Below are 144,179 nucleotides of genomic sequence, written 5' to 3'. Positions count from 1 at the left end.
TTTAATAAAATAAGTTATTTAAAATCAACCAAACTATTACGCTATTAAATTAATTTTGTGTTATTAAATATAATTGAATACAATTCAGACAAGTTACAGTTAAATTAAAATATGTTAGAAATTTAATTTAGTGTTTTAAAAAGGAATTTACTAAATTACATAAAGTTACAATTAAATTAAATGTTATTTTATTTATTGTTATTTATTAAATTAAATTTAATACAATTAAAGTTAGTTAATTCAAATGAATTTTTAAGTTATTTGAATTTTGAGTTAATAAATTAAATTTAATAAAATTATTGAAAGTTACAATTAAATGTAATAATATTAAATGTGTGCTGAAGACTGATAATAGGCATCAGAATTATACCAAACTATTCTGTTATTAAATTCATTTTGTGTTATTAAATATAATTGAATACAATTCAGACAAGTTACAATTAAATTAAAATATGTTACAAATTTAATTTAGTGCTTTAAAATGGAATTTACTAAATTACATACATTTACAATGAAATTAAATGTTATTTTATTTATTTATTAAATTTAATTTACAATTAAAGTTAGTTAATTCCAATGAATTTTTAAGTTATTATTTGAATTTTGAGTTAATAAATTAAATTTAATAAAATTAATGAAAGTTACAATTAAATGTAATAATATTAAATGTGTGCTGAAGACTGATAATACCAAACTATTATGCTATTAAATTAATTTTGTGTTATTAAATATAATTGAATACAAGTCAGACAAGTTACAGTTAAATTAAAATATGGTAGAAATTTAATTTAGTGTTTTGAAAAGGAATTTACAAAATTACATAAAGTTACAAATAAATTAAATGTTATTTTATTTATTGTTATTTATTAAATTAAATTTAATACAATTAAAGTTAGTTAATTCAAATGATTTTTTAAGTTATTATTTGAATTTTGAGTTAATAAATTAAATAATTGTTTTTAATGTAATAATATTAAATGTGTGCTGAAGACTGATAATAAGCATCAGAATTATATAATGTTATTAATTGAAATGACTTTAGTAATAATGTATATTAAATGCAGCAACATACACTGTATTATAAACAGTTGTTGTGTCATGATTATACTTATTTTGTACACGTATATTTAATGTGTAGGATTACTCTTATGCTTATAATAAAAATGCAACTTTATGCCTTTCAGAACCAGATGCGCTCCATCATCCCCGGTCTGATCGTCGCCCTAAAACACCTCATTAAAGCCGATCAGGTGAAGTTACCCATGTTCCGTGTGTATCTGTATCATGAATATCTATTGCCTTTTTATTCAACATGGCTGTGCTGTGTGTGCTGTGTTTCATAGAGCCAAGCCAGCGAGGCCATGGAGGTGTTCAACGAACTGATGGAGAGCGAGGTGTCCATCATTGTGCCTCACGTTGCAGACATGGTTCACTTCTGCTTGGAGGTGAGCACTCCATTACTTTTATTTGCGGGAATTTGAGCATAAAAATGATGTCTGAATGTGTTTCCCGTGCTAGGTTGGCAGTGACACCACGTTGACCGACTCCCTTCGAGTTAAAGCGCTATCTTGCATTTCCTTTCTCATCAAGTTAAAGAGCAAGGTTCTGTAACATAATGTAATTAATAACCGTAATTTATTCAAAATGACCCCTCCCATTATTGTGTTCCCTTTTTTGTTGTAGGCGGTGCTGAAGCAGAAGCTACTCATCCCCATTCTGCAGGCCATCTTCCCCATTTTGACTGCAGCGCCACCGCCTGGCGAGGAGGACCCGGAGGATGAGGAAGATGGCGACAGCACAGACAATGACAACCCCAAACATTGTGCTGCTCAGGTGCTGCTACCTTGTGTACTTTAATAAAGCATAATTATACTTATACAGGAGTTGATTATCGATAATTCGCAGATTATCGACACCATGGCACTCCGTATGGCTCCTGAGAAACTCTTCCAACATCTGGTAGGTGACCCTGTTTGATTGTTATTGAAATACCTCATTCACGTGAATAGAATATATAAATAATATACAAAGTGCACCTTGTCGTCCTATATTTGTCCTATATTCGACTTTTTTTTTAATTTTTACATGCAAACCAAACAGAGACCCTGACTTTTTAAAAGTATATTTGCAATTAATGCCTGCTCTTTGCTGCAATTTTACAGAAACAAAGGGGTCGTCTTATATTTAGCTTTTAAAGGTTTGTACATGCAATATAAAACGTTGTTGCTGTGCTGAAATCATCTTTTTTCCTATTTGACATTTCTGACATTGACATTTCATTTTTTGCTGTATTTTTTTATACTTTTAGAGACAGATGTCGTCTTATATTTGAGGTTGAGAGGTTCTTGTATGCAAAATTAAAAAGGCCATTGCTGTGTGGAGACAGCACCATTTCTGTTACACATTTGTAATTTTCATCTGCTTTTTGTTGTAGTTTTACAGAAAAAAAGTCTCGTCCTATATTTGGCTTTTAGAGGTTTTTAATACATGTAATGTAAAAGGTTGCTGCTGTGCTGAGATGACATCTTTTTTCTTATATACAGTGCATCCGGAAAGTATTCACAGCGCTTCACTTTTTCCACATTTTGTCATGTTACAGCCTCATTCCAAACTGTATTAATTTAATCTCTTACCTCAAAATTCTACACAAAATACTCCATTATGACAATGTGAAAAAGGGTTTTTTTTGACATGTTTTGAATTTATTAAAAATAGAAAACAAGAAAATCACATTTACATAAGTATTCACAGCCTTTGCCATGAAGCTCAAAATTGAGCTGAGGTGCATCTTTTTTCCACTGATCATCCTTGAGATCTTTCTACAGCTTAATTGGAGTCCACCTGCAGTAAATTCAGTTGATTGGACATGATTTGGAAATATAATAACTGTCTATATAAGGTCCCACAGTTGACTGTGCATGTCAGAGCACAAACACCAAGCATGAAGTCAAAAGAACTGTCTGTAGACCTGCGAGACAGGATTGTCTTGAGGCACAAATCTGGGGAAGGATACAGAAACATTTCTGCTGCTTTGAAGGTCCCAATGAGCACAGTGGCCTCCATTATTCGTAAATGGAAGACGTTTGGAACCACCAGGACTCTTCCTAGAGCTGGCCGGCCTTCTAAACTGAGCGATCGGGGAAGAAGGGCCTTAGTCAGGGAGGTGACCAAGGCCCCGATGGTCACTCTGTCAGAGCTCCAGCGTTCCTCTGTGGAGAGAGGAGAGCCTTCCAGAAGGACAACCATCTCTGCAGCAATCCACCAATCAGGCCTGTATGGTAGAGTGGCCAGACGAAAGCCACTCCTTAGTAAAAGGAACATGGCAGCCCGTCTGGAATTTGCCAAAAAGCACCTGAATGACTCTCAGACCATGAGAAACAAAATTCTCTGGTCTGATGGCTTTCGTCTGGCCACTCTACCATATAGGCCTGATTGGTGGATTGCTGCAGAGATGGTTGTCCTTCTGGAAGGCTCTCCTCTCTCCACAGAGGAACGCTGGAGCTCTGACAGAGTGACCATCGGGGCCTTGGTCACCTCCCTGACTAAGGCCACTATGGAGGCCACTGTGCTCATTGGGACCTTCAAAGCAGCAGAAATGTTTCTGTATCCTTCCCCAGATTTGTGCCTCAAGACAATCCTGTCTCGCAGGTCTACAGACAGTTCTTTTGACTTCATGCTTGGTGTTTGTGCTCTGACATGCACAGTCAACTGTGGGACCTTATATAGACAGTTATTATATTTCCAAATCATGTCCAATCAACTGAATTTACTGCAGGTGGACTCCAATTAAGCTGTAGAAAGATCTCAAGGATGATCAGTGGAAAAAAGATGCACCTCAGCTCAATTTTGAGCTTCATGGCAAAGGCTGTGAATACTTATGTAAATGTGATTTTCTTGTTTTCTATTTTTAATAAATTCAAAACATGTCAAAAAAACCTTTTTTCACATTGTCATAATGGAGTATTTAAGAGAAGAGAATACTTTCCGGATGCACTGTATTTGACATTTCTTCTTTTTGCTGTAATTTTCTATACTTTTAAAGACAGATGTCGTCTTATATTTGAGGTCAAGAGGTTCTTATATGCAAAATTTAAAAGGTCATTGCTGTGTGGAGACGGCACCATTTCTGTTACAAATATGTAATTTTCGTCTGCTTTTTGTAGTTTTAGAGAAAAAAAATGGGGCGTCTTATATTTGGCTTTTAGATGTTTATACATGCAATATAAAAAGTTGTTGCTGTGCTGAAATCATCTTTTTTCTTATATATTTGACATTTCTGCTTTTTGCTGTAATTTTCTATACTTTGAAAGACAGATGTCGTCTTATATTTGAGGTCGAGAGGTTGTTATATGCAAAATTAAAAAGGCCATTGCTGTGTGGAGACAGCACCATTTCTGTTACACATTTGTAATTTTCTTCTGCTTTTTGTTGTAGTTTTAGACCAAAAAAATGGGGCGTCTTATATACGGCTTGCAGATGTTTATACTTGGAAAAGGGAACTACCGTGCTGAGACTCATTTTTTTCTTATATGTTTAGTTGTAATCTCTGCCTCCTCTAAAAAAAAGGAGGCGTCGTCTTATATTTGGCTTCAAAAGGATGTTGCTACGCCAATACAGTGCCTTTTCTTTTATATATGTATAATATCTGCATGGTCTTATATGAGAGAAAAAGGGGGTCGTCTTGTATTTGGCTTCTAGAGGTTTATACATGCAATATAAAAAGTTGTTGCTGTGCTGAAATCATCTTTTTCTTATATATTTGACATTTCTGCTTTTTGCTGTAATTTTCTATACTTTTAAAGACAGATGTCGTCTTATATTTGAGGTCGAGAGGTTCTTGTATGCAAAATTAAAAAGGCCATTGCTGTGTGGAGACAGCACCTTTTCTGTTACACATTTGTAATTTTCGTTTGCTTTTTGTTGTAGTTTTAGAGAAAAAAAATTGGGCGTCTTATATTTGGCTTTTAGAGGTTTATACATGCAATATAAACATTGTTGCTGTGCTGAAATCATCTTTTTTCTTATATATTTGACATTTCTGCTGTTTGCTGTAATTTTCTATACTTTTACAGACAGATGTCGTCTTATATTTGAGGTCGAGAGGTTCTTATATGTGAAATTAAAAAGGCCATTGCTGTGTGGAGACAGCACCATTTCTCTTACACATTTGTAATTTTCACCTGCTTTTTGTTGTAGTTTGAGGGAAAAAAATGGGACGTCTTATATTTGGCTTTTAGAGGTTTATACATGCAATACAAAAAGTTGTTGCTGTGCTGAAATAATCTTTTTTCTTATATATTTGACATTTCTGCTTTTTGCTGCCTGCTCTAAAAAAAAAGGTGTCGTCTTATATTTGGCTTCCAAAGGATGTCGCTACGCCAATACAGTGCCTTTTATTTTATATATGTATAATTTCTGCATGGTCTTTGCTCCATTATGAGAGAAAAAAGAGGGTTGGCTTATATTTGGATTACAGTAGTTGACGTATTTTCTCTCTGCAAGAGCGGTCGTCTTATGTGCGAGTCAAAACAGTTCTTTAATGTTTATATGTTTAATTTCCAGATGCCGCTGACTCAGACCTGCCTTGCCAGCGATAATCCCTATCAGAGGAAGGGGGGCCTCATGTGCCTGGCCGTGCTGGCTGAAGGATGTGCGGACCATATACGCACCAAGTAGGCTTATATGCGTTTCTGTGAACATGAAAGAATGTATATAATTGTGTGTTTACATTAATGCTATGGCAGGATGCTGTCGTCAGTGCTGCAGACAGTCTGCATAAGTCTTTCTGATAGTAATCAGGTGGTACGCAGCGCCGCTCTATTCGCTCTCGGACAGTTCTCTGAGCATTTACAGGTGACGACCTACTTGTTTGATTTCTTTCCGCTCCATTTATTTCAGTGTTCCAACATGTCTGTCCTCTTTTACCAGCCTGACGTCAGTAAATATTGTGAAGAATTGATGCCTTTGCTGATGGGCTACCTTTCGTCCTTGAACCAAGCCAAGGTCGGACATATCACTAAAGCATTTTACGCACTGGAGAACTTCTTGGAGAACTTAGGTAAGCTAGTAATACACTCTCTTGAGACAATTTCCCTATTAATATTATTTTTTTTTGTATGTTTTGTGAACCAGGAGCTGAAATCGAGCCTTACCTTACCACGCTGATGGACACTATGTTGTCTGCACTCAACAGCACGGACAGCATGAAAATCAAAGAGCTCACCGTGTCTGCCATCGGCGCCATCGGTGAGAATATCATGTGCTAAGAAATTATAAGTCATAGTTAGCGTTGTTATTTTAGTTGTATAAGCATCCATATTTCAACTTTTTCGACATTTTTGTTGATCCCGTATTCTTTGGACTACCTACTGGTTTTACAACTTATAATCAAATGAGACTTATATATCTATAAATATTAGGGCTGTCAAACGTAACACGTTAATGACGCATTAATGTAAGTTCCATTTAACGGCGGCAAATATTTTGATGCGCGATAAACGACTATTGCCATATGTTTTACATATTTTCATTTGTACATTTCATGAAGGAAACATACATTGAGACAATTATTATTATTATTATTATTATTATTATTATTATTATTATTATTATTATTATTATTATTATTATTATTATTATTATTATTATTATTATTATTATTATTATTATTATTATTATTATTATTATTATTATTATTATTATTATATATATATTATATAATATATATATATTATTATTATAATAATCTAATAATAATATTATATTATATTACTATTATTATAATATAATAATAATAATAATAATAATCTTCTAACAATCCTTTCTGAATTATCATAAATAAACATATCTTATTTTGAGCTGAGACAAATAAACACAAACATGTTAGTGTGAGAGGTCTCACTTGCTCCCATTTTGTGTTTGCTGAGCGTTTGTGGGCGAGTTTAAGAGCTAATATGCTAATAATAAAGAAAAATAGTAATACAAAAATATGCTTGCTGACAGTATTTTTTAAAAAAGACCCAAAGTTCCCAAATTGATATCTATTTACATAAAAAGTGATGTAATTATCATTGTAGTTGCACATCGTTTCCCACAAAGATAGTTCCCCTACTTATTATAGATAAAAACGTACTTCCAGCTGCGATTAAATGATTAATTGTGAGTTAACTATGTACAAATGTGATTAATCACGATCAAATTTTAATCGATTGACAGCCTTAATAAATAGCTATATCTGTTTGTTTATACACACATCATTTATTGCGCTTTTGCTGACACCTAGTGGCTGCAATAATTAATTGAGCTGAGCTTGTGACAAATTTTGGCACACAAATTGAATGATACATAGCGTATTGGGTTCTTTTTGGTACGGGATACTTTCTAATATGTTTCTGCTTTAGAGACTGTCCGGAAAATGTTATTGTATTTTCAGAAAATACTTTTTGTCCAACCTTGCTGTACAGTTTAAAGCTAATCATGCAGCTAATTGTACTGCATATGTTATTGTTGTGTTGTTATGTTATGTCACTAGCCAATGCTGCCAAGGAGCTGCTGGTTCCTTACTTCCCTCCAGTGATTGCAAGCCTAAAAGGCTTCTTGACCACCACCACGGAGGAAATGAGGTCTCTGCAAACCCAATCGTTGGGTAGGTTGGACTCCACAGCAGCCATAGTCATGTTTTAATTTGTATTTATTAATATTTTGTTGTTATTAGACACACTCTCAGTGCTGGCTCGTACTATTGGTAAAGATGTCTTCAGCCCTCTTGCAGCAGAGTGCGTTCAACTGGGACTGAAACTCACCGACTCTATCGATGACCCCGACTTAAGACGCTGCACGTATGTTGTTATGGTGTCGTTTTTTTGTTTTTTTTTAGCTTTTAGCTTGACTGTAACGCACTTCCCCACTTCCAACAGGTACAGTCTCTACTCGGCTGTGTCTACAGTCTGCCCGGAATGTTTGACTCCTCACCTCGATCACATTACAACCATCATGCATCGTGCCCTCGAGTCCAGCGAAGGCATCACGGTATGAAGCGTCCATTATGATATATATTCAAATTACATGAAAGGTGAAAGAAAAAATTAACAGGCACACCTGGAAGAGGACAAAACGTTTGTCCTGCTGGATGACGATGATGACGACGATGATGATAATGATGACAAAGGAGAGGGAAAAGATACGGATGAATTTCTGGAAGATGAACCCGAGACGGATATCCACGATGTCGCAGGGTACATGTTACTCTAATATTAATATAAAAAGAACAGTTCCTCTGTCATCTTCTTCACCTCTTATGCGTCAACGCATCAGGTTCAGCGTGGAGAACTCCTACATTGACGAGAAGGAGGATGCCTGCGATGCGCTGGGGGAGATTGCCTTCAACACCGGGTATCGCACATGCGAGTAGATGCCAAGACATGTTTTTTTTCTGTGGAAAAATGATCTGGAAATGGTCTTATATTCAATGTAATAGGGTAGATCAGGGGTCTCAAACTCAATTTACTTGGGGGCCACTGGAGCTCGGGTCTGGGTGAGACTGGGCCGCATCAGGTTCCCCCCCCCCCCACAAAAAATTTATTATTAAACATTTTTTTTTTAAAACTAAAAAAATATAAACAAAAATAAATAAAAATAAATAAAAATAAATAAACAAATCAAGAATAAAGAAAATCAATCAGTAATAAATAAATATAATAATAATAATAAAACGGCAAATAATAAAAACCTAAGAAACCACATATAGTTGGTGGGTAGACAAATTATTTTTTTCAGATTAAAATGAACAAAGCATTATTAGAGCCCTGTAGACATGACAAAACACGACTATAGTCACATTTATACTCTTTTTATTTACAACATATTGCGCAACTGCAGGGTCTTGAGACACATGCTAACTCGCAAACTGGATAGATAGCGACCTAAACGGTAGCCTTCAAGTTATTTCCTTTAAACTTAAATAGCCAAAAACTTACCACTTCCACACGGATAGGGAGGATAACTATTAACAGTTATTTAACCTTTAACATGAACATGAATCAAACGTAATATTTTTTTCTGGGTACATGATACCATGCAGCATCCATATCAAACTTGCGAGGGCTGCACTAACATTAAACTTTCATATCAAGGCGGGGGCCTCAAACTAGTGTCCTGCGGGCCGCATTTGGCCCGCGGGCCGTGTGTTTGAGACCCATGGGGTAGATTGAGCCTATCATCTGCAGCTCAACCGCATGTCTAAATGCCCGTATTTGTCACATATCTGTGTTTAAATAAGTGTTTCTTTTTTTAATGGAGTTTTTATTAATATTGTTGATTTTCCTTGTCAGTGCTGTTTTCCAGCCCTTCCTGCAGTCAAGCTTTCAGCAAGTTTTTGAGATGAGAAACGTAAGTCACCTTGTCGTCCTACTTGTGTGATTTTTTTTTTTTTTAAGTCCTTATGCCAAGTTCAAGTGCGGTGTGGAGATTATGGTATTGTTTATCTCTTTGTCTGTATTCAAAATAACATAACTTCTGAATGGATTTGAATAAGATTGTAAGGAATTGTCAGCAATGTGATACGGAAGAACTCATTCATGTTTAAAGTTGATCCGGATCACCGTCTTTAACATAGAACTCAAAAAAAAAAAACGATCAAAGCACTTGTTCGGGACATTTAGCCTTCCCCATGCTAGGTGTTAGCATGCTAATGTTAGTTGTTGTATTGCCGGCATGCAAATCTTAGCATACTAGCATTTTTGCCATTTCCATGGGTAGACATATACAGTACTAAACACCACTATCATGCTCAGTGTTAGCATGCTAACATTAACGTAGTAGCATTTTTAGCCATTTTTCTCAGTAGACACTATTATGCTAGGAGTTAGTATGCTAATTTTCATAGATAGACACACATATAAACACTACTATCATGCCACGTGTTAGCATTTCCAGCATGCTGATATTAGCATAGTAGCATTTTTAGCCATTTTTAGCCAGTCATCAGTAGACACTTATTTGAACACTTAGCATTATCATGTTCAGTGTTAGCATGCCAACATTAGCATAGTAGCATTTTAGACATTTTTCTAGGTAGACCCTGTTATGCTAGGAGTTAGTATGCTAATGTTAACATTGTTGTCATGGTAACATGAGCATACAGGCATTTTTATGGGTAGACACATATATAAACACCACTATCATGCCACATGTTAGCATGTTAACATTGCCAGCATGCTGATATTAGCATAGTAGCATTTTTAGGCATTATCATTGGTGTAGACACTTATTTGTACACTTAGCACTATAATGTTCAGTGTTAGCATGCTCACATTAGCATAGTAGCATTTTTAGCCATTTCTCTAGGTAGACCCTATTATGCTAGGAGTTAGTATGCTAATGTTAGCATTGTTATCATGGTAACATGAGCATACAGGCATTCTTTTGAAATTTTCATGGGTCAACATATATAAACACCACTATCATGCCATGTGCTTGCATGTTAGCATTGCCAGCATGCTGATATTAGCATTTTTAGCCATTTTCATTGGTAAACACTTATTTGAACACTTTTTGAACACGAGCATGTTCAGTGTTAGCATGCTAACATTAGCATAGTCGAATATTTAGCCATTTTCATATGTAGACACTAATACGCTAGGTGTTAGCATGCTGATGTTAGAATGAGCATCATTTGCAATTTTCATGAATATTAACTAAGCAGACACAGCTGGCATGCTAGGTGTTAGCATGGCAGCATTATTATGTTAGCATTTTGTAAGTCATTAAAACCATTCTATGGTATGTTTTCATGGTCAAGGAATCTAAATATGTAGATATAGTAAATATAGGACTAGTATTTATGGGGGCTGCTTAACGGAGGTCTTTTCTACTTCTTAATTATTATTATTATTTTTTTTTAATTTGCTCCTTGTCTAGTATCCACATGAGGATGTTCGCCGAGCAGCATTTGGAGCCATGGGCCAATTCTGCAGAGGACAACACAAAGTGTGGCAAGAGAATCCCACTGACTTTAACCACCAAGGTACCACTGTGCATAGCTAATAAAGATAGAAATGAAAGTGAACCATCCCATCCTTACTCCAGCCCTACTGAGCATGCTGAATGAGGTGATGCCGTGCTTCTTGGAGACGGTGCGTACGGAGCCCGAGCGCCAGGTTGTGATGGGGATCCTGGAAGCCATGAACGGCGTCATCAAGTCCTGCAAGGAGAAGGCTTTTGAGGACCCCGTGCGCCTCAAGGAGGTCTGCAGTGTCATCTGTGATGTGCTCAAGAAGAAGGTGAGGCTAAGAGAAACTAAAAAAAAAAGATATTGCTGTAATATGAATTTTTTTTCCGTGTCCAGACTGCATGTCAAGACGGTGATGATGCTGACGATGATGAGCAACAGGTTGGCGATTTCTTGTAGTGAAGAATTTCACAAACTAGCTATTGTTATTGCTCTTCATTTGTCATAATGCACTTTTAATCACTTCCTGCTTGTTTGACAGGCGGAGTACGACGCCATGCTACAAGAGTTTGCCGGTGAGGGCATCCCTCTACTGGCTGCCGCCGTGCCAGTGAACAACTTTGCTCCTTTCCTCAATGACATGCTGCCTCTCATCCTCAGCAAAACCGTGAGTCCGGACTCACTTTTTTATGTTTTTGTGATTAGGAGGGAATATATGATGATAAAAAGGAAAAAAAAAAACAAAACTAAATCAACCCCTTGGAAAAGTGGAATTTTCTGCCATTTTTGTGTCCTGCTAGTCCCCAATGAGAGTCTGTACTAGAGTTTTGACAAAAACGGGACTCATAGGTCAACAGAAGAAACAATACAAGCAGTTGATGTTTGCGAAATAATGAAGAGGATGAAGAGTCTTGAACCAGTCATGATGTGCTATACATATCACTATATTGACACTTACTATGGTACCCATTATGTCATTGGATGGTCATATCACCTTGTACTTCGGTACGAGACAAAAATTAAATTTAGTTAAATTAAATTATTAATTAAATGTAATAATTTAAATTAATTTAATTTAATTTAATTTTTTAATGTAAATTATTATTCATTCATTTTCTACCGCTTTTCCTCACAAGGGTCGCGGGGGTGCTGGAGCCTATCCCAGCTGTCTTCGGGCGAGAGGCGGGGTACACCCTGGACTGGTCGCCAGCCAATCACACGGCACATATAGACAAACAACCATTCACACTCACATTCATACCTATGGATAATTTGGAGTCGCTAATTAACCTAGCATGTTTTTGGAATGTGGGAGGAAACCGGAGTACCCGGAGAAAACCCACGCATACATGGGGAGAACATGCAAACTCCACACAGAGATGGCCGAGGGTGGAATTGAACCCTGGTGTCCTAGCTGTGAGGTCTGCGTGCTAACCACTCGACCGCCGTGCCGCCCATGTAAATTATTAATTTAATTTAATTTAATTTTAAAAACTTAAACTATATTAGGAAAGCAGGAAGTGAACAAATGTAACATTTACTGATTGTAAAAGTACCAGATGGAGGGGTAGGATTTAATAAGCTTTGCTTCTTCCTACTCCTTTTGGACATGTGGAACTGTGAACTGATTATGTGATGCATTCAATTGTAATCTGATGCATGTTCAAATGAAATAAAACCATTACCATAATAATTGATTGCATGTTCTCCATAGAAACCATCATGCACCGTGGCGGAAAAATCCTTCTCTCTTGGCACAATTGGAGAAATTCTTCAGGCTCTAATCGGCGCGCCTGAAGGTGGAAGACTGGCGAGCAAACTCCACAAAAGACTCCTCCCGGTTTTGGTAACTGGAGTGAAAGACGGCGACCCGGAAGTCCGCAACAACAGCGTGTTTGGACTCGGGTGTCTTGCCCAAGCTGCTGGTTCCACTGTAGTCCCGTATCCTTGCAATGCTTTTTTATTTACTAAGTGTATTATTATGTGGAATGTTGCACTTCCGGATAATGTGTTCCTTAGTGGAGACGTCCTCAGAGATTATCCCATGATGCTGTCAGTCTTCTCCAACTTGCTGACTAAAGAGTCAGACCGCAGGGTGATTGACAACTTGTGTGCTGCCCTCTGTAGGATGATCCTAAGCAACGTGGAGGTGGTCCCGCTGGAGCAGGTGACCGTGTAGAGAGTGGATTATAACGTTGCTGTTGGATGTGTGTGATAACAGACAGTTTGCTAGCAAGTGGGACAGGTTGCCGCTCTCTGAAACACAAAACATAAACGTGCAAAAAATGAGTTTTTTTTTAACATTATTTGTTTTTTGAAAAAATCATGGTTTATATTTCCAAAATGTATATATATTTACATAAAATTTGATTTAGTTATTTACAACTTTATGTGATTTAAAGTATTTTTTTTGTAATTTATTTATCATTTCGCATGGAAGTTTCCCTTGGCCAGGTTCAGCCCTGCCCATGGACCGGTAATGTTAGCATTGTTACCATGGTAACATGAGCATACAGGCATTCTTTTGAAATTTTCATGGGTAGACATACATAAACTCCACTATCATGCTACGTGTTAGCATTGCCAGCATGTTGATATTAGCATAGTAGCATTTTTAGCCATTATCATCGATTGACACTTATTTTAGCACTATAATGTTCAGTGTTAGCATGCCAACATTAGCATAGTAGCATTTTTAGCCATTTTTCTAGGTAGACACTTATGCTAGGAGTTAGTATGCCAATGTTAGCATTATTATCATGGTAACATGAGCATTCAGGCATTTTTTTTGACATTTTCACATATATAAACACCACTATCATGCCACGTGTTAGCATGTTAGCATTTCCAGCATGCTGATATTAGCATTTTTAGACATTTTCATCGGTAGACACTTATTTGAACACTTTACACTATCATGTTTAGTGTTAGCAGGCCAGGTTCATCCCTGCCCATGGACCGGTACTGGTCCACGGCCCAGTGGTTGGGGACTGATAATGAACTTTCATTTGCATTTTTACAGTATAGTACAGGGATATGCAAACTACGGCCCAGGGGCCACATTGGGCCCATCAAGCATTTGAATCCGGCCCGCCAGTTGCTTTCTAAGTATTTCAACTTTTAACATACAAACTGGACTGGTGGCCAGCCAATCACAGGGCACATATAGACAAACAACCATTCACACTCACATTCATACCTATGGACAATTTGGAGTGGCTAATGAACCTAACATGCATGTTTTTATAGATTTTATTGTAGGTTAAATTAATTTATAGGTTTTATAGATTTGAATGCATATCTACCACATACCCAGACCGTGTGGCCAAAATGCTAACCGCTGGGCCACTACGCGTCCTGCTTGCGAATTTAAGCAACAATAAAAAATCTTTGGGCCAATTTTTGGAGTTTTTGGAGACAGCTCTTTTTAGACAGCTGATCCAAAAGAGTCGGTTCTCTAAATTAAAGAGCCGAACTTCCCATAACGAGTGTACATTTCCAGGACACATCTAGACAAACAACCATTCACACTCACATTCATACCTATGGACAATTTGAAGTCGTCAATTAACCTAGCATGTTTTTGGAATGTGGATTTGAAAACCCACGCATGCATGGGGAGAACATTCAAACTCCACACAGAGATGGCCGAGGGTGGAATTGAACCTGGGTCTCTTAGCTGTGAGGTCTGCGCGCTAACCGCTCGACAAGGAAAATTATATGCATAAAATAGTGTGTGTATGTGTGTGTGTTAAATATAGGTTCTACAATAATGTGTAATAGCCAATGGACCAATAGCTTATTAGGCATTGGGACATGAAACACCTCCTAATCCACTTCCCTGTTGTACCTGGGAGTCTTCAATGTAGGTGGAATTTTCTCGCAGATATCTGCAGCTGTGTGTCAAATAAAAAGAACACATAACGCCCCCCCCCCTCCTGAGTCCCAGTTTTAAAGATTAAAATATCATTTGCGACAGGTTGTCCCAGCTCTGGTTGCTCGACTTCCCCTCAAAGAGGATATGGAGGAGAACAAGACTGTGGTCAGCTGCCTGGCCATGCTCTACTCGCACAGTCCTGCTCTGGTAGCATACACTCACTTTTATTTTACTCCTTGTTATTTGTCACAGAATGGAAAGACTATATAATCTGCTATAGCATCGATATAAGTTCTTAAGGTGCCTTCCTTCCAGATTATGAATCTAATGAAACCCATCGTCAGCTCATCCTGTCACGTGCTGGGCAACAAGGAGGTTGATGAAGGTAAACGTTAATCGTTTTCATGCTGTGTGAGTTGTCTTTTTTTTTTTTTAAACGTTGACACGTCTGACTTTGACAGAAACGAAGATCATGCTGGCTATGTTTTTGAAGCAAGTCGCTCAACAGCACGCGGCCGACTTCCGAGCGGCTGCGACCTCACTTCCCGGGGAGCAGCAGGCCCATCTCAGCGCGGTTATCGGCGCCTCGTGACGGCGACAAGTCAGGCATTTGCAGTTTATTTTATACTTTCGGAAAACTTAAGTGTGTGCACTGTGCCACGCTTATTTATATTTTATAATAAGCAACTTATTTTGGTCTAAACAACTAAGACACACAATCTACTTTAACCCTTAGATGCATAAGTGGGTCAAAAACGAACCGGCCAGGTTGTTTTCTTGAAATATCTTCTTAATTAAAAATGTTGTATCATTTCATATTCCATATATTACCCAAAAATCATGTTTTTGCTATCATGCCATTCACATTTTTAACTTACCTTTTATACATTTTAAGAAATTTTTGTTTTTGTGTTACTACCCCAACCTTCCATAAGTGGGTCAAAAATTACCCAGTCAGGTTGTTTTCTTGAAATATCTTCATAATGAAAAAATTTTATCATTTCAAATTCCAGGTATTCCCCCAAAATCATGTTTTTGATATCATGGCATTCACTTTTTTACCTTTTATACATTTTAAGAAATTTTAGTTTTTGTGTTACTACCCCAACCTTCCATAAGTGGGTCAGAAATGACCCGGTCAGGTTGTTTTCTGGAAATATTTTGGTAATGAAAAATTTTTATCATTTCATATTCCAGGTATTCCTCAAAAAACATGTTTTTGATATCATGCCATTCACATTTTTCACTTACCTTTTATAAATTTTAAGAAATTTTAGTTTTTGTGTTACTACCCCAACCTCCCATAAGTGGGTCAAAAATGACCCGGTCAGGTTGTTTTCTTGAAATATCTTTGTAATGAAATTTTTTTATCATTTCATATTCCATATATTACCCAAAAATCATGTTTTTGCTATCATGCCATTCACATTTTTAACTTAACTTTTATACATTTTAAGAAATTTTTGTTTTTGTGTTACTACCCCAACCTTCCATAAGTGGGTCAAAAATGACCTGGTCAGGTTGTTTTCTTGAAATATTTTGGTATTGAAAAATTTTTATCATTTCATATTCCAGGTATTCCTCAAAATCATTTTTTGATATCATGCCATTCACATTTTTAACTTTTATACATTTTAAGAAATTTTAGTATTTGTGTTACTACCCCAACCTTTCATAAGTTGGTCAAAAATGACCCAGTCAGGTTGTTTTCTTAAAATATCTTTGTAATGAAATTTTTTTATCATTTCATATTCCAGGTATTCCCCAAAAAATCATGTTTTTGATATCATGCCATTCACATTTTTAACTTTTATACATTTTAAGAAATTTTAGTATTTGTGTTACTACCCCAACCTTTCAAAAGTGGGTAAAAAATGACCCGGTCAGGTTGTTTTCTTGAAATATAATTTTTTTTTTATCATTCCATATTCCAGGTATTCCCCCAAAATCATGTTTTTTTTCTCCTATTGTTGTACGGGGTCATTTTCTTTTTCAAAGATGTAAAAAAAAAAGTGAAAAATTAAGATGTTTCCAACTTGAAATAATTCTGAAATATAATACTAAATATCATACAAGTGATTATTCCTAACCAAAACGGCAAAATTGACATAAAAACGCATGGATTCTAGTATGGGTCATTTTTGACCCACTTATGGAAGAGTGTAGGTTCCACTCACTCGTGCATCGAAGGGTTAAATCACTTCATCTCTCTAAATGCTGTATCCACATTACCTCTCACATCCAACAGTCTCCTACAAGGTATTCATTAAGCAATACAATCCATATTTTATGCAGAAATATTCCACATGGACAGTTATGAGTCTTTTTCTAATACATACTAATGTAATAAATGCATAAATATTGATGCCCACTAAGTTGCACCATCTCTCTTCAGTGTTGAGGGGCCTTCATCACCTGCAAGAAGAAGATGAGAAGATCTTCAGTCACAGTTACATGTGATGCTGCATCGTAATATCATAATTATAGCCTTGTATGCTTATTGGTAACATCAATAAAGCTACATTTTTCTCAGCCTTTTGCGATGGGGTTTTGATTGGAAGAATTTGGAACGTCGGACCTCCTGGATCTGCGTGCCTCCATGTTTCTGGGCTGTCACTCATGACTCTGACAGGAAACTAATTTTTTTTTTTTTTTCAGGTCAAGTGTGTAGCTTGTCTTGACCTTTCCTGCTTTGTCCAGCCCACTTTGTCTCTCCCTCCATTATTGGCTGCCCAGGATGGACCTCTAAAGGCAGCATCACCAATATGAAGATGTACCACTGAAGCACCTCATAACAGTCTTCTCTGGAGGGGAAAAAAGGTACAGTTTTTTGTCTTTTTCTTGTTTTTTTTTAGCACAATCTGCACGTGTCTCTGCAGGGCTGATTCATAATTTAGCTCCTGTGATGGTTGAATCATCACAGCACTTAAGAGCTTGTGTGATAGGTGTCACTTAGGATTGCATTTACACTTTATGAATGTTTGTGTTGGTATATTTTCTCATGGGACCAAAGGCTGCTTAGGCCTGGGGACCATTTGTGTATTACATTTTGTTTTTATTCGTTATATCGTTATCGTTAGAGGTCGTTATATAACAGTATAACAACAACAGTATCATCATACTGACATTTTAGTAACATTAAATTCATCACACATCAACTTAACACTCAAATTGTGTCCCTGACAATTACACAAGCGTGTCCCAATTTAAGTTCATTCATTCATTCATTTTCTACTGCTTATCCTCACGAGGGTCGCGACGGGTGCTGGAGCCACAACGAGCTTGGCAACCCAGTGGAAGTCGCAGGAGGTCGTTATATAACAGTATAACAACAACAGTGTCATCTTACTGACATTTTAGTAACATTAAATTCATCACACATCAACTTAACACTCAAGTTGTGTCCCTGGCAATTACACAAGCGTGTCCAAATTTAAGTTCATTCATTCATTTTCTACTGCTTATCCTCACAAGAGTCGTGGGGGGTGCTGGAGCCTATCTCAGATGTAATCGGGCGAGAGGCGGGGTACACACTGGACTGGTCGCCAGCCAATCACTGGGCACATATAGACAAACAACCATTCACACTCACATTCATACCTATGGACAATTTGGAGTGCTAATTAACCTAGCATGTTTTTGGAATGTGGGAGGAAACCGGAGTACCCGGAGAAAACCCATGCAGCTCCCCTTCTTTCTTCACAAACAAAAAGTTTGTTTGTACCTTTTTCCTTTCTTTAGTAATCAATAGTAGAACATCTGGAAGTTTGGGGAAAATATCAGTTCCCGACTAAAAAAGAAACATTCATTCATTTTCTACCGCTTTTCCTCACAAGGGTCGTGGGGGGTGCTGGAGCCTATCCCAGCTGTCTTCGGGCAAGAGGCGGGGTACACCCTAGACTGGTCTTCAGCCAATCACAGGGCACATATAGACAAACAACCATTCACACTCACATTCATACCTATGGACAATTTGGAGTCGCCAATTAACCTAGCATGTTTTTGGAATGTGGGAGGAAACCGGAGTGCTAACCACTCGACCACCATGCAGCCTATCCCAATACATTTTGACTTTTTTTATATTTAATTTTTCATTATTTAATATTATAAATTCAGTTTCTAAATAGTACAGCTTTTTTTGTTTTTCATAATATTTTGACTTTAAAAAAACTTCAATTCTTACCAATGAAATATATTTCAAAAATATCAAATTTAATCCCAATTCTCCTGCCACTTAAGCTTTAAAAGTGTATATAGCACGATGTTGACCTCTGATGTATGGGTTTTATAATGTGATGATGACAGTAAAGGTGACATGGTTGATATATGGCCGAACTGTATCATGTGACACTCTCAGCTAGTTCATCAAGGATCAAGGACAGAAGAGTCATTCCAGTTCTGTGCGTTCCAGTGCAAGAGACATTGTTCCCCTCTAAACCAGCACAGACAACATAATAAATCCCCTCATTGAAAGCAGACAGGGATGCAGATAGTGATGCGTTTGGGGTCTGTATTGTGATGGGAGGAGGTGTTTAGATGTTTGTAGAAAATGTGCTGCATGCTTCAAATGAGAAAAACTAGTGCCATCTAGTGGACAAATTACATTAATTAATTAAGAATTACATTTGTTTTGTGTTAAAAGATAAATGTGGGATAGTTTTTATTTGATGTTTATTCCAAAGAAGCTAAACACACCTCACTTTACTTTCATTATTTTAAATAATAAATAATAAATTATTAATAAATTAATAAGTTATTTAAAAATTGTTTTAAATTTAAATGAAAATTAATAAATTATTATTTATTGAAAATTAAATTCTTAAATTTTCATTAAATTATTTTATTATGCATGGACTATTCCAAACATAATCGAGACACATGTATTATTTCAGTAGAAAATGTGCTGCATGCTTCAAATGGGAAAAAAATTGTGCCATCTAGTGGACAAATTGACATCTTACCGTTAAGAATTTATTTGTTTTGTGTTAAAAGATAAATGTGGGATAGTTTTTATTTGATGTTTATTCCTTTAAAAAATTACTAAATTATTAATAAATTATTTTTAATTTAAATGAAAATTATTAAATTATTATTTATTGAAAAATAAATTATTAAATTTTCTTTAAATTATTTTATTATGCATGGACTATTCCAAACATAATCGAGACACATGTATTATTTCAGTAGAAAATGTGCTGCATGCTTCAAATGGGAAAAAAATTGTGCCATCTAGTGGACAAATTGACATCTTACCGTTAAGAATTTATTTGTTTTGTGTTAAAAGATAAATGTGGGATAGTTTTTATTTGATGTTTATTCCTTTAAAAAATTACTAAATTATTAATAAATTAGTTTTAATTTAAATGAAAATTATTAAATTATTATTTATTGAAAATTAAATTATTAAATTTTCTTTAAATTATTTTATTATGCATGGACTATTCCAAACATAATCGAGACACATGTATTATTTCAGTAGAAAATGTGCTGCATGTTTCAAATGGGAAAAAAATTGTGCCATCTAGTGGACAAATTGACATCTTACCGTTAAGAATTACATTTGTTTTGTGTTAAAAGATAAATGTGGGATAGTTTTTATTTGATGTTTATTCCTTTAAAAAATTACTAAATTATTAATAAATTATTTTTAATTTAAATGAAAATTATTAAATTATTATTTATTGAAAATTAAAATATGAAATTTTCTTTACATTATTTTATTATGCATGGACTATTCCAAACATAATCGAGACACATGTATTATTTCAGTAGAAAATGTGCTGCATGCTTCAAATGGGAAAAAAATTGTGCCATCTAGTGGACAAATTGACATCTTACCGTTAAGAATTTATTTGTTTTGTGTTAAAAGATAAATGTGGGATAGTTTTTATTTGATGTTTATTCCTTTAAAAAATTACTAAATTATTAATAAATTATTTTTAATTTAAATGAAAATTATTAAATTATTATTTATTGAAAAATAAATTATTAAATTTTCTTTAAATTATTTTATTATGCATGGACTATTCCAAACATAATCGAGACACATGTATTATTTCAGTAGAAAATGTGCTGCATGCTTCAAATGGGAAAAAAATTGTGCCATCTAGTGGACAAATTGTCATCTTACCGTTAAGAATTACATTTGTTTTGTGTTAAAAGATAAATGTGGGATAGTTTTTATTTGCTGTTCCTTTAAAAAAAATAAATTAATAAATTATTAATAAATTAATTAATTATTTTAAATTTAAATGAAAATTAATAAATTATTATTTATTGAAAATTAAATTATTACATTTTCTTTAAATTATTTTATTATGCATGGACTATTCCAAACATAATCGAGACACATGTATTATTTCAGTAGAAAATGTGCTGCATGCTTCAAATGGGAAAAAAATTGTGCCATCTAGTGGACAAATTGACATCTTACCGTTAAGAATTACATTTGTTTTGTGTTAAAAGATAAATGTGGGATAGTTTTTATTTGATGTTCCTTTAAAAAAATAAAAAATAAATTATTAATAAATTAATTATTTTTAATTTAAATGAAAATTAATAAATTATTATTTATTGAAAATTAAATTATTACATTTTCTTTAAATTATTTTATTATGCATGGACTATTCCAAACATAATCGAGACACATGTATTATTTCAGTAGAAAATGTGCTGCATGCTTCAAATGGGAAAAAATTGTGCCATCTAGTGGACAAATTGACATCTTACCGTTAAGAATTACATTTGTTTTGTGTTAAAAGATAAATGTGGGATAGTTTTTATTTGATGTTCCTTTAAAAAAATAATAAATTAATAAATTATTAATACATTAATTAATTATTTTAAATTTAAATGAAAATTAATAAATTATTATTTATTGACAATTAAATTATTACATTTTCTTTAAATTATTTTATTATACATGGACTATTCCAAACATAATCGAGACACATGTATTATTTCAGTAGAAAATGTGCTGCATGCTTCAAATGGGTAAAAATAGTGCCATCTGGTGGACAAATTGACATCTTACCGTTAAGAATTTGTTTCAAAATTTGTGTCGAAAGATAAATGTGGGATGTTTTTTTTGTTGTATCTACAATTCTAAATTCCTCCAGCAAATACAAATCTACATTCATTCAACAATGAAATGAAAAACAACGGCACAAAATGTCCTTTGGGTCTTTAAAAATCAGCTGCTAACTGGCTTTAATAAAAATAACTGCTAGATCGCTAACAGATAAAAGGGTTTGTTTGTAAACAGGATTGTACAGAGTGTCGTCTCCGGCTCAGGCCGACTTATCTGAATAACAAAACAGATATCGAACATCTCAGGGTATGTGGGTCAATCTTGCCCACTGGTGGTGTGAATCCACATCAATTGCTGGTTAAAAGTAAACATAGCATCTGCGTATTGCGACCTCGGCATATCTCAATGTCATCTCAGTAGTACAAATACACACCTCAGGGTGATGCGGTGCTAATGTATCCCAAATGAATGCCACGCTTTACGAGACGCTGTGCTCTGTTCTCCTAATCAACCAAATGGAATCCTATTGCAGGTTCTATCAGGCTGCGCTGACAACATCCTGATTGGGAATCAGATGGATGCAATCTACGGTGTCGTGATGCAATTTAGGACCACATGAATAGAGATTACGCTTAACCAGGAGGCTACATTTGGGGGCTTTAGTGGATTTTTTGAGCTGTCTATGCTCAGCATCCATCACTGATCATTCACTAGTTATGTATAATGCAGTTTATATATGATGTTTATTCCAAAGAAGCTAAACACATCTCACTTCACTCTCAAAACTAAAGTGTACAACATCATGTACAGTTTTTCTTTGAATTATTTTTAAATAAATTATTACTAAATTATTAAATATAAATTATTAATCCATTATTATTAAATTATAAACTAATAAATCAGTAATACATTAATTTTAAATTATTTTAAATTTATTTTTAAATTATTTTACATTTATTTTTAAATTATTTTAAATTAAAATTAATAAATTGTTATTTATTACAATTAAATTATAACATTTTCTTTAAATTATTATGAATGGACTATTCCAAACATAATCAAGACACATATATTATTTCAATAGAAAATGTGCTTCATGCTTCAAATGGGGGAAAATAGTGCCATCTGGTGGACAAATTGACATCTTACCGTTAAGAATTACATTTGTTTTGTGTTAAAAGATAAATGTGGGATAGTTTTTATTTGGTGTTTATTCCAAAGAAGCTAAACACGCCTCACTTTACTCTTGTATCAAAGCTAAAGGAAAACAACATCACAGAAGTTTTTCTTTACATTATTTATTAATAAATAAATTATTAATAATTTTTAAATCATTTAAAAATTATTTTAAAATTATTTTAAATTAAAATTAATACATTATTATTTATTTAAAATTAAATTATTACATTTTCTTTAAAATATTTTATTATGCATGGACTATTCCAAACATAATAGAGACACGTGTATTATTTCAGTAGAAAATGTGCTGCATGCTTCAAATGGGAAAAAATTGTGCCATCTAGTGGACAAATTGACATCTTACCGTTAAGAATTACATTTGTTTTGTGTTAAGATAAATGTTGGATGTTTTTTGTTATATCTATTACTCTAAATTCGTTCAGCAAATACAAATCTACATTCATTCCACATAGCCAAAAAGTAGGGTGAAAATGAAAAAAACCTCAATGGCACAAAATGTCCTTTGGCTCTTTAAAAATCCGTTTGCTAACTGGCTTTAATAAAAATAACTGCTAGATCGCTAACAGATAAAAGGGTTTGCAAGTCTTTCATGCATTATTCCCTTTGTTTTGTCAACAGAAAGACGTCATAAAGACCGACTAACCTGAATCTGCTACACTTTCTATTTTTACGCAGCTCAACTGACTGGGCGGCAAATATGACGTCACGCCGCTCCTATAGGAAGTACTGAATGACTGGCCACGCCCCTGCGCGCTAGGAAGGACGGAAGCAGACCGTCAACGTGAGAGAGAGAGAAAACGAGTGATTTGAAGCGTGACCGCCTGGAAGAACCGTTAGCTGGAACATTTTTCTTCCTTTATTCCACTTAAAATGGCATATCACAGTCCGTACAGAGCTCCACCGCATATCAACACCCCTCCGGACCAGGGTTTTCTTTGGAATATCTTCCAGCGGTGAGTACCGTGAGAGGCGGTTGTCATTGCGGGCGGCTAGCACTCATTTAAAGCTCGTAGAGTGTATGTATTTCAGTTTAAATAAAGTTTTATTTAAGCGTTATATTAGCTCAGACGGGATTTCAAACAGTCATGACCTGGAGTGTAGGAGGGTCCAGTACAGTACAGTACAGTACTGCATAGTGTCTAACACGTCAGTCATAGGGTCACATTCTAGTATGGTGCCTTCAGGGGAGCTGCGTTCGTTTATAACTGACACTAAATAAGCCTGGCTGTTCGTCAACGGGGTGAGACTTTCCCAAAAAACTGCCACGGGAGTCCTTGAAAGGCTTTGCCAATGAAAATTGAGTATATTTATAAATATAGCAGTCTATAAATATGCAGTTTATCCGCATTAAATACCGTGTCAGTCACATTTTCTGCAAGTACCCAGACATTGAAGAGTTCTCAAGCTGTAGGCTGTAGGTTGCCATACTATAAAGTATTATGTAATACTGCAGCTTTTCTCCCACTGCTTTGTTTCATAGGAGCGCTGCAGAAGGCATTGCAAAGCACACAAATTATTCATGTGTGGTGCAAAGACCCCCTTTAGAAAGGATTTTTTTTGTAAACATGGATAAAGAACTAGCGGCCTGAGGCATAATCCATGACCGGAGTTCAGTTCAAAACTTTGGAGCAACTTAGTAGTAGTAGTGCTGAGATGTAGAGGATCTCTGACTAGAGTTTTTGCAGTCAGATGTTAAATACAGCATCCCTCTTGTCATTTAGATGATCTTTGAGTAGTGGTGTTTCTGTAGTAGGTCCCTAAAAACAGCAGAAAAGGCTTTGACTAGCATTTTTGCAGTAGGTCATGAAAAAGGGCATATTTTCCTTGTGTTTCAGTATGTCCTTAAAAACGGCAGAGCTCTTGTGTCATATAAAGGATCTTTGACTAGTATCTTTGTAGTATTGTAGTAATTCCTGAAAACTGTAAATCTTTGGGTTTTTTTTGCGGTAGATTTCTAAAAACGGAAAAAACACTTGTCATATAGAGGATCTTTGACCGAAATTTTTGCAGCATGTCCTGAAAAACAGCAGATCACATTCTCGTAGTTGTATTCTCCTGTCATGAAGAGGATCTTTGACAGTAGGTCCTGAAAAGCAGCACAGTGCTCCTCTCATTTAGATGATCTTTGAGTAGTGGTGTTTCTGTAGTAGGTCCCTAAAAACAGCAGTAAAGGATCTTTGACTAGCATTTTTGCTGTAGGAAAAAGTGCATGTTTTACGTGTGTTTTAGTAAGTCCTTAAAAACGGCAGAGCTCTTCTGTCATATAAAGGATCTTTGACTCGTATCTTTGTCGTAGATTCCTGAAAACTGTAAATCTGTTTTTTTGCGGTAGATTTCTAAATACGGCAAAAACACTTGTCATATAGAGGATCTTTGACCGGCATTTTTACAGCAGGCCTATAAAAAAAAGCAGCAAAGAAACACTGCTCTCATTTAGAGGATCTTTGACTGAAATTTTTCGTAGTCACATATAGAGGATCTTTGACAGTAGGTCCTGAAAAGCAGCACAGTGCTCCTCTCATTTAGATGATCTTTGAACACAGTTTTGGGAGTCGATTCCTAAAACAGCAGGAAACTCCTGATCTATAGAGGATCTTTGACTCAAATTTTTGCATGGCTGGCTTTAAAAAAAATCACCAAAGCACGCTACTCCCATATAGAAGATCTTTGACTGGCATTTTTACAGCAGGTCAATTAAAAAAGCAGCAAAGAAACACTACTCTTGTTTAGAGGATCTTTGTCAGAAATGTTTGCGTCAGGTCCTGAAAAACAGCAGATCACATTCTTGTAGTCACATATAGAGGATCTTTGACAGTAGGTCCTGAAAAGCAGCACAGTGCTCCTCCTCTCATTTAGACAATCTTTGAACACAGTTTTGGTAGTCGATTTCTAAAACAGCAGAAAACTCCTGATCTATAGAGGATCTTTGACTCAAATTTTTGCATGGCTGGCTTAAAAAAAAATCAGCAAATCATGCTACTCTCATATAGAGGATCTTTGACTGGCATTTTTACAGCAGGTCTATAACAAAAAGCAGCAAAGAAACACTACTCTCATTTAGAGGATCTTTGACTGAAATTTTTGCGGCAGGTCCTGAAAAACAGCAGATCATTCTCGTAGTCACATATAGAGGATCTTTGACAGTAGGTCCTGAAAAGCAGCACAGTGCTCCTCTCATTTGGACGATCTTTGAACACAGTTTTGGTAGTCGATTCGTAAAACAGCAGAAAACTCCTGATATATAGAGGATCTTTGACTCAAATTTTTGCATGGCTGGCTTAAAAAAAAATCAGCAAGGCATGCTACTCTCATATAGAAGATCTTTGACTGGCATTTTTGCAGGAGAGTGCTCCGGTCAGTCATATAAAGGATCTTTGACTCACTTATTTGCATTAGGTTCTTAAAAAAACAGCACTGTTGTTACGTAGAGGATCTTTGACTAGTGTAAACATATTCCTTATGACTTTATTTGCTATTAGGTGAGGTAAATATGTGAATGTAATTTTCTGAAAATGAGCCGACAGGCCCCGGTGTAGACATATGAAGTCATCATGGAAACCCAGTATCGGACATGTGGCACACAACATGACTCACAGTCACCGCTCACATGAAGCAGGCTGCCTCATCAGTGCTGGAATCCCCTCGGTCATGTGATCAGAGTCAGTAGAGCATAAGTTGAGGCGGGAGGGCCTTCTGTGTCACGCACACTCGCACACCATGAGTCACCATGCGTGTGTTAGATGCTTGCAAAGCCAGTTCTTGTCACTCACCTATGGATTTTTCTTATAGCCTTAGGAGGATGCATCACTCTGTCAAGGCTTTTCCTACTACTTTCCATATGTCACATTGTTTCCATGATTGCATGGCACTAAATGAGTCGTCATGCAACTCTCACTACGTCAGGTCTGGTTGAGTGATGGAAGAGACAATAGATACAATAGATACAAGAACAATAAGAATACATGTGTGGCACATCTGTCATCACTTCATTTTCTACTGCATATCCTCACAAGGGTCGTTGGGGTGCTGGAGCCTATCCCAGCTGTCTTCGGGCGACAGGCGGGGTACACCCTGGACTGGAACTTTGTGCAAAATACGCTAATCAAATATCCTCTTTATGATGCTTTTGTGATGTGACAGTAGTACTCGTGCCAAAAAGGATGGTCAAAGATCTTCTATATGGTAAGAATACTCTGCAGGCCAGTTTTCATCTTGATTTTTCATTAATTCATTCATTTTCTACCGCTTATCCTCACAAGGGTCGCGGGGGTGCTGGAGCCTATCCCAGCTGTCCTCGGGCAACAGGCGGGGTACACCCTGGACTGGTGGCCAGCCAATCACAGGGCACATATAGACAAACAACCATTCACACTCACATTCATGCCTATGGACAATTTGGAGTCGCTAATTAACCTAGCATGTTTTTGGAATGTGGGAGGAAACCGGAGTACCCGGAGAACATGCAAACTCCACACCGAGATGGCCGAGGGTGGAATCGAACTGTTTGGCTTGTGCGCGAAACACTCGTCCGCCATGCAGCCCTTATTTATGTCTTATTTTCTATTATTATGTCTACTATATTGGGTAATCTCAGTGTAAAAGTGACTATAGGGGTGCTATTTCATGTCCAGAGGGCTCTAATGTTAAAAAGTGTATTCCGAAGGTTCATTCATTCCTTCATTTTCTACTGCTTATCCTCACGGAGGTTGCAGGGGGTGCTGGAGCCTATCCCAGCTGTCTTTGGGCGACAGGCGGGGTACACCCTGGACTGGTGGCCAGCCAATCACAGGGCACATATAGACAAACAACCATTCACACTCACATTCATACCTATGGACAATTTGGAGTCGCCAATTAACCTAGCATGTTCTTGGAATGTGGGAGGAAACTGGAGTACCCGGAGAAAAAAAACATGCATGCAAACTCAACACAGAGATGCGCTAACCACTCGGGCTTTTGCTGTGCTGCCGCATTGTCATCATGTCAATTCCAAGTTGTTCTTCACCGTGAAGAAAGAACTACCAGATGGTTGACTGCTAATGCTTCAGGCCAAGATAGTTTTAATGATGTCCTATTTTTGGGCTCACAGAGAAGAAGGGTAAAAAAAAAAAAAGTAAATGTCAGTGCACACTTGGTCGTTGTTTGGTCAGGGTTGGGTAGCCGACTGTGAGCAGCAACGGACTCACCTAGACAAAGCTCTCCCTTATGGAAATGCTCTGGAAGTTGTTTTTCCAGCCAAGGACTATGTTTGCTTTCCTTGGGTGGAGGGGGGTGTAAAACTGGGACTCACAGAACAGAAGTAGAGCACAGAACATTGAGAAAAGTCATGAATTCTGCAGACATGGACTTAGAACCGGACGTGACACAAGTGACACACCTACCAGTGGAAAGTCGGCGCTGGGTTGCCTCTTGAGGTTTTCCCCCGGCTCCTCCTCCTCCTTGTTCTCCTCCCACCTCAAGAATTCAGTTTGTTGACATGTTGCTAAGGAACAACTGAGTCACATTAGGTACAAGCGGCCTTTTATAACTGCTGTGTTTCTGACCTGTTAATGTTTTAATAGTTATGAGACGATGACACAGCTTTAAACCTTTGCTCAGATCAATTCATAGTAATGGTAATGGTTTAATTTCATTTGAACATGCATCAGATTACAATTGAATGCATCACATAATCAGTTCACAGTTCCACATGTCCAAAAGGACTAGGAAGAAGCAAAGCTTATTAAATCCTACCCCTCCACCTTGTACTTTTACAATCAGTAACTGTTACATTTGTTCACTTCCTGCTTTCCTAATATAGTTTAAAGTTTTTTTTATTTTTTTTTTTGTGTGTCTTGTACCGAAATACGAGGTGATATGACCATACAAAAAGAGTAGGAAGAAGCAAAGCTTATTAAATCCTACCCCTCCATCTGGTACTTTTACAATCAGTAACTGTTACATTTGTTCACTTCCTGCTTTCCTAATATAGTTTAAAGTTTTTTTTCATTATTTTTCAACATTTTATTTTTTGCCCTGTACCGAAGTACAAGGTGATATGACCATACAAAAGGAGTAGGAAGAAGCAAAGCTTATTAAATCCTACCCCTCCATCTGGTACTTTAACAATAAGTAACTGTTACATTTGTCCACTTCCTGCTTTCCTAATATAGTTGAAGGTTTTTTTTTTAAATTGTTTTTTAAAATTTTATTTTATGTCCTGTACCGAAGTATGAGGTGATATGACCATACAAAAGGAGTAGGAAGAAGCAAAGCTTATTAAATCCTACCCCTCCCCTTTAACAATAAATAACTGTTACATTTGTTCACTTCCTGCTTTTTATAATACAGTTTATTTTTTATTTTTTATTTTTTATTTTTTATTTTTTATTTTTTATTTTTTATTTTTTATTTTTTATTTTTTATTTTTTATTTTTTATTTTTTATTTTTTATTTTTTATTTTTTATTTTTTATTTTTTATGTATTTTTTTAATATAAAAAAAATGTCCTATACCAAAGTACGAGGTGATATGACCATACAATGACATAATGGGTACCATAGTAACCATAGTAACTATCATTTTTCAGCTTTGATGCATTTAAAAACAGGCCAAAAAAACCCAAAAACAACCATGGCCCGCAGAGTAACTAACCGCTAACCGTTAACTAACGATTTATTAAATGCAGGAAAACAATGACAAATATCCTTTCAATTTGGAGGCAGTCCATTTTCTTCCAAGCAGTGCTGTTCCGTGTTGTCGTAATACACTATTAGGGAAGAAAAAGTTCCCAGAAGTACAAATTCATTTTCTATATACCATCAAACCACAACAGAAGTCATTTAAAGTGGGGTGTGGATTCCGACCGGATAAACTAGCACTCCTAGCTTATGTTCTGGAGAGGATGTTCTACTTTTAATAGAGCTCCATTCATCCTCTGCTGCGGACTGCTGAAAACAGTGACACACACGTGCCCAGGAGGATAACATTTCAAGCTGTTGCCCTCTGCCATTTGTCTTGTGGAGTGTGAAGTTGTTCATGCAGGCGACATCTAATCTGTGCTCTCCTCTCTCGTCTGTGCAGGGTCGACAAGGACCGCAGTGGTGTCATATCAGACTCGGAGCTCCAGCAAGCCTTATCCAATGGTATGCGTGGTTTTCCCTTATTTTTCCACATATTTGTAGCAATAATGCGTCTTTTTTAATGTCACACTGAATCAATATGTCTCTGCTTACGATTTATGAATGCACAAAAGATGATCTGTGCACACACTGGTCACAACATTAGGTACACTTGCGCAAATATTACATTAGCCACGTTTACATGGACCCAAATATTCCAATTCCATTCAAGTTATTTGCTGAAACGGAAAGAATGTAACCTTTGTATACACCTCATTCCGAAAGAAAAGTGCCAATCCGAATGAATATATAATCGGATTCCCAGGGGTGGAATATTCCTTTCCCCAATCCGATTAAGGTATCTTGTTACTGCGTATACTGCGTTCTTCTTCGTGGTGTTTTTCTTCTTCTGTTGTTTATTGGCGGTTGGCAACTTTGCAGCTTTCGTGTGCATTAGCGCCATCTGTGGAACAGAATCTAAACCCTTCTATACGCCATTCACAAGTCCAGTTTTATTAAAAAAGAAAATACTTATCTATATAAAACATGTGCCGAGCTTAATTATAAAATATTAGGAATTTTGAACTTCATCTTTTCCTGTTCCCGGGTGCGTTCTTTCAGCGAATGCTGAGATATGACGTAACACGCAGCTCCAGACGTTCTTCCATGTAAAAAATGGAGGCGAGCAAGAAAATTTGTTTTTGATTCAAACTAAATTTCAAGACTGGACGAAGGAAAAACTGTCAATACGGAGTTATTCCAACAAGTGAAAGAAAAACTGGAGGAAGTCGGTATCACGTGATGTTGGTGTTTACGTTTTACTGCGAATGCCCCATTGACTATTCTGGTTGATTATAGCGGCTCATGTAGACACGCCATTGGAATATACCTTTCCATGTATACCATTGCTTTCGGAAAGGTCATTCGGAAAGAGAAAAACTCCTCATGTAAACGTGGCTATTGTTGCTTGAAGTCGACTAGATCATTCAAACAAGATGCCTGCCTCTTGTGAGAAAACATAGAGCCTCTCTCTTCTGACGTCTTTCCACTTCAGAGGTGAAGTAAAGTGTAGAAGTGAGCTGCAGCGGCTTTGAAAGAGGAAGCTGTTATCGGGCTCTGCTTTGGGTCCGGCTCTGCATACTGATTTAGTGTGTGTGTGTGTGTGTGTGTGTGTGTGTGTGTGTGTGTGTGCAATAGACATATGGGAATTTTACTTATGCATTGATTCCACAGGTCATTATACAGCCTTTTATATACAGTCGTCCCACGCCACTTTGTGGTTTGAATTTCATTTCTACATGTTGACATATTTGATAAGCACTGGCTTAAATGAAGAATTTTTACACATAAAATTAGCTAAATGAATGTAACTACAAGTATAAGTCATTCAGATGACTTGATATGTAGTATTCTATACTGGTCAGTAGGTGTCAGCAATGTTATATGAAGCCTGTTATGTCTTATGTATTAGTGGTGTGTCAGTCATGAACGAACGGGTCAAAAGAACTAGTTCTTTTTTGTGAACATCATTCCTTTTACCTATCGTCTCGCCTCGCTCTGTGTGTGGGTGGGGTTAGCTGACTGAAAGACCGAGACCAAGAAATCAACCGCCAATGTAGGTGACCTTGTTCATTCTGTTCACAAAAAAGAACTAGTTCTTTTGACCCGTTCGTTCATGACCGACACACAACTAGTCATCACATGTTTTTGCGCTGTTGAGTCGAAACTAACATGAATGAACGGACAGACTCGACACAGGTGACCCGGTCTATGCACAGGGGGAGATCACAGGCTCACGGCCAATTAAGCGAAATGAACGGATCTTTTTACTGAATGATCCGGTTCACTGAAATGAACGGTTTTGCCCACCATTATCATGTATGTCTAATATATGCTATTTTCTGTTATTATGTCTATTATATTAGTTAAGTGACTAAGTGTAGAGGTGACTATAGGGGTGTTGTTTTCTGTCTAGAGGGCTCTAATTATGTTAAAACCATATTTAGAAGGTTTTAAACAGGTTTTCTGTGCTGTAACTATGAAAGTATTTCATTTATTATTAAAAACAGTAAGTCAATCGGACTCATGCAGCTGACTCATACCTTAGCGTGTTTTGCCGAACTAGTTCTTTTGACCCATTCGTTCATGACCGACACACCACAAGTCTTGTTGCACTTTTGAGTCGGAACTAACATGAACATGAGTGAACAGACTGACTCGACACGGCTGACCGGGTCTATGCACAGGGGGAGATCACAGGCTAATGACCAATTGACCGAAATGAACGGATCTTTTTACTGAATGAACCGGAATGTTCACTGAAAAGAACGGTTTTGCCCACCATCATCATGTATGTTATTATGTCCAATATATTAGTTAATTAAAGTGTAAAGGTGACTATAGGGGTGTTGTTTCCTGTCTGGAGGGCTCTAATTATGTTAAAAACACATTTAGAAGGTTTTAAACCGTTTTTCTGTGCTCTAACTATGAAAGTATTCCATTTATAACTACACACTGACACTACACACTGCAATGAGGCTCTTATTAAACACGGTAAGTCAATCAGACCCATGCAGCTGACTCATACCTTAGCGTTTTTTGCCGAACTAGTTCTTTTGACCCGTTCGTTCATGACCGACACACCACTAGTCATCACGTCTTGTTGCGCTGTTGAGTCGGAACGAACATGAACGTGAGTGAACGGACTGACTCGACACGGGTGACCGTGTCGATGCACAGGGGGAGATCACATGCTCATGAACAATTAACCGAAATGAACGGATCTTTCTACTGAATGATCCGGTTCACTGAAATGAACGGTTTTGCCCACCATTATCACGTATGTCTAATATATGCTATTTTCTGTTATTATGTCCATTATATTAGTTAATTAAAGTGTAAAGGTGACTATAGGGGTGTTGTTTCCTGTCTAGAGGGCTCTAATTATGTTAAACCTATATTTAGTAGGTTTTAAACACACACTGCAATGAGGCTGTTATTAAAAATGGTAAGTCAATCGGACTCATGCAGCTGACTCACACCTTAGCGTGTTTTGCCGAACTAGTTCTTTTGACCCGTTCGTTCATGACCGACACACCACTCGTCATCATGTGTTGTTGCGCTGTTGAGTCGGAACTAACATGAACATGAGTGAACAGACTGACTCGACACTTATGACAGGGGGAGATCACAGGCTAACGACCAATTGACTGAAATGAACGGATCTTTTTACTGAATGAACCGGAATGTTCAAAGAAATGAACGGTTTTGCCCACCATTATCACGTATGTCTAATATATGCTATTTTCTGTTATTATGTCCATTATATTAGTTAATTAAAGTGTAAAGGTGACTATAGGGGTGTTGTTTCCTGTCTAGAGGGCTCTAATTATGTTAAAACCATATTTAGAAGGTTTTAAACAGGTTTTCTGAGCCCTAACTATGAAGTATTCCACACTGCAATGAAGCTGTTACTAAACACAGTAAGTCAATTGGACCCATGCAGCTGAGTCATACCTTAGCGTGTTTTGTCGAGTCACCACGAAATTTGGCACACACACCATTAGGGTACTGACAAGGAGGTGTGTAAATTTTGAGCAAGGTTAGTTGAAAAACCTGGCCGCCATCAACCAAAATGTCTTTGTAGGGGTGCCTAACTAATTACCCATAAGCCACTGACCAGTTGTTGTGTATATGTGTGTAAACGTATGTTAGCATGTCTTCCATAATAGCCCTTATGAGAAAATATGCTTTGGTCCGTCTTGGCTTGTGAGCAGCAGGTTTCCCAGCCGACCTGTTTCTACCGCTTGATTAGATTCACCGTGATATGAAGTCGAGTCGGCAAGGCTGTAACGCACAAATGCACAACATCCTGTCGTCTGTCTGTGGCGTCCTGCTCAGTTGTCCGTCTTGTCCTTTCTTCTCAGCATCAAAACGCTCAACCCCTTAGCAAACATGGCCGGATGATCACTCTGTGGTCATTGCGGCATTACTCGTCTCATGTCTGTCCGCGTTCCTCTTTTGAATTGAGCGTTAATTTTCCCATCGTCTTATTATGGGATATTTTCAATTGTCCTGACCCAGTTGCTGCCTTATGCCTGAGGCATTGTGCCATTTCCTATTATAAGTGGATGACACTCTTTTATATTGTTTCAATAGTGAGCACACCACTCATATTTTATGAAAGTAATCAGTACTGAATGATATGAAATTTGGATATACCACATATAACCACACAGTCATTATTGCTATTGACTGTATTGATTAATATATGACATAATGCTTAGACGCATTTTATTAGTTCATTCATTCATTTTCTAGTGTTTTTTCACGGGGGGTATGCTGGAGCCTATCCCAGCTGTCTTCGGGTGAGCGAGAGGTGGGGTACACCCTGGACTGGTTGCCAGCCAATCACAGGGCACACATAGACAAACAACCATTCACACTCACATTCATACCTATGACTGATTGCTGCATAAGACCTTTGTGGCTGCATGGCTGATGAGTGGTTAGCGTGCAGGCCCCACAGCTAGGAGACTCGAGTTCAATCCCACTCTCGGCCATCTCTGTGTGGAGTTTGCATGTTCTCCCCGTGCATGCGTGGGTTTTCTCCGTGTACTCCGGTTTCCTCCCACATTCCAAAAACATGCTAGGTTAATTGGCGACTCCAAATTGTCCATAGGTGTGAATGTGAGTGTGAATGGTTGTTTGTCTATAAGTGCCTTGTGATTGGCTGGCGACCAGACCAGGGTGTACCCCGCCTCTTGCCTGAAGACAGCTGGGATAGGCTCCAGCACCCCCGCGACCCTCGTGAGGACAAGCGGTAGAAAATGAATGAATGTATTAACCTTCTGAATACACATTTTAACATTAGAGCCCTCTGGACATGAAATAACACCCCTATAGTCACCTTTACACTGAGATTACCCATTATAGTAGACATAATAATATAAAATAAGACATAAATAAGACTCCCCCTCATGTATATTCTGTTTAAGAAGGTATAATCACAGAGGATGGGCCGTGTTTGTGTGAAAGTGGACCCCATGTTTGTTCTGTGTGAAAGGTACTGACAAACGAATGATCAACTACTATGGCTAAGATGCATCAAATTTGTGGTAGGACATATTTAAAATCTGCAAAGCCAGTTTCCATAAGACTATATTTGCTTTTGTATAGTATTGTATAAAAAGCCCTGACCCCAGTGCTGCACATTTACAAGCAAATGGTCCAAAAAGACCAAAACAAGCTCCTTGATTCCCGCCTTCCAGCCAGCCAACTCTGCACCGCTCCCTCCATCATGTCAGCAATTTCCGTGGCTATTACCGCTCGGCTGCTCAAATAAATAACTCAAGACGGTAGCATTAATCTGGGGAAGGCAGGCGAGCGGTGGAGCAGGACCGCTTGCTTGTGTGATGTCTATACTTGGGATGGCGGAAAACAAAAGGTCATCTTTGTTGCTAATGGATAGCATGCACCAGATACAGCACCAAGCATCTTCTCATGGGACAATATTGGAAAAATTGATATACTTTACAGTCATCAGTGTGTACAGCTTGTATAGTAGTACAGATGTACTATTTACGACAACACCACTTACAGGTACTACTATAGGCTGCTACTATTTAACTGGCTTTAACGATGATGCAACTCATTTATGGCTAAAACATTCAACAACGGACGCTCATTCATTCATTTTCTACCGCTTATCCTCACAAGGGTCGCGGTGGTGCTGGAGCCTATCCCAGCTGTCTTCGGGCAACCAGTACACCCTGGACTGGTCTCCAGCCAATCACAGGGCACATATAGACAAACAACCATTCACACTCACATTCATACCTATGGACAATTTGGAGTCGCTAATTAACCTAGCATGTTTTTGGAATGTGGGAGGAAACCGGAGTACCCGGAGAAAACCCACGAGAACATGCAAACTCCACACAGAGATGGCCAAGGGTGGAATCGAACTCGGGTCTCCGAGCTGTGTGGCCTGTGCGCTAAACACTCGTCCGCCTTGAAGCCCTTATTTATGTCTCATTTTATATTATTATGTCTACGATAATGGGTAATCTCAGTGTAAAGGTGACTATAGGGGTGCTATTTCATGTCCAGAGAGCTCTAATATAAAAAAGTGTATTCAGAAGGTTCATTCATTCCTTCATTTTCTACTGCTTATCTTCACGGAGGTTGCAGGGGGTGCTGGAGCCTATCCTAGCTGTCTTTGGGCGACAGGCGGGGTACACCCTGGACTGGTGGCCAGCCAATCACAGGGCACATATAGACAAACAACATGCAAATTCCATGGCCAAGGGTGGAATCAAACTCGGGTCTCCTAGCTGGCCTGTGCGCTAAACACTTGCAGCCCTTATTTATGTCTTATTTTCTATTATTATGTCTACTATATTGGGTAATCTCAGTGTAAAGGTGACTATAGGGGTGCTATTTCATCCAGAGGGCTCTGATGTTAAATAATGTATTCAGAAGGTTATAAACAGGTTTTTTATGCTGTAACTACAAAAATATTTCACTTATAAATAAGGAATCCTACTTCTCACAGTTGGGTCTGGAATCAACCACGATAAAGGGAGGGGTTTCTAGACTAGTTCAATGTCTGCGCCGTTCCAAGAAAACAGCAACTTTTTTCATGTTGTTCTGTATGAAATGATGGAACACTAAGCACACATGGGCGAAGGCGTCCCGGAAATGTTCCGACTTTGGTGACAGGTTTGTGAGGTGTACGGCTCAGCACTACGCTTATATGGCTTTCATGCATCCTAGCCTACTGAGCACATACATCTCTTTATACACATATGTATACACACGTGTGTGTGTGTGTGTGTGTGTGTATATACTGCGGTCACTTCAGCCTGTTTTTCCTGCCTCTCTCTCTCCCTACCTCCACATCCCCAGTGAGAGAGCTCAGTGTACAGCACAGTGAGTGTATTGTGGCATCGCAACTGCCCAAACATGCCACCATGTTTTTTTTTTTTCAATCTAGACTCAGTCATGAGAAGAATTAGCAGTGCTCGCAGTATTTGCTTCTTACATTTCTTTGCTGTTGGTCCGACAGACCCTAATAAAGTAAGAAGTACTGGACCCAATAAGTGAAAAGGGGTCAAGTACAAGAAATGTTGTTTTCAAGAGCTTTGTGTGATCTATATGTAGCTACAGCTTGTCATAGGTAATGGTAATGGTTTTATTTCATTTGAACATGCATCAGATTACAATTGAATGCATCACATAATCAGTTCACAGTTCCACATGTCCAAAAGGAGTAGGAAGAAGCAAAGCTTATTAAATCCTACCCCTCCATCTGGTACTTTTACAATCAGTAACTGTTACATTTGTTCACTTCCTGCTTTCCTAATATTTATATATTATTTTATTAATTTAATTTAATTTAATTTAATTTAATTTAATTTAATTTAATTTAATTTAATTTAATTTAATTTAATTTAATTTAATTTAATTTAATTTAATTTAATTTTTTGTCCCATACCGAAGTACGAGGTGATATGACCATCCAATGACATAATGTGTACCATAGTAAGTGTCAATATAGTGATATGTATAGCACATCATGACTGGTTCAAGACTCTTCATCCTTGTATTTAGCAAACATCAACTGCTTGTATTGTTTCTTGAATTGGCTCATCGTTGTGCATTGTTTGAGGGTCTTACTCAATCCATTCCATAGTTTGATTCCACATACTGAAATGCTATGGCTTTTTAACGTAGTCCTAGCATATAAGTGTTTCAAATGTACTTCTTCCCTGAGATCATATTTCTCCTTTCTTGTAGAGAAGTATTGGATGACATTTGTAGCTAATTGGTTATTTTTAGCCTTATGCATTATTTTAGCTGTTTGAAGATGAACTATATCAGCAAGTTGAAGTATTTGTGATTTTAGAAATAAGGAGTTAGTATGTTCTCTGTAGGCAGCATTATGAATTATCCTTACTGACCTTTTTTTGCAGTACATTTAGCGAGTGAAGATTGCTTTTATAGTTATTAGCCCATATTTCCACACAATAAGTAAGATATGGTAGAACCTGAAAGCAATAAAGAGTGTGGAGTGATTTCTGATTGAGAACAAATTTTGCTTTGTTCAATATTGAAATATTTCTTATGTTGTATATTTGTAATATGAGTTTTCCAGCTCATATTTTCATCTATTGTGATCCCTAGAAATGTATTTTCCTTCACCCTATTTGCTGGTGCGTGTCCTTTCTGCTGTTACCAAACAGCATGATTTTAGCTTTATTTAGGTTTAGGTTACTTAGGTAGTTTCTTATGCATTGATTTACCTTGTATTACTCTTCTTTATCAGGCACATGGACGCCTTTCAACCCTGTGACTGTGCGCTCCATCATATGTGAGTACCTGCATACGGCGGCACAATCACCTTTTATACCCTTGACTTAGCTGGATAAACATATTGGCGACATATTGAGCAATAGATTAGCACCCCAAATGAAAGAATACTTTCATATTAATGAATGAGAAAGGTGGTATTTGTATCCAAATACTTTTCTTTGCTGTCCTCCAGCCATGTTCGACAGGGAGAATAAGAGCGGTGTCAACTTCAACGAGTTTGCCGGCGTGTGGAAGTACATCACCGATTGGCAAAACATCTTCAGGACCTACGACCGCGACAACTCGGGCTTCATCGATAAGAACGAGTTGAAACAGGCCCTGACTGGATTCGGTGAGCATCAAAGTATGCGTTAATACTTATATGGTGGAGGGTTCCTTTGACCAAACAACCATTCACACTCACATTCATACCTATGGACAATTTGGAGTCGCCAATTAACCTAGCATGTTTTTGGAATGTGGGAGGAAACCGGAGTACGCGGAGAAAACCCACGAGAACATGCAAACTCCACACAGAGATGGCCGAGGGTGGAATCAAATTCGGGTCTGCTAGTTGTTTAGCCTGTGCGCTAAACACTCGTCCGCCATGCAGCCCTAATTCATGTCTTATTTTCCATTATTATGTCTACGATATTGGGTAATCTCAGTGTAAAGATGACTATAGGGGTGTTATTTCATGTCCAGAGGGCTCTAATGTTAAAAAGTGTATTCAGAAGGTTCATTCATTTTCTACCGCTTATCCTCACAAGGGGGGTGCTGGAGCCTATCCCAGCTGTCTTGTGGAGAGAGGCAGGGTACACCCTGGACTGGTCGCCAGCCAATCACAGGGCACATATAGACAAACAACCATTCACACTCACATTCATACCTATTCATTCGTTGTGTGATGTGACAACGACGTATTGATGGCGAGGCGCTCCCGTAGCAATAAGGCGAGAAGCACTGTCAATCATCTTTTTTTTTTTTTTTTTTTTACCACGTGTAGGCTATCGTCTCTCTGATCAGTTCTACGGTACGCTCATCGACAAGTTTGATCGACAGAGAAAGGGACAAGTGGCCTTTGATGACTTCATCCAATGCTGTATTGTCCTACAGGTAACTCCAAAAACACGACTATTCTCTTATTTCAAGTCAGTAACCACGTTCCTCTTCCGCAGAGGTTAACTGATGTTTTCCGGAGGTACGACACGGACCAGGATGGCTGGATCCAGGTTTCCTATGAACAGTATCTATCTATGGTCTTTAATATAGTATAATTATTATACAACACAAGCAGCACAGAGGAGCACAACTGGACACAACTGTGCCAAAGATGGCGGCACTTCCTGGACGTCTGCCTGTCTGATGGTGGACACTACAAGATTTTTTTTTTTTACTTCACTAAAATTTAATATAAAAAAAGAAAATATGTAAGAGTCTGCACGTGCTATTTTTGTTGATGTATTTAAAAAAAAAAAAAAGAAGAAATCTTGTAGTGTTTTATTCGATGACCAATCTCATGTATGTCTGTATGGAAGACTCCAGTTTAGGGATTATTATTATTGACACTGTGTCTTATTGTCTGTTGTCATTTTAACGTCTTAACATTTATTAATAATACAGTTAAAGAAAAATGCATATATAATGCATGCATGCTTTTCAGGGAGTTTTAGCCCCTCATGTTGTAGCATGCTTTCTCTTCTGTTTGTCTAAAGCCATGTTTACAAATACTGTGAAAGCAGGCAGCCCTCTGCTTTAAAAAAAAAACATGCCAGCTTACATGCCATATTTGTACAAACTTATTTTTTAACAGCAAACATACTATTAGTAGAGGGTGGGCATTTTAGTATTGCTTAATTTTTGGTGCATGATGCCTTAACAAGACGTGTAAAAAACACAAAAGATGAATCTTTTATTAAAACAATAACAAAACATTGTGTTTAGTGTGGAATTATTCCCCCTATAATACATATTGGCTCAATGGCGCCATCTTTTGTTGGCTTGTGGATTAGCACTATGTAAACGTGACCCCGGAACTTGATGCAACTTTCGACACAGCTGAAGGTTGTTTAATTTAATTGACGACTCCACGGTTCGCCAGGTCAACGCCAAGGATTTTTTTTGTTTCGTAAACAATTACAATGTATCTTCATTTTTTTAGAAGTTTATATGTATTGACAGGAAAGACATATTTGCCGAGGCCGGTAAGACACTTCTGTAGCACAACACAAGGTAAATAGACCTCTACAATACGAAATAATGTACATGCTAGTAGCTATATTGTGCTAAAACCACTAGACGGCTACAGTACGAAAACAGTATACATGCTAGTAGCTATATTGTGACAAAACCACACAATAAGCAACGGTCAGGTATTTGTTGTTGTATTATACATTTCTGTAAGAGCCGCCATTTAACTCGGAAGGAAACTATGCGGTCATGAAGCTAAATGGAACGCAGCCATTGCTTAGTAGGTAGGCAACATTGGGTGTCGCTGCCCCCCGCAGTCCATTTTTTGTAAATACACTTTGCTTTGCCACTTTGACCCCAAAGCAAAGCCTGTTTTGAAGCCATTTAATTTTTTCTCCCTTGTTATTATGCACATGAAGATAATTTAGACCCATCATTGTGTGGTTTTTAAATGACTGTGAGTCCACCTCTCGTCTTTCTCATTGTGTTGTCATTCAATGCAGGACAGGCTGTGGTCTCAGAGCGCAAGGCCTCCGTGGTAAGCGTGGCTATAAACCGCCCCGAGGTGCGTAACGCGGTCAACCAGGAGACGGCAAGGCGTCTGCTGGAGGAGTTGGAGGCCTTTGAGAAGGACCCAGCCTTGAACGTGGCTGTCCTGCATGGGATAGGTAGGATTAATGATAATGGTAATGGTTTTATTTCATTTGAACATGCATCAGATTACAATTGAATGCATCACATAATCAGTTCACAGTTCCACATGTCCAAAAGGAGTAGAAAGAAGCAAAGCTTATTAAATCCTACCCCTCCATCTGGTACTTTTACAATCAGTAACTGTTACATTTGTTTATTTCCTGCCTTTCTAATATAATTTATTTTTTTTGTTTTATTTTATTAATTTATTTTATTTAAAAAAAAAAATTATATTTAGTTTAGATTAGATTAGATTAGTTTTGTTTTATTATTAATGAATTTATTATATATTATTATTGTTATTATTACATTAATTTAATTTAATGTAATGTTAATTTATTTTTTAATGTTTTTAATGCTTATTTTTATTTTTATTAATTAATTTATTTTATTTTTATTGTTTTTTTAATTTAGTTTGGATTAGATTTGTTTTTATTATTAATTTATTATTATATAATATTACTATTATTATTACATTAATTTAATTTAATGTAATGTATTTTATTTTCTAATGCAATTTTTATTTTTATTTTTATTTTTATTTTTATTTTTATTTTTATTTTTATTTTTATTTTTATTTTTATTTTTATTTTTATTTTTATTTTTATTTTTATTTTTATTTTTATTTTTATTTTTATTTATTTTTTTGTCATGTACCGAAATACAAGGTGATACTGAAATGCTATGGTTTTTTAACGTAGTCTTAGCATATAAGCATTATAATGTGGACTTATTTGGTTGTTTGTCACAATTTTCTCCACTCGAGGCGCCAGGCAGCACTGACTTGCTTATTTATTTATTTATTTATTTTTGCAAAATGAAAGGGTGTGTGTGAGTGACGGGAAGAAAAGCTTTGATTTGCTTGTGTAAATCTCAAGACCCTGAATGTAAGATTACTTTTTCAGGCTTTTTTTTTCAACATTGACTATCAAGTTTTATGGCAGTTTTTTTCTCTGCCATTACTCCATTCAGTCAATAGATGTCGCTGCACTTCACATACACTTAACTTGACGTGAAGTGGCCTGCACTGTATCATCTGCACAGAGCCAGGATCATGTCATGCTTCTTAATACCTCTGAAAATAATCATCACATCCACTGAAAGCCCGAGTGGATATAATGCCTTCAACCTGTATCAACTGTCTCCACACTGAAGTGGCCTCCAGAACGATTAGCACCTCTGACAAGGTTTTAGCACTCAGCAGGATGTCAGACTAAAGAATAGCGCTCTAATGGTCCTTATGGACATTTATTTAAGCAGGATGACTGACTTGTGTGTTGATGAGCAGCTTGCATGACAAGCAAGGACCCCCCCCCTCCCTGGGTTTGCAGCATAAGGAATCAATTTTGTTCAAATTAGCACCAATAGTTTTCTCTACCACCCCCTTCTTTTTAAAAAAAATTTGCTTTCTCCAGGTATTCCGCTGCATATTTGCGGTGTTTGGGGGGGGGTGAGCTCAGATTTCTTTGGGTGTTTGCGGTCAGGTCCAATCTAGATGTCAAGGCGGCTGTGTCGCGACAGTACTATCCACTCGTAATGTTGAAGAACAACATACTCAACAATAATACAGTATATACTATAATATTTCAGTCAAATTATTTCCTTTCTTATGCACACCCTCCTTTAGGTCACCCCTACACCCTTCTAATTTAGATTAGATTAGTTTTGTTATTATTAATTAATTTATTATTATATAATATTATTATTAATGTTATTATTTCATTAATTTAATTTAATGTAATGTTGTTTTATTTTCTAATGTATTTTTATGCTAAATTTTTAATTTTAATTTTAATTTTAATTTTAATTTTAATTTTAATTTTAATTTTAATTTTAATTTTAATTTTGAATTTTGAATTTTAAATTTAAATTTAATTTTTAATTTTTAATTTTTAATTTTTAATTTTTAATTTTTAATTTTTAATTTTTAATTTTTAATTTTTAATTTTTAATTTTTAATTTTTAATTTTTAATTTTTTAATTAGATTAGATGAGTTTTGTTTTGTTATTATTAATTAATTTATTATTATATAATATTATTATTAATATGTGGCGACAGTACTATCCACTCGTAATGTTGAAGAACAACATACTCAACAATAATACAGTATATACTATAATATTTCCGTCAAATTATTTCCGTTCTTCTGCACACCCTCCTTTAGGTCACCCCTACACCCTTCTAATTTAGGATTTAGGTCTTTAGGACTTTGCATGTGTCATAGTTTGTAATTCTGTGGTCCCCTACAGGAGGCAACTTCTGTGCTGGATATGATCTGAAGGAGCTGGCCAATCACACGGCCTCTCTCAAATTGGAGCAAGATGTCACCAAGGGTCCTGGGCCACTGGTGAGTACTGGGGGGGTGGGGCTAGAATTGTATTTTGGTACCCTGTAACACTGGAAGTCGGAATAATATTTTACCGCATGCTTTGAATGGGCAAAAAGCAATGCCATCTGGTGGATATTTATATAAAAAAAGTTGTTCAAAATCTTTGTAGGGCAGGAAGAGGTGTAAGAAGCATGTTGCGGGGGGGGCTTTCAGTATCAGTGTCTTCGTGCTATGGTTGCAACAAGTATTTCCCGAGTCCCTTAACCAGGAGCTAGTTTAATAAATAATTTTGAACCACTGTTTTTAATTGGACTTCTTTGTCCCACATCAACCTGTACTCATTGAAACATGAAATATGAAATATTAGCATGTCCTAATCTGGTCATGGTCTCCAGGGTCCCTCTCGTTTGGAGTTCTCCAAGCCCCTGATAGCAGCAGTCAGCGGTTTTGCCGTGGCCGGAGGTCTAGAGCTGGCCCTGCTGGCTGATCTACGTGTGGTGGAGGAGGGCGCCATCATGGGGGTGTTCTGTCGTCGGTTTGGTACGTTTCATTTCATTTGGACACTAACTTCCATTCAATGTGTCACACTGAGAAGGGTTTCTAATGGAATCTATAATATTGTTTTTGTTTAAAGTTTTAATTTAATTTAATTTAGGATTGGGCTAATGGAATCTATAATATTGTTTTTTAAAGTATTTTAATTTAATTTAATTTAATTTAATTTAATTTAATTTAATTTAATTTAATTTAATTTAATTTAATTTAATTTAATTTAATTTAATTTAATTTAATTTAATTTAATTTAATTTAATTTAATTTAATTTTTAATTTATTGGTAAATTTGGCCATTGTTGCCCAAGAATACATTTTGCCAGGAAGCTGACTGACATTGTTTGTATTTTTCTGCTGTGTCGCTTTATCACCTCGGTTCTGTCTTGTCTGTTTGCCTGTCTGCGACCGTGACCTCTTGATAAGTCGAACAGGAAGCTACTGACTTGACTGCGAGGCCAAACGAGGGCTAGCATCTTATTTATGTGGTTCGGTTTCCTCATAAACAACATTTTATCGGGTTGCCCTTTTTAGTAAATGACTGTGACTGCAGTGGCTCCTGCTGGGCTCTTACAGCATCTCTCATACGGCTGACGTGCTGAGAGAGTACTTAAAATATGAACAGGGTGTGTGTAAATATAACTCGTAGTACTATAATTTTACAGGCAGTGCTGGATTTAGAATGTAAACATAAAGGGCTTATCAACAAGAGGCCTGTAATTTGACAGTAGCATCCTGGCTGTGTTTCTGTCTACGGACGCATTTTTCATTTTTAACAATATCACAACCACCGTTTTTTTAATGAGATAGTCTTCAAATCTGCGCTTTTGATGATGAAATCATGAATCATTTGAATCATAAGTGGCTTGTTTACTGTTGTCACTTCACGGCAACTGCTGCAAATATTGGGTGGACTGGCATATCCGATCAAAAGTCTGGTGGCAGATTTGTTTTAAAATGTGTCACGAAGCCTGGAATTTGCTATAAGAGAACTGGTCCAGTCTGGGAGGGAATCTACATTAATATACATTTCATTCATTCACTCACGCTTATCCTCACGAGGGTCGCAGGGGGTGCTGGAGCCTATGCCAGCTGTCATCTGGCGAGAGGCGGACACCCTGGACTGGTCACCAGCCAATCACAGGGCACATATAGACAAACAACCATTCACACTCACATTCATACCTATGGACAATTTGGAGTCGCTAATTAACCTAGCATGTTTTTGGAATGTGGGAGGAAACATTCCTTAACATTCATTAAACTTTCAGACCGTTTTAGTGTAGTAAATACATCTGCATCTTATACTTTTGATGATGTGTGTCTTTATTTGAGGAGCCCAGAGAGGGGCTAATGTCATTGCAGCACCCCAATGAATGCGTTGCTCTGATGCAATACAGTATGGGAAAACTTGAGTTGTTTTTTTTTAAAATATTCATATTGGTACATGTTTGTATATTTGAGTGTGAAGTTGCTGTATGATGACTTTAGTGACTGATATATTGTTATATACAATGTTTTTATACACTATACTGTTATATACAATCACAGGGCACATATAGATAAACAACCATTCACACTCACATTCATACCTATGGACAATTTGGAGTCGTCTATATCTTGTGGGACTGTAATTCCTCGTTTCCTCGTCGCATCCAATATGGCGGTGACGCCGATGTAGGAATCAGCGATCAATGTTTCACCCAAGAACCTCACACATGAAGGTCCGCCCACCCGACTCACTACATTCGTGAGAACCATCAGATTCACCATTCACTTGCTGGCACCCTCATGAGTCTAGTCGGTTCAGGCTTACAAGTGCCCCGGTTCTTCAAGTAGACAGGAACAGGAAGTGGAAAGGAGGAGATATGTTGGTAATGGTTTTATTTCATTTGAACATGCATCAGATTACAATTGAATGCATCACATAATCAGTTCACAGTTCCACATGTCCAAAAGGAGTAGGAAGAAGCAAAGCTTATTAAATCCTACCCCTCCATCTGGTACTTTTACAATCAGTAACTGTTACATTTGTTCACTTCCTGCTTTCCTAATATAGTTTAAGTTTTTATTAAATTAAATTAAATTAAATTAAATTAAATTAAATTAAATTAAATTAATATTTAATTAAATTTTTTGTCACGTACCGAAGTACGAGGTGATATGACCATCCAATGACATAATGTGTACCATAGTAAGTGTCAATATAGTGATATGTATAGCACATCATGACTGGTTCAAGATTCTTCATCAACTGCTTGTATTGTTTCTTCTGTTGACCTATGAGTCCCTGTTTTGTCAAAACTCTCGTACAGACTCTCATTGGGGACTAGCAGGACACAAAAATGGCAGAAAATTCCACTTTTCCAAGGGGTTGATTTAGTTTGGGTTTTTTTCCCCATGTTTGGACCAGTTGTGAAAACTCATTTTTTTTAATGACTACTTTGAATAAGGGTTTTACTGTGGTGCTGTGGCGAGAGTAAAAAGACACAATACATACTTTGAAAGGTACCCCCCCCCCCCCACAGTGAAACCAAACTTCCCTGCCCCTTTACATCAAACATAATGCTCTGCTGTTATTTAAAGCTCCAGTATTTTTGTGTGATGATTCCTTTTTAATGCTTGTTACCATTTTTGGGTTGGGCATGGATGGTAGCAGCTGGAGGGAATCCCTGTTTAAAAAAAAAAAAAAAAGTCTTGTCGGCTTCACTCTGATGTGGCCCGACGCTGACCACAAGGATCCGACAGCTTTCTGGCACGTGATTGGCCAGCCCGGCTTGTGGCTTCCTCTCTCGGGGCCCCTCCGCCTGGCCAAGGAGGAAATGAGAAGGTTGCGTCACAGTAGTCTAGCGGTAGAGTCCCGACGCTTGCTCACTGAAATAAAAACCACCAACGCACCCTTGCCCGATTCCTGAAGCTATTTCAGGGACTTGAACAGGAAGTCAAACATCACAATAATAGCTGGTTCAAAGCAAAAAAAAAAAATGAGGGTGTTTGAGATCTGCACCATACTCATGTGACACCGCTGACCTACTCGCTCTGACTTTGTTAGATGTTTGCCAGAGAAGAAGCCACGTGTTAAACGGCGGAAGAAAGCTGACGTAACTTTGGGCGAGTCGAGACATGTGCCGTGCGTTTTTGAAATAGTGTGACATAGCCCAGTGATCACATCATGCCACTTCAAAACCAGCGCTTGTTTTTGGAACTTCAACTGGAGAGGATCAGGAACTTGAGCATAGGTACCGAGGAGGGGGGCGGACATTTTCTTGTCAAAAAAAAGCCATCTAAAAATTGAAAACAGATCGTCAAATCAACAAGGCGTCCAAAGTCGGTTGGGATAGATTCCAGCATACCCTGTTGGTTAGGAGTTAATGGTAGTTTTTTTTTGCAGGTGCTTGTAATGCCTCCTGTATGCACACGCTATAATGCTACACAAAATAAACACAGTTAGGACACTTGGAAATTGTTACTTACCGCTCGCGCTTCAACAAGCCATCGGACTTCGGCAACAATTTCACGGATAGTCCAGCTTCAGAGCTTGCATCCTGGACCGTTCATACAAGGAAGTCACTGTGACATCACACTGAGACGGTGTTGGAAAAAAAACTCAGAAACGGAGCATCCCAAACTTTTCAGGCCTCACCTCCAAATGTGCAATCCTCTTTGGCATCGAAAAAAAATCTCAAATGTCTAGGATTTTTATTAACAATTTAAAAAATGTTTTTCTTTAAAACAATTTCTTACAGAACTTCACCTTTTTAAATAATTCCCAGCAATTAACCAAAAAAAAAAAAGATTCAAAATCCTCTTCAAAATTGCCAGTGAACAATCGGCAATGCAAATATTTAGCAGTGGTTCTCAGTTGCCCCCCCCAAACTTTTGTCAGGCCTCACTTCCAACACAAGAATACAACATTCCAACTAGATTTATAGGTCAGAAAAGTGGGAAAAAAATAATAGATCTTCTTTTAAATGGCATAAAAAGCTTAATTTAAATTTTGGGAATATTTCTGGCTGAAAATTACCAATTTTTTTCAAGTTTTTATTTGAATTTTTTTTGAATAAAATATTAATTTTACACCCTTTCTCAATATATTTTTTTTTAGAAAAAAAATCTCAAAATTGTCTAGGATTTTTAACAATTAAAAAAAAAATTCTTACAGAACTTCACCTTTTTAAATAATTCCCAGCAATTAACCAAAAAAATTAATAATATTGATTCAAAATTCTCTATTTAACAGTGGTTCTCAGTTATGCCCTCCCAAATTTGAAATACTATTGAAAACCTGTACAGACTGACCTCAAAACATGACACCATCAAAATGCAACGTAATGGAGCGCTGTGATATCATACAAGCGTATTCAAAAGTCAAATTATAACTGAAAATATAGTCAGTTATTTACATACATACACAAAATAGAGCTTATGTGACCTCAATGAAGCTTTGTCGCGTTCACATTGTCACTTTTTGTTCCTCATTGAATAGCTACTATCCCTGGTGTTGGTTCAGTCAAAAAGTTCCAGTTGAGATTATCATCTGCAGAGCAACTGACAATCCTTACTTGATTTCAAAGTCAGCAATTTTTTTTTTAAACGCTTCCGGCCATTTAGTCTGGAGTTGTCCGGAAATTGTTAATCCACATCAAACTTTAATCGCATTACCCTCACGACGGAGAGCAGGAGGGGGGGGATTTTGACTTTGATGTGGTTAGGGATGCCAGCAGGACCAGCAGCAAAGCAGAACACCTCTATAGACTTTGTAGACCTACCACAAGTAACAGGATATGTCCTACTATGAAGGATAATGGCAGTAATCATAATGAAAACACTGAATGATTTCAGTGGACAATACTATAGAAATACTTTACTTGGTCTCAAACCGGGATGATCGGGATCGGGAAGCATACCATCCCTGATTTGGCGACATTCTTTCATATGTTGTCCAAACCTCTGAGTAGTTTTCTCCCCTCATCATGGTGGACAAAGGAGCAAAGAATATCTGAGTGCATTCCTGCAAAGAGGACACATCAGAGAACCGGTCCTATCAGTGAGAAAAAAAAATGACTGCCGAGGGGTGGAGGTGCCGTGGATCCTTCCGCTCGCTGATAACGATGGTGCCAACAGCAGCACCAAAGACAGACGCACTCGAGCTGGCCCGCTTTATCTCTCTCTCGCTGCTGTTTCCTTCCTGTCTGCTTGTCCTTCCTCCTTTGAATTAAGGAGAAGATAGGGGGGGATACCCTTTTGCACTCAACACTGGGCTCCACCAAGCAGGGACTCTATTTTAGATGTGTCAGATGCCAATACGGTGCCTTTTCTGACACAACATCAGACAAAAAAGATATCTTTGTGTCGATTTTTTTTAAAACTGTGAGAACTATGCATTTCCAAATGGATCATCTTGATAGGATTAAGAGCAGCACAAAGCCTCTTAGAGCAGAAAAACCTGAGTGTAACCCGTCATCTGCACTTGGGGGTGCATGATGTTGATAGGTTCTAGTTGGTAGAAAAAGTGTTGATTTTGTTTTGCATGGTTGTCACACTTAAATGTTTCGGATCATCAAACAAAGTAAAAATATGACTCAATGACAACATAACTGCACACAAAATGCAATGAAAACAGCCAAACAGCCCCTGACCGTCATACTGCCACCACCATATACAGTTGGTTTGATGTAAATAATACAATTATTAAACCTAAAATAGCACTTCCAAATGGATGATCTTGTGACGATTAAGAGCAGCACAAAGCCTCTTAGCGGAGTAAAACCTGAGTGTAACCCGTCATCTACACTTGGGGGTGCATGATGCACACACTACTGTATATACTACTGTATTATACTACTGTATAATACAGTAATGTAAAAATGTTGAAAATGTTGATGTTGATTTTTTTTGCATGGTTGTCGCACTTAAATGTTTCAGATCATCAAACAAATAAAAATGTAAGTCACAAAACACAAAAAGAACACAAAAAGCAATGAAAGCAGCCAAATAGCCCCAGACCGCCATACTGCCACCACCATATTTTACTGTTGGTTTTATGTAAATAATACAATTCTTAAACACTTCCAAATGGATGATCTCATTAGGATTAAGAGCAGCATAAAGCCTCTTAGAGCAGAAAAACCTGAGTGTAACCCGTCATTTACACTTGGGGGTGCATGATGTTGATAGGTTCTAGTTGGTAGAAAAAGTGTTGATTTTGTTTTTGCATGGTTGTCATACTTAAATGTTTCAGATCATCAAACAAATAAAAAATATAGGCCACAAAACACATAATGATCACAAAATGCAGTGAAAGCAGCCAAAGAGCTCCAAACCGTCATACTACCACCACCATATTTTATATCCACCACATACTGTATATACAGTCGTGTAAAAAAGTGTTTTTTTTGGTTGCATAGTTGTCGCACTTAAATGTTTCAGATCAAGCAAATTAAAAATATGACTTAATGACAACACAACTGAACACAAAATGCAATTAAAGCAGCCAAACAAGCCCAGACCGTCATACTACCACCACCATATTTTATATCCACCACATACTGATCCAGTGGTGTAAAAAAAATTTTTTGTTGCATGGTTGTCGCACTTAAATGTTTCAGATCATCAAACAAATTAAAAATATGACTCAATGACAACACAAGTGAACAAAAATGCAATGAAAGCATCCAAACAGCTCCAAACCGTCATGCTGCCACCACCATATTTTGCTGTTGGTTTGATGTAAATAATACAATTATGTAAAAAAAAAATTTAAATTCTTAAAGTAACACTTCTGCATGAACTATGCATTCCCGAATGGATGATCTTGTTAGGATTAAGAGCAGCACAAAGCCTCTTAGCGGAGTAAAACGTGAGTGTAACCCGTCATCTACATACTCTATAATACAGTGGTGTAAAAAAAAGTGTAGATTTTGTTTTTGCATGGTTGTCGCACTTAAATGCACTTAAAACAAATAAAAAATATAAGTCACAAAACACAAAATGAACAAAATGCAATGAAAGCAGCCAAACAGCTCCAAACCATCATACTGCCACCACCATATTTTACTGTTGGTTTGATGTAAATAATACAATTATTAAACCTAAAATAACACTTCCAAATGGATGATCTCGTTAGGATTAAGAGCAGCACAAAGCCTCTTAGAGCAGAAAAACCTGAGTGTAACCCGTCATCTACACTTGGGGATGCATGATGTTGATAGGTCCTAGTTGGTAGAAAAAGTGTTGATTTTGTTTTTTACTCTATAATACAGTGGTGTAGAAACATCAACATCAAACAAATTAAAAATATGAGTCACAACCAAACACAAAATGCAATGAAAGCAGCCGAACAGCCCCAGACCACCATACTGCCACCACCATATTTTACTGTTGGTTTGATGTAAATAATACAATTCTTAAACCTAAAATAACACTTCTGCATGAGGAATCAGGCCATCAGTGAACCGTTCCGAAACATCAGATTCCATATGCATGTTCCGTTACACCCCTGATTCCAATGTATTACATATTAGGACTTGGAGGAGGCTCGGAGCTGGTATGAATAGGATCACAGTGTTTGGCCACAGAATGACATAGGAGGGGAGGGGGGGGGGCAGTGTGATGATTTTGGGGTTATAAAAACACGCCTGACACATGTGCTCTCAATAAGCGGCGACTCTTAGGAACTTAGGGATTGTGGTATGAAACTGTGTGTGTGTGTGTGTGTGTGTGTGTGTGCGCGCACCACCACCACCACCACTTCCAGCTGGTGCTCTTTAGATATCGGGCCACATGCCAGACATGCAGCACACCTTGCAGTGCAGCCCTCAGTCTCCGTCGTCTTTGCAGAATGTGTCCACGGAGACTTCGAACAACAAATTTGAGCGGAGAGAAAGCAGAGGTGCAGTTAAGGAGCGCAGTTGTTCTCAAATGTTGCTCCCCTGACAGCAGTAAGCGCAATTACTAGCAGCAGTATATTATATGATTATGTATTTGGAAGCGATGCCTGGCCTTCCTTTTTTCCCACCATTCAATGTGAACACAATGCTCTGCTGCCGGAGCCCACAATTCATTTTTACTAAAAATAACATTTTTTTTTTTTTATTTGGGCAAGTATATTTCTTTTCTTACATCAATCAAAATATAACTTTCCATTATTTACATTTGTATTCAACTATCTGATCACAAGCCCAAAAGGAGTAGGCTGAAGCAAAAGCTTATAAATGCCTACCCCTTTTTGCAAGATATAAACATTCTCATACCACTGTCTTGTTTTCCCCTGTTATTATCATTGTATTATTATTATTATTATTGTTATAATCTTTATCATTATTACCATTATTACAATCATCATTAATATTACCATTTTTGTCATTATAGTTGTAATTATTTATTATTTTTTATTATTTTTATATTTTATTTATTTTGGGGGCGGGAGGGTTTGGGATTAATTTTTTTTTAATTATTATTTAATTTGTATTCAACTATCTGATCACAAGCCCAAAAGGAGTAGGCTGAAGCAAAAGCTTATAAATGCCTACCCCTTTTTGAAAGATATAATCATGTTCATGCCACAGTCTTGTTTTCCCCTGTTATTATCGTTGTAATATTATTATTGTTATTATCATTATTATTGTTATAATCTTTATCATTATTACCATTATTATAATCATCATTAATATTACCATTTTCATCATTATAGTTGTAATTTTTTATTTTTTTATTTGGATTTTTTTTTTTTTTTTACATTTGTATTATTTAATTTTACAGACGTCATTGCTTCTTGTAGAGAGCTGTATCATTCCATCTGTTTTCTAAAATCTGCAGTATTTATGCTTTTATTGTCAATTTATTAGCCCCCCCCCACCCCCCCACCCCCATTGTAACATATACATATAATTTTCTGGATTGCATGTGTCTAAATTTGTGCATTAAAAAACAATAACTTGAGTTCAGTAATTTGTATACACTTAATTAATTAATCATGTATGTATGATCTTCCAGGAGTTCCTTTGATTGACGGGGGCACGGTGAGACTCCCGCGGCTCATTGGTTTGTCCAGAGCTCTGGACCTGATTCTGACCGGGCGGCCCATTGGAGCACAGGAAGCTCTCGCATACGGGCTAGCGAACAGAGTTGTCCCTGATGGCCAAGGTGGGCACTTTTACTTTTTTTTTTTTTTTTTTTACTGCTAAAATACTAGTCAAAGATCCTCTATATGACAAGAAGAGCTCTAAACATCATGGAGGTCATCCAAGTGGACTCCATAGAAGCCATGTGGATGTCTTTCTTGTGGCCGTAGTGGCTTGGCTTAAAGCTCACTGGGGATTTTTTTTTTATTTTTTTATTTGGATTATTTTTTTCTTTACTCCGACGGCGGTCGGCGTCTTATTTCCTGTATTATGAATGGCTGCATTGGCTCCACGCATCCTTTACATCCTGTGCGTCGCAACCACAGGATTACAGGCGGCCCTGCAGCTTGCCGAGCAGATCAGCTCCTTCCCGCAGCAGTGCCTGAGGGCCGACCGCTCCTCGGCTATCTACAGCTGCTACGACGCACCCTCCTTCATGCGGGTACGGCTAATTTGCATATTTAAAACCTTCCTTTGTCTCATCTCTTTATATAATATATTACACTCACGCTCCAAGCATATTTAGTCAATTAAAGGGCTGGCCCTATTTTTTGCCTACTTCCACCAAGGCCATGCAGTATGAGGTGGACAACGGCGCGCCCGTCATCTTGTCCGAAGCCGTCGCCGGGGCAAGTAAATTCACCACCGGAGTTGGACGAGGAGGGACATTTTCATAAGGTTTCATTTTTCAATCATATCTTATTTTAACATAGCAGAAAGCTTAGTTTAGTCCAGTCTAGTCTAGTCTAGTCCAGGGCTGGGCAAACTTTTTGACGCACGGACGACATTGGCTTCATCAAATCTGGCGGAGGGGGCCATCAAACAGAACAACATACTTGCTCACGGTGCAACAAAACGAAAACACAACATATCCGCAGGAAATTACCGCATCACATAAATCAACAAGTACGACAACGTGGGTGATTCACAACAACTAAGCGCTAAACATAACATAACTTTAAACCGTTATTTCCAAATGACCGCAAGACATGCTGGGTAGTCCAGCTGCAACCACAATATGAACTATGAACAATAAAACATTGGATATGTTCACTCCTATTTGTTTATTTCTCTGACGACTTCAACAAATATTGCGACAAACATTGCAAAATGTTGGGAGAGTAACCACAAGTTACCCTGCATGCCTTGCGGCAGGAATATAAATGGGTATGTGTAGATATTTATTTGTATGCCCACATGTTGTGTTTATGTGCTGTGTTGCTTTGTGGGTCGCTTTTTTATCAAGCTACACATTGCAAAAGGATTTTGGAAATGCCTGGCGGGCCGGATGAAGACACTTGGCGGGCCTGATGTGGCCCATGCGCCGTAGTTTCCCCACCACTGGTCTAGTCTGTAGTATTATACTACCAAATAAAGGTTACTCATAGTGACTTTCTATTCAAGTAATATGTTAAGATGCAAAATGGTGCCCACAGTGAGATACATAAATGAGCATTAACTACCAAATATGATGTTTATATGAATGACTGCCTGTTAGTCCTGCTCCCATGGTAATGGTGATGGTTTAATTTCATTTGAACATGCATCAGATTACAATTGAATGCATCACATAATCAGTTCTCAGTTCTCTTTTTTTTAAATTGTTTTAAATTTTTTGTCACTTATTGAAGTATGAAGTGATATGACCATACAATGACATAATGGGTACCATAGTAACTTCCTGCTTTCCTAATATAGTTTTTTTTTTAATTTTAATTTTATTTAATTTTTTTTTGTCACATACTGAAGTACGAAGTAATATGACCATACAATTACATAATGGGTACCATAGTAACTTCCTGCTTTCCTAAGATTTTTTTTTATTTTAATTTTATTTAATTTTATTATAGTTTTTTTTGTTTTGTTTTTTTTTTGTCACACACCGAAGCAAATGTAGTGGGATAATGTACATGTTAAGAACTGTAATTAGTAGAAAAAAAAAGATTATAATGCAAGAATAAAGCCGCAGTCTCTCAAGAATAACGCTGTAATGTGGGTTATTTAAACTACACACATTGAAACGACTCTTTGCTTGGTTTATTCCATCATCAACCAGAAGTATTTCTAACACTGGCGCCATTCTATACGATGAAAAAAATTGTGACTTTTCTATTTTCAGTCTCCTAATTTTGCAACTTGTATGTCCCAAAGTAACCCTAATACTTCTCCTTAGACCTTTCATAGGATTCATATACTTAATGTAAATCTCACAGAGGGTTGTGATGGTGAATGGAGAAAAAAAAAAGTGCTGCATATTTGTGAGAGTGATTGATGGATGGATGGATGGATGGACACACCGACAGGCAAAAGAGTCCATTAGGTGTAAGGAGGTGTCCCGTCTAGATGGTGTGATGACAGAACACATAAGCTCTGTTTAACGTTTCCTTCTACCTTTGGTGGGACTTGCATCATCGCACGCAACATAACACGGCCTGCTATGCTACCACTTGAAATGTCAAATAAAAATGCTAAGGATATTTCATAAGTATCATGATGTTTTGTAGTTTGCAGTTTCTGTGTGCATAGATCCATAGATAAAGTATATCTTTTGTGTCTGAAACCACCCAGTGTGTATGTGTGTGTGTGTGTGTGTTGTGTATGAGCAGCTTTGATGCTAGCTGTCACTCCTCACACGCAGATAAGATAAACTCCAGCGGCAGTAGCAGCAGATGCACACATCCTTTGGGACGTTATCACCATGCAGGACCATCACCATCTGATTTGGGACCATGAAGACATAACACAGGTACGGGTAAAAGGAATGTCCGTAAGGGTGGTGGGTGGTGCGTTTGGAAGAATGGATTTTTCACTTCCGATCTACTGCACAGGAATAGTGAAGAAACGGAATTCATTTTCTTACACATTCATTCATTTTCTACCGCTTTTTCCTCACGAGGGTTGCGGGGGGTGCTGGAGCCTATCCCAGCTGTCTTCGGGGCGGGAGGCGGGGTACACCCTGGACTGGTCGCCAGCCAATCACAGGGCACATATAGACAAACAACCATTCACACTCACATTCATACCTATGGACAATTTGGAGTCGCCAATTAACCTAGCATGTTTTTGGAATGTGGGAGGAAACATTCCTTAACATTCATTAAACTTTCAGACCGTTTTAGTGTAGTAAATACATCTGCATCTTATACTTTTGATGATGTGTATCTTTATTTGAGGAGCCCAGAGAGGGGCTAACGTCATTGCAGCACCCCAATGAATGCGTTGCTCAGATGCAATACAGTATGGGAAAACTTTTAAGGAATTTTTTTACACCCATATTGGTACATGTTTGTATATTTGAAGTTGCTGTATGATGACTTTAGTGACTTATATTGTTATATACAATATTTTTATACACTATACTGTTATATACAATCACAGGGCACATATAGACAAACAACCATTCACACTCACATTCATACCTATGGACAATTTGGAGTCGCTAATTAACCTAGCATGTTTTTGGAATGTGGGAGGAAACATTCCTTAACATTCATTAAACTTTCAGACCGTTTTAGTGTAGCAAATACATCTGCATCTTATACTTTTGATGATGTGTGTCTTTATTTGAGGAGCCCAGAGAGGGGCTAACGTCATTGCAGCACCCCAATGAATGCGTTGCTCAGATGCAATACAGTATGGGAAAACTTTTAAGGAATTTTTTTACACCCATATTGGTACATGTTTGTATATTTGAAGTTGCTGTATGATGACTTTAGTGACTTATATTGTTATATACAATATTTTTATACACTATACTGTTATACTGTTGGTTCCTGCAGAGTAGATTTGGATGCATGAGAATAATCCAGGGGCTTTTTGAATCATAGTTGTAGTTAGCATGATGATCACCTTTGGTACATCACGGACCGGTGTGATTTGGCTTTTTTTTTTCTCAGTCGGAGGTTGTTTTGGTGAGACAAGATGGTCCCATCTTGTTGTGATGTTAATAAGTCGTGAGTCGTTAATAAATTATTGATTATTTCTGTGCGCCACAGACCGGTACAGGTCCCCGCCCCGACTGTTGGGGACCCCTGGTCTAAAATGCAAACATCTGCCACCTACAGGACTGCAGTGCTATGTCAGAATAATCAAATGGTTTAGCCTTGGTGGAGGTCTGCGCGCTCATAAACTTTCCCAATGGGATATACATTCTGTGGTTCTTCGTTGCATTGCAGTTCCTATCTCCGCCCTTAGGGGTCGCACTATTACTACTACTACTGGAGAACTGCCTGGATGGACGCTGCGTCCAGCTGTGTAGTAAAACCTTCTTGCCATTTAGTGATTAAAAAAACAATTATTAATATATTATTAATACAATTAATATAAAAAATATTTAAAAAAATAATAAATGTATTCAAAAAAATTATATATTTTTTAAATTAATATAAAAATATAAAAAAAATATATACAAATTTATAAAACCATATAGTGTGTGTAAACCTGTTGTTAGGCGCACAAATAAGGAGATTTTTTAAATTATTTGTATTATTATTTTTATTTATTTATTTTTTTATTTTTTACAAATATGGAGATATGATGTTATCCTTGTGGATCCAAAGAGCTCCACCTCTCTAAGTGCGCACGGGGTGGGCGGTTTCACACACACACACACACACACACACACACACACACACACGCCTATAAACCAGTGTGCAAGGATATTCTGTTCAACCTGCTTAGAGTGACACAGTGTGCGGAGGAAGCGATTTCACTTTATGTTAGTATTTTTTCGGGTATTTGTGGAGTAAAACAGGCGTCATGGCTTCTTTCCTTGGACTTATTTTTCCACTTGTGAATTTCTTTGGTGGCATATTTATCTTCTAAGACACTCGCGTAGTTTGGTGCACTTTGTCCCGAGGCTGCAAACACCGCGACGGGAGTCCGCAATGACGACAAGACAAGTTTTGCAGTTTTGCGCGTTTTTCTTGAGGGACTACTTCAAATGGCTTGACGCAAGAAGTGTGCCAGAAGTCCTCTTCTGATCTCTGGACTCGTCTGTAACGTTTGGTGACCGTTCTTACGCACGTCTTTTAAAGCGACCTGAAGGATCAAGGCGCTCAAACCATGACGCTGTGTTGGTTCGCCTTGGTCGGGTTGTGCTTGGCCGCCTGTGACTTCACCTCCTCGGCGGCGTGGAGCCACTTCTCGCCGGACAGCCAAGCGCACCCGGGCTTCCTCCAGCGGCGCCTCAGGACGCACGAAAGGAGGGAGATGCAGAAGGAGATCCTGTCCATCCTGGGACTGCCGCACAGACCCAGACCGCATCTGTCCCACGCCAAGTACAACTCGGCTCCGCTTTTCATGCTGGACCTGTACAACACCATATCCATAACCGGCGAGGACGTGAACCACGCGGACGCCTTGTTGGAGCGTTACGAGCCGGTGCGGACCACCCGGAGCCCCCCGCTGGCCACGTATCAAGAAGCGGCCTTTCTCAACGACGCCGACATGGTGATGAGCTTCGTTAACTTGGGTGAGTCGGCTTGCTTTGTGCGTAATTGCGCGTTGGAACGGAGGCGGAGTGATATTTTATTTATATTTTATTCCATCAGCATTATGAATCCTGATTTTTGGGGGTGCAGTCTACCTCACCATTGGCAGATTGTGGTAATGGTAATGGTTTTATTTCATTTGAACATGCATCAGATTACAATTGAGTGCATCCCATAATCAGTTCACAGTTCCACATGTCCAAAAGGAGTAGGAAGAAGCAAAGCTTATTAAATCCTACCCCTCCATCTGGTACTTTTACAATCAGTAACTGTTACATTTGTTCACTTCCTGCTTCCCTAATATAGTTTTTTTTTTGTTGTTTTTTATTTTAAATTTTTTGTCCTGTACTGAAGTATGAGGTGATATGACCATACAAAAGGAGTAGGAAGAAGCAAAGCTTATTCAATCCTACCCCTCCATCTGGTACTTTTACAATCAGTAACTGTTACATTTGTTCACTTCCTGCTTCCCTAATATAGTTTTTTTTTTGTTGTTTTTTATTTTAAATTTTTTGTCCTGTACTGAAGTATGAGGTGATATGACCATACAAAAGGAGTAGGAAGAAGCAAAGCTTATTCAATCCTACCCCTCCATCTGGTACTTTTACAATCAGCAACTGTTACATTTGTTCACTTCCTGCTTTCATTTTTTTATTTTATTTTATTTTATTTTATTTTTGTCACGTACCGTGAAATAGGAGGTTGACACACAGGAAGTGCCCGCTGGTCTTGGTCGAGTTGTACTTAAACATTGCTTGGTTGCATATGTGCATTCAAAGCTTTAGAGGTCAAATGAAGTTCACCCATAAAGTTTATATAGTGCCGGTTCATGGAGATTGTTACATATTACGCCGATTTGCTTTGCCACCTGCAGTTATAACACATAGCTAAGTTGTCGGTCTTCAGGTAGCTTAGCACAAAGATTCCAAATACTACTGTATCCCTCAACAAAGTATCCAATTTCACATAATGAGTCATAAAATTATTGACTATAAATGTCTTTGGCGGACAGAACAATGGAGTGCTCTTCCACTAGATGGCAGAATGTACAACAATCACCTGCGTCTCCACCTGTTGCCGTTCCTACAACATTTCAGCTTGGTGGTCAGGAAGCTAAAGTTGGTGGTACATCAACCTAAAGTACATTAATTGCATCTTTAATGCACAGAATGTCCTCAAAGTGGCCCCCAAAGAAGCATAAGAAAGTTGAAAAGGATGTCTACTTAGGTACATTATGGTCGTCTGTGGCAAAAAATGATATAACCGAGCAAGAATGTGAAATCTAGAGTATTTATACTTAATTGCAGCCCACAAAAGCAGGTTACTGCTACTTGCAGCTAGTACTAATTTATAACCTCCATTGCAGTGACAGGCCATTTTTTTTCTTGAGTATATCATCCTGGCCAAATCAGATCAGTCTTTAATTTGCCAACGGGACACTTTTAATCATCACCAACATTTGCAGAGCGCAAACGGATCCAGATCCTTTCCTTCCATTAGCAGCTCCCAGTGTGTTTACTGGGACACTCCAAACAGAGCATCTGAAGATAAACATCATCCAGACGCTGGTGGTCGACGAGGCTTTAGTTAGCAGATGGATTGTCTGGACTCCTTCTAAGCTGAACTCCATTGTCATGAAGAAGAACCCCCCGTACCCACTTTTTTTGAGCACTTATTGGTCCTTTGGTCAATACACCAGTACACACCATACACTAGTACCATACAACATACACTAGTACACACCATACACTAGTACCATACACCATACACTAGTACACACCATACACTAGTACCATACACTAGTATCATACATCATACACCAAACACTTGTACACATCATACACCAGTACCATACACTAGTATCGTACAACACACACTTAGTACCAAACACTAGTACCATACACTAGTACACACCATACACTAGTACTATACATCAGTACCATTAACTACTACCATACACCATACATTAGTACCATTAACTAGTACCGTATACCAGTACCATACACCGCACACTAGTACCAAACACTAGTACCATACACCATACACTAGTACACACCATACACTAGTACTATACACCAGTACCATTAACTACTACCATACACCATACATTAGTACCATTAACTAGTTCCGTATACCAGTACCATAGACCGCACACTAGTACCACGCACTAGTACCATACACCATACACTAGTACACACCATACACTACTACTATACACCAGTACCATTAATTACTACCATACACCATACATTAGTACCGTTAACTAGTACCGTATACCAGTACCATACACCGCACACTAGTACCACACACTAGTACCATTCACTAGTACCAAACACTAGTACCATACACCAGTACCGTACCATTCACTAGTACCAAACACTACTACCATACACCAGTACCATTAACTAGTACCGTACAGCAGTACCGTACACCACACACTAGTACACACCATACACTAGTACTATACACCAGTACCGTACACCATACACTAGTACACACCATACACTAGTACTATACACCAGTACCATACACTAGTACTATACACCAGTACCATACACCATACACTTGTACTATACACCAGTACCATACACCATACACTAGTACACACCATACACTAGTACACACCATACACTAGTACACACCATACACTAGTACACACCATGTTGTATTGAAACATGGAAGCGGTGGTGGTGTGTTTGTACAGGCTTTAACTATCCCAGTGTTGTCGGTTAAAGTTTAAGGGCTCGGTTGCCGGTGCACATGTGGGCCTTCTCTATGATTAATCTTGTCCCGTGCATCTTCTGGAGGAGGAGATTTCTAATTAAAGCCTTTGCAATAAATCCACTACTGTGTGTCATCAAGCCTTCAGATTAGATTTTAATGTGTCTCTTTCAGTTAAGCCAACTTTGTACCCCGACTTTGTAGCTTAGCTTGTGGGTGGTCAGGAAGTCTTTGGACCGAATGAAATTAGAGGCAAAGCAGGAATAATTACTAAAATGGATGAATAGATGCGGCTCACACGTGGCCCGTGTTTCACACATTGTGCTCATCAATGGCAACTTCGGTTTTCCTGACGTCATGAAGGCAAAACCAAGACCATCATTTCTGCTAGTAAATTCTTTCTGTAATCGATGAATCTAGAAAATTGTTTTTCAATGCATCGATTCATCCATGAAAGTCCCTGATTAGTCCCTGAAAACAAACCACAAACGCATGCACAGGTTAATAAAAATAGATATTTCTAAATGATCTGCCCATATCAATAAAGTATAATAAGATGAATAATACTAATGACTAATGTTGTGTATTGGCAAGAATCTGGCGATACGATACGATATACACAATATGTCACGATATTGTTAACAAGGCGATATTTTTTTTGTTTTTCTTGTAGTTAAAGATTTATTATTATTAAGTGTAGCATTTTGATAATTTTTTACATCCAGCTTTAAATTTACAAAAAACCCATAAAAATAAATTAAATTATGTTATTAAATAAAAATAAATCAATCAATAAATCAATCAATAAATCAATCAATAAAAATCAATAAATCAACCAATCAATAAATTAATCAATAAATTAATTAATTAATAAAACAAAGAAAGTATTTAATTAGTAAAACAAATAAATTATTTATTTAACAAATAAATAAATAAATTAATAAAAATTAAATTATTTAATTAATTAAATAAATTAAATATCCTGCTCAAATGTTCACATTCTATTAGCTGTGAAAAAATGCAGAGTAATGCAGAGTAACCCTAAACCTGACTTATCCACCACCAGAACAGTATTTTTGTGGAACAAAGTAACTAACATCAGTAAAAAAGTCCTTTTAGGATGCTTAAAATAACCATTATTTAACAAAATAGTGATATCAATTTGAAAAACAAAATACCTGCAATATCACAGTACTACTTTTGTAGTATAAAAAAAGGACCTTCGCATTGCTTGCTAGTCATCAATTTATGAGAGTCCGAAAATTACGGGGGGAAAAAAAGTAGTACCTTTACAGTAATGAAGTCGTAAATTTACGAGAAAAAATATCAAGAAAAAAGTCACAAATTTACAACGAAAACAAAAAAAAAACGTACTTTGTCATATCGTCTTCAAACTTTGGCTTAGAGTGATATGATTGACAGCCAGGTATGAATGTGAGTGTGAATGGTTGTTTGTCTATATGTGCCCTGTGATTGGCTGGCCACCAGTCAAGGGTGTACCCCGCCTCTCGCCTGAAGACAGCTGGGATAGGCTCCAGCACCCCCACGACCCTTGTGAGAAAAAAGCGGTCGAAAATGAATGAATGAATATTGTAATATTTTTCAAAAAGGGGACCTATTATGTGAATTTTTATCCCATTGTATCGAGTTGTGGACTCCTATAGAGCAGCTACACACAATAACCTTTCTAGTTCTTCCAGAATCTGCACCTATTCAGCAAGAACTGTAGCAAAACCTGAGAAAGAAGTTTTTTTTTCCCCAAAAATTTTTTTTCAGGGCGGCACGGCAGTCGAGTGGTTAACGCGCAGACCTCACAGCTAGGAGACCAGGGTTCAATTCCAACCTCAGCCATCTCTGTGTGGAGTTTGCATGTTCTTAACAGTAGCACACGATTAGAAGGTCATGTTGGGAAAGCACTCTCTGCAACATCCCCCCCCCCTTCAAAAGAAACAAAACGTGCATGATTCATGTATAGACCTCTTGTTAAGTCACTTTCATCACTTGGTTTTCAACAAGTAGTGGAAAACTCCTAATTGGGAGACCAGAAGCATATTTTTCCAGGTTCTTTTTCATCTTCATTCCTAGAATAGCGCATTCATCACTGTTTGCCTTGTGGACGTCCTGCTTTCCACTCCGTCCACCATGACACCGTGTGTGACTCATGCCGCGTGACACACTGCAGCTCCCGACATGTCCTCAATGCACGGCGGGGCACCTCTCACTGGTCACCGCAGTTTTAGGGCTTGCCCGGACTTGTTGGATGTCCATTGTGTTTACTTGCGGTCTAAGAATGTATGCTTTTTTTGTTTTTGTTTTTTTTACTGCTTCTGTCTTATCACGGCCACATGAGTCATTGTTTATGTGCAGGAAATCCTTACAAGTCTGCTGTTGATGTTAAAAAACAAAATCCGTCAACGCTCACCCAATTAATAAGCACTGACTTACTACCGTGGCACGATAATAGTCGGCGTTTTTTCCCCCCCCCCATCAGGTCTGGTTTTTGTGGTTCCGACAAGTCAAGGTTGCACAGAAACTGGCTTTGGTTTCACGGTCCTGCTGTCATTTGTGTTCAACTGTGATGACTTTATGCTAGGAGTCCACTGGGGCGGCACCAGTTGGTGCCAGTTCGTGCCAATACAATTTGCTGTGGCGCCTAGTGTCGTCAATAAGGTGCCTAGTAGCGTGCAGTGGCTCAAACTGCCTCCCAATTGGCTTGTGGTGGCCCGTAACGGCGTCAAGAAAACTTCAAAATGTTTAAAAAGATTTTAAACATTTTTAATATATTGATATTTATATTTGAATATAGAATATTGATATCATTATGAATCCAATTGCTATTGCTAGGAGTCCACTGGGCCGGCACCAGTTGGTGCCAGTTCGCGCCAATTTGCACCAATGCAATTTGCTGTGGTGCCTAGTGTCACCAATAAGGTGCCTAGTGGCGTGCAGTGGCTCAAACTGCCTCCCAACTGGCTCGTAATGGCGGCAAAAATGGAGTTTGGCGGCAAGAAAACTTCAAAATGTTTAAAATCTTTGATGTAATCGGCTCGACAAAGGTTTTAAACATTTTGAATAAATTTATATATATATATTTGAATATTGATATCATTATGAATCCAATTGCTATTGCTAGGAGTCCACTGGGCCGGCACCAGTTGGTGCCAGTTCGCGCCAATGCAATTTGCTGTGGTGCCTAGTGTCACCAATAAGGTGTCTAGTGGCATGCAGTGGCTCAAACTGCCTCCCAATTGGCTAGTGGTGGCCCGTAACAGCGGCAAAAATTTAGTTTGGCGGCAAGAAAACTTCAAAATGTTTAAAATTTTTGTCGCGCCACTTGCATCAAGTAATCGGCACGACGAAGATTTTAAACATTTTGAATAAATTGATATATATATTTGAATATTGACATCATTATGAATCCAATTGCTATTGCTAGGAGTCCACTGGGCCGGCGCCAGTTGGTGCCAGTTTGCGCCAATGCAATTTGCTGTGGCGCCTGGTGTCATAGTGGCTCATAGTGGCCCGTAACGGCGGCAAAAATTGAGTTTGGCTGCAAGAAAACTTCAAAATGTTTAAAATCTTTGTCCACCAAATGGAACCAAATGTCACAAACAATCCACCTATTGGAATCCACTGGAATGTAATGGCGCGAGCCAAGTTGCGCCAATGATGCTAGGAGTCTATTTAGGAGTCTCGCATTAGTGCTGCTTCGTCCTTCATGATGTTCTGTCACTCGAGCCTCTCTATGAGCATAAATATCCCCCACCAAGTTTTTCATGGGCTTTGCTACACATCTTAAAATCTGAACAACTTTAGTTCAGACTCAGTATCGTTTGTTTGTTGAAGCTCTTCAGTGTGCTTTTAGGAATCCTGAGAATCAGAACAAGCCAAACAAATAGTAATTCAACGCGGAGCATTATTTGTTTATGCTAAGCTATTAATCAACATCAAGTAGGCTTGTGAGTACGAAGTCATATCTGATGATGTCAACGGATGAGGCACGCTGTTCCCTTATGCCGTCGTTCTCACCCATCTCGAAAGGAAGTTTATATGCCTGAAGATCTTATGTAAAACATTCCTAATGCTGTTTACACTAACATGAGGTAAAGTGACGGGTGGTCTTGTGGAAGTGTTTAAAAGCCATTTTCTTTCTTGCTCCCCCCCTCCCCCCAAAAAGCTGCTTTTCTGCATCAAACAATTGACTCTTTGATGGAAGCCAACTAATTATTTGATCATGCCGAGGCTTTGTGAAAGGAAGTGGTTTTACTTCAGCTCAGGCATCATAAGATGAGGAAAAGCTCACTTGAGGAAAGGACCAAGGTTGTCTGACCTGTTTTGATCCGCTTTAAAGCCGCTTAAAGGTTAAGGCTTCCTGGCTTTTTTTTTTTTTTTTTTTTACTGTTCGAGTGCTGTAACTGTGTCTATCCATTTTTAATTATTACTGCCAGGTCAAAGCCGCTGTGGCTGGAGGAAATCTCCTAATGTAGTTTTAATTAAGTGCACAAGACGGAATTAACATCCAGCAACTTTGCACGCAATTTAAAATGTGAATGCATTGCATTTCATGCAATACCATTTGCAATGAACTCATTATGGCTGCAATGGCCGACAAGAGGAATTATTACATCATACAAATTAATTTTATATATAAAAATAAAAATCTCCAATGAGGTGAAGTAGCCCATCCTGGTGTGAAGTATTCCCATACTTTGGATACTATGTTGCACCATCTTTCGTTCTGGTCACTGAAACTTGTTGCCACGGCCGCCGCCATGTTTTGATTCTGAGTAGTGGTGAGGTGTTGGTGAACGAACGGGTCAAAAGAACTAGTTCTTTTTTGCAAACGAATGAACCGCCCATAAAATACCGATTCAGTCCGCTGGCCGTTTTGTTCATGACCGATGCACAGCACTAGTTTGTGAGCTGTTGAGTCGGAACGAACGTGAACATGAGTGAACGGACTGACTCGACATGACTGACCGGGTTTATCACAGGCTAACGACCAATTAACCGAAATGAACGGCTATTTTTACTGAATGAAGCGGAATGACCTGAACAGTTTTGCCCACCACTAATTCTTAGTGAAGGCGCATCGACATGCGGTTCTTGTCATATATTACATTATGGTTAGGACTAGGGATCGACCGATATGTTTTTTTTCCGGCCGATTATTTTTCCATCGCCCTTAGCCGATGGCCGATTTTGCTTGGGCCGATATTTGAGATAGCTATGAGGCTATTTATGAGCTAGCTATGAGCTATGAGGCCCACATTTTGTTTTGGGCTTGAATATATTTAGACCCTCAAGATGTATTCCCCATTTTCTCATGCACTCCATCTCTGTCCTGCAAATGCCAATTTTCTCTGTGGTTTAATGGTAATGGTTTTATTTCATTTGAACATGCATCAGATTACAATTGAATGCATCACATAATCAGTTCACAGTTCCACATGTCCAAAAGGAGTAGGAAGAAGCAAAGCTTATTAAATCCTACCCCTCCATCTGGTACTTTTGCAATCAGTAACTGTTACATTTGTTCACTTCCTGCTTTCCTAATATAGTTTAAATTTTTTATTTTTTATTATTTTTTATTTTTTGTCACGTACCGAAGTATGAAGTGATATGACCATACAATGACATAATGGGTACCATAGCAACTGTTTAGGTTAACTGTTTAGTTTTCCAATCAGTAACTGTTACATTTGTTCACTTCCTGCTTTCCTAATATAGTTAAATTTTTATTTTTTTAATTTATATTATTTTTTTATTTTTTGTCCTGTACCGAAGTACGAGATGATATGACCACACAATGACATAATGGGTACCATAGTAACTGTTTAGGTTGGTAAACCCTGTACCGTTTCCTACTAAATGGTCATGTAGAGACTGGACACACACATTTTACCACACACGCCCACACCCAGCCTGATGCTATCTCCCCCTCTCACGCCATAACTCTCCCACTTCACAAGATGCCCATCGCGATCAGAGCCGAGATAATCCTCCACGGCATGCTTCTTCTCCCCCCCCCCCCTTCTTCCTTCTCCTGTCAAGTCTTTTACTTCGGACATTCCAGCCTGGAATGATAGCGGCACGAGAGGGAGGAGTTGAGACGTGACACACTCCCGGCTGCGAGCGATCGATTGAGGAGAGCTGATAACCCCTAGTGGAACATCTGATTAGCCGCCATTTATCACCCGTTGGTGCAGGCATGGAGGAATTTGCTGCGCTCTGATTTTCTCTTCTCTTTTATTTACATTTATTTTCTCTGCACGGCTTTATCCGCATGCAGGTTTGAAATTCCAAAATTGCACACTTCCTGGTCCATAGGTGTACGATTCATTTCATTGGTCTATAAATAAAATGCAGAACGGTCCCAAATGAAGTCGCAGAGTTTGTTTAGTTGACTCCATCATTTTGGGTGCTTTAAAGATCCCAGTTAGCAAACAACCGGCATAGGTGTGCCTGTAGGAATGTGTAGCCCGCCCTGGTGTTTAAAAAAAAAAAAAAAAAAAAAGGCTGTTAACCTACGACTCAACGTGGCCTTGTGTGCCGAGTCAACTTCATCCATTATCACAATGACGCCCCCCCCCCACCCAACTCCACCCCCATCCCTTCCCCTCCCCAACGTTTGCACATTGTGGTAATGGAGCTGAGCACGGCGGTCAGGAATTAGGTAATCACGGCAAACAAAATTCCTTATGTGACGACACCCAGATGGGGGAGGCATTCTGCTGTGCTGTGTTAAATGACCAACTGCGAAAATCTGTTTTTGTGTATCTTTTACAAAAATGGCCTAGCGGTTTGGGGACCGTATGTAAGAAATGTTAGTTTTAGTCTAGGCTTAGGATTAGAACTCACGCTGGTCACACACCGCTGTGGGATTGGTAATGGTTTAATTTCATTTGAACATGCATCAGATTACAATTGAATGCATCACATAATCAGTTCACAGTTCCACATGTCCAAAAGGAGTAGGAAGAAGCAAAGCTTATTAAATCCTACCCCTCCATCTGGTACTTTTACAATCAGTAACTGTTACATTTGTTCACTTCCTGCTTTCATAATATAGTTAAAGTTTTTTTTAATTTAATTTAATTTAATTTAATTTAATTTAATTTAATTTAATTTAATTTAATTTAATTTAATTTAATTTAATTTAATTTAATTTAATTTAATTTAATTTAATTTAATTTAATTTAAAAAAACTTTAACTATATTAAATTAAATAAAATTAAATAAAAATAAATAAAATTTTATTTAATTTAATTTAATTTTATTTTATTTATTTTTTTATTTTATTTTATTTTATTTTATTTTATTTTATTTTATTTTATTTTATTTTATTTTATTTTATTTTATTTTATTTTATTTTATTTTATTTTATTTTATTTTATTTTATTTTATTTTATTTTATTTTATTTTATCACGTACCAAAGTACGAGGTGATATGACCATCCAATGACATAATGGGTACCATAGTAAGTGTCAATATAGTGATATGTATAGCACATCATGACTGGTTCAAGACTCTTCATCCTTGTATTTAGCAAACATCAACTGCTTGTATTGTTTCTTGAATTGGCTCATCGTTGTGCATTGTTTGAGGGTCTTAATCAATCCATTCCATAGTTTGATTCCACATACTGAAATGCTATGGCTTTTTAACGTCGTCCTGTAAAGACAGCATCATATAGCTAAGTGATTGTGGGCACCCCTCACACACGTTCCCGGTGGCCTTAAAGAGGACATGCCTGAAACAACAACGAAAAAAAAAAAAAAAGGCCTCAATGTGAGCATGGATGCTCTTGACCCTCCCAAGTGTGCCGCCGCCTCTTTTTTTTTTTCTCTCTTTCGACCGCGCTGCCTGCCGCTGACAAATTTACGAGCCCTCAGCTGACCCGCTTTGGTTGGCTTTCCAAACATGATACTGACAGGAAAGCAGTCGGAGACGTGTTGGTCGGAAGGAAGGGATGAGAGAGGAGGAGAAGAGGGAAGGAAAATATGCAATATGCTTGGTTTCCATTTAGCACTAACAACAAATACATTTGTATATCTTTCATATGAATGTGTTACAAAGGAAATAACACTCAGTTTATTGTTGTGGTGATCAGACCTGTTTTGGTTCAGGTTCAAGGCCCAGACTGATGCCCGGAAACAAAAGGGACTTGACCATTGATGCAAACATCTTTTTTTTTTTTTTTTTAAGCAGATTTCAGATTCCTCTGTAACCTAACCTAGAAAAATGCTACTTACTTAAAGGTCTCGGTGCTTTTTACAGTTGAACTTAATGTAGGGTTTTGCACCCAAATTAGAAGTGTGGTTCCTCCTCCATAGGGACCAAACTGACATCATGTATTTCCATAGCATCAACATAAAGTACAATCAAACACCGGCTTTTGTATGCACTACTTTTTAATATTTTTGTGTAATATTACCGTATCTTCCGCAATATAAGGCGCACTTAAAACTTTCTCAATAATGATACACTTCCACGTAATACCTACGTATGGCACGTACGATAAACCAACCACAGAACGATACCTAACTGTTAACTGTTCTCCGAGCTTTGCCAATTATTCCTGACAGGATTCCGACAATGATGAGAGGGAACTCGACATGTTTGAATACCAAATTGCCCCGCTGTTCAGTTCAGATACAGAATATGAGTACTTTGATGGATACAGTAGTCAGTTAGCTCAAATAACCTGCCATGGGGGCATACAAATACATTATCTATAAATGTAATGGTAATGGTTTTATTTCATTTGAACATGCATCAGATTACAATTGAATGCATCACATAATCAGTTCACAGTTCCACATGTCCAAAAGGAGTAGGAAGAAGCAAAGCTTATTAAATCCTACCCCTCCATCTGGTACTTTTACAATCAGTAACTGTTACATTTGTTCACTTCCTGCTTTCCTAATAATTTTTAATTTTTAATTTTTAATTTTTAATTTTTAATTTTTAATTTTTAATTTTTAATTTTTAATTTTTAATTTTTAATTTTTAATTTTTAATTTTTAATTTTTAATTTTTAATTTTTAATTTTTAATTTTTAATTTTTAATTTTTAATTTTTAATTTTTCTTTATTATTATTTTAGCTGTTTGAAGATGAACTATATCAGCAAGTTTACGTATTTGTGATTTTAAAAATAAGGAGTTAGTATGTTCTCTGTAGGCGGCATTATGAATTATCCTTACTGACCTTTTTTGCAGTACATTTAGCGAGTGAAGATTGCTTTTATAGTTATTACCCCATATTTCCATTTTCCAGTTTTTAATGTAAGCCAATGTTCCACTGGTGGTCCTGATCGTCATTTTAATGATAATTCCGTGTAATTGATTATTAATTAATCTTGAGCTGCAAATTGAGTGCAGTACTTCACTGCTACCAGCAGAGGCACTGTTGAGTCAGTGTCAAGTCTAAAGAAAAACAAGTGTGATGCTACTGAAAGTTCTCCATTATGACACTGATATGGAAACAGGAGTTCAGAACATGCAGATTTTTTTAAGGAACCCCATAGTATCTCTATCTAACTCTACAACCGCACTAATATGTGTTACCGTCACCTTGGCAACATACTGTATTGTATATGTCACCATGGCGATTGGGTGTCTTATCATGGGTCACATCGACATGTCAGCCTGATGAAGGCGTCTGATTCCCGATGCTGTTTTTAGGTAAGGGAAGCTGCTGAAACGCTTTGTGGTCACTTCATGAAAGGGGGGGGGGGGGTTCCATGATGGAGAGAGTGGCGGGGCTGGGGGCAACAGAGGGGTGAGGACAGGGAGACATGACACAGGAGAGTGGGGAGGCCTTGGAAATGAGGTGTTCACAGAGACAGAAAATACCCCCCCCCCTTTTTTTTTTTTTTACTGTACCTTGAAGTGATGGAATGCAAAGCCACCAGTGATATTTTCACTTTTGGAAACAGCTGCTTTGAAAGATATTTTTTCCTTATTTATCAGATCCCACGGGAGAGATCCATCTCCTGGTCCTGACACTGGCTTCCTCCTAGAAATCTGGGAGCACTCCGGTCTAGTCCAGACAGATGTAGACACAAACACACACACACACACACACACACCTGCTGGCCAAACGCAGACAGTAGTAATAGATCACTATAGCAGACCTCTTTATGGCTTCTACAGCTACATTCTAATAGAATAACACTTTGTCAACATAAAAAAAACATTGACTTTACTGCACAGGTGGAGTTTTAAGAAGGACCTATTGCAGTGACAGGTACTCAGACTTCCTCCCACATTCCAAAAACATGCTAGGTTAATTAGCGACTCCAAATTGTCCATAGGTATGAATGTGAGTGTGAATGGTTGTTTGTCTATATGTGCCCTGTGATTGTATATAACAGTATAGTGTATAAAAATATTGTATATAACAATATAACAGTCACTAAAGTCATCATACAGCAACTTCACACTCAAATATACAAACATGTACCAATATGAATAATAAAAAAAATCCTTAAGTTTTCCCATACTGTATTGCATCTGAGCAACGCATTCATTGGTATGCTGCAATGACGTTAGCCCCCCTCTGGGCTCCTCAAATAAAGACACACATCATCAAAAGTATAAGATGCAGATGTATTTACTACACTAAAACGGTCTGAAAGTTTAATGAATGTTAAGGAATGTTTCCTCCCACATTCCAAAAACATGCTAGGTTAATTAGCGACTCCAAATTATCCATCGGTATGAATGTGAGTGTGAATGGTTGTTTGTCTATATGTGCCCTGTGATTGGCTGGCAACCAGTTCAGGGTGTACCCCGCCTCTCGCTCACCCGAAGACAGCTGGGATAGGCTCCAGCACCCCCATGACCCTCGTGAGGATAAGCGGTAGAAAATGAATGAATGAACGTAGAAACCCAAGGCTCTGGAGGTCCGCCGGGACTCGTCATGATCCTTGAACTTGGGTGTGTGTACGTCAATGATGCCGGAATTGGGTTCCAGCCTGAGCCCACAGCAGTGAGGTCAGCCCATTTGCAGACAGTCAATCCCCATAAGCAAACAGCTTTAACCTGCACGTCCAACACGGTGACAGGTTAAGTGCTCAACGGGCAGGGCGCTTTTAAAGGTAACAATCTGCAATAATTGCATGAATATGAATGTCAAGTGTTGCAATAAGCCCACAGCAGCTGGTGCACCAAAAACGTTGACATTTAAGCGCTAAGCCGGCAGGTGTGGGCCGTCTTTTCTGACGGAACATTCCAGCACTTGACAGGAGGACGGGATTTTTTATGTGCAAAGAAACTAACTTTAAAATGAAAGGGGAGAAATACACTGTTGGATTTTAATTAGTGGTGCCAGACGCTTTAGTTTTATTATATTTTTATGGTTCTACTAATTAATATAATTAACAAAATTAATTAGTTACAACCATAAACATGCCTTTTTTGACAGCTTCCATAAAATATTTTCTCGTAATTTCTGTTTTGTAACCTAATTTTACAAAAAATAATTTTTTCTTTAATATTTCCACTCCATGCTACAAACATTGCATTTTTCCTCAATGTGATGAGTTTATTCTTGTAAAAAAAAATTCTTAAGATATGATTTTTTCTGTTAATATTTTTGATATCCTCATGCTTGCAAATTGCCATGGAATTTTCCCCAAATTCCAACTTTATTCTTTATTTTTTCCCCTATATTACAAAAGCCATTCTTTAATATTAATATAATATTAATTATATTCTATTAATTTAATATCTAATTTAATATTATATTAATTTATTTATATAAATAAATATTAATATATATTAATTCATTAATAATTAATTGTGTTAAATATTAATTTATATTAATATATATAATATATTAATATTAATATGATTAATTAATATATTATGTAACATAATATGCATATAATATTTATATATGACTATTAATATATATTATTTTTATATTAAGATATTAATTTATCTTTATGTGACTAAAATAAAAAAATATAAAATAATAAATACAAATATTAAATAAAAATATTTTTCTTCACAGTATTTCAGAAAATTTACTTTTTTGTTGCAAATTACAATTTTTTTGTTTATTGTAAAATGATTTATTTTTGTTCTATTTTCTTTATCTCTATCTTACTTTGTTTAGTTAATGATGCCATTTTTGCATAGCTGCTAGTAATGTGAGTTTCTCTGGGAGATAAATAAAGATACATAAATAAAATAAATCAAAAATACTTTTGGAATGTTCTGTGGGCCGTTAAACAGCCGTGGCCTGCAACTTTGGACAATCTGTATTAATCGTCTTTCATTTTGCATGAGCAAAGAGACTCGGGAAAGAACGCTTTAACCAAAGTGCTTGTAAAATGATGATTTTTACTTAATTTTAGTTTTATTTGACAGTTTTTCTGAGTTTTTCCGAGTCTGCAAATTTGGACAATCTGTATTAATCGTCTTTCATTTTGCATGAGCAAAGACACTCGAGAAAGAACAGTTTAGCCAAAGTGCTTGTAAAATGATGATTTTTACTTAATTTTAGTTTTATTTGACAGTTTTTCTGAGTTTTTCTGAGTCCCTAGCACTGTCCCCACTGCCCCCCGCATTCCATAGCAGATAATAAACATAATGATAAAGGTCGGGGGGGGGTACTGTCAGTAGAGAACTCAACATGTGTGACAGTAGGTGGATAATGTTCTGTAATTGCTGCTCTGCCGGGCCTTTTGCTAACAGATAAATATCTGAACTATGGCTCTTACACTGGTGTGCTATCATCAGCTAGCTTTTTGCCGTCTCCAGTGTCATACCTGTGTGTCAGTGGACGTGTGATTGCATCTCTTCCACACGGATTACACCATTACGGATTACGGGGAGATGCTTGTCCAAATACTTCACTGCTAAGCTACGATAACATTGGGATGGTTTGGGATAGAAAAACAGCCGTATTGAATTGAATTGATGTCGGATCAAAAAAAATATTAGTAGCTGCGGCTGTAGGCAACCTACCAAGCAGCATTTCCAATATTGGTTGTGTTGCTGCTATGTAGTACATTTTGTATGCTAGCATGCGAGACATTATTTGCCACATTGTCGCATTTTTATTGTAACACAAGTATTGACAAGCTAGCACTCTGTTTGGAAATTAAAGGAGCTTATAGATCACACTTATAGATGATCTTTGACTTGGTAGGTACTTCAAAATAGCAAAGTACTCCTGTCACATAGACAATATTTAACAAGTGTAAAATGCTGTAGCTCCTGTCAAACAGAGGATCTTTGACAAGTGTTATTGCTGTTGGTTTGTCAAAACAGAAGAGGACTTTGTCAGATAGAGGATCTTTGTTTAGTGTTTCTGCAGTTGGTCATTTAAAACAACAGTGACAGTGCTCCTGTCACAGATTGATGATCTTTGACTAGCATTATTCCAGTACATTCTGGAAAACATCAAAGCACTCCTGTCATATAAAGATGATCTTTGACTAGTAGATCTTTAAAAACAGCGACAAGCTACAGTCACATGGAGGTCTTTTAAATAAAAGAGTCTCCTGTCACATAAAACATCTTTGACGAGTGTTTCTGCACTAGGTTCTGAAAAACAGCAGAGTGCTCCTGTTTATATACATAGAGGATCTTTGACTAACATTATTACACTATATTCCCAAAAAACACGAAAACATTCCTGTCACATGTAAAGGATCTTTGACTATAATTATTCCAGTACATCCTTAAAACCATCAAAGCACTCCTGTCACAAATAGATGATCTTTGACTAGCATTATTGCATTAGAGCCTTAGAAACACCAAAATACTCCTGTCACATTTAGATGATCTTTGACTAGAATTATTCCATTCGATTCATGAAAACACCAAAGCACTCCTGTCACATATAGATGATCTTTGACTGGAATTATTGTATTAGATCCTTAAAAACACCAAAGCACTCCTGTCACAAATAGATGATCTTTGACTAGCATTATTGAATTTTATCCTTAAAAACACCAAAATACCCCTGTCACATATAGATGATCTTTGACTAGAATTATTCCATTCGATTCATGAAAACACCAAAGCACTCCTGTCACATATAGATGAGCTTTGACTAGAATGATTGCATTATATATCCTTAAAAACACCAAAGCAGTCCTGTCACATATAGATGATCTTTGACTAGAATTATTCCAGTCCATCCTCAAAAACACCAAAGCACTCTTGTCACATATAGATGATCTTTGACTAGCATTATTGCATTCTATTCTTAAAAACACCAAAGCACTCTTGTCACATAGAGATGATCTTTGACTAGCATTATTGCATTAGAGCCTTAAAAACACCAAAACACTCCTATAGATGATCTTTGACTAGAATTATTCAATTCGATTCTTAAAAACACCAAAGCACTCTTGTCACATCTAGATGATTTTTGACTGGCATTATTGTATTAGATCCTTAAAAACAGCAAAGCACTCCTGTCACATATAGATGATCTTTGACTAGCATTATTGCATTATATCCTTAAATACACCAAAGTACTCCTGTCACATATAGATGATCTTTGACTAGAATTATTCCATTAGATTCTTAAAAACACCAAAGTACTCCTGTCACATATAGATGATCTTTGACTAGAATTATTCCAGTCCATCCTTACAAACACCAAAGCACTCCTGTCACATATAGATGATCTTTGACTAGAATTATTCCATTAGATTCTTAAAAACACCAAAGTACTCCTGTCACATATAGATGATCTTTGACTAGAATTATTCCAGTCCATCCTTAAACACCAAAGCACTCCTGTCACATATAGATGATCTTTGACTAGAATTATTCCAGTCCATTCTTAGAAACACCAAAGCACTCTTGTCACATATAGATGATCTTTGATTAGCATTATTCTATTAAATCATTAAAAACAACAAAGTACTCCTGTCACATATAGATGATCTTTGACTAGATGTTTTCATGTACACCCTTAACAGCAAAAAAAAAAAAAAAACAATCATCAGGGTTTTTAAGCAGCCACTTCTGAAACGCTGTGTGACAGGAGTCCTCTGCCGTTTGTAAGGACCTCCACGTGTCCCATAAAGAGAATCTTTGACTAGCAGATCCTAAAAGACAGCAGGGAGCTCCTATCATATGTTTTTTTTACAGTAGGTCCTTAAAACAGCGTGTGTTTAAACGCATGACTATAAAGTCTTTGTGATGATGTTCTCCATCTGGTGAAGTCCTCGCCTCCCGTTTTTTACGGTTACATCCAACCTTATGCCTCCCCTGGACCTATTTAGCGGACTAGGACGGCTGGTAAACGCTATGATCTTCCCGTCTGTGATCCCTGATTGGGATCATCTTGTGGAAAAAAATGTCCAAGAGAGCCGACTTCTATTCCGTGAAGCTATCAGCAAAAAGATTGGGGGTGTAATTACGTAAACACAGAGGGATTCTTGTCATGCTTTGGACGTTGGTGCGGCTCTCCACAAAGTCTCCGACCGTCTTGGCGGATTCTTGGTATGCAAAGTAACATTTTTGCTTTCTGGTCCTCCATGAATGGTGCCATGTTGGTTCAGGACACAGCGGGTCCATAACGTTCACATCTGCGTTATGTCAATGTTTGCCTATAGTGAAGTCCATCTGCATCCCGTCCATCTCCTCTGCTCTTATCCCATCCCAAATGTTCTTTCCTCCTCCGTTTTCTCTCCAGACAGACGTCATATTTCCTCCATCTGCTCTTGACATCCACTCCTCTTCTTTCCCTATCATTTGCTCCTCTTACCTGCGTTCTGTGTGTGTGTGTGTGAGATCTTCAGCGTCGGACGTGTAGCTGCAGCTTCCTCATACTTCATGGTTTTATTTCACACCTCATCTGGATTCAGTCAATAGACAGCTCTTTGACGGGAGCCAATCATGAGCTATGGAACAAAAACATTGGAAATTGCATGAGGTCATCAGTCCATATAACAGTAAGAACTCCATTCAAACTCATCACACAGCAACTTAACACTCAAAAGGTACCTAGGAAATATACATATGTACATTTCAGAAGCTCTTTTAACATTTACCCAAAATGCATAAGATGGATGAGCTCCACCAGAGGAGCCCGGTACACAGAGCCCGGAGGGAGGCTGATGTCATTGCAGCTCTCCAATGAATGCATTGCTCGGACGCTGTGCATTATGGGAAAACTCATTTCACACTTGGTAATGGTTTTTGAACATGCTGTTGCTATAACTGTTATATTTGTTCACTTCCTGCTTTCCTAATATGGTTTAAGTTTTTTGGGTTTTTTTTTTTAACTTTTAAATTTTTTTGTCACGTACCGTAGTATGAGGTGATATGACCATCCAATGACATAATGGGTACCATAGTAAGTGTCAATATAGTGATATGTATAGCACATCATGACTGGTTCAAGACTCTTCATCCTTGTATTTAGCAAACATCAACTGCTTGTATTGTTTCTTGAATTGGCTCATCGTTGTGCATTGTTAAGTATCGGTACAGTTGTATTGGTACATTTTTGTATATTTCTGAGGCATACTTTTGGCATGTGATTAATTTAGTTTTCTCAGCAAGACTGTTATTGTATAATGGCATAATGGAGTATAATCCAGTGGGTTGAAAAGCACATTGTGACTGAACTGACTCGCAAACGGCACAATATTTAAATATTTAGTAGTACTTCTGACGTAAAGGAGCGTTTAGCCGCAGGGTTCAACGTTTAAGAAAAAAGTGTAATTTACGGTAATTTAAATATAATTTTCTAACCACATTACTCTACATTTGAAACAGGCTGCCAATTCCAAACATGAGTTTATCATTCCATTTGTTCTCGTCACTCCAAGGGTTTTAAAATACCGTGACCTCATGTGGTCAAAGTGCCATCTCGCTCCTTATTAGTGCTTCCATTTTTTTTTTACCATGCGTCCCTAACGAGCGGTATTTCTTCACCATTTCTCTCCCGTTCTGCTTGGTTTGTCACCCGAGTTTATGCATGTTGGCAGTCGGCGTGCGCCAGGTCAGCGTCGTCTTGGCACGTTCCCGTTCCAGCCTGATTGGCTTTTTTTCACATCCATTCGGGCTGGAGGAACAAAATGTGTCATTGGTCCATTTTAGGCGGGTCCCCACGTCGTAAAGTGACCAGAATGTTTTTTAACGAGCCTGGCCGTGGCACAGAAATAGATTGGACTTGTTACTTCACGTTTGGCCTGTAAACGGGCCTTCAAAATAAAGTCTAATAAAATAAAATCTCTCTAATGACATGTGAAATATTGACTTAATAAGACCTGCTTTACACGTTTCTTACTCCCTGTTGAACATTACTGTATAACTGAATAAAGGGAGGGTGGAAGTGGTACTATTCTGATAAGAAATCAGTGCAGTAAGGTAACTTTTTGCTTTTTTTTTGGGGGGGGGGGGGGATTTTTGTTTTTATTAAGACTTAATTGTAGAAAAATGTCTCTATATTTTTTATTTTTATTTTAGAATAATATTAATACTAGTTTGTCATGTATTTTAAATCATTTATAATTTATACAATAAATGAATTTTTTAAATGTATTTTTTCCCGAAATATTTTTTTAATAAAATTATATTTTTCTCATATTAACATTTATTTCTTCCTGTATAATTTTGTTTTAAAGTAAAAATTTCTCTATATTTTTATTTTGGAATAATATTACTACTAGTTTTTCATGTATTTTAAATCATTTATAATTTATACAATAAATGAATTTTTAAAATGTATTTTTTGCCTGAAATATTTTTTATAAAATTATATTTTTCTCATATTAACATTTCTTTCTTCCTGTATAATTTTGTTTTAAAGTAAAAATGTCTCTATTTTTTATTTTTATTTTAGAATAATATTACTACTAGTTTTTCATGTATTTTAAATCATTTATAATTTATACAATAAATTAATATTTACAATTTTTAAATTAATTTTTTCCCTGAAATATTTTTTTAATCAGGTAACTTTTTGCTTATTTTTTTGGGGGGGGGGGGGATTTTTGTTTTTATTAAGACTTAATTGTAGTAAAATGTCTCTATATTTTTTATTTTTATTTTGTAATAATATTACTACTAGGTTTTCATGTATTTTAAATCATTTATAATTTATACAATAAATGAATTTTTTGCCTGAAATATTTTTTATAAAATTATATTTTTCTCATATTAACATTTCTTTCTTCCTGTATAATTTTGTTTTAAAGTAAAAATTCTCTATTTCTTATTTTTATTTTAGAATAATATTACTACTAGTTTTTAATGTATTTTAAATCATTTATAATGTATACAATAAATTAATATTTACAATTTTTAAATTAATTTTTTCCCTGAAATATTTTTTTAATAAAATTATATTTTTCTCATATTAACATTTTTTTCTTCCTGTATAATTTTGTTTTAAAGTAAAAAATTATATATTTTTACATTTTTATTTTAGAATGATATTACTACTAGTTTTTCATGTATTTTAAATCATTTATGATTTATACAATAAATGAATTTTTAAAATGTGCTTTTTTCCTGATATATTTTTTTCCATAAAATTATATTTTTCTCATATTAAAATGTTTTTTCTTCCTGCATAATTGTGTTTTAAAGTATTTTTTCCCCAAAATATTACAATTTTTTAAACTAAAATTATATATTTCTCATATTAACAATTTTTTTCTTCTTGTATAATTTTGTTTTAAAATATTTTTTCCCCAAAATATGACCATGACTAATTTTTTTGCGCTTATTATAACTTGACTCTCATAAAATCTCTCATTATAATACATGTATCTAATGAATTAATTGCATTAATTCTCATGAATGTTAAATTACAATATTACATTTATATTACAAATTACATTGGTTTGGTAAGTGTTGCCTTCAGCGGAGATACAAGGTGGTAATTATTAACGACTTGTAGTGTTTGCGTTGTCTGATAGCAAACACAAGGCATTGTGTTCCGCCCATGCTGGAATTGGAGCGTGCGTGCGGTGTGGCATCTGCAGCGCAAGCACATTTTGGGTTCTCTTTATTTCCACACACAAACCCTAAAAAGGTCCTTAATGATACACTGGGCTCCTTCCTTTTTGGAGCCCAATCGTATTTACATGTCCAAACAATTGTGTGGCTAAGTGGCGTCTTCCACGCACCGTTTGACGCGTAGGTAACAATTAGATGCCGGCGCTACATCGGACGCATAAATCCATCTCGGGTTGCCAGTCGGTCTGCACTTCCAGTCTGCGGTTGGTGAAAGTGCGGCATGTTGAAAATGTATGTGTGTGTGATTTGTTGTATTTGTGAGTCCGATCTATTAAGTTGCACATTTTTGTAAGATTTAGCACGTTTTTGAGGTTGTGCTATTTGTGCCTCCTTGGTTGTATTGGACCATCAAAGTGTCTGCAGCCTCTTTGCTTTGGGAGGGGCGGTGTGGGGGGGAATGGTAATGGTTTAATTTCATTTGAACATGCATCAGATTACAATTGAATGCATCACATAATCAGTTCACAGTTCCACATGTCCAAAAGGAGTAGGAAGAAGCAAAGCTTATTAAATCCTACCCCTCCATCTGGTACTTTTACAATCAGTAATTGTTACATTTGTTCACTTCCTGCTTTCCTAATATAGTTTTTTTTAATTTAATTAAATTAAATTAAATTTTACTTTAAAACAAAATTATACAGGAAGACAAAAATCTTACATGAGAAAAATATAATTTTATTAAAAAATATTTCAGGAAAAAAATACATTAAAAAATCATTTATTGTATGAATTATAAATGATTTAAAATACATGAAAAACTAGTAGTAATATTATCGTAAAATAAAAAATATATAAAACAATTTTTTTTAAAACAAAATTATATAGGAAGAAAAAAACTTAATACGAGAAAAATATAATTTTATTAAATAAATATTTCAGGAAAAAAAATACATTAAATAAATTAATTTATTGTATGAATTATAAATGATTTAAAATACATGAAAATTAGTAATATTATCCTAAAATAAAAATAAAAAATATATAAAAAATTTTACTTTAAAACAAAATTATATAGGAAGAAAAAACTTTTAATACAAGAAAAATATAATTTTATTAAAAAAATATTTTTAATATATTTTTTAATTAAATTAAATTCTTTTTAATTTTTTTTTCTTTTAACATTTAGGAAGATTGACAAGTTTAAATGTCTCCAGGCCTTTGTATAATATATTACATAGCTGATGCTGACATGGGTATTTTTTAAATTTTTTGTTTCTTCTGTACATACTACAGTATAAAAAAACAAAAGTTTTTCCCGTAATGTTCCTACCTGGGCTAACAAAGTTCCGTCTGTGTGTCCCCGTCCCACAGTGGAGCATGACCGGCAGCTCTCTGCAGAGCGGCGCCACCACAAGGAGTTTAAGTTCAACCTGTCGCAGATCCCCGAAGGCGAGGCCGTGACGGCGGCCGAGTTCCGCCTGTACAAAGAGTGCGTGGGCCGAGCCTTCCGCAACGACACCTTCCTCCTCAGAGTCTACCAAGTGGTCAAGGAGCACTCGGACAGGTAGGCCACTGTGTCCTGTGGAAGGGGAGAAGGTTTTTGCAGCGGGCTGAGTCAACACGGACGAGGTTTACAATGTCCAATGAAGCAAAAACACGACTCCCACAGAAATAGCAGCGCTTCAAAATCCTCCTGTCCAGGCAGCTAATACATGACTAACATTTACATTGCATCCTAAATCCTACGTAAACATCAGGGGGATCTTGGGGAGCGCCACTGCTGACAGGAGATATGCTCCAATGCATTGATTTCTTATCGGAATATTACCACTTCCACACTACCCATTTACTTGTTTGATTCTAACTGTAATATTTTGGCACATTAAGAACAAATGTTTACTTTTCTTCACAAAATATTAGGATGGAATTTTCATATTTTAGGTCAGATATTGGATTTTTGCATTGATTTCTTATCGGAATATTACCACTTCCACATTGCCCATTTACTTACAAAATATTGTAATATTTTGGCACATTAAGAACAAATGTTTACTTTTCTTCACAAAATATTAGGATGGAATTTTCATATTTTAGGTCAGATATTGGATTTTTGCATTGATTTCTTATTGGAATATTACCACTTCCACACTACCCATTTGCTTGTTTGATTCTAACTGTAATATTTTGGCACATTAAGAACAAATGTTTACTTTTCTTCACAAAATATTAGGATGGAATTTTAATATTTTAGGTCAGATATTGGATTTTTGCATTGATTTCTTATTGGAATATTACCACTTCCACACTACCCATTTGCTTGTTTGATTGTAACTAATATTTTAGCCCATTAAGAACAAATGTTTACTTTTCTTCACAAAATATTAGGATTGAATTCTAATATTTTAGGGATGTCAGATATTGGCCGAAAACCGATATTGTTATTTATATATATATATCATTTATTATTTTTATTATATAATATTATATATATATATGTGGAACATGACATATCTCCCATATCTCATCATCGAGGAAACTTGTGATACCAATATTGCATTAAAAAAATTTTTTTTTAATTTTTTAAATTTAATTATTGGCCCAATATCAGCATAATAACAAATTTATTATATTTATACATTTATTTACATATATATAATATATATATATATTATATATATAATTATATTATATATGTATTAAATATATATATTCCTCTAATAATAATTTTGCTCATAATAGTAAGATTTTATCATAAAATTGTGTTTTTTAATAGGATTATAACTATTCTTAAAATATTAAATTTGTAGATGTAAAAATATACTTGTAATTAGTACCAAAAATTAATTTACTTAAACTATTATGACTTAACTCATGCATTTTTTTCCTCTGAATATTATAACTTTTTTCTTTTAATATGAATACTTTTCTGAAACTTTTACAACTTTAATATAGTTACTATAACATAACTTTTACATAACTTTTATATTTTACATAGCATATAAAATGTTTTTTCTACAAACTAAATGAATATTTAAATTAAATTAAACTGTTCTATATTTTTTTCTCAATATTAGGTCAATATTTTGGCCTTTTTATCCAACATATAGGCTAAAATCCCCTTTGTTTCTTGTAATATGCCACCTTTCTTCTTGTCATACTGAAGTCCCTGGTTTGCAGACCTACCGTATAGCCGGCGTCCTTACTTGTTTAAACAGTTTGGGTGCGGTCCCAACCGTTCTCAGGCTCAAAGTGATCCAGTGTGGATTGAAAGGTTCCAAGAAGTCCATCTAAAGATGCTGCCAAAGTATATTTGTCCATTCTGTCTAAAGGCTTGTAGACTATCAGGAGCTACTTATTTTCTGCATTCCTTTATCCCTACAATGGCTGCTTTGTACCTTCCAGCCTACACGTAAAGCCTTTTATTTTCACACATACATGGCAGATTAAAGGGCCCGGAGAGCTCCGTATTATTTTAGGAACTTCTCTTCTTTAACCATGCCTGCTTGGAACCGTAAAAAGGAGCACAAGGGGCCACACTGCAGGAGAAAAAGTACAATTAAAGAAACATTTTGTGCCAGAAAATGCACTTTGAGCCAGGAGGTAACCCCCCCCCCCCCAAAAAAAAAAAAAAAAAAAAAAAAACGCCCCCCAGGTGTCTGTCCACAAGACGTCCAGAACGCAGCTCGGGGTGTGGCGGGCTAACGGGTAGAAGCACCCTAATTAATGAGCAATAAAGACCAAGCGCTGCCCCACGACCGCAGGGACATTCTCCGAACACCTGGATGATTGCGAGGCTTTGATGTGCGGCCGACGCCGTGTTATTACGACTCTAATGGGACGGTGGGAGGACGGGGCCCTCTTATCACTCATCCTCTCGCCAGCGCTGCTGTCTTCTCATTAAGCGCTCGTCACTCACTTCATTCTTCTGCTCGGCGGGACGCAGTCCTCCATCATTTGGACTAACTGGTCCGACGCCGGTCACCTCTGACCTCACAAATGGGCCAAAAAGTCCCCCAGACGCACTCTGTGACTGTTGGAGGTGCAATTCCTTATATAATCCAATACGTAATACCTAATACAAATCAATAACATAATCAATACAATAATATAGTTATCATATGTGCTGGGTTACATTTCACAAGGAAACGAACTTCTTAATTGGAAAAAAAGTATGTTGTATAGGAAGGCACTGTACATGTGGACACTATGTATAGTTAGGCATTTATGCATATATGTATGTACATATGTATGCGTATATGTTATGTATGTATGTATGTATGTATGTATGTGTGTATGTATATGTATACATGTGTGTGTGTATGTATGTGTATACATATGTGTGTGTGTGTGTGTATACATATGTGTGTGTGTGTATACGTGTGTGTGTATACGTGTGTGTGTGTATACATATGTGTGTGTGTGTATACGTGTGTGTGTATACATGTGTGTGTGTATACGTGTGTGTGTACATATGTGTGTGTGTATACATGTGTGTGTGTATACGTGTGTGTGTACATATGTGTGTGTGTGTGTACATATGTGTGTGTGTGTGTGTGTGTGTACATATGTGTGTGTGTGTATGTATGTATGTATGTATGTATGTATGTATGTATGTATGTATGTATGTATGTATGTATGTATGTATGTATGTATGTATGTATGTATGTATGTATGTATGTATGTATGTATGTATGTATGTATGTATGTATGTATGTATGTATGTATGTATGTATGTATGTATGTATGTATGTATGTATGTATGTATGTATGTATGTATGTATGTATGTATGTATGTATGTATGTATGTATGTATGTATGTATGTATGTATGTATGTATGTATGTATGTATGTATGTATGTATGTATGTATGTATGTATGTATGTATGTATGTATGTATGTATGTATGTATGTATGTATGTATGTATGTATGTATGTATGTATGTATGTATGTATGTATGTATGTATGTATGTATGTATGTATGTATGTATGTATGTATGTATGTATGTATGTATGTATGTATGTATGTATGTATGTATGTATGTATGTATGTATGTATGTATGTATGTATGTATGTATGTATGTATGTATGTATGTATGTATGTATGTATGTATGTATGTATGTATGTATGTATGTATGTATGTATGTATGTATGTATGTATGTATGTATGTATGTATGTATGTATGTATGTATGTATGTATGTATGTATGTATGTATGTATGTATGTATGTATGTATGTATGTATGTATGTATGTATGTATGTATGTATGTATGTATGTATGTATGTATGTATGTATGTATGTATGTATGTATGTATGTATGTATGTATGTATGTATGTATGTATGTATGTATGTATGTATGTATGTATGTATGTATGTATGTATGTATGTATGTATGTATGTATGTATGTATGTATGTATGTATGTATGTATGTATGTATGTATGTATGTATGTATGTATGTATGTATGTATGTATGTATGTATGTATGTATGTATGTATGTATGTATGTATGTATGTATGTATGTATGTATGTATGTATGTATGTATGTATGTATGTATGTATGTATGTATGTATGTATGTATGTATGTATGTATGTATGTATGTATGTATGTATGTATGTATGTATGTATGTATGTATGTATGTATGTATGTATGTATGTATGTATGTATGTATGTATGTATGTATGTATGTATGTATGTATGTATGTATGTATGTATGTATGTATGTATGTATGTATGTATGTATGTATGTATGTATGTATGTATGTATGTATGTATGTATGTATGTATGTATGTATGTATGTATGTATGTATGTATGTATGTATGTATGTATGTATGTATGTATGTATGTATGTATGTATGTATGTATGTATGTATGTATGTATGTATGTATGTATGTATGTATGTATGTATGTATGTATGTATGTATGTATGTATGTATGTATGTATGTATGTATGTATGTATGTATGTATGTATGTATGTATGTATGTATGTATGTATGTATGTATGTATGTATGTATGTATGTATGTATGTATGTATGTATGTATGTATGTATGTATGTATGTATGTATGTATGTATGTATGTATGTATGTATGTATGTATGTATGTATGTATGTATGTATGTATGTATGTATGTATGTATGTATGTATGTATGTATGTATGTATGTATGTATGTATGTATGTATGTATGTATGTATGTATGTATGTATGTATGTATGTATGTATGTATGTATGTATGTATGTATGTATGTATGTATGTATGTATGTATGTATGTATGTATGTATGTATGTATGTATGTATGTATGTATGTATGTATGTATGTATGTATGTATGTATGTATGTATGTATGTATGTATGTATGTATGTATGTATGTATGTATGTATGTATGTATGTATGTATGTATGTATGTATGTATGTATGTATGTATGTATGTATGTATGTATGTATGTATGTATGTATGTATGTATGTATGTATGTATGTATGTATGTATGTATGTATGTATGTATGTATGTATGTATGTATGTATGTATGTATGTATGTATGTATGTATGTGCGTATGTATGTATGTGCGTATGTATGTATGTGCGTATGTATGTATGTGCGTATGTATGTGCGTATGTATGTGCGTATGTATGTGCGTATGTATGTGCGTATGTATGTGCGTATGTATGTGCGTATGTATGTGCGTATGTATGTGCGTATGTATGTGCGTATGTATGTGCGTGCGTGCGTGCGTGCGTGCGTGCGTACGTGCGTGCGTGCGTACGTGCGTACGTGCGTACGTGCGTACGTGCGTACGTGCATACATGTAAATGTGTGTGTGTATACGTATGTGTGTGTATACGCACGTGTGTATGTATGTATGTATGTATGTGTATACGTATGTGTGTGTGTATGTAGTATGTATGTGCATACGTATGTATGTATGTGCATACGTATGTATGTATGTGCATACGTATGTATGTATGTGCATACGTATGTATGTATGTGCATACGTATGTATGTATGTGCATACGTATGTATGTATGTGCATACGTATGTATGTATGTGCATACGTATGTATGTATGTGCATACGTATGTATGTATGTGCATACGTACGTATGTATGTGCATACGTACGTATGTATGTGCATACGTACGTATGTATGTGCATACGTACGTATGTATGTGCATACGTATGTATGTATGTGCATACGTACGTATGTATGTGCATACGTACGTATGTATGTATGTGCATACGTACGTATGTATGTATGTATGTGCATACGTACGTATGTGCATACGTATGTATGTGCATACGTACGTATGTGCATACGTATGTATGTGCATACGTATGTATGTATGTGCATACGTACGTATGTATGTGCATACGTACGTATGTATGTGCATACGTACGTATGTATGTATGTGCATACGTACGTATGTATGTATGTATGTGCATACGTATGTATGTGCATACGTATGTATGTGCATACGTATGTATGTGCATACGTATGTATGTGCATACGTATGTATGTATGTATGTGTATACGTATGTATGTATGTATGTGTATACGTATGTATGTATGTATGTGTATACGTATGTATGTATGTGCATACGTACGTATGTATGTATGTGTATACGTATGTATGTATGTGCATACGTACGTATGTATGTATGTGTATACGTATGTATGTATGTGCATACGTACGTATGTATGTATGTGCATACGTACGTATGTATGTATGTGCATACGTACGTATGTATGTATGTGCATACGTACGTATGTATGTATGTGCATACGTACGTATGTATGTATGTATGTGCATACGTATGTATGTATGTATGTGCATACGTATGTATGTATGTATGTGCATACGTATGTATGTATGTATGTGCATACGTATGTATGTATGTATGTGCATACGTATGTATGTATGTATGTGCATACGTATGTATGTATGTATGTGCATACGTATGTATGTATGTATGTGCATACGTATGTATGTATGTATGTGCATACGTATGTATGTATGTATGTGCATACGTATGTATGTATGTATGTGCATACGTATGTATGTATGTATGTGCATACGTATGTATGTATGTATGTGCATACGTATGTATGTATGTATGTGCATACGTATGTATGTATGTATGTGCATACGTATGTATGTATGTATGTGCATACGTATGTATGTATGTATGTGCATACGTATGTATGTATGTATGTGCATACGTATGTATGTATGTATGTGCATACGTATGTATGTATGTATGTGCATACGTATGTATGTATGTATGTGCATACGTATGTATGTATGTATGTGCATACGTATGTATGTATGTATGTGCATACGTATGTATGTATGTATGTGCATACGTATGTATGTATGTATGTGCATACGTATGTATGTATGTATGTGCATACGTATGTATGTATGTATGTGTATACGTATGTATGTATGTGTGTACGTATGTATGTATGTGTGTACGTATCTATGTATGTGTGTACGTATCTATGTATGTGTGTACGTATCTATGTATGTGTATACATATGTATGTATGTGTATACATATGTATGTATGTGTATACATATGTATGTATGTATGTGTATACATATGTATGTATGTATGTGTATACATATGTATGTATGTATGTATGTATGTATGTATGTATGTATGTATGTATGTGTATACATATGTATGTATGTGTATACGTATGTATGTATGTGTATACGTATGTATGTATGTGTATACGTATGTATGTATGTGTATACGTATGTATGTATGTATGTGTATACATATGTATGTATGTATGTGTATACATATGTATGTATGTATGTGTATACATATGTATGTATGTATGTGTATACATATGTATGTATGTATGTGTATACATATGTATGTATGTATGTGTATACATATGTATGTATGTATGTGTATACATATGTATGTATGTATGTGTATACATATGTATGTATGTGTATACATATGTATGTATGTGTATACATATGTATGTATGTGTATACATATGTATGTATGTGTATACATATGTATGTATGTGTATACATATGTATGTATGTGTATACATATGTATGTATGTATGTATGTATGTATACATATGTATGTATGTATGTATGTATGTATGTATGTGTATACGTATGTATGTATGTATGTATGTATGTGTATACGTATGTATGTATGTATGTATGTATGTATGTATGTGTATACATATGTATGTATGTATGTGTATACATATGTATGTATGTGTATACATATGTATGTATGTGTATACATATGTATGTATGTATGTATGTATGTGTATACATATGTATGTATGTATGTATGTATGTATGTGTATACATATGTATGTATGTATGTATGTATGTGTATACATATGTATGTATGTATGTGTATACGTATGTATGTATGTATGTGTATACGTATGTATGTATGTATGTGTATACGTATGTATGTATGTATGTGTATACGTATGTATGTATGTATGTGTATACGTATGTATGTATGTATGTATGTATGTATGTATGTATGTGTATACGTATGTATGTATGTGTATACGTATGTATGTATGTGTATACGTATGTATGTATGTGTATACGTATGTATGTATGTGTATACGTATGTATGTGTATGTATACGTATGTATGTGTATGTATACGTATGTATGTGTATGTATACGTATGTATGTATGTGCATACGTATGTATGTATGTGCATACGTATGTATGTATGTGCATACGTATGTATGTATGTGCATACGTATGTATGTATGTGCATACGTATGTATGTATGTGTATACGTATGTATGTATGTGCATACGTATGTGTATACGTATGTATGTATGTGCATACGTATGTGTATACGTATGTATGTATGTGCATACGTATGTGTATACGTATGTATGTATGTGCATACGTATGTGTATACGTATGTATGTATGTGCATACGTAGTATGTGTATACGTATGTATGTATGTGCATACGTAGTATGTGTATACGTATGTATGTATGTGCATACGTATGTGTATACGTATGTATGTATGTGCATACGTATGTGTATACGTATGTATGTATGTGCATACGTATGTGTATACGTATGTATGTATGTGCATACGTAGTATGTGTATACATATGTATGTATGTATGTATGTGTGTGTATACATATGTATGTATGTATGTATGTGTGTGTATACATATGTATGTATGTATGTATGTGTGTGTATACATATGTATGTATGTATGTATGTGTATACGTACGTATGTGTGTATGTGTATACGTACGTATGTGTGTATGTGTATACGTACGTATGTGTGTATGTGTATACGTACGTATGTGTGTATGTGTATACGTACGTATGTGTGTATGTGTATACGTACGTATGTGTGTATGTGTATACGTACGTATGTGTGTATGTGTATACGTACGTATGTGTGTATGTGTATACGTACGTATGTGTGTATGTGTATACGTACGTACGTATGTATGTATGTGTATACGTACGTATGTATGTATGTGTATACGTACGTACGTATGTATGTGTATACGTACGTACGTATGTATGTATGTATGTGTGTATGTATGTAAGGCATTTTTTTGACGTGATGTATAGTAAGGCTATAGTAAGACATTTTTTCATTTTTTGGACGTGATGTATAGTAAGGCTATAGTAAGGCATTTTTTTTCATGTTTTGGACATGAAGTATAGTAAGGCTATAGTAAGGCATTTTTTTTAGACATGATGTATAGTAAGGCTATAGTAAGGCATTTTTAATTTATTGGACATGAAGTATAGTAAGGCTATAGTAAGGCTTTTTTTTTCATTTTGTGGACATGATGTAAGTCTATAGTAAGGCATTTTTTTGGACGTGATGTATTGTAAGGCTATAGTAAGGCATTTTTCATTTTTTGGACATGAGTAAGGCTATAGTAAGGCATTTTTTTCATTTTTTGGACATGAAGTATAGTAAGGCTATAGTAAGGCATTTTTTTCATTTTTTGGACATGAAGTATAGTAAGGCTATAGTAAGGCATTTTTTTCATTTTTTGGACATGAAGTATAGTAAGGCTATAGTAAGGCATTTTTTTTAGACATGATGTATAGTAAGGCTATAGTAAGGCATTTTTTTGGACGTGATGTATAGTAGGGCTATAGTAAGGCATTTTTCATTTTTTGGACATGAGTAAGGCTATAGTAAGGCATTTTTTTGGACATGATGTATAGTAAGGCTATAGTAAGGCATTTTTTTTTCATTTTTTAGACATGATGTATAGTAAGGCTATAGTAAGACATTTTTTTTCATTTTTTGGACGTGATGTATAGTAAGGCTATAGTAAGGCATTTTTTTGGACGTGATGTATAGTAAGGCTATAGTAAGGCATTTTTTTTTAGACATGATGTATAGTAAGGCTATAGTAAGGCATTTTTCATTTTCTGGACATGAAGTATAGTAAGGCTATAGTAAGGCATTTTTTTCATTTTTTGGACATGAAGTATAGTAAGGCTATAGTAAGGCATTTTTTTAGACATGATGTATAGTAAGGCTATAGTAAGACATTTTTTTTCATTTTTTGGACGTGATGTATAGTAAGGCTATAGTAAGACATTTTTTTTCATTTTTTGGACGTGATGTATAGTAAGGCTATAGTAAGGCATTTTTTCTGGACATGATGTATAGTAAGGCTATAGTAAGGCATTTTTTTCATTTTTTGGACATGAAGTATAGTAAGGCTATAGTAAGGCATTTTTTTCATTTTTTGGACATGAAGTATAGTAAGGCTATAGTAAGGCATTTTTTTGGACGTGATGTATAGTAAGACTATAGTAAGGCATTTTTCATTTTCTGGACATGAAGTATAGTAAGGCTATAGTAAGACATTTTTTTTCATTTTCTGGACATGATGTATAGTAAGGCTATAGTAAGGCATTTTTTTAGACATGATGTATAGTAAGGCTATAGTAAGGCATTTTTTTGGACATGAAGTATAGAAAGGCTATAGTAAGGCATTTTTTTGGACATGATGTATAGTAAGGCTATAGTAAGGCATTTTTCATTTTTTGGACATGATGTATAGTAAGACATTTTTTTTCATTTTCTGGACATGATGTATAGTAAGGCTATAGTAAGGCATTTTTTTTTCATTTTTTAGACATGATGTATAGTAAGGCTATAGTAAGACATTTTTTTTCATTTTTTGGACGTGATGTATAGTAAGGCTATAGTAAGGCATTTTTTTGGACGTGATGTATAGTAAGGCTATAGTAAGGCATTTTTTTTTAGACATGATGTATAGTAAGGCTATAGTAAGGCATTTTTCATTTTCTGGACATGAAGTATAGTAAGGCTATAGTAAGGCATTTTTTTCATTTTTTGGACATGAAGTATAGTAAGGCTATAGTAAGGCATTTTTTTGGACATGAAGTATAGTAAGGCTATAGTAAGGCATTTTTCATTTTCTGGACATGATGTATAGTAAGGCTATCGTAAGGCATTTTTTTTTTAGACATGATGTATAGTAAGGCTATAGTAAGGCATTTTTTTGGACATGAAGTATAGTAAGGCTATAGTAAGGCATTTTTCATTTTTTGGACATGAAGTATAGTAAGGCTATAGTAAGGCATTTTTTTGGACATGATGTATAGTAAGGCTATAGTAAGGCATTTTTCATTTTTTGGACATGAAGTATAGTAAGGCTATAGTAAGGCATTTTTTTGGACATGATGTATAGTAAGGCTATAGTAAGGCATTTTTCATTTTTTGGACATGAAGTATAGTAAGGCTATAGTAAGGCATTTTTTTGGACATGATGTATAGTAAGGCTATAGTAAGGCATTTTTCATTTTTTGGACATGATGTATAGTAAGACATTTTTTTTCATTTTCTGGACATGATGTATAGTAAGGCTATAGTAAGGCATTTTTTTGGACGTGATGTATAGTAAGGCATTTTTTGGACATGAAGTATAGTAAGGCTATAGTAAGGCATTTTTTTGGACATGATGTATAGTAAGGCTATAGTAAGGCATTTTTCATTTTTTGGACATGATGTATAGTAAGACATTTTTTTTCATTTTCTGGACATGATGTATAGTAAGGCTATAGTAAGGCATTTTTTTGGACGTGATGTATAGTAAGGCATTTTTTGGACATGAAGTATAGTAAGGCTATAGTAAGGCATTTTTTTGGACATGATGTATAGTAAGGCTATAGTAAGGCATTTTTCATTTTTTGGACATGATGTATAGTAAGGCTATAGTAAGGCATTTTTCATTTTTTGGACATGATGTATAGTAAGGCTATAGTAAGGCATTTTTCATTTTTTGGACATGAAGTATAGTAAGGCTATAGTAAGGCATTTTTCATTTTCTGGACATGATGTATAGTAAGGCTATAGTAAGGCATTTTTTTTTAGACATGAAGTATAGTAAGGCTATAGTAAGGCATTTTTCATTTTCTGGACATGATGTATAGTAAGGCTATAGTAAGGCATTTTTTTCATTTTTTGGACATGATGTATAGTAAGGCTATAGTAAGGCATTTTTTTGGACATGATGTATAGTAAGGCTATAGTAAGGCATTTTTTTCATTTTTTGGACATGATGTATAGTAAGGCTATAGTAAGGCATTTTTTGGACGTGATGTATAGTAAGACTATAGTAAGGCATTTTTTTGGACGTGATGTATAGTAAGGCTATAGTAAGGCATTTTTTTGGACATGATGTATAGTAAGGCTATAGTAAGGCATTTTTCATTTTTTGGACATGAAGTATAGTAAGGCTATAGTAAGGCATTTTTTTCATTTTTTGGACATGATGTATAGTAAGGCTATAGTAAGGCATTTTTTTGGACGTGATGTATAGTAAGGCATTTTTTGGACATGAAGTATAGTAAGGCTATAGTAAGGCATTTTTTTGGACGTGATGTATAGTAAGACTATAGTAAGGCATTTTTTTGGACGTGATGTATAGTAAGGCATTTTTCATTTTTTGGACATGAAGTATAGTAAGGCTATAGTAAGGCATTTTTTTGGACATGATGTATAGTAAGGCTATAGTAAGGCATTTTTCATTTTCTGGACATGAAGTATAGTAAGGCTATAGTAAGGCATTTTTTTCATTTTTTGGACATGATGTATAGTAAGGCTATAGTAAGGCATTTTTTTGGACGTGATGTATAGTAAGGCATTTTTTGGACATGAAGTATAGTAAGGCTATAGTAAGGCATTTTTTTGGACATGATGTATAGTAAGGCTATAGTAAGGCATTTTTCATTTTTTGGACATGATGTATAGTAAGGCTATAGTAAGGCATTTTTCATTTTTTGGACATGAAGTATAGTAAGGCTATAGTAAGGCATTTTTCATTTTTTGGACATGAAGTATAGTAAGGCTATAGTAAGGCATTTTTCATTTTCTGGACATGATGTATAGTAAGGCTATCGTAAGGCATTTTTTTTTAGACATGATGTATAGTAAGGCTATAGTAAGGCATTTTTTTCATTTTTTGGACATGAAGTATAGTAAGGCTATAGTAAGGCATTTTTTCTGGACATGATGTATAGTAAGGCTATAGTAAGGCATTTATTTCATTTTTTGGACATGAAGTATAGTAAGGCTATAGTAAGGCATTTTTCATTTTTTGGACGTGATGTATAGTAAGACTATAGTAAGGCATTTTTTTGGACGTGATGTATAGTAAGGCTATAGTAAGGCATTTTTTTGGACATGATGTATAGTAAGGCTATAGTAAGGCATTTTTCATTTTTTGGACATGATGTATAGTAAGGCTATAGTAAGGCATTTTTCATTTTTTGGACATGAAGTATAGTAAGGCTATAGTAAGGCATTTTTTTCATTTTTTGGACATGATGTATAGTAAGGCTATAGTAAGGCATTTTTTTGGACGTGATGTATAGTAAGGCATTTTTTGGACATGAAGTATAGTAAGGCTATAGTAAGGCATTTTTTTGGACGTGATGTATAGTAAGACTATAGTAAGGCATTTTTTTGGACGTGATGTATAGTAAGGCATTTTTCATTTTTTGGACATGAAGTATAGTAAGGCTATAGTAAGGCATTTTTTTGGACATGATGTATAGTAAGGCTATAGTAAGGCATTTTTTTCATTTTTTGGACATGAAGTATAGTAAGGCTATAGTAAGGCATTTTTTTCATTTTTTGGACATGAAGTATAGTAAGGCTATAGTAAGGCATTTTTTCTGGACATGATGTATAGTAAGGCTATAGTAAGGCATTTATTTCATTTTTTGGACATGAAGTATAGTAAGGCTATAGTAAGGCATTTTTTTTAGACATGATGTATAGTAAGGCTATAGTAAGCCATTTTTTTGGACGTGATGTATAGTAGGGCTATAGTAAGGCATTTTTCATTTTTTGGACATGAGTAAGGCTATAGTAAGGCATTTTTTTTGGACATGATGTATAGTAAGGCATTTTTTTTTCATTTTTTAGACATGATGTATAGTAAGGCTATAGTAAGGCATTTTTTTGGACATGATGTATAGTAAGGCTATAGTAAGGCATTTTTTTCATTTTTTGGACATGATGTATAGTAAGGCTATAGTAAGGCATTTTTTGGACGTGATGTATAGTAAGACTATAGTAAGGCATTTTTTTGGACGTGATGTATAGTAAGGCATTTTTTGGACATGAAGTATAGTAAGGCTATAGTAAGGCATTTTTTTCATTTTTTGGACATGATGTATAGTAAGGCTATAGTAAGGCATTTTTTTGGACGTGATGTATAGTAAGGCATTTTTTGGACATGAAGTATAGTAAGGCTATAGTAAGGCATTTTTTTGGACGTGATGTATAGTAAGACTATAGTAAGGCATTTTTCATTTTTTGGACATGAAGTATAGTAAGGCTATAGTAAGGCATTTTTTTGGACATGATGTATAGTAAGACTATAGTAAGGCATTTTTTTGGACGTGATGTATAGTAAGGCATTTTTTGGACATGAAGTATAGTAAGGCTATAGTAAGGCATTTTTCATTTTTTGGACATGATGTATAGTAAGGCTATAGTAAGGCATTTTTTTGGACGTGATGTATAGTAAGGCATTTTTCATTTTTTGGACATGATGTATAGTAAGGCTATAGTAAGGCATTTTTCATTTTTTGGACATGATGTATAGTAAGGCTATAGTAAGGCATTTTTCATTTTTTGGACATGATGTATAGTAAGGCTATAGTAAGGCATTTTTCATTTTCTGGACATGATGTATAGTAAGGCTATCGTAAGGAATTTTTTTCATTTTTTGGACATGAAGTATAGTAAGGCTATAGTAAGCCATTTTTTGGACGTGATGTATAGTAAGGCTATAGTAAAGCATGTTTCATTTTTTGGACATGAAGTATAGTAAGGCTATAGTAAGGCATTTTTTGGACGTGATGTATAGTAAGGCTATAGTAAGGCATTTTTTTGGACATGAAGTATAGTAAGGCTATAGTAAGGCATTTTTTTGGACATGAAGTATAGTAAGGCTATAGTAAGGCATTTTTTTCATTTTTTGGACATGATGTATAGTAAGGCTATAGTAAGTCATTTTTTTGGACGTGATGTATAGTAAGGCATTTTTCATTTTTTGGACATGAAGTATAGTAAGGCTATAGTAAGGCATTTTTTTGGACATGATGTATAGTAAGGCTATAGTAAGGTATTTTTCATTTTTTGGACATGATGTATAGTAAGACATTTTTTTTCATTTTCTGGACATGATGTATAGTAAGGCTATAGTAAGGCATTTTTTGGACGTGATGTATAGTAAGACTATAGTAAGGCATTTTTTTGGACGTGATATATAGTAAGGCTATAGTAAGGCATTTTTTTCATTTTTTGGACATGATGTATAGTAAGGCTATAGTAAGGCATTTTTTTGGACGTGATGTATAGTAAGGCATTTTTTGGACATGAAGTATAGTAAGGCTATAGTAAGGCATTTTTTTGGACGTGATGTATAGTAAGACTATAGTAAGGCATTTTTTTGGACGTGATGTATAGTAAGGCATTTTTCATTTTTTGGACATGAAGTATAGTAAGGCTATAGTAAGGCATTTTTTTGGACATGATGTATAGTAAGGCTATAGTAAGGCATTTTTTGGACATGATGCATAGTAAGACTATAGTAAGGCATTTTTTTGGACGTGATGTATAGTAAGGCATTTTTTGGACATGAAGTATAGTAAGGCTATAGTAAGGCATTTTTCATTTTTTGGACATGATGTATAGTAAGGCTATAGTAAGGCATTTTTCATTTTTTGGACATGATGTATAGTAAGGCTATAGTAAGGCATTTTTCATTTTCTGGACATGATGTATAGTAAGGCTATCGTAAGGAATTTTTTTCATTTTTTGGACATGAAGTATAGTAAGGCTATAGTAAGCCATTTTTTTGGACGTGATGTATAGTAAGGCTATAGTAAGGCATTTTTTTTCATGTTTTGGACATGAAGTATAGTAAGACAATTTTTTTTCATTTTGTGGACATGATGTATAGTAAGGCTATAGTAAGGCATTTTTCATTTTCTGGACATGAAGTATAGTAAGGCTATAGTAAGGCATTTTTTTCTTTTTTTGGACATGATGTATAGTAAGGCTATAGTAAGGCATTTTTTTAGACATGATGTATAGTAAGGCTATAGTAAGGCATTTTTCATTTTTTGGACATGATGTATAGTAAGGCTATAGTAAGGCATTTTTTGGACATGAAGTATAGTAAGGCTATAGTAAGGCATTTTTTGGACATGAAGTATAGTAAGGCTATAGTAAGGCATTTTTCATTTTTTGGACATGATGTATAGTAAGGCTATAGTAAGGCATTTTTTTGGACGTGATGTATAGTAAGGCATTTTTCATTTTTTGGACATGATGTATAGTAAGGCTATAGTAAGGCATTTTTCATTTTTTGGACATGATGTATAGTAAGGCTATAGTAAGGCATTTTTCATTTTCTGGACATGATGTATAGTAAGGCTATCGTAAGGAATTTTTTTCATTTTTTGGACATGAAGTATAGTAAGGCTATAGTAAGCCATTTTTTTGGACGTGATGTATAGTAAGGCTATAGTAAAGCATGTTTCATTTTTTGGACATGAAGTATAGTAAGGCTATAGTAAGGCATTTTTTGGACGTGATGTATAGTAAGGCTATAGTAAGGCATTTTTTTTCATGTTTTGGACATGAAGTATAGTAAGACAATTTTTTTTCATTTTGTGGACATGATGTATAGTAAGGCTATAGTAAGGCATTTTTTTCATTTTTTGGACATGAAGTATAGTAAGGCTATAGTAAGCCATTTTTTTGGACGTGATGTATAGTAAGGCTATAGTAAGGCATTTTTTTTCATGTTTTGGACATGAAGTATAGTAAGACAATTTTTTTTCATTTTGTGGACATGATGTATAGTAAGGCTATAATAAGGCATTTTTCATTTTCTGGACATGAAGTATAGTAAGGCTATTGTAAGGCATTTTTTTCATTTTTTGGACATGATGTATAGTAAGGCTATAGTAAGGCATTTTTTTAGACATGATGTATAGTAAGGCTATAGTAAGGCATTTTTTTAGACATGATGTATAGTAAGGCTATAGTAAGGCATTTTTCATTTTTTGGACATGAAGTATAGTAAGGCTATAGTAAGCCATTTTTTTGGACGTGATGTATAGTAAGACTATAGTAAGGCATTTTTTTGGACGTGATGTATAGTAAGGCATTTTTCATTTTTTGGACATGAAGTATAGTAAGGCTATAGTAAGGCATTTTTTTGGACATGATGTATAGTAAGGCTATAGTAAGGCATTTTTTTCATTTTTTGGACATGATGTATAGTAAGGCTATAGTAAGGCATTTTTTTCATTTTTTGGACATGATGCATAGTAAGACTATAGTAAGGCATTTTTTTGGACGTGATGTATAGTAAGGCATTTTTTGGACATGAAGTATAGTAAGGCTATAGTAAGGCATTTTTCATTTTTTGGACATGATGTATAGTAAGGCTATAGTAAGGCATTTTTTTGGACGTGATGTATAGTAAGGCATTTTTCATTTTTTGGACATGAAGTATAGTAAGGCTATAGTAAGGCATTTTTTTGGACATGATGTATAGTAAGGCTATAGTAAGGCATTTTTTTCATTTTTTGGACATGATGTATAGTAAGGCTATAGTAAGGCATTTTTTTGGACGTGATGTATAGTAAGGCTATAGTAAGGCATTTTTTGGACATGAAGTATAGTAAGGCTATAGTAAGGCATTTTTTTGGACATGATGTATAGTAAGGCTATAGTAAGGCATTTTTCATTTTTTGGACATGATGTATAGTAAGGCTATAGTAAGGCATTTTTTGGACGTGATGTATAGTAAGACTATAGTAAGGCATTTTTTTGGACGTGATGTATAGTAAGGCATTTTTTGGACATGAAGTATAGTAAGGCTATAGTAAGGCATTTTTTTCATTTTTTGGACATGATGTATAGTAAGGCTATAGTAAGGCATTTTTTTGGACGTGATGTATAGTAAGGCATTTTTTGGACATGAAGTATAGTAAGGCTATAGTAAGGCATTTTTTTGGACGTGATGTATAGTAAGACTATAGTAAGGCATTTTTTTGGACGTGATGTATAGTAAGGCATTTTTCATTTTTTGGACATGAAGTATAGTAAGGCTATAGTAAGGCATTTTTTTGGACATGATGTATAGTAAGGCTATAGTAAGGCATTTTTTTGGACGTGATGTATAGTAAGGCATTTTTTGGACATGAAGTATAGTAAGGCTATAGTAAGGCATTTTTTTGGACATGATGTATAGTAAGGCCTATAGCCTTACTATAAGGCATTTTTCATTTTTTGGACATGATGTATAGTAAGGCTATAGTAAGGCATTTTTCATTTTTTGGACATGAAGTATAGTAAGGCTATAGTAAGCCATTTTTTTGGACGTGATGTATAGTAAGGCATTTTTCATTTTTTGGACATGATGCATAGTAAGACTATAGTAAGGCATTTTTTTGGACGTGATGTATAGTAAGGCATTTTTTGGACATGAAGTATAGTAAGGCTATAGTAAGGCATTTTTCATTTTTTGGACATGATGTATAGTAAGGCATTTTTCATTTTTTGGACATGATGTATAGTAAGGCTATAGTAAGGCATTTTTCATTTTTTGGACATGATGTATAGTAAGGCTATAGTAAGGCATTTTTCATTTTTTGGACATGATGTATAGTAAGGCTATAGTAAGGTATTTTTCATTTTTTGGACATGATGTATAGTAAGACATTTTTTTTCATTTTCTGGACATGATGTATAGTAAGGCTATAGTAAGGCATTTTTTGGACGTGATGTATAGTAAGACTATAGTAAGGCATTTTTTTGGACGTGATGTATAGTAAGGCATTTTTTGGACATGAAGTATAGTAAGGCTATAGTAAGGCATTTTTCATTTTTTGGACATGATGTATAGTAAGGCTATAGTAAGGCATTTTTCATTTTTTGGACATGATGTATAGTAAGGCTATAGTAAGGCATTTTTCATTTTCTGGACATGATGTATAGTAAGGCTATCGTAAGGAATTTTTTTCATTTTTTGGACATGAAGTATAGTAAGGCTATAGTAAGCCATTTTTTTGGACGTGATGTATAGTAAGGCTATAGTAAAGCATGTTTCATTTTTTGGACATGAAGTATAGTAAGGCTATAGTAAGGCATTTTTTTGGACGTGATGTATAGTAAGGCATTTTTCATTTTTTGGACATGAAGTATAGTAAGGCTATAGTAAGGCATTTTTTTGGACATGATGTATAGTAAGGCTATAGTAAGGCATTTTTTGGACATGATGCATAGTAAGACTATAGTAAGGCATTTTTTTGGACGTGATGTATAGTAAGGCATTTTTTGGACATGAAGTATAGTAAGGCTATAGTAAGGCATTTTTCATTTTTTGGACATGATGTATAGTAAGGCTATAGTAAGGCATTTTTCATTTTCTGGACATGATGTATAGTAAGGCTATAGTAAGGCATTTTTTTGGACATGAAGTATAGTAAGGCTATAGTAAGGCATTTTTTTGGACGTGATGTATAGTAAGACTATAGTAAGGCATTTTTTTGGACGTGATGTATAGTAAGGCATTTTTCATTTTTTGGACATGAAGTATAGTAAGGCTATAGTAAGGCATTTTTTTGGACATGATGTATAGTAAGGCTATAGTAAGGCATTTTTTGGACATGATGCATAGTAAGACTATAGTAAGGCATTTTTTTGGACGTGATGTATAGTAAGGCATTTTTTGGACATGAAGTATAGTAAGGCTATAGTAAGGCATTTTTCATTTTTTGGACATGATGTATAGTAAGGCTATAGTAAGGCATTTTTCATTTTTTGGACATGATGTATAGTAAGGCTATAGTAAGGCATTTTTCATTTTCTGGACATGATGTATAGTAAGGCTATCGTAAGGAATTTTTTTCATTTTTTGGACATGAAGTATAGTAAGGCTATAGTAAGCCATTTTTTTGGACGTGATGTATAGTAAGGCTATAGTAAGGCATTTTTTTTCATGTTTTGGACATGAAGTATAGTAAGACAATTTTTTTTCATTTTGTGGACATGATGTATAGTAAGGCTATAGTAAGGCATTTTTCATTTTTTGGACATGAAGTATAGTAAGGCTATAGTAAGGCATTTTTTTCATTTTTTGGACATGATGTATAGTAAGGCTATAGTAAGGCATTTTTTTGGACGTGATGTATAGTAAGGCATTTTTTGGACATGAAGTATAGTAAGGCTATAGTAAGGCATTTTTTTGGACGTGATGTATAGTAAGACTATAGTAAGGCATTTTTTTGGACGTGATGTATAGTAAGGCATTTTTCATTTTTTGGACATGAAGTATAGTAAGGCTATAGTAAGGCATTTTTCATTTTTTGGACATGATGTATAGTAAGGCTATAGTAAGGCATTTTTCATTTTCTGGACATGATGTATAGTAAGGCTATAGTAAGGCATTTTTTTGGACATGAAGTATAGTAAGGCTATAGTAAGGCATTTTTTTGGACGTGATGTATAGTAAGACTATAGTAAGGCATTTTTTTGGACGTGATGTATAGTAAGGCATTTTTCATTTTTTGGACATGAAGTATAGTAAGGCTATAGTAAGGCATTTTTTGGACATGATGCATAGTAAGACTATAGTAAGGCATTTTTTTGGACGTGATGTATAGTAAGGCATTTTTTGGACATGAAGTATAGTAAGGCTATAGTAAGGCATTTTTCATTTTTTGGACATGATGTATAGTAAGGCTATAGTAAGGCATTTTTCATTTTTTGGACATGATGTATAGTAAGGCTATAGTAAGGCATTTTTCATTTTCTGGACATGATGTATAGTAAGGCTATCGTAAGGAATTTTTTTCATTTTTTGGACATGAAGTATAGTAAGGCTATAGTAAGCCATTTTTTTGGACGTGATGTATAGTAAGGCTATAGTAAGGCATTTTTTTTCATGTTTTGGACATGAAGTATAGTAAGACAATTTTTTTTCATTTTGTGGACATGATGTATAGTAAGGCTATAGTAAGGCATTTTTCATTTTCTGGACATGAAGTATAGTAAGGCTATAGTAAGGCATTTTTTTCATTTTTTGGACATGATGTATAGTAAGGCTATAGTAAGGCATTTTTTTAGACATGATGTATAGTAAGGCTATAGTAAGGCATTTTTCATTTTTTGGACATGATGTATAGTAAGGCTATAGTAAGGCATTTTTTGGACATGAAGTATAGTAAGGCTATAGTAAGGCATTTTTGGACATGAAGTATAGTAAGGCTATAGTAAGGCATTTTTCATTTTTTGGACATGATGTATAGTAAGGCTATAGTAAGGCATTTTTCATTTTCTGGACATGATGTATAGTAAGGCTATCGTAAGGAATTTTTTTCATTTTTTGGACATGAAGTATAGTAAGGCTATAGTAAGCCATTTTTTTGGACGTGATGTATAGTAAGGCTATAGTAAAGCATGTTTCATTTTTTGGACATGAAGTATAGTAAGGCTATAGTAAGGCATTTTTTGGACGTGATGTATAGTAAGGCTATAGTAAGGCATTTTTTTTCATGTTTTGGACATGAAGTATAGTAAGACAATTTTTTTTCATTTTGTGGACATGATGTATAGTAAGGCTATAGTAAGGCATTTTTTTCATTTTTTGGACATGAAGTATAGTAAGGCTATAGTAAGCCATTTTTTTGGACGTGATGTATAGTAAGGCTATAGTAAGGCATTTTTTTTCATGTTTTGGACATGAAGTATAGTAAGACAATTTTTTTTCATTTTGTGGACATGATGTATAGTAAGGCTATAGTAAGGCATTTTTTTCATTTTTTGGACATGAAGTATAGTAAGGCTATAGTAAGCCATTTTTTTGGACGTGATGTATAGTAAGGCTATAGTAAGGCATTTTTTTTCATGTTTTGGACATGAAGTATAGTAAGACAATTTTTTTTCATTTTGTGGACATGATGTATAGTAAGGCTATAGTAAGGCATTTTTCATTTTTTGGACATGAAGTATAGTAAGGCTATAGTAAGCCATTTTTTTGGACGTGATGTATAGTAAGACTATAGTAAGGCATTTTTTTGGACGTGATGTATAGTAAGGCATTTTTCATTTTTTGGACATGAAGTATAGTAAGGCTATAGTAAGGCATTTTTTTGGACATGATGTATAGTAAGGCTATAGTAAGGCATTTTTTTCATTTTTTGGACATGATGTATCGTAAGGCTATAGTAAGGCATTTTTTTGGACATGATGTATAGTAAGGCTATAGTAAGGCATTTTTTTCATTTTTTGGACATGATGTATAGTAAGGCTATAGTAAGGCATTTTTTTCATTTTTTGGACATGATGCATAGTAAGACTATAGTAAGGCATTTTTTTGGACGTGATGTATAGTAAGGCATTTTTTGGACATGAAGTATAGTAAGGCTATAGTAAGGCATTTTTCATTTTTTGGACATGATGTATAGTAAGGCTATAGTAAGGCATTTTTTTGGACGTGATGTATAGTAAGGCATTTTTCATTTTTTGGACATGATGTATAGTAAGGCTATAGTAAGGCATTTTTCATTTTTTGGACATGATGTATAGTAAGGCTATAGTAAGGCATTTTTCATTTTCTGGACATGATGTATAGTAAGGCTATAGTAAAGCATGTTTCATTTTTTGGACATGAAGTATAGTAAGGCTATAGTAAGGCATTTTTTGGACGTGATGTATAGTAAGGCTATAGTAAGGCATTTTTTTTCATGTTTTGGACATGAAGTATAGTAAGACAATTTTTTTTCATTTTGTGGACATGATGTATAGTAAGGCTATAGTAAGGCATTTTTTTGGACATGAAGTATAGTAAGGCTATAGTAAGGCATTTTTTTCATTTTTTGGACATGATGTATAGTAAGGCTATAGTAAGGCATTTTTTTAGACATGATGTATAGTAAGGCTATAGTAAGGCATTTTTTTGGACATGAAGTATAGTAAGGCTATAGTAAGGCATTTTTTTGGACATGAAGTATAGTAAGGCTATAGTAAGGCATTTTTTTCATTTTTTGGACATGATGTATAGTAAGGCTATAGTAAGGCATTTTTTTGGACGTGATGTATAGTAAGGCATTTTTCATTTTTTGGACATGAAGTATAGTAAGGCTATAGTAAGGCATTTTTTTGGACATGATGTATAGTAAGGCTATAGTAAGGTATTTTTCATTTTTTGGACATGATGTATAGTAAGACATTTTTTTTCATTTTCTGGACATGATGTATAGTAAGGCTATAGTAAGGCATTTTTTGGACGTGATGTATAGTAAGACTATAGTAAGGCATTTTTTTGGACGTGATGTATAGTAAGGCATTTTTTGGACATGAAGTATAGTAAGGCTATAGTAAGGCATTTTTCATTTTTTGGACATGATGTATAGTAAGGCTATAGTAAGGCATTTTTTTGGACATGAAGTATAGTAAGGCTATAGTAAGGCATTTTTTTGGACATGAAGTATAGTAAGGCTATAGTAAGGCATTTTTTTGGACATGAAGTATAGTAAGGCTATAGTAAGGCATTTTTTTGGACATGAAGTATAGTAAGGCTATAGTAAGGCATTTTTTTCATTTTTTGGACATGATGTATAGTAAGGCTATAGTAAGGCATTTTTTTGGACGTGATGTATAGTAAGGCATTTTTCATTTTTTGGACATGAAGTATAGTAAGGCTATAGTAAGGCATTTTTTTGGACATGATGTATAGTAAGGCTATAGTAAGGTATTTTTCATTTTTTGGACATGATGTATAGTAAGACATTTTTTTTCATTTTCTGGACATGATGTATAGTAAGGCTATAGTAAGGCATTTTTTGGACGTGATGTATAGTAAGACTATAGTAAGGCATTTTTTTGGACGTGATGTATAGTAAGGCATTTTTTGGACATGAAGTATAGTAAGGCTATAGTAAGGCATTTTTCATTTTTTGGACATGATGTATAGTAAGGCTATAGTAAGGCATTTTTCATTTTCTGGACATGATGTATAGTAAGGCTATCGTAAGGAATTTTTTTCATTTTTTGGACATGAAGTATAGTAAGGCTATAGTAAGCCATTTTTTTGGACGTGATGTATAGTAAGGCTATAGTAAGGCATTTTTTTTCATGTTTTGGACATGAAGTATAGTAAGGCTATAGTAAGGCATTTTTTTGGACGTGATGTATAGTAAGGCATTTTTTGGACATGAAGTATAGTAAGGCTATAGTAAGGCATTTTTTTGGACGTGATGTATAGTAAGGCATTTTTCATTTTTTGGACATGAAGTATAGTAAGGCTATAGTAAGGCATTTTTTTGGACATGATGTATAGTAAGGCTATAGTAAGGCATTTTTCATTTTTTGGACATGATGTATAGTAAGGCTATAGTAAGGCATTTTTTTCATTTTTTGGACCTGAAGTATAGTAAGGCTATAGTAAGGCATTTTTTTCATTTTTTGGAGGGACATGATGTTCTGTCCTCGCATGTAAACCAAGGTCATTAAAAGATGTCACTCCCTGCTTGTGCTTCAGGGATGCCGACCTGTTCCTGCTGGAGTCTCGCCGGCTCTGGGCCCTGGAGGAGGGCTGGTTGGAGTTCGACATCACGGCCACCAGCAATCTATGGGTGATGAGTCCAGTCCACAATCTGGGCCTGCAGGTCAGCGTGGAGTCGAGCAGCGGTAAAGCTAATCAGCTATACACAACGTATGGGGACACCTGCTTTTTATTCGAATAATAAAACCATCTCATCCCCCCCCCAAAAAAAACAGGACACAGCATCAGCCCAAAAGACGCGGGGCTTATCGGTCGCGACGGCGCTCTGGAGAAGCAGCCCTTCATGGTGGCGTTCTTCAAGGTCAGTGAAGTGCACGCCCGCACGGCCCGCTCCACCGGCGGCAAGCGTCAGCGCCAGCAGAACCGAAACCGATCCACGCAGACTCAGGAGACGTCCAGAGGTCCCAGTCAAGCAGGTCAGCCTGACTCATCGCTCTTTGACCTTCGAACGCCAGTTTACCACATCGACATCTCAAAGCGTAATTTGGGTTCTTTGTGGGTGCAGGAAGCTGACGCTAACCTCGCTGCTGCCGCTGCTGGCTGTGAAGGGAATTGAACAAGCATCCGGGGAAGGAACGGGCGGCCTGTAATTAGACCTAGCCAGTCATTAGCCACGCAGCTAAAAGAATGACCACGCTAACGGTGTCGCTTGAAGACGTATAATAACACGGCGCTCGGCCCAGCTGTGTTTTTTCCGTCCTTCTCCTCGCTCCGCCCCCCCCACCCCTACATCGCCTTTTGTTTACCAACGCAGTAATTAGACGCGGCGCAGCTCCCTGGCAGGGTTTAATAACCTCTGTGATGAAAGACAGGAAGGAAGATAAAGTCTTAGGGAGGGGACACGACATCAGACGTCAAGGCCTCCGCCACGCACTTCCGGGTGGGGACGCAGAGTTCACGCCGTTTGTATACACACCCGAGCAAGGAATGAACGTCAGGCCCACGGGAGTCGGAGCTTAAATTTTTAGTGTCAGGAAGTGGGAGGCGTGGTTTATGGGCCCTGCAAATCTGCACCTTTTACCGGCGGTGATGCCCACCTGGGGTTAAAAGCGGCGCCGTTTTCTTCCTGCCATTGTCTCCGACGGAGCGCTGCGTGCTCGCCGTGAAGGAACACTGGAAGGCGTCAACACTTTTTTTTTCTTCTTTCTCATCCTCAGACTACAACAGCAGCGATCAGAAGACGGCCTGCAGAAGACACGAACTCTACGTCAGCTTTCGAGAGCTGGGCTGGCAGGTACCCAATACAGGATCTTTGCAAAGCTCTCTTGCAGTCGCACTTTCCTACAATAACACTCACAGCACACATAGACAATCTTTGACAAGCTTAATTGCGGTAATATACATGATCTTTGGCAAGAATATTTGCTGTAGGTACTAAATAGAGCAGTTCTGTCTGACAAAGGATCTATGATGAGCTTTGTCCAATATAGATGATCTTTGACTAGCATTTAGGCAGGAGGTTCTAACAATTATGTATGGGTAGCATACATAATAGTCAATAGAATAGGAGAGCGCTCCTGTCTTATAGATAATCTTTGACTAACGTTTTAGCCGTTGAATGTTTAAAAAGGTTCTATTCCCGTGTGTTCCTCTTAGGATTGGATCATCGCTCCCGAAGGCTACGCGGCCAACTACTGCGACGGCGAGTGCTCCTTCCCCCTCAACGCCCATATGAACGCCACCAACCACGCCATCGTGCAGACACTGGTAACGCCAAACCCGTATCCGTATGACGACTATCTTCTCATCACATGACCGCGTGTTTTCTTTCAGGTGCACCTGATGAACCCCGAAAACGTCCCCAAGCCCTGCTGCGCCCCCACGAAGCTCCACGCCATCTCAGTGCTCTACTTTGACGATAACTCTAATGTTATTTTGAAGAAATATAAGAACATGGTGGTGCGGGCTTGTGGGTGCCACTGACCCCTGACCCCCCCAACCCCCTAAGGAGTCCAACCTGGAGAACAAGCATTGAATTGGGGCCATGGACGTCTGTTAATGAGGCACCTTCTCCATCATTGGACTGCTTGGCAGCGTTGTCACCCACCAAGGTTAGAGTGATGCTAATTTCATATCATTCCACCTTCCAGAACAATCCATTATCTTCACCTCCCAGTGGCCGTTAAGTTTTTATCAGGTCTTATGAGTCCAAAGTCCATCCAGAAGACAATCGAACAAGAGCGTGTCTCCTTTTGGTAAGTTGCTAATTTGCAGTTTGGTTCCCTTTCCCCTCCTGTTTGCGTCTCCAGTCATATTTACACTCCCGAAATATGACTGACTAAACCTCAAGTGTCCGCAGGCTATTTTAGCAGCCTCACTGTCAATATTTGCTTGTACAACGTGATGCATGTTGTGGCTAAAGGTAATGTTCTCGTCCAAACAAGCTAATAGTACATCTTTATACGTCTGACGTGCCCAAAACATCTTTTTGCTTTTTCAGCAAGGTTACTGTGGAACTAAACGTAATAGCAATAATCTAAAACACCTTTTGTGCCGACTAGCAAATACAAAATATACCTCCGGTAAGCTGCTGTTTACATTTGTGATCGTGTTTAGACTGTTTTTGTAAATACTTGTACATTGTGTTTATTTATTGCACATTTTATTAAGAAAAATAAATGACACCTTACTATAAAAGATCAGAACAAAACTGAACTATTTTTGGATTTTTTTTATTATCAAATGTCATGTTACAATTTGCTATTACTTTTTGTACAAGTCACAAGGGACCCCACAGTGCTTCCCATAAAGATTGCCTAACCCAAGACTGCTTTGTGTGTTTGTAGCAGGTATCATTTACACGTGGTGTAAATATGGACAAACACTTGCTAATTCAGTGCTTTGAGCAACAGAAAACCAACCGCTGCAAAAAGGAAAGTCTTACTTAGTGGCGAGAGGACGGCAGCACTGTCCGGGCCTAAGCCGAGTGGTGGGGGGCGTGTCCCTGAGAAGTCAGAAAAGAGGTATGCCTGCCGAGTACCGCATCATCAATGAATAGTTAACATAGAACAGACCCCCACGGATACGAGTGGAAGAATACAGAACCCAAAAGGCAGAAGTGGCTTGGAAAAGCTTCCCCCCCGCTTTAGTGGATCAGTGAGAAATACATTCACATATCAGAGACACCCCCTGGAGTAAAAGGTTAAAGCCCCGCCCACCTCCGTGTCCTTATAACTCATCCCTGGCCTGCTGCATCACGAAGCTGTGCAGGCTGTCCAGGTCCCGACTGCCGTTGTACTCGTTCCCTTGCTTCCCTGCCCGGAAGATGATGAGGGTGGGGTACCCTTCAACCTGTAGGGGAACATGACTTCATATGGCCGCCTCCCCTTCATTCTGACTAAATAGGTTCCTTTCTCTATAAGAACTGTGCTTGGAGTACTTACAGAGTACTTGTTGCAGAGGGTACGCTCCACAGTGCAGTCCACTTTGGCGACCTTGACGTCCGTGAGACCAGGGAAGTCCTTGTTGGGGAGATCCTCCCAGACTGGGGCCAGTCTTAAGCAGTGGCCGCACCTGCGCAATGGAGCGTTATTTTCATTCTATTCTGCCAATACCAAATATTATTTACTTCTACTTCATCTGTCACGTTTTTAATTAGCTCTTGTGCTTCCCCACAACATAAGACAGTGGTATGATCTGCTAATACAAATGTTATGTCTTGTCATTTTACAGATTGATACACATTGATATACACGTTGAAGAGTTTGGTTTGGTCCCAGTATTGACACCTGCGGTACTCCTCACATTAAATTTAAACTTGCAGAACCGCTGATACACATCGATGTATCATTTCAGACAGCTAAAGTAGTACAAAGTAGTACAATCAATCATGATATCCTACTAACAAAATTAGAAGGTACGGAATTGGGTCAAAAGCTACCTAGCTAACAGGAAGCAATCCATAAAGCTAGGACAATATACATATATTGTATATACATATATACATATATATACATTTATTGTATATACAATATTGTCCTAGCTTTATGGATTGCTTCCTGTTAGCTAGGTAGCTTTTGACCCAATTCCGAACAGATTCCGTACCTATCTAATTTTGTTAGTAGGATATCATGATTGATTGTACTACTTTAACTGTCTGAAATGATACATCAATGTGTATCAGCGGTTCTAGTCATTGTTTACCCTTTTTGTTTTGGTTGCTTTACATTAATTTCTGTGGCTACGGTCATAAACTAAGTAGACTATGTAAGATTATGCTATGCTCATAGCTCTTATAACATCCGAGTGTCGAAGTAAATGTCCTACAATGTGTATGAGATTGATTGGTAGGTGCCGGTTCGCTTAACAAGAAAGTTCAAATGTACACTGTGGTGTTAGCCAAATCGAATGAGCTGAGAAGTTGATCCTACCATGGAGCGTAGAACTTCACAAAGGTGATGCCGTTGGCGATGCTCTCCTCAAAGTTGTCTTCTGTCAGGATCAAGACTCTGGACTGTAGACAGACAGTGTTTGCAATCCTAAGTATAGTCCCAAAATATGAGAGATTTTTCTTTCAATAATTTTGTGACATTCACCTCCTCCTTGGGCTCCTCTTTAGCTTCTCCCTTGGCTTCCTCCTGGGGCTCCTCTTGAGCTTCTTCCTTGGGCTCCTCTTTAGGTTCCTCTGTGGCTTCCTCCTTGCCTTCTGCCTCCTCCTTGGCGGCCTGCAGTTGGTCCTCCACGTACTTCTTCAGTGTGTCAAAGTCTCTCTTTCCTTTGTATTGTTGGACGCTTATCTGCAGGAGACGAAACAGATGCCAACAATTAGCATGATGTGAAGCCAGCCTGTCTGGAGGACTTTTTGGAAAACCTCAATGTAAATGTGCCTGTAAATGTTATTAAAAATGATATTTATTACAAATGTATGTATTATTGATTCACATCTAAGGTCATAATAAAAATAAATGATGAACTTAAACAGCCCGAATGATTGACTTAATCATGGCAAAGAAGCTAACGCTACACCTTGTCAGGGCGTGTCCAGGAGAACCTATCACAGTAAGGAGTCATGTTTTGGGTATTATAATAATCAATGTTCACGTACAGGATATATCTTGTGTGCTCTTATTTCATATATCGGTATGGGTCAAGTTGTCACGTACCTTTTCACCTCCGCTGAAGAAGAGCAGAGTGGGATATCCACGTACTTTGAAGGTAGAACACACTTCGTAGTACTGTGTGCAGTCCAACTACAGTAAAACACAAACATCATGGCTTGGTGGGGGAAAGGTTGGCTGTACATGGCAATATTATTATTATATAATATTATTAATGATAATATCAATATTATTAATAATAATAGTATTAGTATTAATAGTAATAGTAATACTACTAATACTACTACTAATAATAATACTGCTAATAATACTACTACTAATGCTAATAGTAATAATACTACTACTAATAATAAAAATTATAAAAAATAATACTACTAATAATAATACTAATACTCCTACTAATAATAATAATAGTAATAATAATAATAAGCATAATAAGAAGGGCCTACCTTTCCTATTGTGACTTGGTCAGAGTTCTGGAAGGTGGCAGCCAGCTGCTCCCAGGTTGGAGCCAGGGCTTTACAATGGCCGCACCACGGGGCGTAGAACTTGACAAAATGGACACCTGCACAAAGGACAACATACCATCCAAATGAGTACATTTCAGCAGCCTTTTTACTACAGTACCAAGTAGTCATTGTACAGCTTGTACAGCTTGTACAGCGTTACCGTTGTTGTCTATATACGAGTGGTGAGCTGCGGTTCGAACATAGATTCTAACCCGTTCTGTCACACTGTGAAGCACAAACTGGGCTGTATGGCAGTTTTATGACATAACCACGAGCCCAAACACACCTCCAAGATGGCGGTGGTGATGGAGAGAATGTCTCCTCCACGTCTGACGGAAGAAAGGACCATGGAGGAGAGCAAGGTGTCTGGATTCACCAGTAAGATTAATACAGTAGCTATTGGGAGTGACGATTTGTGATTTTCAAAATAAAGGATTTGCATGTTGTCTCTAAACAGCATTGTGGGTGAGCCCAAGTCAACTTTTTTGCAGGATGTTTAGCGAGTGAACATGACTTTTCTAGCCATTACCCCTTATGGCCACACAATAAGGTAGATATGGTAATACCAGTAAAGACTAGGAATGTTTTGTTGCTGATGTTTCATGCTTAGAGTTAACATGTTAATTATCCCTCATAGTGGGACGTGTTGGCACCATGATTGTAGTCCGTGTTCCGTCTTCTGCACAACTACGACTCCTGCACTAAATATTAAGACACAATTTGGCCGTGCTCAGCTGTTTAGGCAATAATGTCTCTGTGTTGACTCATTTCTAGTGGCTAGTAAATCTACACTGCTGTAAAAGCCGTACCTTGGCTACTCCATTCCTATGGTATTGTGGAGTGTGCTGTCCTGCAGTGGTTCATAGACTGACACCCACAGAGCTATAAAAGCAAATAGACACCCTCCTACACAGTTTACACGTAACCAATTACGCAACATTTACTGCTGCCAAGATGTGAAGGCGGGACCCATAAACAAAAACGCCAGCCTGAATATCCTGACTGTCCATAATTATGACAATTATGGTATTTCATTTCTCACAAAAGACAGAACGTCATCTTAATCCTACCTTTGGAAACGTGGTCCTTAAAATTGCCGGCGGTGAGCTCGTAGAGGCCGTCCTTGGCCACCGGAGGAGTCGCCGGTTCGGGTTCTACCTCTGGATCCTTGGAGGAAGGAGAAAAAGGAGCGACGTCAGAATATTTCCAACCTGTCTGGTTTGCAGCATGGACACGGCGCTTACAGAAGGGTCTGCCTCCAGCGTCTTCAGCATCCAGTTCTCCAGACTCTCCAGAGTCCTTGGCCCTTGGTACTTGACTGCTTCCTGCTCTGGCTTGAACAACTTCAGCCTGTCAGAACATAAACACGCTGAAACGGAACTGTGAATTGAATTATGTGATAAAGAATAGTGTTGGAGGCCACTTTAAGGCACCGTCTCAAAACCCTAATAGCCGGGTAGGGGCATTACTTTGAGGACCGGTATATGTCGTGTGTGTGTTGTCGACGTAAAGCGTTATAAAACACTCCTTACAATAAAGCTGTGAAGATGCTCACCCAGTCCAAGTCGCACATGCAACAACACGAGCATGCTAACCCTGCTAGCTTCCATTCACGCCCCGAGGTTCCACTCCGTATCCTCTACTCTTCATTCATTCATTTTCTACCGCTTCTCCTCACAAAGGTCGCGGGGGTGCTGGAGCCTATCCCAACTGTCTTCGGGCGAGAGGCGGGGTACACCTTGGACTGGTCGCCAGCCAATCACAGGGCACATATAGACAAACAACCATTCACACTCACATTCATACCTATGGACAATTTGGAGTCGCCAATTAACCTAGCATCTTTTTGGAATGTGGGAGGAAACCGGAGTACCCGGAGAAAGCCCACGCATGCGCGGGGAGAACATGCAAACTCCACACAGAGATGTCCGAGGGTGGAATTGAACTCAGGTCTCCTAGCTGTGAGGTCTGCGCGCTAACCACTAGACCACCGTGCAGCCCTACCCTCTAGTCTTGTTTATGTTTATCATTTAAAAAAATATGTCCCAACTCTACTCTAAAGGAGCTATAAAACTGGTGCTGTACTTCCAGAATGCTGCTGCTCGACTCCTGACTAGAACCAGGAAGTATCCTGTCACTCAAGAGAATAGACTTTAAAACAGCTAAATGCATCTGTGACATGTGAGAAAAAAAACAAAACACACTCCCTAATGTAAGTTTACTTTGAATTACTACGAATGAGAAGGGTGCAGTACTTACGTGGGGTAGCCCCTGATGCCGTGCTCATTGGAGCAGAATTTGGTGTCCTGGACGCAGTCCACTTTGACCACATAGACAGGGGGGTCATCCATGCCGTTGTATTTGTCTGCTAATTCATTCCATGTTGGCTGCAACCGCTTACAATGGCCGCACCTGTACACAACAAACACGTATTGTGTGCCTGTTAATACAGTCTGATAAGGCTCTCTTTAGCCCGCGTCCCACACATTTGGAACCACCAACCCCCCTCAGTCGCCGGGTGCCACGTCAGCTAAACCTAACAACTTTAAACTACATTGTTTACCCCTTCAATAACTACTTCTTAGATTAAAATGACTATAAATTGCTGCGGAAGACAATAATTGTGAGGAGAATTAATTGAAAAGTTCGCTTCGAACTAGCTTGCCTCGCTACTAGCTTGGAAGCTAACCGAGCTAACAGAGAATAGTGGCTAGCTCTCGTGCTAGCTAGCTTGTTGACTTGTTTTTTTCATGCTTTGATACGTAAACTTAACAACGTTCCGAGTTAAAGCAGTGAAGTAAAGTGAGCATCGTTAGCACTCAGTAAAACTTGTTTCGTGTACTCACCACGGGGCGTAAAACATTACAAAATGCGGTGCGGTGGGCACTGCCTCGTTGAACATATCCACCGTGTAAGTGTGCTTTGCGTGCTCGTCCTCTGCGTCGCCATCACAAAACACCAGTGCAAACAGCATGCAATAAATAAAAGCGAATATAAACGGAGTGCAAGCCTGCGTGGACGCCATGGTGTGTATGCCGGGTGTCCTGACGTGGAAAAGCCGAGCGCTATCACCACGTCAGCTTTCGCGTAATTACAATGTACGGAAGCCGGGATGGGCGCGCGTGAGGGATAGTGCTGATGTCATCCATGTGATTTGTAAATCTGTCAAAACCTGCACGTCTTCTTGCCAGTTTGATATTAAATTGGATCACATTTCCGTACACAAATAGATTTTACATAATGAAGAATGGTTTAAATATGTATTTTTGTTCCCTAATTATAAATATATAAAAGTAAATTCTGTAAATTCTCAAATCCGGCATGTGTGGCTGGTGTGAGTGCACTAATCCGGTTCAGTACACTTCCCCTCCTGCATGATTGCATACACACTGACTAGAGTTGTCAATAAAGACTCAAATAACTAAATGTGCCGACACAGGTATGCCATTTCATAGCTATTTCCAGTTTTTTTTTTAATATCGTTGTAATGTCCCAATGATTATAAGCCACTAAGAATCAAGCAATGTAATCTGAATTAATTTAAATTGTCCCCAGTTCCCCTACCACTGGACGTTATGGTATCACAATGGACTGTACGACACCCCGCTGTTAACCGAATACTTCGCCTTGTGTGCACGATGGTGCGCCGCATGCATTGAGGCCCGTTCCATTGTTTCCATGCCAATAAGCACACGTCGCTATTGCATTTTCGGTGACTAAATTGCGACTGACACATTTTACATTTCTGCAAGGCGGAGGCCGCATAGTTGTGGGCGTCTCCTGGTTACACATTGTGGATGGCAAAGCGCCATGCCGGGCCTGCTATTGCACCGTTTTAATATGGGAAAGGAAGATTAATGGAGCATGAGAAACAGAGCTGTGTATTCTCATAAGTTGTTTTATACATTATTAACCTATTTAGTGATGCTGGTAATCAGAAATACTGCATATATGCAGTATATAGTAGTACAGTGGTATAATGAGATACATGCCTGGGATTTTATACTGCTTTTGTACATTATGGTGCCACAAATATACTCACCTCCTTCTCCTTTCTAACTGGAAAACTCTTCTGGGAAGAGGTTTTCCTTTCGCACCAAATAGGCCTAGCAGTGTGACAAAGTAAAGACAAATATGGATTATTTGCTTATATTTACTACAGTAGTGTAGTGCATCAATAGTAGGTACTTACCCCACCACTTAGTCCCTGGTTGGATTTTGGATTGCAGAATTCAACCACATTGTAGGCCACTCCAAAGTCTTCATTTTGTTTTTCTTCAGCCATTCAGAAATGGGCATTCTCCTTCAAGATTTTTTTTTTGGTAGATAGCAGAATTCATGGTTCCTTCCAGGTCCAGGTCCTGAATCAGCAAAAGAGACACAGACCATCACACTACCACCACCATATTTTACTGTTGCTATGATGTTGTGTTTCATTTAAAAACAGCATTTTCTGTTGGGTTTGTCTACAAAATAACAAGAATTCATACAACGGTAGTTCATTCTTTCAGAGTTGTCAGCATCCTCATCCCACTGCTGTACGATACAACCCAAAGCCAGATGTGTTTCCATGACATGACAGTATCATATCCGGGACACAGGATATGACCGGTAAAGGGGAACCGATGTCCTTTTCAGAGCAGCGTAGACACCTTTTCTCTCCCACATCAGTGCACCCTGCTGCAAAAACATTAAAGCATGGAAACTGGAACGCATTTCATCTGGCAAAGTGGCTGAGAGGAAGTAAGGTGAGGGAGGATGCAGGAGGAAATAGGAGGGAGGTGGAAAAGTGCCAGATAGAATGAAACAAAGTGAGAAATGACAAGGAAGATGAGGACGAGGATGTGATGTGTTAGAAGTTGCCGATTGAGATTTTCCGTTGTAGTTCAAATGTGTTTATATCCGGGAAGATGATATGGAACATACTGGAATTGTCATCTCTGCGCTCACAGTCATCTGTGTTTTTTTTTTTATTTGCGAGTTCCCATACCATATTTTGTCGACGCATCAAAGAAACATGAATGGAAGCCATCATTTCACATTAAGCTGTAAGGCAGGGGTGTTCAAATTTTTGTTGGCACATTGTAAAAATATAATTGAACTAATAAGTTTAACTAATAAACAACAAAAATAGAAAAATCACCAGTCACTTTACAAGAATAAATATTATGACAAAAAGTCGTAATTTTATGTGATCTATCCAGTTGCTAACTCACTGTCCTTGAATTGTTTTTTATTTATTATCTACCCATTGCAAAATAACCCGGCATGGGGTCAAAGAAAGTTGCGAGTGCCAGCAATTTAATAAAGGTCAGAAACACGATTGAATCCAATCTCCAAAGGGTGCACAGTATGTCCGCAACAACAATTATAACTACTACAATCATTTCGCAGTGTTTTCTGTATGTAAAACTGTAATTATTATCGATAAAATTTATATTTTTGGGTGTTTTGGGGTTGGGTAGAGGTGGCTGAAGACTGGGAAGTCTGAACTTCCCTACGGAAGAAAGACTAGCGGAAGAAAATGATGGGGATTTTTGGATGTGTGGAAGGGATTAGGCTGCACGGTGGACGAGTGGTTAGCGCACAGGCCACACAGCTAGGAGACTGGAGTTGGATTTCCGTGTGGACTTTGCATGTTCTCCCCGTGCATGCGCGGGTATTCTCCGGGTACACCGGTTTCCTCCCACATTCCAAAAACATGCTAGGTTAATTAGCGACTCCAAATTGTCTATGGTATGAATGTGAGTGTGAATGGTTGTTTGTCTATATGTGCCCTGTGATTGTATATAACAGTATAGTGTATAAAAATATTGTATATAACAATATAACAGTCACTAAAGTCATCATACAGCAACTTCACACTCAAATATACAAACAAGTACCAATATGAATATATAAAAAAACAATTCCTTAAAAGTTTTCCCATACTGTATTGCATCTGAGCAACGCATTCATGCTGCAATGACGTTAGCCCCTCTCAGGGCTCATCAAATAAAAACACGCATCATCAAAAGTATAAGATGCAGATGTATTTAGTACGCTAAAACGGTCTAAGTTTAAGGAATGTAGCAGAAAATGAATGAAGAAATTAATAACACAAAAACAAAGCGACCACTTTACCCAATAAGAAGACAAATTTGAGGTATGTTAGGAACCCTGAATATAAGACAACCTGTCTTTTTCATACTCTTCTCAAAAGCAGATGCACGTGTTTTCAGATAGGGGCGTTCTAATGGTTGGTTTAAATGGCTGGTGGCCGGCAAGAGCTAAAACCTCAAATATAAGACGCCACTTCCTTCTCACAAAAGGAAAAAATAGTCTTATAATGACAGTTAAGACTGTTAAATCGTTGAAGCTGGTGATTCTAGTTGAACGGGCAGGAAAACAAGACAATTGCTTGGCAGAAGCCAATTAAAGTACCAGTCAATCTACATTCCAGCAACCTCACGCAAAAATTCCACAAGGAAGCCTGCTAACAAACAAACATACGAGACAAAAGTAAGACGCAAGGAAACGAGTGGGAGGCTAGGCGCTGGCGTGGATATCAAAGCATAGAGCAGGTCCAGTCCTTCCAGCACCTGCTGCTTCCCAGCAGCCAAGTCAAACTCATTACTCCGACAGACGCTCGGCTTAATGGCTTCTGTGGATGGACCTTCAGTCGCTCCGTGACTGCTTCTACAGATGCTATGCACTCGCTCACCCACACACACACACACACACACACACTTTCCTACGTGTGAGCCATCCCATCATTTTATTGCTCACACACTCGGTAATGGATAAACCCTACACACACCTGTCAGAATCATAAACTAGCGTTTGAGGTTACAATAGGACATTAACACCCGTATTGTGCGCTACACACGGTTCGGCAATGTTGAGCCGGGTACAAAGTAAACCGGTAAACATCTGTTTTGTAACTTGGCCGCCTCTCTCAGACCTCACTACCAAAGAAGCTGCGTCTATTTTGACATTTTCCATGACAGCAAAGGCAGGTTACAAACATTGACGTAAACACTACAGCACCTCCAAAAAAGTATTATATGACTTTTTTTTTACATTTATGACTCGCCTCACATGAAATAAGTATTGATTTCAAGCCCCGTGTTTGTGTAATGGCACAATAATGTATTCTTATTGTACATTTCAAATAAAAACAATGGAAAATGTCTTTTTGCTCTAGGGCGCCATCTACAGTTGCCTACATAGCAGGTCAAGAAAGCCATGCTTTGGGACAGGGGTGTCAAAAGTGCGGCTATTCATTCATTTTCTACCGCTTTTTCCTCACAAGGGTCATGGAGGGTGCTGGAGCCTATCCCAGCTGTCTTTGGGCGAGAGGCGGGGTACACCCTGGACTGGTCGCCAGCCAATCACAGGGCACATATAGACAAACAACCATTCACACTCACATTCATACCTATGGACAATTTGGAGTCGCCAATTAACCTAGCATGTTTTTGGAATGTGGGAGGAAACATTCCTTAACATTCATTAAACTTTCAGACCGTTTTAGTGTAGTAAATACATCTGCATCTTATACTTTTGATGATGTGTGTCTTTATTTGAGGAGCCCAGAGAGGGGCTAACGTCATTGCAGCACCCCAATGAGTGTATTGTTCAGATGCAATATAGTATGGGAAAACTTTTATGGAGTTGTTTTTTTTTAATATTCATATTGGTACATGTTTGTATATTTGAGTATGAAGTTGCTGTATGATGACTTTAGTGACTGTTATATACAATATTTTATACACTATACTGTTATATACAATCACAGGGCACATATAGACAAACAACCATTCACACTCACATTCATACCTATGGACAATTTGGAGTCGCTAATTAACCTAGCATGTTTTTGGAATGTGGGAGGAAACCGGAGTACCCGGAGAACATGCAAACTCCACACAGAGATGGCCGAGGGTGGAATTGAACCCTTGGTCTCCTTGCTGTGAGGTCTGCACGCTAACCACTCGACCGCCGTGCCGCCCAAGTGTGGCTATATTATAACAAATTATTCATTCATTTATTTTATATACAGCTTATCCTCACAAGGGTCGTGGTGTGCTGGAGCCTATCCCAGCTGTCTTCATGCAAGAGGCGGGGTACACCCTGGACATACCCCTGCAACCCTATTGAGGACAAGAAGTATAGATGGATGGATTATTATACTCTAAGTGTCAATAACCTTTACAAAAAGTGTCTCCAGTGTAGAGTTAATGGCAAGGCTAACAATGCACGGTTCCTTGAATGCAGCAGCAGCATCATAGCAGGTTCCAGCATTGACAGAGACTTAGTACCTTTATTGAAGTCCTATGCATTCCACTGCCAAGAACGAGGGCCTCCCAGGATGAGACACAATGACTCAAACTTAGATGCAGGGGGGCGGCGGCAGGGGGGTCTTTCCTTATAAATGCAAACAGACACAAAATAGCATCAGTAAATAGAGACATATACAAATGCAGTCATACGTGGGAGTTCATGTCAGCACATGCACATAAATACATGTTATTTGACATGACGGGAGCGATAGACGTGATTGGTTTATTGGCTTTCAATGGGGTTGAGGCAGGTGGGATATTAGATCTCATCATGAGTTGGCTCAGGGAGAACAACTGGGGAGAAATTCCATCGCCTTTTCACTTGCAAACAATGAGACCAGAAGTTTTTTTTTGTGAAATGTTCTTTTTCTGGGCTTAAGTCCAGTTTCAGAAAAAAAAAGATGAGAAAACATTCAAGGGTTTAAAGAGAAGATGTCTATGATTACTCTGATTTATCTGAGAGCTTTTCTGGTTTGCTTATTTGGGGAGAAAAAAAAAAGAATCCCACAAGAATTATGTTGACTTTATGCCGTACTTGCATATACGGTACTTTACTATGTGTATTTCAGCATCATAAGTCATGTCTCCTAATATGCCTAACCTTTGACACACTGTTGTGTGAGTGCCAGGAAGAAAAGCACCAATATAAGAATACATATTCTTTTTTTTGATGACAAGAAAAAATGGTGTGGCTGCACGGCGGTAGAGTGGTTAGCGCGCAGACCTCACAGCTAGGAGACCAGGGTTCAATTCCACCCTCGGCCATCTCTGTGTGGAGTTTGCATATTCTCCGGGTTTTCTCCGGGTACTCCGGTTTCCTCCCACATTCCAAAAACATGCTAGGTTAATTGGCGACTCTATATGTGCCCTGTGATTGTATATAACAGTATAGTGTATACAAATATTGTATATAACAATATAACAGTCACTAAAGTCATCATACAGCAACTTCACACTCAAATATACAAACATGTACCAATATGAATATAAAAAAACAAGAACTCCTTAAAAATTTTCCCATACTATATTGCATCTGAACAATGCACTCATTGGGGTGCTGCAATGACGTTAGCCCCTCTCTGGGCTCCTCAAATAAAGACACACATCATCAGAAGTACAAGATGCATATGTATTCACTAAAACTATGTGAGGTTAATTAGCGACTCCAAATTGTCCATAGGTATGAATGTGAGTGTGAATGGTTGTTTGTCTATATGTGCCCTGTGATTGGCTGGCCACCAGTCCAGGGTGTACCCCGCCTCTCGCCCGAAGACAGCTGGGATAGGCTCCAGCACCCCCCGCGACCCTCATGAGGAAAAGCGGTAGAAAATGAATGAATGAAAAAAATGGCGTCTTACATTTGGTTCAAGTAGAAACATAATTAATAAAGCTAATTTCTGCAACACAGAGGTAAAAGGTTATTTTGTAATACAACAGAAATACCCACTTGCATTAGAAAGCAGGGAACGAGGAAGCCATTGTTTTAGGATGTGGCTGGCAGTGAAGTCAGACATTCCAATGCTCCTGGAATCTAGTCGTCTGCAAGTTTGTTTCTGCTGGTGGCCGCTGGCAGACAACATCCCGGATCCCCCAGGCTATTGTTTGCTCGGAGATTGACTAAGTAAGGTGTTTGTTGTTGCTGGACTCTTTATCTGTATGTCTTGGAACGGCATCGACCTGCATGGAATAAGCCAGACGTGATACACTGGACAATATGTTTGTTTTTCAGTCGCTCAGAAACATTGGCATCAGTGAATATTTGCTTGTCAGCTTTTATTCATTCATTTTGTACCGCTTATCCTCACAAGGGGTTGCTGGAGCCTATCCCAGCTCTCTTTGAATGAGAGGCGGGATACACCTTGGACTGGTGGCCAGCCAATCACAGGGCACATATAGACAAACAACCATTCACACTCACATTCATACCTATGAACAATTTGGAGTCGCCAATTAACCTAGCATGTTTTTGGAATGTGGGAGGAAACCGGAGTACCCGGACAAAACCCATACAAGCCCAGGGTAGAATCGAATTTGGGTCAGCTGTGTGGCCTGCACGCTAACCACTCGTCCACCGTGCAGCCTTGCTTGTCAACTTGATCTTCTCAATGTTATGTAGTTTGTTAAACACAATTATATTAAGTTATAACAACAAAAAAAGTTAATACAATGAATGCAAAGGAAAAAAGGTAAGTAAATAAAGTAAGTAAATAAAGTAAGTAAATAAATCAAGTAAATAAATACAAATGATTTATTCCATTTGTTAAACATGAATCTATTGTTAGAACTAGCCATGCCCGATATCAATCGACATCAGTATTAGATTTTTTACCGATCATGAAAAAGAATGGCTGAATAAGGCGGATAAGTAGCACCTCACAGCTACGAGACCCGAGTCCACCCTCGGCCATCTCTCTGTAGAGTTTGCATGTTCTTCCTGTGCATGCGTGGGTTTTCTCTGGGTACTCCGGTTATCTCACACATTCCAAAAACATGCTAGGTTAATTGGCGACTCCAAATTGTCCATAGGTATGAATGTGAGTGTGAATGGTTGTTTGTCTATATGTGCCCTGTGATTGGCTGGTGAACAGTCCAGGGTGTACCCCGCCTCTCGCCCGAAGACAACTGGGATAGGCTCCAGCACCCCCGCGACCCTCGTGAGGAAAAAGCGGTAGAAAATGAATGAATGAATGAATGAATGTGAGTGTGAATGTTTGTTTGTCTATATGTGCCCTGTGATTGTATATAACAGTATAGTGTATAAAAATATTGTATATAACAGTCACTAAAGTCATCATACAGCAACTTCACACTCAAGTATTCAAACATGTACCACTATGAATATAAAAAAATAAAAAACTCCTTAAAGGTTTTCCCATACTGTATTGCATCTGAGCAATGCACTCATTGGGGTGCTGCAATGACGTTAGCCCCTCTCTGGGCTCCTCAAATAAAGACACACATCATCAAAAGTATAAGATGCAGATGTATTTACTACACTAAAATGGTCTGAAAGTTTAATGAATGTTAAGGAATGTTTCCTCCCACATTCCAAAAACATGCTAGGTTGCTAACATGCTAATTGGCGACTCCAAATTGTCCATAGGTATGAATGTGAGTGTGAATGGTTGTTTGTTTATATGTGCCCTGTGATTGGCTGGCGACCAATGTGGGGTGTACCCCGCCTCTCTCCCAAAGACAGCTGGGATAGACTCCAGCAACTACTTGTGAGGATAAGCGGTACAAAATGAATGAATGAATGAATGAAAAACGATATTTAAAACATGCGTTATACAACATGTGTTCATTCCACTACAGGAGATATGTCATGTTACACATATCAGCATATCGGTTTTCGCCAAAAAAGCCAATATCAAACACCCCTAGTTATACAAAAGTGTGAAAAAGCTACATTAAAAAACCCAACATATACTGTATATATAGTGGTGTGAAAAAAGTGTTAATAAAAAAAAAAGTTGAACACGCTGAAGGCATTCAAGTGTCACTTTTCACCATTATGCCATTTATAGCAAAAGGTGGTCCATTTAATTTCAGCCCCATTTCTTGGCAATGATGTCTTTTATATGCCACCCAGTGCTCATTTTCTAAGCTGAGACTGTCCAGCGTGCCTGCTAAGTTTCCCCTGGAGAAATATCAATTTCTTAATTAGTTTTACTGCAGCTTGGAGAGCGTTCCATCTCCCATTTGTGGGGGTGGAGGGACATTCTCTATAGGCAAAGAATTCATATCAACACCTGCATTAACCATGCGCCCAGGAAGCATCGCTACCTCCCTGGGGTGTTGTTATGCCGGGCTTATTAACTTGGAAGTGCTGGGCTTTTGTTCACTGGCATTTTCATTTGGGACCCTCCGTAATTTAGTAACAGGGGCCCATCTTGGAGCACAATGGGGGGGGGGGGGGGGGGGGGGAGAGGCTGGGAATTCTCATAAGCTGCAGTGAATGAATAGCTCACATCCAATTGTTATTGCGCTCAAATTGTGTCTCGAAGACCTGGTTTTTGTCATCTGTCAACTCCGGTGAAAGATGACCACATCGGAGTCGGAGTGCGGATGAAACTTTAGCCATCTTTGGGATTGTATTTTCCAACCTAACAATGCTGGCGTTTTATTAGTTTGCTATAATTACATCAGTAAAGAAGGATATTGCGAAATGAACACTGATTGGGGCGGCACGGCGGTCGAGTGGTTAGCGCACAGACCTCACAGCTAGGAGACCAGGGTTCAATTCCACCCTCGGCCATCTCTGTGTGGAGTTTGCATGTTCTTCCCGTGCATGCGTGGGTTTTCTCCCACATTCCAAAAAAGTGGCAACTCCAAATTGTCCATAGGTATGAATGTGAGTGTGAATGGTTGTTTGTCTATATGTGCCCTGTGATTGTATATAACAGTATTGTGTCTAAAAATATTGCATATATCAATATAACAGTCACTAAAGTCCTCATACAGCAACTTCATACTCAAATATACAAACATGTACCAATATGAATATTTAAACAAAAACAACTCCTTAAAAGTTTTCCCATACTGTATTGCATCTGAACAATGCACTCATTGGGGTGCTGCAATGACGTTAGCCCCTCTCTGGGCTCCTCAAATAAAGACACACATCATCAAAAGTATAAGATGCAGATGTATTTACTACACTAAAAGGGTCTGAAAGTTTAATGAATGTTAAGGAATGTTTCCTCCCACATTCCAAAAACATGCTAGGTTAATTGGCGAATCCAAATTGTCCATAGGTATGAGTGTGAATGGTTGTTTGTCTATATTGGCTGGCAACCAGCCCAGGTTGTACCCCGGCTCTTGCCCGAAGACAGCTGGGATAGGCTCCAGCACCCCCCGCGACCCTCGTGAGGAAAAACGGTAGAAAATGAATAAATGAATGAATGAACACTGATTGGTTCCCGAAGTTCATAGAGGTCACAGAAGAGTGGAAACAAGGTCATTGCATTACAAAGCTGATACATAAAGGATAAGGTATTGTTTCAGGTATTTCAAACATCATGCATCATACCGTTTGTTACAGTCCCCTTATCTCTTATGGCGCTCCAGATCGCTGAAGGCTTTCCTTTATTTAGCATTTATGTTGGCACTGGCCACCGCAGTTCTATGCCACGAGAGCCCCTGAAAACAGGAACAAGAACACACTGCTCAATTCTTAACAATGAGTGTTTTGACCGACGGTACTACTGTGGAAGTGTGCATGCTGGAAGCAGATACTCTGGTAGAGAGTTAGATAGATGGGTATTTGTGATTTCTTAAACTTTTGTATGTTTGTTACACTGAAACGTTTCAGATCATACAAATTGAAATATTAGGATTCAGGTCAGGACTTTCATTATGGATCATGGTCCTGCTGTAGAACCCAAGTTGGTGTCAGCTTGAGGTCACCAAGAGATGGCCAGACATTCTCCAAGAGCAGAATTCATGGTTCCATTTATCTCAGCAAGTCTTCCAGGTGCTGAAACAGCAAAACAGACCTAGACCATCACACTACCACCACCATATTTTACTATTGGTATGATGTTAGGTTTCCCTGTCTCATTAGACCACAGAGTATTTTGGGGATCATCAAGATGTCTTCTGGCTAAATTGACACAAGTTTTAATGTTGTTTTTGTTTGTATTTCTTATGGTTGAGTCATGAATACTGACCTTAACTGAGGCAAGTGAGGCCTGCAGTTCTTTCGATGTGGTTGTGGGGTCTTTTGTGACCTCTTGGATGACTTGCCACTGTGCTTTTGGAGTCCTTTAGGTTGGTCGGCCACTCCTGGGAAGGTTCGCCACTGTTCCATGTTTTGGACATTTGTTGATAACGGCTCTCACTGTGGTTTGGTGGAGTCCCAAAGCTTTAGAAATCTTAAACTTCTCCACATAATTATGTTTTTAAGGCGGCCATGTAGGTTTAGCTTTCTTTTGTCCCTTAATAATAATATGTTATATTTAAAAAATGCATTTTTTGTTCGGTTGTTTTGTCAATTACTGATAATTAAAATTAGTTTGATGATCTGAGACATTTAAGTATGACAAACATGCAAAAAAATGAAGAAATCGGGAAGGGGGCAAACACTTTTTCACCCCGCTGTATTTAGGAGGGCATTTAGGTAAGCTACGGGTAAAGTAGCGGGTATGTACATATTAAGTTCTATGTGAAGTATTTCTATAATGGTTCATATTAACTCACTAGCAAGATCTCAGTGTATAGACTGGTCATATATCTGATCTTGTTTCATATTATCGGCATACTGTATTTGTATATAACTCTGGGTAAAACTGTTGATTTTGTTAATACTTCTATATTGTGTATTTTGTACTGCTTAACTGATTCTTTACTCTTGCTACTGTGCAATGCAAATTTCCCCACTGAGGGACGAATAAAGGCTTATCTTATGTAGGTAAACAAATAGATCGGTAGATGGGTATGAAGTTAAACATAGTGTATGTAGTTAACTCCTGAGTAGTCCAGCTAGAGTCCAAAATCATTAGACAAACTCAGAGTGGTGAGCATTGTCAAGTCAGTCCTGAGAACAGGCCCCGCCCTCGTCTTTCTCCACTTCTGGATGTGACCTTTCACAGGCTCTGTTTTTCTTGCTTTCCAGTCAAACCAAAAAATAAACAAGGGCAGATGAAAAAGGCGCCTTTGCTGGCAGAGACCGACCATGTTTCCGTCTTGTCACTGCTTATTAGGCGATGATGAGCTGTCTCCACGTTGGACAGCTGCAGCGCGTCACCAGCACACGTACGCCTCGGTGAAGTGCGCACAGGGCAAATTGGCGCTGGCCCTTTTTCCTGTGAACAACTCCGGGTGTGGCTGTGCCCTCTCTGATCTCTTGACATGGCGACCATCACGTCCTGCCATCACTGACTCTTACTCTGACACACGTGAACATATGCACAAAACACACACACACACGTGCAAAGGAAACAAAGCGTGACCTTGCATGACAGCTTAAGGAGAAATAAGCCAAATGGAAAAAAAAGCGTGCACCTGAGCAGCTTTATTCTAATTCCTTTGATGGAGGCCTGCTGCACACCAACACTTCCAGTTTAAACATGGAAACTTCTAGAACAGAGCACAAAACACCCATACGCCCGTGCATGTCTGTGTTGTGTATAAATATGTATATTAATACTATAAATAGTGTGCTGTACTAGTCAATGAGCACAATGTATCCCCGCTACACATCTGGATATTCTCATGACATGTAGTCTAACCTCAATGCACTTGCACTACCTAGTGGCAAGGTTGGTGAATTACACCTTAAATGATGTAAAAATTCCATAAATTTCAATCAGGATTTGGTGCAACAAACCATTGGACTTATACTTATTTATTTACTTTTTAAACTTTATTTTAAATTATACTTATATTATGCAAAGCTGGCTAATAAGGTTTGTGTTTTGGCATTGCTAAACATCCAATAATAACTTATCCAGATCCTTCTTTTTCTCACTGTACTGAGTGCTGATTTGTCCCACAGCCTTGGTATGTTCTTCATCCACCTCTTCCTTCAGCCTCTGCTGCTCTTTCAGGAAGTCTGCCCAGTCATCTTTCATACGCTCCATGTTTTCCTGCAGCTGGCCGCTCTAGAAGATCACATGAATAAGAATATTTTTAAAATAATAAAAAATACATTCATTTTTTTTAAATAGTTTGAACTCATTAAGGTCACTGGTGGGAGGACACATGCATGAGAAGAACATGCAAAACCCAAACAAACATGTTTGAATGGGGATTCAATGGAGATGATGTAGACATGCTAACCATTAGACGACCACAGTAGACCATATTTAAAATAATATACAGAAAATAAATAGGACCAGTCTCAAAAGTCATCAAACTACTATATGTGGCCTACGCATGCGCAGCATTATAGGCATTCCGAGTCATTAATCAAATATGAACAGCCGTTTGATTGGGAGCTTGGGATTGGGAGAGTTAAGCCAGCACTGCCATCAAGTGGCCAACTGACGCAAAGACAGGCAAAGTTATGACGTTCTTACAAAGGGCTGACTTTTTCTTCTTAAATAATTACAACAATTTCAACAAATGTCACTTTGCTGTTTGCTAAATATATACATGGGTTTTATGTTTTATTGTGCATTGTTCTATCATTTTTTTCTACCAGGAAAACACCGTTGTACCTATTTGAGTTTACCTTCTGTGCTTCTAGCTCCCTCTGCTGGACTCTTTCTGCCAGGTGATTAGCTGCCTCTACTGTGAAACAATGTAAACTGTGATCAGATTATTGCTAGAATTATGTTTTAATTCAAATAAAATTGCTGTTAAGTGTATATATATTTTTAAAATCACACTTACATCGACCAATGACGTTATACAGCTGCTGTTTTATGCCCTCCAAATCTGCAGGAAGCGTTTGCTCATTTGCTTCTTGCACCATTTTATGGAGGTTCTCCAGCAGTCTGCTCTCCCGGTGTCCTCTTTTCTCCTGAGCCAACAGCAGAGGAAACGTTAAGTATTTGTTCTGGTTTTATATATCGCTGCTTTATAGACTGTGCCTCAAACTCTCTGACGAAATAGCGGATCTCTGCGTTGACGATGGGCCTGTGGTCAAACAGTCGAGATTGGATATCGCCAACATCTGCAGGAGAAACCAACACAAAACTGTTGGCTGCACTATATAAATAAACACATTGTGGTAGTCGTATACTTATTAAAGACAAGTGCACTCACCTTTAATTATCTTGTCCATGTTTACAACCTTTAAAGACTATCTTCAATAGCACAATATCATCGTAATCCCGTTTTGTTTAGCTACTCACCGAAAACTAATTGCTAAGCTAGCAGTAATGTTCCGCCAAATTTTAAGCAAACTATGGGAGCACAAACGTAACCTATAATTTAAATGTTATATCAAATGTATATTGTGTCTATTTATGTTACATTTCAAAACAGTGACTAGTAATCATGTGTAGTAGTCATGTGAATAGAAGCCAGCTGACACCAATAACCAAAACATTTACGATTACTTCCGGGTTCAAGCGAATAGACTGAACCAAGTCGCATAAAAATAGGGGCGAATCATTTTGTTAGACGTCGTTTTTTGTTGATTTATCACTTCAGAATACAGACAATTCAGTGAAAGCGGTTAAAATATGATACCCAATTGTAACTACAATACTTAAAAAATGTCTTTATTGATTTTTAGTTGATAGAAGAAGAGAAGGCTGGAAGTGTGAAAGTCCAGCAGATGTCAGTCTTGCTCTATGGAGATACTACTACAACTTCTCCCCACGTTAGCGTATTTTAATATGTTTTGATATAACTGGACTGATCAGATATATTGTAATTAATTTCTTAAAATTCTACTTTCAACATCAAGACCATGACCTCACCTCAACATGGCCTTAATTTTCAATATTATATTACAAAATAAGAATGCAAGATGATGCGCATAAATGCATGCATAAACACACAGAAATGATAACTAGCTGCAAGACACCATGTTTGAGCCAAATAGTTAAAACCTTGCAAATATTCATTAGGATTGTCACACTCAGTTAGGAAGACATCTCTAAGTGTCCACTTTGTTTACATAAACAGTTATTACATGCACCATTAGTTTTGATTGGGACCTATTAAAGAGATTAAATGATTGATCATAGCCAGGGGATGAAAACAAAGTGGTGTTGAATGTGTATGTGTGAAGTACAATGATAAATAGACAATGTCAGCACCAGCAAGCAGCGACTCTCAGTGACAGCAGCGTGCATAGTCTTGTTTTGTTTATGCACAACTCTGGAGGGGGCAATTAAAAACATTAAACAGAAGATAGGGATGGTTAAATGCAGTATTCATCTCCGAACACAAATGATTTTTTTTCATCTACTGTGATTTAATGTGTTTTACAGTCATTTGCATTTAAAAAAAATCATTAAAAATGATAAATCATGTGTGATATCAGTTCAAATTGAAAGTTTGTAATGTCACCATGCACAAAAAATCACTAATTGTAGCCACATAAGGAAATATTTGCAGCTATTAGATATTTGTTTAAATACTATTACATCAAACCAGCATACAGTACATTCAATTTCATAAAATGCATCAATTAACCATTATACATTGTTTTGGAATCTTTAACCTACTTTGGATTAATGCACTACACATCATAATCATCAATAAATTATAATATTTCAACACAGTAATCCAGTATTTATATTTGTTTTGGAATAACTACACACCCATTTACCCCCCACATTCATTTGTAATGGGACTAATCAGATACATTATGATGTAAGTGGTTATATTATATTGTAGTTTCAATCATAATAGACCAATGCCAAATATATTTTATTATATATACTGTACATATGTGTCCATTTTTGGCCATATTTAGTATTATTTTGTTTATATTACACTATTTGACTATACATTTTACCATTTGTTAGTATGCATATTGTCAACAAAGTTTGATACCTACAAAATATTTGAAAAAAAATAAAATAAACCTATTAAATAATTACTGAAAATAACATTTTACTCTATATATGTTTTTGTATATTTATTTGTATGTATTCATTCACGTGTCTATGTACTGTGTGTGATCAGTATAGTACAACAACACAAAAATTGTATATGTAAGTAAAAAAATATATAAAAATAGAAAATACATATGTATATATCCATGTGTACATTTTTGGCTATATTTAGTATTATCTTTTTGATATTAGACGATTTGACTATACATTTTACCATGTGTGAGTATGCATGTTGCCAACAAAGTTTGATACCTAAAAAGATTACAAAATATTTGTAAAAAAAAAATAATAAACCTACCAAATAATTACTGAAAATACCATTTTACTCTCTATATTTTTTGTATATTTATTTGTATGTATTCATTCACGTGTCTATGTACTGTATGTGATCAGTATAGTAGAATAACACGCAAATTGTATATGTAAGTAAAAAATATATATACAAAATATAGACTATATATATCCATGTGTACATTTCTGGCCATATTTAGTATTATCTTTTTGATATTGGACTATTTGACTATACATTTTACCATGTGTGAGCATGTTGTCATGTTGAGCATGTTGTCAACAAAGTTTGATAGCTGAAAAAAATTAAAAAATATTTGAAAAAATAAAATAAAATTAACCTACCAAATAATTACTGAAAATAACATTTTATTCCATAATATTTGTATATTTATTTGTATGTATTCATTATTGTGTCTAACTATGTACTTACTGTATGTGATCAGTATAGTAGAATTAACACAAAAATTGTATATGTAAGTAGAAAAAAATATATAAAAAAATATTTTGACCAAAAAATATAAATATATAATATATAAATATTGACCATACTCATCAGATTAAAAATTAAAACGTATGTATATGCTGTAATATAATAAAATAGATTTTTGGTTTGTGCCAAGTGTGCACATTCTATTAAAAGGAATTGGCAACCACAAGAAAGAGACTAATAAATAATTAGTTTCCATATAAACGATGAAATTAGTGCATATATTACAGGTCCACCTCGTCAGATGATGTCCTGCAGCAGTTATGCAGTGTGTGTATGTGTGTGTGTGGTTTACCACATATGCCCACTGGCTTTGCCTTGACCACACACACACACACACACACACACACACATATTGTATTACCCATTGGGTGTAATTATTTAGCATTCTCTCCATGCCTGTTTGTCTTTGAGGCCCTGACACCAAAGGTTCATGTCGCGGGGGTGCTGCTTTGTGTTCATAACACACTGACGAACAGGTGGAGGTGGGTGGTGGGGGGTGGGGGGTGTAGCGAAAGGAGGCTCGTGGACTCACTTGGGTCAGATGGGCCGCTGGTGGTGGACCTGCTGCTCGTCCCCTCCCACTCAGCCTTTCTCCGTCATTGGACAGCCAGCAGATCGTCCATCCTGGCGCTGCACACACACACACACACACACACACACACATTGCGTTTCCTGTCCCTCGTCTCGCTGGAGGGGGAATACATCATGTCGTGAGGTTGTAAGGTGGAGAGGAGGTGGGGGCAGAGAGAGCAAAGTAAAGTGAGACAGTGAGTGCAGCAGGGAGGCCAAGCGTACTCCAGGCCACGGTACTTTTGTGTAGCGTGACTCCGCCATGCTGCCATCGCTCTGTCCCAAAGGCATGACGGGAAGTCACGGCGGCGGCGGTGGCGGCTTAAGAACATATGCACTCGTCACTCTACGCTTTTCAGGGAACATTTTTATCTCTTTTGCCACAAAAACGGAATGAAACCTTGTCAAAGGAATCTCAACTCGAAATCGGCACTCGGGGGGAGAAGTCGAGTGTGTCGCTAGCGATTAGCGTCAGTCGCCATTTCGGGGCTCGTCCCGGAGATTAACAGGAAGCGGGATGTCATTTTTTTTCCATGGGGGGCTGTCCCCCTGTCTGTCCCAACATGAGTCGAGGCGGCCTTTTGCTCCAAAAGAGGCGACGTGGACTGAGGGCAACAGGCTGGAGGACGCTCTGGACCTGTTGAGGCTGAGTGTACGGATTTGGAACTAAAAGATTTTTTTTTGGAGGTGAAATTGGACAGAGCAAAGAAGGCAAAGAGCAGGAATAATAATGATGGAAAAAAAAAGACGGTGTGCCCTGAGGTCACGTGAAACACACACACACACACATGTACACACACTTCTTGGGCTGCTGTGGCATGTTTGGAGCGGTGCCTCGTCAGATTAGGGCCACGCTGGCTGTGTTTGATGGCCAACCTGGACAGACAAAGCCTGCCAGGCACAAACTGCTCAGGCACATGATGTCACGGCACACACACACACACACACACACACAAAAATTATCCTTCGCCAGACCAAAGAGACAGATGACACCCAGCATGAATCTAAAGCCAAATCTGTAAGCATCCACTGCGATCCAGCTGGCTAGCCCTAGGGTACCTGTCTCTGCGAAGTGGAATCAGCGTCACCCCCGTGAGCTGTCAAATTAGCTCACAGGGCTGGAAATGCTGAAGAGATTTGGCCCCTTGTTGGGTAAGAGCAAGATGAGGAAGGGGGGGAGGATAGGCTTCGTATTAAATGAACTTCCGTTTGGAACACAACGGTTAAAAGTCAGGCTGTAACGGTACGCCGTATTCGCCGTTCGGTTTAATTAGGGTGCCCTGTTTGGGGTCGCCAACAAATGGCCGGATATTCTCCTTCAGGATTTTTTGGTATACATCAGAATTCATGGTTCCTTTTATCACAGTCTTCCAGGTCTTGAATCAGCAAAACAGCACCAGACCATCACACTACCACCACCATATTTTACTGTTGCTATGATGTTCTTTTTCTGAGATGTGGCGTTACTTTTATGTTTAATTTAATAGGACACACAGCTTCCAAAAAGCAAAGGGCAATGGAGGGGCCATGTAAGGTTTAGTTTTTTTTTCTCCCTTAATAATAATTCATTCATTTTCTACCGCTTATCCTCACGAGGGTCGCGGGGGTGCTGGAGCCTATCCCAGCTGTCTTTGGGCGAGAGGCGGGGTACACCCTGGACTGGTGGCCAGCCAATCACAGGGCACATATAGACAAACAACCATTCACACTCACATTCATACCTATGGACAATTTGGAGTCGCTAATTAACCTAGCATGTTTTTGGAATGTGGGAGGAAACTGGAGTACCCGGAGAAAACCCACACATGCACGGGGAGAACATGCAAACTCCACACAGAGATGGCCGAGGGTGGAATTGAACCCTGGTCTCCTTAATAATAATAATAAGTTTCATAAAAAAAAAACACTGTATGTTTCAGTTGTTTTGTTATTGACTAATATTTCAATTTGTTTGATGATCTGCAACATGTGTGACTAAAAAAAACTTTTTCACACCACTTTATACACCGCAAATAACGTCAATAAAATCTGAAATAATATGTAATACTTCCTTTTTATGTATCTGTATTTTTTTCTTTTCTTTTACTCATTTCATAGGCAAGTGTTCCCAAAGAGAAGAGTTTAACAATGCAAAAAAAAACAAAAGAAGGAGCACTCGCAATGCTAACACGTGAGTCTATGTTATGTTTTATTTATTCAAATATGTCTACTTATTTTTTGATTAAAAAATAAAGAAATATATTTATTCATTCATTTTCTACTGCTTATCCTCACGAGGGTAAAAATTAACAAAATAAATAATTAATTTTTTAAAATTATATTAGGAAAGCAGGAAGTGAACAAATGTAACAGTTACTGATTGTAAAAGTACCAGATGGAGGGGTAGGATTTAATAAGCTTTGCTTCTTCCTACTCCTTTTGGACATGTGGAACTGTGAACTGATTATGTGATGCATTCAATTGTAATCTGATGCATGTTCAAATGAAATAAAACCATCACCATTTCTATTACAGTAAAGTGTCGTTATATTGATATCAGTTAAAACGAATTACTACTTATTACGATACTATTTTCATTTCCCGGCAAATTTCTAGTCTTTTATGATATAATTAGCTCCGTTACTACGATACACGGTTATTATGATAATCTGGTTACTAGGATGCCCTTTTCATCTCCCGCCAGCCAATTTGGTCTGCTTATATCGATACAAAAGCAGCTTAAATCAATCTTTGCTTAAGGATTTCAATTCCAAAAAAGAACACGGCGAACGGCTGCTTCCAGTCAACTTTATTTTTCACACTTCCACCACCAGAGTGCAGCACACACAGCGGAAAACACCCGTCCCTCGCGCCTACCCCTCCGGGTGGCAACACCTTCCCTATCGATAGTTCCGGGGTGAATTATGTCCCGGTAACGTCCCGGTAACCGGTAATCACTACAGCGTAAGTTTATTTTTATTTACTGTAGTACAAAATTTATTGTAGTACAAAAGCATGCTAGATACGCAATCCATGAACTCAAGGAGAAAATTACATGCCATATCAAAGATCCGCCCACTTTTAATGCAGTTCGGCGCAGGATCGGATATATGGATAGTCCGGTTATATCGGTATTTTTTCCGACTCCCGAGAATATCGATATAACGAGGCTTTACTGTATTAGGTCGACTATATTGGGTAATACGAGTGTAACGGTGACTATAGGGGTGTTATATCATGTCTAGTGGGCTCTAAATAATTTTCTATGCTCCTACAAACAAACAAAACAAAAAAACACTGGGGAAAAAACATGATTACACTTGCAATGTCCAAAAATGAGTAGAGAGGACGCAGAGCTTATTTATAAATATTAGTTTTTGTACGGCTCACAAGATCAATAGGTTCACAGTATATATTTATGTGAAGATATTTTGTTTTAAAAGTGCCCCTTTCCTTGTTTCTCCTGATTCAAACTGCTCTCTTAATGTCTTTGACTAAACTTGAGCCAGTCTTGACAGTGACGGTTGCCCCCAAAGGAGCGCAGTTGAGAGGATACCAACATGAGCGTAATGGAGGGTTTGCGGGCAGGCTTGATCACAGCGTGTCACCGAGAGCCAAACGTGGCAGGGTGCACGTCACAGCCCTTTAAGAGACGTCTTATAGTAGAGAAGCAGTCATCAGGGGGAGGTGTAGGGGGGGGCGTACTTTTGTCATGTCACACTCACCTGAAGCACTGAAAACTGTGGGGTGTCATATAAAAAGATATTTTTTTGGCCTTGGGGATGAAATCTATCAATGCATAAGGGCGGAGGTGTCCAAAATGCGGCACAGAGGACTTTTTTCGGCTTGCTGCTTGATTTTCTATTGGCTGGTTTTAACATTTTTAAGGGTATGAAGTGTATAAATGGGGCCCTTGGGGTAAAAGTTAGGGCAGTGGCTTAAGAATGTGTTGCAAAAATACTTAATAAATAAAAGTCCTTTTAAGCATAGCAAAGACACAACCGTGTGAAATTGCATTGCAACAGTGTGCCAGTATTTGGTAAGGGTTTGAATACTTTCACTTGTCAATGTATGCATTGACTGTGTGTGTGTGTGTGTGTGTGTGGTGTCATCACATGCTCCCATCCCTGAGGTTAGAGCATCAATAAGATCTGTAAAGAGGAACATGACAGCTGTGCAAGTCACAAGGGGGGAGTCCGCTATGCAGGGCCGCTATCTCTCCCAACCGCCCCCCCCGGGCTCTGACCCGTGTGTGTACGTTTGGATGCCACCGAGGAAGCATTTCAAACATCTGACTGTTAAAAGGTGTTTGTTGTGTATTTAGCCAAGCATCCTGCAGCGAAACGCCGCACACTGGCGTCTATTGTCGACGCCGTCCGCCACCACGCCCCCGTCCCATCATGAGCATCTTTCATGCTCCCACCTTCATCCCTGAGGCTGTGTGTGCGTGTGTTTCACTTCAAAGAGGGTCAACATTAGTGACATGTGGCAACTTTGAGGTGGTTAGATAGTTCAATGTGTGTGTGTGAGATACGGGGATCAGGAGGCATAGAGATGACTTTGTGTGTTCCTGTCCAAATGTCGATTTCACGCCCCCCTCCCACCCCCTCCCCCGCTCCTCGCCTCTTCTTTCAAAGACGCCACTGATCAGCTGTGTGTCATGTGCTGTTAAATTTAGCCTGAATAAAGGGTGTGTTTTCATTTTTTTTTTCCCCATCCTGATCAAGTGCTGTTAAGACACTTCAGTAACTGTCGCTCAAGGTCAACAAAAAGGCATCAACTTTAGAGTGAACTCTATATTGTCTTTTACTTTGACAGACTCCGTCAATGCAACTCATTTGGGGATGCAAGTGGCACTCGTGTGTCCTCGTAGGTGTGAATCGAAGCAACACAAACACTCAACCATCCCCACTCCACTCCACCCGCGGCCCTCCACTTCTTGACAAACACGGCCCACTGGCTATTGTACTTCCTATGTATACACAGAAGTGTAATTCATTTCACACACCGCAAATTGGAGAATTAGCTTGTGTCGAACCTTTTGGCGATCTGTTTGTCTTCTGCTTCTCCATGGCTGTCACTGTTAAACACACAAACAAACACAGAGCAGCTTACTTTAAAACCGCAACTATCCCCGTAAGTGTCTTATTTCGATGTAGACACCAAAATATGTTAATGACTTGAAAATATTTGAGATTGATATTGTCCCTTAGACTGCACGGCAGACGAGTGGTAAGCGAACAGACCTCACAGCTAGGAGACCAGGGTTCAATTCCACCCTCGGCCATCTCTGTGTGGAGTTTGCATGTTTACGTGGGTTTTCTCCGGGTACTCCGGTTTCCTCCCACATTCCAAAAACATGCTAGGTTAATTAGCGACTCCAAATTGTCCATAGGTATGAATGTGAGTGTGAATGGTTGTTTGTCTATATGTGCCCTGTGATTGGCTGGCGACCAGTCCAGGGTGTACCCGCCTCTCGCCTGAAGACTGCTGGGATAGGCTCCAGCACCCCCGCAACCCTCGTGAGGAAAAGCGGTAGCAAATGAATAAATGAATTGGTACATGTTTGTATATTTGAGTGTGAAGTGGCTGTATGATGACTTTAGAGACTGTTATATTGTTATATACAATATTTTTATACACTCTACTGTGAGGAAAAAGCGGTAGAAAATGAATGAATTAATTGTTCCTTAGAATGCACCAGGTTTAAAGGGGATCTACAGTAAAGTCTCGTTATATCGATATCGGTTATAACGAATTACTACTTATTACGATACTATTTTCATTTCCCGGCAAATTTCTAGTCTTTTATGATATAATTAGTTCCATTAGTTATTATGATAATCCGGTTACTACGATGCCCTTTTCATCTCCCGCCAGCCAATTTGGTCTGCTTATATCGATACAAAAGCAGCTTAAATCAATCTTTGCTTAAGGATTTCAATACCAAAAAAGAACACGGCAAACGGCTGCTTCCAGTCAACTTTATTTTTCACACTTCCACCACCAGAGCGCAGCACACACATCGATTCCCGCACTTCCTGGTTCACAGGTCATGCTCAACCCACATAGCTGGCCAAACACATGCCTGCAACAGAAGAACCAACTGACATAGCATACACACCTATTCCAACGAAGACACAAGCGTACAAATACATGTATTTAATTGTGTTGTATTCAGATATCTTTTTATCGCTTGCAATAATCACTGTTTTTCATATGTACATGCTGGCGTTCGTGGTTTCTCTCGTGTGTATAGAATCTATACACACGAGAGAACCCACGAACGCAGTTGGTTCTTCTGTTGCAGGCATGTGTTTGGCCAGCTATGTGGGGCGGGTTGAGCATGACCTGTGAACTAGGAAGTGCGGGAATCGGTGTGTGTGCTGTGCTCTGGTGGTGGAAGTGTGAAAAATAAAGTTGACTGGAAGCAGCCGTTCGCCGTGTTCTTTTTTGGTATTGAAATCCTTAAGGAAAGATTGATTTAAGCTGCTCAACATTGTTCTATACTATAGAACAATGTCGAGTGCATTATTGCCCACTTTTAATGTAGTTCGGCGCAGGATCGCATATATCGACAGGCCGGTTATATCGATATTTTTTCCGACTCCCGACAATATCGATATAACAAGACTTTACTGTATTATGCTTTTTCCACTTTTCTGACCAATAAATGTTGTATTCTTGTATTAAACGATGCCAAAGGTTCAGAAAATAAGGTTTGCGCATTTGGAAGTGAGCCCTGAAAGAAGTTTGGGTTGGCTCAAAACGCTCTGTTTCTGAGGGTGTTGCAAAATGAGCTCCATGGTACCAACAGTGCCTCTGACAAAATGTGTAGTTAGGTCAGGTGGCCAATCACAGCCATGGGCGTGCCTGAAGGCAGGCCGTGGTTGGAATAAATTACACCCTGGAGTGGTCGCCAGCCAATCACAGGGCACATATAGACAAACAACCATTCAAACTCACATTCATACCTATGGACAATTTGGAGTCGCCAATTAACCTAGCATGTTTTTGGAATGTGGGAGGAAACCGGAGTACCCGGAGAAAACCCATGCATGCACGGGGAGAACATGCAAACTCCACACAGAGATGGCCGAGGTTGGGATTGAACCCTGGTCTCCTAGCTGTGAGGTCTGCACCCTAATCACTTCCCCACCGTGCATCTCTGAATAAATTATTATTATTATTATTTTTTTTTAAATAATTAAAACAGACTATTTTGACGGCAACTATAAATCAAAGGAAATACAAGTGGAATAGGTGCAGATTATGGAAGCTCTAGAATGTTTTCTGTGCGGGTTATTGTGTGTAACTGCTCAATAGGAGTCCACAACTCAATACAAAGCTTTTGCTTTCCCTTTAAAAGATATTTCTGGTATGTGCCACCGGCGCATTAAAAAAAATGGCCTCGGGGCTGCACTTTGGACACCCCTGAACTATGTGAACATTACATCATAACTGAGCTTCATTTGAAAAAGCTATTTTCTGTTGAATGCATCTTATTATTTCACGGCAAAAATACGAGAATGCTTCCTTTGTGTAGAAGTAAATCTTAAGAATAGATCACTTTTATCAGGATTGAAACGGTGAAGTTTATAGTTAAAGTATTAATTTGTCAGCGGAAGAAGGGTCATTGAAAATAACTACTCCTACTCAATCCAATGAAAGTGTTTATGTTCTAATAACCAGCTAACCCCCCGGTTTTATTCATTCATTAGGCAAATGAGGCACATTGCATTTAACTGCAGGTTTAAATAAATTAGTCCTCTCAAATTAAAAGCCATTATATTATAATATTCAAAGACAGGGGATAAAAATTCACAAGGCGGTGACGTATGCAGATGAGAAATATGCAAATGAAGTAGACTGTTGCTGTGTTTTTTTTTCCCATGGTGGTCACATTACAGGAAATGGCTGAGGGCAGTGCTCTCTGCCCACCCAAGATCCCCCCCCCTACATAATAATACTATTTCAAATACACCCCCTCCACTCACAAGGTTTCAGCCGCAATTACTTTTAGTATCACTTCTCAGTGAGAAGTCAACTTCCCTGGAGGCGTCCTATCAGAACATATTAGAGCAGGGGGGCAGGCTGAAGTTACGTGACATGACCTGTGGGGTTGGGGGGGGGGGGTAGACTGGGGGAGGATGTGGTGGTGAGAAATTTGTAGAACATTTGAATAAAGGATTGTGCATTAATTATGGTGAATGTGAGTCAAGTCAGCGATTAAAACTTTTTTTGTGTGTGTTTCTTGCTGCAAGAACTTCAGATTCATAAGAGAGAACTGTTTTACCTCAGTACCCCGGTACTTTTGTGCTAAGAAATGATTTACCTGTTTACATGCAAGTAACCAAGGTTAACACAGGAAAAACAAAGATTCCAAACACCCCCCCTTTAAAGCTCCCAGTCTGTTATTGTCACTCAATCAGACAGAGTCATTGTTAACACTTTCACCTATGTTAACCAGAAAAATCACTAAACCAGGGGTCTCAAACACGCGGCCTGCGGGCCAAATGTGGCCCGCAGGACACTAGTTTGAGGCCCCCGCCTTGATATGAAAGTTTACTATTAGTGTGGCCTGCGCAAGTTTGATATGGATGATGTATGCTATCATGTACCCAGAAAAAATTATTACTTTTGATTAATGTTCATGTTAAAGGTTAAATAACTGTTAATAGTTATCCTCCCTATCCGTGTGGAAGTGGTAAGCTTTGGGCTATTTAAGTTTAAAGGAAATAACTTGAAGGCTACCGTTTAGGTCGCTAGCTCTCTAGCTTGCGAGTTAGCATGTGTCTCAAGACCCTGCAGTTGCGCAATATGTTGTAAATAAAAAGAGTATAAATGTGACTATAGTCGTGTTTTGTTATGTCTACAGGGCTCTAATAATGCTTTGTTAATTTTAATCTGAAAAAAATAATTTGTCTACCCACCAACTATATGTGGTTTCTTACATTTTTATTATTTGCCGTTTTATTATTATTATTATTATTATATTTATTTATTTATTACTGATTGATTGATTTTCTTTATTCTTGATTTGTTTATTTATTTTTTATCTTATTTTGTGTAGAAAAATAAAAAGTAAGATATTTGAGAACAGTGGAATGTTTTATCAGAGCTTTTCTTGTAGAAAATCGGAACCAAAAGCAAAGCATTTTTCTGTTTTTAATAAATGTGTTTTTTTGTTTTTTTTTTTTGAATACCTGATGCAGCCCAGTCTCACCCAGACCCTAGCTCCAGTGGCCCCCAAGTAAATTGAGTTTGAGACCCTTGCACTAAACTAACATGATATCATCAGCTGGTCCTTTTGTGGCGGGGCTGAAATGCAGTGGAAATGGAGTTTATTTTCATTACAAAGAGGGCCTTTCTTCAAAAATACATTCTAAATAATAGAATTCTTTATGATTTAATTGAATCAACTTATCACTCCTCATAACATTTTGAAGTATATGCAAATTGATGTCAAAAAACTGAACATTAAGATTTGTGTTATTTTTAAAACTTTGGGCCACGTCTGTAGTTACCATGATTAATAAGTTTTGTTCCATAAAGAAGAGTACACACGTATGCAAAAGAGCAGCAGCTGAGGTCGATCAACAGAAGGGTTGGCAAAGCGACCGAGGCGGCTAATTCAAGAACATTCACGTGTGCGAAGGAGAGCACAAGGGACACACACACACACACTTGAGGTTGTGCGATCTCCTCGCCCCAGGTCACACATATGTACCTCAGCTACCTTCCGTGCCGAGTCAGCCACCCATCTCCCTGATTGATGAGCTGAAAAGATGCATCTCAAAGTGTGGCTTGGCTGCACACCTGGGATCCTTATGTAAGCCGCATATCACACAGAGAAAGTCGAAAAGTAAGTACGATAAAAATGTGTTCCTGTGATGGCCAATTTATTTCTGAGAATGAATATACTTTTTGAGGTCGGCCATGATGGATTCTTACATAAGGACTGGACGTACAATGAGATCCAATACAGTGGCTTTATCTTTAACTGATAACCACAATAACGTCAAGTGCCATGTTTTATATTAGTATTGAATTAATAATACTAAATTAAACTAAATTAATAATAAATCTATGTACAATATACAGTATAGTATTTCTTATGTAATACAATCAGATGAGTAAAATAACAGTGAGAAATATAATAATTATCAAATATTAATGGACAAATTAACAATTGTAATACTCAAAAATATATTTGACTACAAGCACATATATTACAATAAATTATTTGAAACTAATTAAGAAAATATCAAATTTATTCAGTTTATCAGCTCATAGGGTTAAGTTTTATTATATTAAATAACCAAAATATACAAATTTTCTTGTAAATACTGAATAGCAAATTATTATAATGACTCGTAAAAATATTATTAGCATCATTATTACATAAAATATAAAATAACAAAAAATACATATTTATTAATAATTTCCCAGTAAATACTGAAAGCAAATTATTATTCATTCATAATTTTCCAGCAAATTTTGAAAAATAAATAAATATTAAATATTAATGGACAAATTAGCAATCTTAATACTCAAAAATATTTGACTACAAACACATATATTACAATAAATTAATTGAAACTAATTAAGAAAATATCCCATTTATCTAGTTTATCAGCTCATAGGGTTTAGTTTTATAATATTAAATAACCAAAATATACAAATGTTCTTGTTAATACTGAATAGCAAATTATTATAGTGACTCAAAAATATTATAGGCATCATTATTACATAAAATATAAAATAACAAAAAATGCATATTTATTAAAAATTTCCCAGTAAATACTAAAAGCAAATTATTATTCATTCATAATTTTCCTGCACATTTTGAAAAATAAATAAATAAAAATAAGTATTAAAAGTATAAAATTAAGTAGTTAAGTAAATAATTTTTTGTAAATACGGAAAAAGAAATTAAGAATTAAAATGACTAATAAAAATTTTGACAAATATCAGCATCATTTTAAAATATCAATAGAAAATCTTAAACAAAATTTTCCTGTAAATACTGAAAATCTAATTAATGTATAAAAATGGCTAATAAAAATATGAACTATTGTAAAATATTATCAGATAAAAATATTTTATCACAATAATATACTGTTAATGGTGGATGTGAAATTGCGAAAAAAAGAGTATTTTTAGACTGCTATTAGATAAAAAAAAATCAAAACATTGTGGAGCAAGCACATAAAACATGCCATGCTAGGTGCTGCTGTTTGGGTTAGCAACAAGAATAGCGTCTTTGAACTGAAGTAACAATCTCATCGATTGGAGCGGAGGCCACTTATTGAAGTAAATAACGTATGCAAGTCATAATGTGGCCTCACACTTTTTCTCCTCACAAGTGAGAAGAGGCTTATTAATGCCTGCCTCGGTTAATAAGTTCACTGGAAGACCACATTAAGATGGTCCACCCCCTCACGTCCTTCACAACCTTGCTCGAGCACCACGTAATCTCCATCGACAATCAGATGCCATCTTTACAGGCGCATGGTACAACTGTCACCCCGCGTCAGAGCGCAATAATAAACGCTGTCAAAAGAGCTTACGACACGATAACGCCGGCCTCCCCACCACTCGCCGTTGATGGTTCCAGTGAATCAGTCAGCCACAGACGCTGCCCTCATCTTAGCACATGTCCACACCGATGGCGCGCCTTCTCCCTGATGTTCATGACAACAGTGAAAGGGGTGGTGGCGCCGGTGT

General features: G+C 37.2%; 6 protein-coding genes and 1 long non-coding RNA gene across 14 annotated transcripts in view; 4 read left to right on the top strand and 3 right to left on the bottom strand.

Moving 5' to 3' along the window:
• ipo4 (importin 4) overlaps positions 1 to 17,357 on the top strand; it is a 19,308-nt gene extending 1,951 nt beyond the window's left edge. The window contains exons 7-31 of the mRNA XM_058060515.2: positions 1,185 to 1,250; positions 1,344 to 1,445; positions 1,519 to 1,602; positions 1,684 to 1,833; positions 1,906 to 1,959; positions 5,563 to 5,672; positions 5,745 to 5,853; positions 5,929 to 6,058; positions 6,133 to 6,246; positions 7,532 to 7,645; positions 7,715 to 7,838; positions 7,917 to 8,028; positions 8,092 to 8,234; positions 8,314 to 8,391; positions 9,330 to 9,387; positions 10,918 to 11,023; positions 11,086 to 11,279; positions 11,345 to 11,389; positions 11,490 to 11,615; positions 12,663 to 12,889; positions 12,983 to 13,115; positions 14,928 to 15,032; positions 15,141 to 15,210; positions 15,287 to 15,426; positions 17,221 to 17,357. Of these exons, the coding sequence (XP_057916498.2) occupies positions 1,185 to 1,250; positions 1,344 to 1,445; positions 1,519 to 1,602; positions 1,684 to 1,833; positions 1,906 to 1,959; positions 5,563 to 5,672; positions 5,745 to 5,853; positions 5,929 to 6,058; positions 6,133 to 6,246; positions 7,532 to 7,645; positions 7,715 to 7,838; positions 7,917 to 8,028; positions 8,092 to 8,234; positions 8,314 to 8,391; positions 9,330 to 9,387; positions 10,918 to 11,023; positions 11,086 to 11,279; positions 11,345 to 11,389; positions 11,490 to 11,615; positions 12,663 to 12,889; positions 12,983 to 13,115; positions 14,928 to 15,032; positions 15,141 to 15,210; positions 15,287 to 15,417 (2,685 nt within the window). The 3' untranslated portion in view covers positions 15,418 to 15,426; positions 17,221 to 17,357. The remainder of the gene's footprint in view (positions 1 to 1,184; positions 1,251 to 1,343; positions 1,446 to 1,518; positions 1,603 to 1,683; positions 1,834 to 1,905; positions 1,960 to 5,562; positions 5,673 to 5,744; positions 5,854 to 5,928; positions 6,059 to 6,132; positions 6,247 to 7,531; positions 7,646 to 7,714; positions 7,839 to 7,916; positions 8,029 to 8,091; positions 8,235 to 8,313; positions 8,392 to 9,329; positions 9,388 to 10,917; positions 11,024 to 11,085; positions 11,280 to 11,344; positions 11,390 to 11,489; positions 11,616 to 12,662; positions 12,890 to 12,982; positions 13,116 to 14,927; positions 15,033 to 15,140; positions 15,211 to 15,286; positions 15,427 to 17,220) is intronic.
• A 6,396-nt stretch (positions 17,358 to 23,753) lies between these two features.
• Positions 23,754 to 40,442, top strand: pdcd6 (programmed cell death 6). 2 transcript variants are annotated; one of them, XM_058060517.2, is made up of 6 exons: positions 23,754 to 24,008; positions 30,118 to 30,179; positions 38,485 to 38,529; positions 38,704 to 38,874; positions 39,517 to 39,626; positions 39,689 to 40,442. In XM_058060517.2, the coding sequence occupies exons 1-6, from the start codon at positions 23,926 to 23,928 to the stop codon at positions 39,785 to 39,787; spliced, it is 570 nt and encodes a 189-aa protein (XP_057916500.1). In that variant the 5' UTR covers positions 23,754 to 23,925; the 3' UTR covers positions 39,788 to 40,442. The 2 variants fall into 2 exon arrangements, with proteins under 2 accessions (XP_057916500.1, XP_057916501.1); XM_058060518.2 differs by having other exon boundaries at positions 23,760 to 24,008; positions 38,704 to 38,862.
• A 137-nt stretch (positions 40,443 to 40,579) lies between these two features.
• Positions 40,580 to 68,687, top strand: LOC131108892 (enoyl-CoA hydratase EchA19). Of its 3 annotated transcripts, none has more exons than XR_013627768.1 (9): positions 40,580 to 40,742; positions 41,204 to 41,368; positions 43,644 to 43,741; positions 44,119 to 44,263; positions 53,267 to 53,416; positions 53,721 to 53,836; positions 53,964 to 54,072; positions 56,033 to 56,140; positions 67,684 to 68,687. XR_013627768.1 is itself a non-coding variant. In XM_058060303.2 (7 exons), exons 1-7 carry the CDS (start codon positions 40,652 to 40,654, stop codon positions 54,069 to 54,071), a joined length of 873 nt encoding a protein of 290 aa, XP_057916286.2. In that variant the 5' UTR covers positions 40,580 to 40,651; the 3' UTR covers positions 54,072 to 54,961. The 3 variants fall into 3 exon arrangements, 1 of the variants encoding a protein (XP_057916286.2); XR_013627767.1 differs by lacking the exon at positions 67,684 to 68,687 and adding an exon at positions 58,431 to 58,509; XM_058060303.2 differs by lacking the exons at positions 56,033 to 56,140; positions 67,684 to 68,687 and having other exon boundaries at positions 53,964 to 54,961.
• On the top strand, positions 58,057 to 110,546 carry bmp6 (bone morphogenetic protein 6). The gene is made up of 7 exons (XM_058060302.2): positions 58,057 to 58,867; positions 81,932 to 82,124; positions 106,686 to 106,834; positions 106,925 to 107,125; positions 107,867 to 107,943; positions 108,306 to 108,416; positions 108,483 to 110,546. Exons 1-7 carry the CDS (start codon positions 58,459 to 58,461, stop codon positions 108,630 to 108,632), a joined length of 1,290 nt encoding a protein of 429 aa, XP_057916285.2. The 5' UTR covers positions 58,057 to 58,458; the 3' UTR covers positions 108,633 to 110,546.
• On the bottom strand, positions 106,661 to 116,543 carry txndc5 (thioredoxin domain containing 5). 5 transcript variants are annotated; one of them, XR_013627766.1, is made up of 12 exons: positions 115,122 to 115,378; positions 114,535 to 114,687; positions 113,520 to 113,625; positions 113,346 to 113,442; positions 112,216 to 112,331; positions 111,812 to 111,898; positions 111,245 to 111,445; positions 111,080 to 111,162; positions 110,093 to 110,222; positions 109,868 to 110,000; positions 109,594 to 109,653; positions 106,661 to 107,894 (listed from the first exon to the last, which is right to left on the bottom strand). XR_013627766.1 is itself a non-coding variant. In XM_078792272.1 (11 exons), exons 3-11 carry the CDS (start codon positions 114,624 to 114,626, stop codon positions 109,878 to 109,880), a joined length of 1,035 nt encoding a protein of 344 aa, XP_078648398.1. In that variant the 5' UTR covers positions 114,627 to 114,687; positions 116,318 to 116,381; positions 116,468 to 116,543; the 3' UTR covers positions 109,368 to 109,877. The 5 variants fall into 5 exon arrangements, 3 of the variants coding, with proteins under 3 accessions (XP_078648398.1, XP_057916284.2, XP_078648397.1); XR_013627765.1 differs by having other exon boundaries at positions 106,682 to 107,894; positions 109,594 to 110,000; XM_078792272.1 differs by lacking the exons at positions 106,661 to 107,894; positions 115,122 to 115,378 and adding exons at positions 116,318 to 116,381; positions 116,468 to 116,543 and having other exon boundaries at positions 109,368 to 110,000.
• An 11,164-nt stretch (positions 116,544 to 127,707) lies between these two features.
• On the bottom strand, positions 127,708 to 129,597 carry bloc1s5 (biogenesis of lysosomal organelles complex-1, subunit 5, muted). Its single transcript, XM_058060715.2, has 5 exons — positions 129,312 to 129,597; positions 129,137 to 129,219; positions 128,937 to 129,066; positions 128,776 to 128,834; positions 127,708 to 128,203 (listed from the first exon to the last, which is right to left on the bottom strand). The coding sequence occupies exons 1-5, from the start codon at positions 129,328 to 129,330 to the stop codon at positions 128,027 to 128,029; spliced, it is 468 nt and encodes a 155-aa protein (XP_057916698.2). The 5' UTR covers positions 129,331 to 129,597; the 3' UTR covers positions 127,708 to 128,026.
• A 7,560-nt stretch (positions 129,598 to 137,157) lies between these two features.
• LOC144899486 (uncharacterized) overlaps positions 137,158 to 144,179 on the bottom strand; it is a 9,764-nt gene continuing 2,742 nt past the window's right edge. Inside the window, exon 4 of the long non-coding RNA XR_013627617.1 lies at positions 137,158 to 137,529. This is a non-coding gene — a long non-coding RNA (uncharacterized LOC144899486). The remainder of the gene's footprint in view (positions 137,530 to 144,179) is intronic.

The sequence above is a fragment of the Doryrhamphus excisus genome, linkage group LG7 (genome assembly GCF_037039965.1).
Source record: "Doryrhamphus excisus strain RoL-2023G ecotype Guam linkage group LG7, RoL_Dexc_Guam_v1.1, whole genome shotgun sequence".
In the NCBI taxonomy this organism is placed as follows: Eukaryota; Metazoa; Chordata; class Actinopteri; order Syngnathiformes; family Syngnathidae; genus Doryrhamphus; species Doryrhamphus excisus.
The sequence above is the reverse complement of the archived record's forward strand: the minus strand, read 5'-3'. Positions and strand labels throughout refer to the sequence as shown.

Bases quoted from the DNA above. Each gene is read 5' to 3' on its own strand.
- pdcd6 (XM_058060517.2), top strand. From the start codon at position 23,926: ATGGCATATCACAGTCCGTACAGAGCTCCACCGCATATCAACACCCCT. The intron at 24,009-30,117 runs GTGAGTACCGTG...TCGTCTGTGCAG, and splicing joins CTTTGGAATATCTTCCAGCG to GGTCGACAAGGACCGCAGTG. The intron at 30,180-38,484 runs GTATGCGTGGTT...CTTCTTTATCAG, and splicing joins CCAGCAAGCCTTATCCAATG to GCACATGGACGCCTTTCAAC.
- txndc5 (XM_078792271.1), bottom strand. From the start codon at position 115,300: ATGGCGTCCACGCAGGCTTGCACTCCGTTTATATTCGCTTTTATTTAT. The intron at 113,626-114,534 runs GTAAGTACTGCA...ATGTTCTGACAG, and splicing joins GGCATCAGGGGCTACCCCAC to GCTGAAGTTGTTCAAGCCAG. The intron at 111,163-111,244 runs GTGAATGTCACA...GTCTGTCTACAG, and splicing joins AAGAGGAGCCCAAGGAGGAG to TCCAGAGTCTTGATCCTGAC.
- bmp6 (XM_058060302.2), top strand. From the start codon at position 58,459: ATGACGCTGTGTTGGTTCGCCTTGGTCGGGTTGTGCTTGGCCGCCTGT. The intron at 106,835-106,924 runs GTAAAGCTAATC...CAAAAAAAACAG, and splicing joins CAGCGTGGAGTCGAGCAGCG to GACACAGCATCAGCCCAAAA. The intron at 107,126-107,866 runs GTCAGCCTGACT...TCTCATCCTCAG, and splicing joins CAGAGGTCCCAGTCAAGCAG to ACTACAACAGCAGCGATCAG.
- bloc1s5 (XM_058060715.2), bottom strand. The intron at 129,067-129,136 runs GCACAGTCTATA...CTGTTGGCTCAG, and splicing joins ATTTCGTCAGAGAGTTTGAG to GAGAAAAGAGGACACCGGGA. The intron at 128,835-128,936 runs GTAAGTGTGATT...ATTGTTTCACAG, and splicing joins GTATAACGTCATTGGTCGAT to TAGAGGCAGCTAATCACCTG.
- LOC131108892 (XM_058060303.2), top strand. From the start codon at position 40,652: ATGTATCTTCATTTTTTTAGAAGTTTATATGTATTGACAGGAAAGACA. The intron at 41,369-43,643 runs GTAGGATTAATG...GGTCCCCTACAG, and splicing joins GGCTGTCCTGCATGGGATAG to GAGGCAACTTCTGTGCTGGA. The intron at 53,837-53,963 runs GTACGGCTAATT...ACTTCCACCAAG, and splicing joins ACGCACCCTCCTTCATGCGG to GCCATGCAGTATGAGGTGGA.